At 38.1% G+C, this 129803-nt stretch overlaps 2 protein-coding genes across 4 annotated transcripts; one reads left to right on the top strand and one right to left on the bottom strand.

The window, feature by feature from the left end:
- The first annotated feature begins 9273 nt into the window (after positions 1-9273).
- Positions 9274-51526, top strand: PCNX4 (pecanex 4). 3 transcript variants are annotated; one of them, XM_082835744.1, is made up of 11 exons: positions 9274-9544; positions 19453-20197; positions 25406-25585; positions 25676-26190; positions 26435-26535; positions 26661-26783; positions 31025-31385; positions 33948-34051; positions 37110-38146; positions 38508-38694; positions 50841-51526. In XM_082835744.1, the coding sequence occupies exons 2-11, from the start codon at positions 19509-19511 to the stop codon at positions 51090-51092; spliced, it is 3549 nt and encodes a 1182-aa protein (XP_082691870.1). In that variant the 5' UTR covers positions 9274-9544; positions 19453-19508; the 3' UTR covers positions 51093-51526. The 3 variants fall into 3 exon arrangements, with proteins under 3 accessions (XP_082691870.1, XP_082691868.1, XP_082691869.1); XM_082835742.1 differs by lacking the exon at positions 9274-9544 and adding an exon at positions 9583-9694; XM_082835743.1 differs by lacking the exon at positions 9274-9544 and having other exon boundaries at positions 19141-20197.
- Positions 51527-55464: 3938 nt separating this feature from the next.
- DHRS7 (dehydrogenase/reductase 7) lies at positions 55465-71546 on the bottom strand. The gene is made up of 7 exons (XM_082835902.1): positions 71345-71546; positions 65023-65175; positions 63163-63269; positions 62453-62692; positions 59744-59866; positions 58306-58521; positions 55465-55635 (listed from the first exon to the last, which is right to left on the bottom strand). The coding sequence occupies exons 1-7, from the start codon at positions 71475-71477 to the stop codon at positions 55588-55590; spliced, it is 1020 nt and encodes a 339-aa protein (XP_082692028.1). The 5' UTR covers positions 71478-71546; the 3' UTR covers positions 55465-55587.
- Between the last annotated feature and the right edge of the window lie 58257 nt (positions 71547-129803).

Raw genomic sequence — 129803 nt, 5'->3', positions numbered from 1 at the left:
TCGGCAGGCAGACTCTCAACCACTGCTCCACCTGGGAAGCCCTCTCACCTCTTAACACAAGCATCTCTTTCACCTCTAAAATTGTGACTGAGCATTAAAAGCTCATCTTGGTCTCACAATTACATATCTTTAAACTACCAACATACATGCGCTAGTAGGACAGATGTCAAAATACTAATTTGAGCATAACAGAGAACAGAATTTGGGGATGTTCATTTTAAAAATTCTTTTTCCAACTGCTTTATGCATTTCATTTTTTCATTGTCTTGTACTCTTAAATCTATTAACTGGCCCTTTTTACAACTTCTGATACATATCTAGAAATCCATCCATAACTTTGTGATCATTGTAGTAAAATATAGAACATAAAATTTACCATTTTAACTTTTTTATTTTTTAATTGTGGTAAAAGATACATAAAATTTACCATCTGAACCACCTTTAATTGTACAGTCCAGTGGCATTAAGTACACTGTTGCACAGCCATCTATCTCTAGACCTCTTTTCACCTTGCAAAACTGATATTCCATTGTAATAATATTCCATCGTAAGTATATACCATATTTTGCTTATCCATTCGCCTGTCGACAGACAAGGTTTGTTTCCCCCTTTTGGATATTGTGAATAATGCTGCTATGAACATTGGTGTAAAAATATCTGTTCGGGCTTCCCTGGTGGCGCAGTGGTTGAGAGTCCGCCTGCCGATGCAGGGGACGCGGGTTCGTGCCCTGGTCCGGGAGGATCCCACATGCTGTGGAGCTGCTGGGCCCGTGAGCCGTGGCCGCTGAGCTTGCGCGTCCGGAGCCTGTGCTCCGCAGCGGGAGAGGCCACAGCAGTGAGAGGCCCGCGTACAGCAAAAAAAAAAAAAAAAAAAAAAAAAATCTGTTCAAGTCCCTGTTTTCAATTCTTTTGGTATATACCCAGAACTAGAATTTCTGAATCAAATTCCAAGTTTAATTTTTTTGAGGAACCACCATATCATTTTCCACAGCATTTGCACCATTTCATATTCTCATCAGCAGTGCATGAGGGTTCCAGCTTGGGAATACTTTTAAACATAAAAAAATTAATTATTTTTAAATAACATATAGTGCTTCCAAAACAACACTGAAATGATTGTCTAAAACACCACCATGCTAATACAACTATCATTTTCTAAAATCTAAATGCTTTCTCACTTGTATATTTTTACAGAATTATACTTTATATATTTTTTGGGTTTTTCCACATTATAAATCTAAGCATTTTCCATGATATTAGAAACCCAACGTAATTATCATTTTAATATTTGAATTATATTCAACTAAAGGGAAATATTTTCTTAATCATACCTCTGAACATTCAAATTGCTTCCACTTTTACACCATTAAAAATATGCAATAAACACATACACGTATAAATCCTTTTTCTTCTGTTGAATACTTTCCATAGGAAGGTATTAATCAGCTAAAAGATGTGCACTTTTTTACAGAGTTTTTGGTAAATATCACTAATTTTTTTTTAACAAAGGAATCATATAGATTTGTATTACCCCAGCACTCTCACCAGAAGGAGCTGTGATGGGAGGTACCGTTATCCTTCTTCGTATCACTAATTCTCTAACAGATTGCTTATCACCTAGCAAACACACATGTTTACTAATAGAATTCATGAATGAATAAATGAGAATGCCATTTAACTGAATCCTAACTATCACTGAATCTTATTTCGTTTGCTAATTTAAGAGAACCAGTGCATTTTGGACTGGTTTAAACAATTTATTTTAACACAGTTAAAAATTTGGCCTTCAAATCAGGAGGTCCATAAAAGAATGACAATATGTAGGTCTTCTTGGCATTTACACATTTTCCTATACATTTCCAAGTGTAATATAATTCCACTCAATTATAACCTTTCTTTCTAAACATAAAATATTACTGTGGGACCACTTTCCTAACTTGCATAGTTTATGGTATTAGGTAGATACATCTCCTATTTAGCATTTATGTATAAGCAAATAAAATAGTATCAGCCATACTCTACTTATCATAACTGAAGTATAACTGGCTCTATGTTTTCTTTGTTCTTTTTTCTTATGAATTTTCTATTGATTAAACTGTTGAGTCCTTTGACATTAAATGTTTCTTTTCATCTTTGTATCTGCCAAACTGACTAGCACAAAAAAAGGATCTGTACATAGTAGGTAACAATAAATATTCTGGTATATTTATTACGCTATATATTTATTTTCTATTTGATCTAATTGAGAATAATTTTAAAGAATCATGATACAAATAAAGTATATATGCATTAAAAATACACATTACAAAGATCCCCTCTTTATGTTAAAGTAGTAGAATAAAATTATCAGATAAAAAGGAAGCTTTAAACTATCCTAATGTTTAATGTAGTATTCAAGTCTTCTTCATAGATTGTAAATTATAATGGGAATGTTACTAGAACTGTCAAATTCTTCCCAAAGCAATCTTCAAGCTAATCAACATAGACAATCACTCTTTTCACTTCTATAGCAAAAGGAAAATTTTAAGCAGTATCTTTTGACTGTCTTGAAAATTGCTTAGTTGGAGGCTTTATTTTAAAATGCAGCAAGCCTGAAATATTAAATGTAATTTGCAATGCAGCCTAGAGAAAGAATGAAGCATTTAGTACATTTTTCCTAACTGTTTCTGGTTGCTGCCTGGGTAGCTCCAGCACTTCTCTATCTTCAAAATCACCTTTGAGGGTTTCAACATCTTTTGACCACTACTTTTAATCAAAAAGGCTACACATAAAATAATTTGACTCTTATGTGGCAAAAATCTTAACAACACTGGCTTTGACATTTTTATTTAATTGACCTTAAACAGAGATTCCTCAGAAAGTAAACTGTTGGCACTTAGTGAATTCTGATTAAGGTGACACATTACCCGATGTTAACATTGACAGAAATCACTGTCCCAGGAAAAAGTGGTCAATACTGAAGTTAGCAGAGTTTAGCTTTCCAATGATAATCATGTTTGTTTAGGTCTGCCTGACAATAAATAAGGCTCAATCTTTTGTTAAAAGATTGTTATTTAGAAAACTCATACACCTTAAAAATTTTGCACACACAAAAATGTTATAGCCTGTCTTTATTTCCACCCATACCATGAGATGTTTAACACGAAAATAATACAAAAGCAAAAATACAGAATTAAATGGAAATTTATGAGATGTAGCCCAATCTCTTAAAAGGAGGAAAGTGAAGTCCAGAGAGTTTGACTTGTTCAATGTCAAATTATTGAGTTTCTTGCAGAGAGTGAATTATAATTCAGATCTCATTATTTCTGATTAAATATGCTTTCTATAGTTCTATGAAAATCATTGGCCTTGCCCTTCACACTAAGAGCACTGTTTTCTTAATTTTCCACTATTTTAATCTGCAATAAAGTTCCCACATCCATTTATCCAACATGGAAGAAGAAAGCAGTTGTTGAGTTCATGCTTCGATAAGGAGAGAGGAAAATACCGGTCTAGTAAATGGAGGTTATGAAAAGAAAAGTGGGCAAAGTATTTCAGAATGTTGTCAGGTAGAGCTGCTTTTATTTCTGAATAGAAGGAGTCATTCTCTTTGGGAGGAGGCAGTAATGGATGGGATGCTGGGGTTATAATCGAAAGGAGGGGAAAAACAGCTCAGTGCCCTCCTCATTGTTCTTAACGACTGTTCATTGTCTAATAAGGCAAACACTATTCACTACGTGCATCAGGAGAATCAGGAGAAAAAGGAATAAATTTTATTTCCGGAAGAATCCACATCATATTCAACTTTGTATTTTTATGATGTATTATAGTTTTAAAGAAAATGTATAGTGGGGGAAAGAGACATAGATGAACAAAGGAAGTCTTTTTATAGAGTAAATGTAAGTTTTAGGTTTTCATAGCCCAATGTTCTAGCCCAGTGTATATTTGGGCATATCAATGATACAAGAACAAGTTGCCCAGGGATACTGGATTGTAGAATTCAGAGTGTACGACTGTACTCTAACTGGGCCATTTGGTGGAGATGGGGGGAGTTTCATTTGATTTTTTCAGTAGAGAGTATGAGTATTTGTTTGGTATTACATGTGTTAGGAAGGGCATATATGCCCTTATGCCCTTAAAATAAAGCTTATCTCTAAAATTTTATTCATTATTGTTGCCAGGAGAAAAAGTTATAAGGGAAAAAATTCACAGGGAAAAAAGAATCCACAGACAAGTTTTATATAAAAAACACAAACAAAAATGATTCATTGTTTCTTTTTTTTTTTTGCAGTACATGGGCCTCTCACTGTTGTGGCCTCTCCCGTTGCAGAGCACAGGCTCCAGATGCGCAGGCTCAGAGGCCATGGCTCACGGACCTAGCCGCTCTGCAGCATGTGGGATCTTCCTGGACCGGGCCACGAACCCGTGTCCCCCTGCATCGGCAGGCGGACTCTCAACCACTCTGCCACCAGGGAAGCCCTCATTGTTTCTTAACATATGGTTATTTCTACAAGTAAATGCATCTCTTTCTTGCACGCTGCTCTTTACTGGTATATACATTTTCCACTAATTACAAAGTCTTTTAGGAGGAAAATTTCTATGTAAAAACATGAATGTTACTGGCTTGAAATTTATAGACAGAGTTTTTTTAATGCAGTAGGATTAATGATTGTTCCGATATTCATTTCTATACACTGGTTTTCGTTTAAACCAAGAGCCTAAAAAGCACCTCTGGCAAATTTTTTTTAAATTACTAGCATAAATTTTATTAAAAATTGTTGTGCTTTAAAATTATATTGCTAAAGACAAACCACGTATGAAAATTTTTTCCATTAATACCTAGTCATTGCTGGTTCAATAAAACAGGATTATCATGTATTTTATTTTATATGTTATATATAACAGATACTTTTGATATGTATATTTTATGTATATATGTGTATGAATACACTAATCTGTGTATATTTTACACATATACTAAAATTAGGATTTTATACCCAACATTAGAAAGAAACCCTAATAATTTTGAGAATGTATACATAAATTCAGTAAATGTTCTCATTTAGCATAAAATGAACTAACTTTAAGGATTCCTATCGATGTAACTCTGAAGTGGTCAAGATTTTAAGCCGTCTCTGATGATCAGAGCTCACAACTTACCAGTATACCAAATGACTTATTGTAACTTTTAACTGTAATATAACACTAAAAAATAGCATTTTTCTCCCTATGAAAGCATCAATACTGTAATCATTTATTCACAGAAACTAGCAACTACATTTTTCAAATTATTTTCTGGATTACAAGTATTATTATAAAAACAAAAATCCACTGTGCCAGTTTTCTGGTTATACAGCAGCTTGGTGGAGTTTGGGGAAGGGTGGGGGGGTGTTTTTGATTGTCAACTTATTTTTGTTTGTTGGCTATTTTACGATTTAAAGATTATAAACGCAATACATATTGATTGCTAAAAATAAATTACCAGTGTAAGAGTAAAGGTATAAAGTAAAAATCCCCTTCTTATAAAACCCCAGATGGGCTTCCCTAGTGGTGCAGTAGTTGAGAGTCCGCCTGCCGATGCAGGGGGACACGGGTTCATGCCCCGGTTCGGGAAGATCTCACATGCCGCGGAGCGGCTAGGCCCGTGAGCCGTGGCCGCTGAGCCTGCGCGTCCGGAGCCTGTGCTCCGCAACGGGAGAGGCCACAACAGTGAGAGGCCCGCATACCGCAAAAAAAAACAAAAAACAAAAAAACCCCCAGTTTACCTCTTCAGAGGTTGAATTATATCATAGTTTCCTATGTGTCCATTAAAGATAAGTTTATACAAACCACGCTCATGCATACATCTAGTTTTTACATAACATCATACTATACAAACTGTAGTGTAATTTAAAAATTTCATACTTAAGTTGGACATGCTTGCATAGCAGTACATGTAGGTGTACATCCTTTTTAAATTAATTTATTTAAAACTGTTCCCTATTTAAGAATGTTTTGCATTTTGCTATTGCAAATGTTTTAAGTACATTTTTGTACAAATATTGCTACCTACTTAGGTGAGATATCTGTAAAGGAGGGTATCTGTAAGGTATGTTTCTAGAGATAAAATTTCTCTGTCAAAGAGAATTGCATTTAAAATTTCTAGATGGAGCCAAGCTAAGTTTCAAAACGTACCTCTAAACTGCTATCCCACCAAAGCTGGTTATTCTTGATATTGTTGTTGTTATTTATATTTTTTGTATAATTTTACTTGCCAAATGTGGTTTCATATCCCGTAAATTATTTATCTGTGAGTAACCTCCAATTTTCATGTTTTTAAATATATTAACCTGAAGAGGGCATCACAATGCAAGCTCTAGGAAGTAATTCTAACCAGTGTGGACTTTTCCATTCAACAGCAATAGTATCATGAGTCTGGAGACATTATGAGAGGGTATATAAGCTTTCTTCTACCTTTAGGCAAATTACACCTAACCCTCCCCCACCGCCACATTCTTATTTAATTACAACTTCAAACAGAAATTTTATCAGGCAAACTGTTTACTGCATTTCCTTATATATTCATTCCATAGGAAAGTGAAAATAATGTTCACACAATTCTAAACAATTGGTACACTTATAAACAAAGAAGTTAGCAGGCAAATGCCAGGAAAAGGACACCAACTTGAGGTTACTAACTTCAGTTCTAGCATTAGAAATTAATGTTACTAATAATAAGACATCTTTTTCTTGGTAACATTGTCAACAGAAGAGGTTAACTGATGTTCCAAACTTAATACAGGACACTGGGGATAAAGACTATGAAATCTGCAGAGTCAACTCTTATTTATATATGCCAAAATAAAGGGGAATCATTGTTATTAATTCAGATCTGCATGTAACTTAATTTTTGTAAAGAGTGAAATTGTAAATATGCCTGGGGATATTTACAGAGTTTGGTTACGCTTAAAATTTGATCTTTCAGTGAAGTTATATTCACAAACTTTTACAAAATGTAACATAACTTTAAAAAATGAAACTTTAGCCTTTTAAATACTGCAATTTAGTGATTTCCAGGCTACTCATAATTTTGTGTTCCTTTTTAAATGACTATGTAAAGTAAGTTCCAGTGGTGATAACTTTCTAAAACAATATTAATTGAACCACCTCTAGAATTAAAAATCTAATCTATGGAGTTACTGATTTGAAATAATTAAATTTAAAAGCTACACAATAAAATTCAAATTTCTTCATCAAAATCAAAACCTGAGAAACTCTATCCTTTCACCCTACAGGAATTACTATAAGATTTTCAGAACTGTAATTTAAAATATATTGTCTTTTATAACAAAGCTTAAAACCAATTAATGGCAAAGCTATGATTATATTATACATTATTTGTTCTACTTATGAATGTTTGTGTGGTATGAGATATTTTCTATAATAAAGGAAGCTTCAGTATGAAACTTTACAATTAACAAGTGGTCACTCCCTGTCTTTAATATCCTCATAACCCAATGTCACCCAACTCAAGTGCCTGTGAATATGCTGGAACATACTAAAATTTCTACCCATCACATGCCCATTCACTTGGCCTTTGTATACATTTACATGCATATCACGATCTGTGATATAAATGCAATGAGATGAATTTCAACAAGCCATGTAAGAAATCAATCATTTTATAGTCCCTTTCGTCTTCTCTCCTGATGCTTTTCTTTGCAGGCACTAATATCCAAATCTTGGCATTCAATTCCAATATTGTGATTTCAACTTTTTTAAAAATGTAGAATACTGGGAGGGTACAGAGAGGGTAACTTTCACATAGGAGCTCCTTGGTTTCAGGGAGACTGAAAGGAGGTTCAAAGGACCCTCTTGCATCCGCTATTCCTTAAGTAACTTTAATTCAAAATAATCAATATGCCACTGTGGAATATTTTGGGGTGGCCTGCCCAGGCCCCAGGAGTTCTAACTCAGGCTTCCAGACCCCAGAGCTTCTACTCTCAACCACTCTATATTGACTTCCTAGCAGTAGCTAATGCTTCAAAGATGCTTAATGTGGTACCGTGACCCATGATGACTGAGGTTCCCCAAAAGACTGGAAAACATTAGGGATGAACCAAATACACACTTCCTCTTCACATCAAACTAGGAAAAGTCCTATCTGCAAATTGTATCGTCGAAAGCAAGTATGTATGTACCTCATTGTCATGGATGGCGCCCACGGTTTTCTTCCATATGCTTTCAACAAACTACATTTTTCCTCTAGATAGATTTATATCTTCTTTTTTTATAAGCCTTGGCTTTCTTTTGATTAATACCAAAAGGTTTTCCCCATTATGGCCTGAAAACCTAAGTGCTTAAGAACTAAGCCATCATTTTCAGTAAAGCCACAAAAGAAACAAAAAAGGGCGCATTCATAGTTTTTAGATAAGGAGATCCTTATCTAAAGACGGTCCTCAAGCCAATCAGAAGTCTCGTGTATGCAGAACTGCTAGGTTATCAATCACGTGGGAAAACTCGGGTACCTTGATACCGACAAATTGGCTTCAACATTCCGGTACACGTACCTCTAAATCGTCAGAGACCAATTTAAAGATCTCAGGGGCCGCCTCCTGGGCTCCCAACTGGCAACTTGGAAGGTGTCCAGAACTTGGAGAAGCAATGAAACTTGGTGGAAAATGGAGGCAGTGGGTGATGGGCATGCGTTTAATTTTTAAACTAGCAAAACTGGGGACTTCGCGGGCACCCTGTAAAGATTCCCGGCCCTGAAATTAATACCACAATAACAGTCTGCCAGTTTTTTTGTTTTGTTTTGTTTTTGATGGAACACGGTAACTTTGCCTTATTTTATTAATAAACAGATACTTTAGTGGCATGTTTCACTTATGGGTATTTTGGTTCCTAGTATTTAAAATACAGTCACAAATCCAATCATGGGGGTGAAAATGCAATAAAGGGGCGACAGCGAACACGTATATGTATGAAGTATCACTTAAAAGCATTTATTACCGTCGGTGTGTTGGGTGGTGACGGCCAAAGTGCGGCTGTGGTTAATGTACGTCGCAGAACCCTGAGCGGCTGGAGTCGCACTACGCCGGGACTCGTCAGTCGGATCACTGGGCACCTCACGCTCTAAAAATGGCGGCCGCGCCTCTATCCAACAGAGAGCACTACCCCAGAGGAACGTCACGTCACCAGGGCAACGACGCTCTTGCGTAAGGGCGCGACGCGGGTGAAAGTTCATGGCTGACGCTGTGAACCCTGACGCTGCGAACCCTGACGCTGCGAACCCTGGCGCCGCGTCTGGGCCCAAGGCGAGGCTGGAACCCAAGCGACTCCCAAGGTTTTCGGCCAGGCGAGCGTTGGCCCGGGCCTGGGAGCGGACGAAGCGCGCCTCTCCCTGCCCTCGGCCTCGCCTGGTGGGCCGGAGGCTGGACGCCCAGACGCGACCTCAGGCTAAGGGGCGGGGCGAGCGGAGCGCCCGGCCCTCCCCAGAGCACGCGAGCTCCGTTCCGCGCCGGGTGGCGCCCGCTGGAGTTGACGTTAGCCATGGAAACGGGGAGCGGGTCGAGACGTCACCGCGGTAAGCTGGTTGCCCCGGCCGCCACAGCTCTTCTGCCTCCGCGTTCAGACCGCAGGCAGCCTCCCGGCGGGAGGGCCCTATACGGGTTTACCTGCAAAAACGCAGTCCCCGGGATGCCTTCGCGTCGCCTCTTCCTTCAGGTGACTCGAGGTACGTTAGATTCCCGACACCCACCTGGGAACTTCTTGGTAGCCTTAATTTCCAAGGCTGTGCAGAGTGATTATTGCACTTTTTAAGATGTGAGATGAGCTCAGTCGCTAGAGGCATCAATCTGGTGTGATTTTAATTTTCTTTCGTAAGGCAGCGTTAGCCCGTTGAGTTTTAGCATTTTATTTCTAAGAGACACTTGCGAAATGGAAAATGTCCCTTTCAGTCTTAGTTTAGGGATGGCTTTGTTATCCCAATAAAGTTTACACACTATGCCCCTTACTACTGTGTTCATTCTCTCTTTTATCTCCCCTTTTGCCCCATAGTGGTCAAATCATGGACCCCTGAACAGGAACAACTCTTTCCCCACTGATCTGCTTCCTCTCTCCACAGCCCGCTGTTTATCAAGGGCCAACATTTACCTCAATGAAGTCTACTCCATCAGAAGTCACTTATCAGGCCTCTGAACTGATTTTCTCTCTTATTCAGCTGTATAATATTAGGTGGATTTTTCCTTTGTTAGCTCATTTCTGCATTTAGGGCAAAGACCATCCTTTATATTATTGAGTGTCTACTACCACCTGTGCCAAATTTCCAAACCGTTATCATAGCATCCAAAGCCAGTTCACACGTTGCCATTTTAGTAATTTAACTGTTTGGGCACCTGACCATTGCTTTAAAATTTCCTACTTAAAGAGATGCCTGCTAGTTATTAACTGCCACAGAAAATACCACGTTGGGGATCTTTTCTGTTTCTTTTTCTTCTGTAAGAACTTTATTGAGATAAAAATTCACATTCCATACAATTCAATTTTAAAACATGTTCATCACTCCCAAAAGAAGCACTGTACCCTTTAGCAGTCACTCTCCCTGCCCCCAGTCCTCACTATATCCACCAGCCCAGGCATACCCTAATCTGTTTTCTGTCTTTATAGATTTGCTGGTCCTGGACAATTCATATAAATGGAATTATACAATATGTAGCCTTTTGTGATTGGCTTCTTCCACTTAGCATTCTGTTTTCAGGGTTCATTCATGTTGCGGCATGCATCAGTACTTCAATGTCATTTATAGTCTATTACTATTCTATTGTATGGATATATTACATTTTATTTCATCTGTTGATGGCCGTTTATGTTGTTTCCATTTTTTGGCTATTAATAATATTTCTGCTATGAATGTTCATGTACAAATTTTTGTGTAGACTTATGTTTTCATTTCTCTTGGATAAATACCTAGGAATGAAATTGTTAGGTCATAGGGTAACTCTATGTTTAGCCTTTTGAGGAACTGCTAGACTGTTTCCAAAGCAGCTGCAGTATTTTACATTATCACTTGAGGGTTCTGATTTCTCCATAAACTCAGCAGTACTTGTTATTGTCCATCTTTCTGATGGCCAGTCAAGTGGATTTGAAGTGATATCTCATTGTGGTTTTGGTTTGCATTTCCCCAATGAGTAATGTTGTTGAGCATCATTTTGTGTGCTTATACTGGCCATTGGTATATTATCTTTGGAGAAATTCAGATCCTTTGCCCATTTTTAAATTATTTGTTTTTTCATTATTAAGTTGTAAGAGATTTTTCTATATTCTAGTTATAAGTCCCTTAACATATATATTTTTTGCAATAATTTTCTCCCATTCTGTGAGTTGTTTTCACTTTCTTCATGGTGAGAACCTTTTCTTTTAGACGCTTTCCCCACTTGTGTTTATGTCTTATCAAGCAGTCCTACCTGCCATGGCCATGCTGGCTTAGCTAACAAAAGCTTCCTATTTTGACATTTGTAGATTTCTCTTAGGTCCACCTTCCTCGGAAAACCCTTTTTCCAAATTTGTCCTTCTATTTCTTAATTCACGAAAGAAACTTTCCTTTCATATGTCAGTAGCTTGGTGTGATTGAAAAACTCTGTATTCTTCCAGCTGACATTATGTGTTGGTTCAGTCACTTAATATCACAGGTTCTCAATTTTACTTTCTGTAAAATATATTGATTTATTTCTGATAATTCATGTGAGTGGTAGACTTCATTTGCCTGATACTTGATTTTGAAGGAAGAGCTTATTAATCCATTTGAATTTATAATGGCTAAGATGTGTGAGGTGTGGGAAGGGTAGATTGGGATAGGAGCAGAAGTATTACTGGCAGTGCTGCACATTTATGATGCTCTGATGTGACCTTTGGCTATTTCCTACCATCTTAGTTTTCTGTAAGTAATGGAATGCTATCAGTTCATGTTCTAGTGTTGTACATTTGGGAAGTGTGAATCATAGAACCAACAACTCATCATTCCACCTGGGAAGCTTTGCCAATACATAATCTGCAATAAATAGATCCTTTGAGCTATCTAATCACCCCTCCCATCCAGTCAGAGTTTTCCCTACATACCAATTCCTGTGAATTTACAGAAAACTCTTAAATTGAAAGACCCTTCAAAATCTGGAATTTAAAAAATTACCATTTTGTATAGCCCAAGAGATGTTAACGTCCTTGTTCTTTTTAGGCACTTGGGTAGATTTTCCTTTTACTGGTAAGGGAGGAGTGTGCTTACTACATAATCGATAAACTAAAGCACGAAATGTATTTTTCATCTTTAAGCACCAGATGTCTTTCAAAAGACTCTTCAAGAATCTAGCTGTTAATCCATGGCATAGCATTTGGTTCAGATTCCATAGAGTATTTTCATAATTACAGGGGTAACTATCTTTGCATCTGTAGATTCCTATTAGTACCCTCAACAGTTAGTACTTGGCTATCTGAAAAATACACATATGTGTTCTGGTGATGACAGATGATTTCTATCCAGAGTAACTGAGAATTAAGTTGTTTCATATCTTGCCAGATTTAGTAAAATTTGACAAGTATATTAAAACATAATAAGTTTCCTGAAAGTACAACAAAACTATAGTTGAGGTACAGTGCAGAAGTGCTCAGTAAATATGTGTGGATTCAATATCACCTCACACCTGTTAGGATAGCTGTTATAAAAAAACAAAAGATAACAAGTGTTGGGGAGGATGTGGAGAAATTGGAAGCTTCCTACTGTTGGTGGGAATACAAAATGGTACATCACACAGAAGTAGGACAGTGCTACTGAAAACAGTATGGGGAATCCTCAAAAAATTAAAAATAAAACTGCCATGTGATCCAGCAATTCTGCTTCTGGGTATTTATCCAAAAGAATTGAAAGCAAGGTCTTTCAACATATTTGCACTTTCATGTTTACTGAAGCATTATTCATAATAGCCAAAAAGTGGAAGCAAACCAAATGTCCATCAGCTGATGAATGGATAAAGAAAATGTAGTATATACATAAAATGGAATATTAGTAAGCCCTGAAAAGGAAAGAAATCCTGCCATATGTGACAACATGGATGAGCCTAAGACATGGTAAATGAAATAAGACAATCATGGAAGGACAAATACTGCATGATTCCACTTACATGAGGTATCTAAAATCATCCAAGTCCTAGAAACAGGGAGTAGAATGATGTGCCAGGCACTTGGGGGAGGAATAAATGGAGAGTTGCTGTTTAACAAGTTTTAGTTATAGAAGATAAATAAGTTCTAGAGATCTACTGTACAACATTGTGTTGTTAGTTAACAATACTGTATTGTACATTTGAAAATTTAAGAGGGTAGATCATATGTTAAGTGTCCTTGCCGTAAAAAAGAAATCTAATGTAATAGAACAGAAAATAAATGTGTGGATTCAATGAATGAAATCAACCAACAATAAAAACAATATGCTAGATTAAAAAAAATGTAACCTTTGCTAACCAAAATCAGGCAATTGTTAAAACTTCTATTTATAGGAATTCTTTTTGCCAAATTTAGAGAACTATAAATTCAGTATAATCCCCCAAAACTGCCACTTTTTGTTATCTTTCTTTGTTTTAAGGGATTTTCAGTCTGATATATTGCATGGTTACTGAGTTAAAGTTTTGGTAACTAAGTACTACTTTCTAGGTCATTGCTAAATTGATCTCTGTTTCCTACCCTTTTGGATAATGGGTAAGAAATGTGGCTCAAATTCCAAAAAAAGTAACATTTCTATGGCTATTTTGTTGGCCTGCTTTCAGAGTAGCATATGAAGAAAGCATATGGCCTAAATGATTATTGTGATGCCACCTTTATCCCTTAACTTCTCTTTTCACAGCTTTAAAATTTTTTTCCCTAAGCCTTGAGCCATTTTTCATTTTAACATGTTGGAGGTAGCAGCCATATAAATGCATCAATCTGTCTTTAACAGTCTTTCAGAGCATATGCCAAATTCTCATTCAGGGAGTTAGTTTTTGTTTTTGTTTTTTTTTTTTGTGGTACGCGGGCCTCTCACTGCTGTGGCTTCTCCCGTTGCGGAGCACAGGCTCCGGACGCGCAGGCTAGCGGCCATGGCTCACGGACCCAGCCGCTCCGCGGCATGCAGGATCTTCCCGGACCAGGGCACGAACCCGTGTCCCCTGCATCGGCAGGCGGACTCTCAACCACTGCGCCACCAGGGAAGCCCCAGGGAGTTAGTTTTAATTATTCTGATTTTATTTTTTCACGCTACTAATCCAGATTAGGACTTAGAAGATCTCTCTATAGAAATGTAACTGTCATTTCATACAAATAAAATATTTTTGAAGTATTCCAGGATCTGTAATTAAAGTTTAAGTCAAACAGTACCAATTTATCATAATTTTTGCCTAAATGAATTTACAATATCTGTCATGTAATCCTCTTTTATCCTTAAAATACTAGAAAAAACAACCTGATGTACTGCTATCAAATTTCCATAATTTTTTTTCTCGTGTACCTTTGTTCATGACATTCCTCCTTAACTGGTATATCTTTTTAACTCTACTTCACCTACCTAAATCTTTAAGGTTGTGATTGAAGCCCAGGCCGATATTTCTGAAAGCAGTTTCCATAAAACACTGCACACATGATCTGTTATTAGATATCAAGGGAAAAATGGGTTCCAAGGACAAATAAGTTTGGAAATCTCAAATGACATATTTTAAGCAGATTTGCAGTGGTATTTTTTTTAACTTGAAGATGTCTCAGAGTCTTTAGTCTGCTGATATCCATTGTGACTCTTCAAGATTGCAATCTGGTATATAGTTTCTCAAACTTCTTTGACCACAGACACCTTTTCAAAAAACATTCTGTAGGGCAAACAATCCTGTATCCTTCAGCCTTTCTTTTTATATTCCATTAAAATAAATCGCCATCCCAGTGTCCTCCCCCATTCTCCTAAAGGCTTCTTGAGGGAACTTATACCCTTCATACTTTTTCATCTGCCCTCACTTTATTATCGCTCCTGCCTTATTTTGCCTCTTGTGTCTGCCGTTCTTCCTGTTTTTCTCTCCCAGTAAGAGCTAGTTGCTCCTTCCTGATAATGAAGGAGATTAAAGTGTAGCATAAGACAAGGAGCAAATTAAAATTGGACTTCTGACATGTTAAAATCCTCTAGCCATTTCCTTCTCCATGGGAGAAACCCAGCCATGTTTCTCCCTCAGGCCCATCCTGCTCCAGTATTACTGGGATACTATACTGCTCTAGGCAAAATCTTCTCTGAGCCAATAGTACTATCATTAGACGCCATTATTTAGTCCATAAGAAAAATAAATGAAGATACTTTCCAAACATTTAAAAACTGGGAATAAAGAGTTTATGGATTTACTGTTTTGAATGAGGCAGGATATGCTGGAAGAAGTTTTCAAAAACAGTAAATAACATCCAACTTCCCTTTTAACAACAATATTTAATGTTCTCCAACTTTAATCATCTTACTTAAGCTATGCCAGTAATGTACTAAATACATGCCTTTCTGTGCCAAGGTACAGTATTTTACTAAATATTATGGAGAACCAGAAGTATCTCAAGATTTGGCCCTTACCCACAAATAACTTAATAGCAGAGAAAAGAAAAACATTTGAAAAGATAACATGTAAAGAGGTGAACAATACAAGAAATGCCCTCTGTTGATACATGTTACAAGATGAGTACTATGAACAAGCAATGTTTTTGATACACAGATAGGAGAGAGGCATAGTTTGGTCTAAGTGCTCTGCAAAATTTTCAGTATGGATTAAACTGAATCTTGAAAGTTGACTAAGATTAGTAATTATGGAAGGAAGGAGAAGACATCCTGGGCAAAGGAAAGGGTATGAGCAGACGGCCAGAAGGCCACAGGATGTGTTTACAGGGCATGGGTTGAGAGTTCTAGAGGATATTTGGTACTTTAAAGAGGTGTCAAAATGTTATATGTAAAATACACACAAACACAGCCTAGTGAGTATGACTTTTGAAATTTTTTACACTTATACACACCGAATAACCATGTATACGGACAAGTGTGTGTACTATTTTTTTTTTATACAAATGGGATCATCAGTGTGTTTATTGTACTTTGCAGTATATTGTGGGCACCTTTCCATGTTTCCAAATCAACAGTAGATCTTGAGAATATTCCACTGTTTGGAATCTAATCACAGAGTATTCCATCAAATGGGTGAACATTTAAACTAAATTTACAAAAGACTCAGAAGTACTAAAAGGTTAATGAATATGGATAGTAACATGCAGCTAGATAATCTAGTTTATAAGATATCTTCGATTTCTGGCTTCCTTTCCCAGCGAGCCATCTCACCTTGTTCCTCACTTGCCTCAGTGGAAAAGGAGGGGTCAGCTTTTACCTAACTCCCTGGGGAAATTTCAGGTACATCTAGATTCTTCAAAATGCTCAGGCCAGCCATCCAAGCTCAATTTCCTGTCTGATAGTATCATCCATAGATAATTGAAATCAGAATCTTTACCCACACTCATAGGAGCATGTCCTTACTTACCTATGGCTTGTACTGAACAAGCATATCAGTACAATACACTGACATCACTGACATCGGTACAGGAGATATGCTCATTCAGAGGGGAGGAAGGCAATCTTTTCATTTCCTGAGATTAAACGATCAACCATTAAGGTTCCATCTGGCCCTGTGGTTCTGTTATTTTGTGAGTACTTGCAGGGCTGTCATGTGAGTAAAAGCTATGACTTTCTATATGGAGCTAAGGCTAGTAGCTGGAAGATATAAGATGATAAACATTTACAGTATAAAGAATTTCCCAAAAGTATAGCAAGAGGTGCTCTAAGGTAGTAATTCTTAGTGATGACCAAAAAACCTTTTGTGATACCCAAAAGCTCCCTCCATGGCTGATGTTGGTTGGGTAGAAGTTACTTGGAGAAAGACTCTTCTAAACTGATAGGAAGAAAGGTTACTTTAAGATGGCTTTAAATTTTTTTTGTGTGGTAAAATACACAGAGCATAAAATTTACCATCTTGACCATTTCTAAGTGTACAGTTCAGTGATACTCAATGCATTCACATTGTTGTGCAGGCATCATCACTGTCTCTCTCCGTGATTCTTTTCATCTTGTAAAACTCTATACCAATTAAACAGTAACGACCCATTCTCCTCTCCCCTCAGCCCATGGCAACCACTATTCTGCTTTCTGTCTGTGATTTTGACTACTCTAAGTACCTTGTAGATTTATATAGTATTTGTCTTATTGTGACTGGCTTATTTCACCACGCATAATGTCCTAAAGTTTCACCCATGATATAGCAATTTGCAGGATTTCCTTTCTTTTTAAGGGTGAATAATATTCCATTGTGTGTATATACTAAATTTTGCTTATTTATTCATCCTTTGATGAACACTTGGTTTGCTTCCACCTTTTAATTATTGTGAATAATGCTGCTGTAAACGTGAGTATACAAATTATTTCTTTGAGACCCTGCTTTCAATTATTTGTAGTATATATCAAGAAGTGGAATTCTTAGATCATATGGTAATTCAATTTTTAATGTTTTGAGGAACTACCATACTGTTTTCCACAGCAACTGTACCGTTTTACCTTCCTACCATCAGTGCACAGGGTTCCAATTTTTCCACATCCTTGGCAACACTTATTTTCTGTGTTTTTTTTTTTTTGATAGTAGCTATCCTAATGAACATGAAGTGTTATCTCATTATATTCTGATTTGCAGTTCCCTAATGATTAGTGATGTTGAGCATCTTTTCATGTACTTATTGCCATTTATATATCTTCTTTAGAGAAATGTCTGTTCAAGTTCTTTGCCAGTTTTTGAATTAGATTGTTTTTCTGTTGTTGAGTTTTAGGAGGTCTTTATATATCCTGGATATTCACAACTTATTTTTTTCTCCCATTCTGTCAATTGTCTTTTCACTCTGTTGATAGTGTCTTTTGATGCACATGATTTAATTTTTGTGAAGTCCATTTTGTCTATTTCTTTTGTTACCTGTACCTTTGGTGTCATACCCAAGAAATCATTGCCAAATCCAATATCAGAAGCTTTGTCCTATGTTTTCTTTTAAGAATGTTGTTGTTTTAGGTCTTATACTTTAAAGCTCTTGATCCATTTTGAGTTACCTTTTGTATATGGTGTTAGGTAAGGATCTAACTTCATCCTTTTGCATGTGGACACCCAGTTTTCCCAGCACCATTTTTTGCAGACTGTTCTTTCCTCATTGAATGATCTTGGCACCCTTGTCAAATATTTGACTGTATATGTGAGGGTTTATTTCTGGACGCTTTATTCTATTCTATTGGTCTATATGTCTGTCCTTATGAAGATGGCTTTAAACTTAATTTTTCATTTCTAACTTAGTATATGACCCCTGAGGTAATGCTTCACTAGCTGATCTTGTTAACAGGCAACTGTTTTTCAGAAACAGGAAAAGGGAAAGTTGAAGAGAACGGAATCCATATTATTTGATCCTTAGTTTTTTATGGCCCTTAAATGAAAATAATCTAGACTAAAGCATATATGGGTCCTTTTATTATTTCATGTTTTGCTAGTTCTGGTAGATTTTGGAAACTGACAAGAGAAAGAGAGGCTAAAAATTGAGGCATGAAGTGGTTTGCATGTGGTAACATAGTAATAATATGCTTAATAATAAGCATGTAATCTGACTCTTGGAGTCCTTTGGTTTCCAGTTCATTGTCCTTCCTCCTGCATGTTGAGCTGCCAGTGGCTTTTTATTGAAATGCTATTTTAGCAGGGTTTGACTTTTTGAATTATCAGAAAAGTTTACTATAATTGTTAAGTGATGTGACTCACACTTAGTATTTCTACTTTCCACTTCTATTTCCATTTCAATTCAAAGGAATTATAGAGAATATCCTTATTTTATAGAGCAGGGGTTGGCAAACTATGGCCCACAGGCTAATCTGGCCCATAGCCTGTTTGTATATAAATACTATAAAGTTATATTGGAAGACAGCTACTAATATCCACTTATCTATGGCTGCTTTTCTGCAACAACAGCTGGGTTGAGACATTGTAACAGAAAAATATTTACTATTTGACCCTTTATAGAAAAATTTTGCTTACCCTTGTAATAGAAAAGTTAAGAAACAAACAACAGAAGCACTCAGGGAAATGATTGGTTAAACCACTAGTAGCTTTGAGTTGAGAGTACTGGCTTTTTGAACTTTCCTTTGACCTCAAAATCTGAAATTCCAAGTTTATCTAAGTTCCAGGTAAATTAATAGTGAATATGACTTTTTTCCAAATTAAAAAAAAAGTACTTAGCAACTATTTGTTTTGTGCCAAGTATGTGTCAGGCAATGGGAAGGAGCTAGAGAAGTGAAGTTACAAATCCTGCACTAGGGAACTAACTAATGGAAATATGGGATTTTTCTCCCTCATGTTTTAAGTATGATATTTTCAAATAGTTTTTTTTTCTTTTTCTTAGAGACTGCTGTGTTACAGAAAAGGATGTGACTTTCAGAATAATCCTGAGTGAGAAGGATGAGTCCAGATGTGCCTCTGCTGAATGATTACAAACAGGACTTCTTTCTGAAGCGCTTTCCACAGACTGTTCTTGGAGGCCCTCGACTCAATTTAGGCTATTGTGCCCCTCCTTACATATATGTTAATCAGATTATCCTTTTTTTGATGCCATGGGTTTTGGGTGGAATAGGAACACTTTTGTACCAGTTAGGCATCCTGGAGGACTATTATACAGCAGCACTTTCAGGTGGACTAATGCTTTTCACTGCATTTGTCATCCAGTTCACAAGTTTATACGCCAGAAGCAGATGGGTGACAGTGGAAAGAATGCTGACCACAGATATCTTAGCAGAGGAAGATGAACATGAATTTACAAGTTGTGCTGGTGCTGAGACCATCAAATTTCTAATTCCTGGCAAAAAACATACAGCCAATACCGTTTTTCATTCTGTTCTTGCTAGCTTAGTGTGTGGTCTTGGAACATGGTATTTGCTTCCGAATAGAATAACCCTGCTTTATAGCAGCGCAGGAGGCACTGTTCTACTATTTTTCTTTGGATGGATGACATTGTGTATAGGAGAATATTCATTAATTGTAAACACAGCTACAGAGACTGCAACTTTCCAAACCCAGGATACTTATGAAATCACTCCTCTTATGAGACCTCTTTATATTTTTTTCTTTGTTTCTATAGATCTTGCACACAGGTAATAAGCTATCAAATACTTTATAACTTTATTTTTAAGCATACATAGTAAGAGCACTCTCCTTAGTATTAAAAGAAAAGAATCTATGAATTAAAAGTCACCAAACCATTGGGTGATAGGTTGTTTTGATGAATAATCTCATAGGACTAATCTTTGTTAAACATTCATCCTAAAGCAGTAATTAAATCTTGTTGAAGAGTAAAAAGAAAACCCTTTATAAGATAAATAAGCAAAATTTCAATCCTGTGTTTTACTTTAAATAAGGAGCTATGAATCTGTAAGATAGCCTGGGTGAAACCTGTGAAATGAGATGGAACTTTCCTGTGAAGGGAAAATAGAGAATTTATACACATAAATGTTAATGCACAGATTGAGTGGATTTAAGATGAATAGAATAACTTATTTAATTTTGTTATAGTAATTATATAGAATATTGTTTTTTTAAATCAATTTGCTATGGAAGAAAAATAGAAAATAGCAATTTTAAACAAAATTATTTGATGACTTCTTTTGCTTGCCTTTTCTAAATCTGACATTTCTTTCTCTGTTCCTATAGATTGCAGCATTCTCTATCACAGGTAGAAATGTACAGGCATCACTTTATGGACTGAGTGTTTGTACCACCCCCATTCATATATTAAATCCCTAACCCCCAATGTGGTGATATTTGGAGATGGGGTCTTTGGGAGCTAATTAGGATAATGAGGGTGGGGCCCTGCTATGATGGGATTAGTACCCTTATAGGAAGACACACTAAAGAGCCTGATTTCTCCCTCCAACATATGAAGATGAAATAAGAAGGCAGCTGTCTTCAAGCCAGCAAGAGAGTTTTCACCATACCCTGATCATGGTAGCACTCTAATCTCAGACTTCCAGACTCCAGGTCTGTGAGAAATAAATTTCTGTTGTTTAAGTCACCCGACTATGTTATTTGATTATGAGCTGGCTAAGATTTTGATACCAAGAAGATGGGTGCTCCCATAACAAACACCTAAAAGTGTAGAAGTGGCTTTGGAATTGGGTAATGGGTAGAGGCTGGAAGAGTTTTGAAGTGTGTGCTAGAAATGTGGACATTAAAGGTAATTCTGGTGAAGTCTCAAGACAGCAGTGAGAGCATGTTATTGGAAACTGGAGGAGAGGGCGATCCTAGTTATAAAGTGGCAAAGAACTTAGCTGAATCATTTTCTAATATTTTGTGAAAGGTAGAACTTGAGAGTGATACATTTGGATATATAGCCGAGGAGATTTCTAAGCAAAGTGTTGAATGAACAGCTTGATTTCTCCTGACTGCTTATAGTAAAATATAAAAGGAGAGAGATGAATTGAAGAAGCAATTGCTAAACAAGATGGAACCAGAACTTGAAGATTTGGGAAATTTTCAGTGTATACATATTGCAAAAAATGAGAAAGCATGTTCTGAAGGGAACACCAGGGGTGTGGCTGGACTGTCGCTCAGTGAAGAGTTTCTGGGATTATAAGAGCAGAAACACTTCAGTTTGAACTAAAGATGTAATGGATGAAGGCTATTAAAGTTATTAAATTTGACAGGACAGGGATATGAGAGCTATTTGATGGTGAACATGGCGCTTTTCTTAAGCACCAAATGATCTGAAAAGTGATACAGAGATTATCAGGTTTCAACAAGCTAGAAAGCCTCTTCTGGAAGCCTTGGGGCTGGTAATACCCTGCAGAGCTCTTGGGGTGGTACCCTCACCTAGAACTTTTTGGGTGATGTTGCTGCCCTGGGGGACTGGGCAGAGTATGAAACAAAAGAGGATTATTCTACAACCTTAAAATCTAATGGAATTTGCCTTGCCAGATGTTGGACTTTTTTGGGGACCTATCACCCCTTCTTTCCTGTTTCTCCCTTTTGGAATGGGAATGTCCGTCCTTTGCCGGTCCCACCACTGTGTTTTGGAAGCACAAAGCATTTCTGGTTTCACAGGTTCACAGCTGGAGAGGATTTTGCCTCAGGATGGACTTTAGAGTTGATGCTGGAATGAGTTAAGAATTTTGTCGCTGTTGGGAAGGAATGAATGTATTTTGCATGTAAGAAGAACATGAATTTGGGAGATCAGGGTGGAATGTTACGGGCTGAATGTGTGTGTCTCTTCAAAATTCTTCTGTTGAAGCCGTAACCCCCAATGTAGTGATATTTTAAGAGAGTCTTTGGGAGGTAATTAGGTCATCAGGGTGGCCCTAGTTCCTGATGGAATTGGTGCCCTTATAAGAAGAGACACCAGAGAGTTCCATCTCTCTCTCTTTCTCCACTATGTGAGAATACAGTGAGAAGTTGGCTCTCTGCAAGCCGGGAAGAGTTCTCATCCGAACCCAATCGTAATGGCACTCTGATCTCAGATTGTGAGAAATAAATTTCTATTGTTTGAGCCACCTAGTCTATGGTACTTTGTTATGGTAGCCCAAAAGAAGACAAGGCATTTAAAAATATATAGCCAGTTTGTGTACTGAAACTGACCGATTCTTAGATTTCTGCTATTCCTTAACTCTTAACCTCTTCTAATTGTGCTACATTTATGGACCAAAGAACACTATAATACCCTTGTAGTTCTTCACCTAATCAAATATTGTAAGAGGAGAATTAATTTATGGAAATTCTATTGTAATTGATTTCTTAGTACCACAACCATTTACTAACTATAAAATATATTACAATTAAAAACTTGATTTTGAAAAATTAGCAATAAAATTGAGTTTAAATGTATATGTATACATTTGACCCCTTTTGAAAGATTTATTTATAACATTCTTATTTTCAGAATATAAATTATTGAGTTACTATCTCACTGTGCCATTTCTGATATCAGAAATTACCTGCTATAAAACATCTTTGCATTTACATGATGCCCTAGGTTCTTTTAATCTTTTTAAAAATCTCAGTTAATTTATAATTTGGTTACCTTGACTACTCATTTTTCATTTCTCAATAAAAGAGCATAAAATGTTTTTTTTACTATATTCAAGTTGGATTTAATATAGTTTTAATGTTTACAGTTTAATGATTATAAAAAGATTTTTTCAACTATAAAAGAGGCAGTCCTCGAACCTATTTTTAAAGAAAATATGAAGTTTATATAGAAAAATTAACCTCCCATTTCAGTTTTAGAAAAATTTTATCTTCTTATTAACAAAATAATAATCAAGATGTTCTTTATGCAGTAGTAGGTGTGATACTGCATATAAATACTGTATGAAATGTGTACTCTATTCGAATTTGGAGAGTTGTCAGATATGTCAAGTTGTATCTTAATATTCTTTCAGAGAATGTGAAAGTTGAAGAGACAAGCCCTACAGTGTAGTGATCTTTTCTCTTCCTGCATTCTTTAGTCTACCTAGTACAGTTGTATATTAATAATTTTAAATGACTTTTTCTATGCATTTTTATCAAAGACAAGTGTGAAACCTTCAGTGCTTAGTTCATAGACTCTCAGGAACTGTTTGAATGAATGATGCATGTTTATATCATCTTAGCCACTACATATTAGGAACATCTTTTTCTGGGCATGTGGATCTTAGTGTACAGAATTTGAAATATTTTTATGGTTATTAGAAAAACAGTTTTTTCTTGTGGGCTTAGATTTTTTTGCTCTAGAAAATTACTGTAATGTTATCAGAAATTTTAGGATTTAAACATTTTTCTGTTATAAAAGAACCACAGTAATCATCTGTTTGATCATCCTGAGTCATACACACAGGAAAGTAATCACAATGTTTGGTTATTTCAATTATGTATTCTTATATTGTGCTATTCTTGTGTATAAACACTTTTCTGTACTATTGCTTGTTTACTTAAGAACAAAAAGATTGGGGGGTAAAATAGAACTTGGATAACATATTTCCTAAGTATACATTATTTTTACACAAATTATCCTTTCCTTGAATATGTTAGCAAGAGAAGTGTTGTCTTTTAAAAAAACAAAAAACAAAAAAACGATACAAATCTACATGTTTTCCTTGACCTTCCTATGGCTTATTGTGTGTGGTTTGATTTTCTTTTTTGTTACTGGAGTGTTTTCTTCTCAGAATGAAATGAATTTTTTTTTAAAACTACACTACAGAAAGTATCCTCTAATTTAGCATCACATTGTTAACCTTGTGTTCGTTAATTCTCTCTGCTTATAAAAATTTGAAGGACATACATTATGAAGCAGAGTGCATTAGCTGGCATCGTCCTGATATCTGTGTAAGAAAGCACATTATACCATTATTATAATCATAGTTGCTATGCATTTGCTTCTCGGCTATTAACATACACTTAAGTGTATAAATATTAGTTGGCTTTCTCCTTGACTTTGATTCCTAGCAGCTCAGATATTCAAGTACAATTATTATGCTATAAGTTTTGAGATTTAGTTTTCTCTTTTGAAAGTTGTCTTTGGAACTCCATAAGTACTACAGCGTTGTTGGCTTCCAGGCAAGGTGTTTGGCTAACCTTATTCCAAAAACTTAGTAACATATTGATAATGTTTATTCCTCTGTGCTTTAAAGTTTTTGTTAAATTATTTGAAACAATTTGATAATGTTACGTTTAACTGGTAAGTGCTGTACCAAAAACCAGTTCCTCCAGTTAAGATAGAAGCCTTCACTAATTTATGAGACTGTGTTGTACAAGTTTGTGTTCTCAAATCCATACCACTGTTTATACAAAATAGAAACAATATTATATGTTTGTTAAATTCCCAGGCTAACCCAGAGACATGTTCATAACCTAATGTTGCTGACCTCTGATTTTAAATATACTGATTTCAAATTCCAGGACCTGGGAGCAAGACAGTACAGGAGAGAGTAGGAAAAAGAGAAGAGCTTACTCTCTTTGCTAGCTACTAAGATATGAACAGCAGGAAGGCTTTGGCTTTCCTAGGGTTGCTTGCAATTTTAAATTTAAAATTTTTAAACTCTATAGAATCATTGGTGGAATTGCAGCCAATGTAATTTAAAGATTTAAGGGAGAAATATTTTTGTCCTGTACTACACTTGTATACAATTGAGTACTTGCTGGTATAGAGGAAGGACAGTGGTCACAATTTATGTTTTTGATCTTTTGCAATTTGGGATTAGGACCTTCCTGTAAATATTCTTTTGTTTCAGGGCAGAGGTGGGGTATAAAGGGAGGTGTATGTGTTTTGTTTTTCCTTTAAAGATCTTCTATTTATTGTTTTGTATGATTTAAATATTTTCTTTTTATTGTAGGTTTATGGTAAATATACCAGTTCTAGAACAAATTAATCAGATTTTACACATCTTGTTTATATTTTTACCCTTTCTGTGGGCACTCGGGACCCTACCCCCACCTGATGCACTTTTCTTATGGGCAATGGAGCAGGTTTTAGAGTTTGGCCTTGGAGGCTCATCTATGTCAACCCACCTACGGTAATTATTTTAAATATTAAAGTGATATGTAATTTATTCTCAAAGAACATTTTTTCTTTTCAAGCAGATCTTTTTTTTTCCCCTCTGCAGGTTGTTAATAATGTTCATCATTTCTACTGGAACAGCTGTAACATCATATTTCATTCCCAGCACTGTTGGTGTGGTTCTTTTCATGACTGGACTTGGATTCTTACTGAGTCTTAACCTAAGTGAGATTGTTTTTGGCTTCAAACACAGTGTGACCGGACACAGAGTTGGAACCAAATCTAAGGCTTTACCCAACGGTTTGGAAAAACAGTTTACTTGGAAGGAATACCTTTTCTACAGCATTGTATTAGTCTTGGCTCTTTTAGAAACTGGTTTGTTGCATCACTTTGCTGGTTTCTCACAGAATTCCAAAAACAGTCCCCAGGCTATTGTTGGCTATATTTTGATGATATTATTTATAATACTATGGATACTTAAAGAAATTCAAAGTGTCTATATATTTGGAATTTTCCGGAACCCTATCTATCCAAAGCACGTGCGGACTGTGACTTTATTCCTAGAGAAGCAAACAACGCTCATGAAGATTGGTGTTGTCAGACGGATTTTGATAAATCTAGGTAGGAAGACAAATATTAATAAACTTGTATTTTATCTAGGAAGTGTACAAAAATATTATGGAATTCCTGTATTTGTATAATGTTATACTGCATACAAGTGTTTATTCGTTTATGTTTTGGTTTATTGTTTTTTTTAGCTCATTGCTTAAATGTGCTCATAAAAATACTCATAGGCCAAAATAAAATATGGTAGAAGGGGTTATTTTGCCTTCATTAAATTTGTCTCTTTTCTTGTTTGCCTTAGTGTCACCTTTTGCTATGATAGCATTTCTTTCATTGGACAGTTCCTTACAAGGACTCCACTCTGTGTCTGTCTCCATTGGATTCACAAGAGCTTTTAGAATGGTAATGCTAATATGCACTTAATAGTATTTTACTATTCCCAAATTTAATTATGATTTTGTTTACTCTAACAGTTTACTTAGATTATCAAATTCTGCCTAATAAAGTGGTAAATTTGTGTACTGCAGGTATGGCAGAATACAGAAAATGCTTTATTGGAGACAGTCATTGTATCATCAGTGCACTTGTTGATCTCCAATACAGACATATGGTGGAACCGAAATCTGGATACAGGAATCAGACTCTTACTGGTAAATATATTTTTAACAGCTTTAATGAGATGTATTTCATAAACCATAAAATCATTCACTTAAAGTGTAAAGTTCTGCGATGTATATTCAGAACTTTGCAGCCGTCACCACAATCTAATTTTAGAATATTTACAACATCCCAAAAAGAAACCTCATACACATTAATAGTCATTTCCATTCTGCTCTCCATCTCATCTACTCCCTACTCCAGCCGCAGCAACCATTAATCTACTTTCTGTCTCTAAGGATTTGCCAATTCTGGACATTTCACACGAATATGATTACACAGTATGTTGTCTTTTGCATCTGGCTTCTTTCTCTTAATGTTTTCAAGATTCATCCATTTTGTAGCATGTATCAGTATTTTATTCTTTTTTATTGCTGAAAAATATTCCATTGTATGGATATATCACATTTAGTTGATTCATTCATTAAATGATAGATACTTAGGTTGTCGCCACTTTTTGACTATTATGAATAATGCTGCTATGAACATTCAAGTACAAGTTTTTATATGGACATGTGAGTTCGTTTCTGTCAGGTATGTTTACCTAGGACTGGAATTTCAGTTATACACGAACTTTATGTCTTAACACTTCAAGGTATTGCCAAACATTTTTCCAAAATGATTGCACCATTTTACATTCTCACCAGCAGTGTATGAGGATTCTAATTTCTCTACATTCTCACCAACAGTTGTTATCTGACTTTTTCATTATAGCATTGTCATGGGTCTTTTCACGATTTTGATACTGCATTTCTCTGAATACTAATGATTCATCTTTACATATGTTTCTTGGCCCTATGTGTATGTTTTTGGGGAAATGTCTGTTCAACTTCTTTGCCCATTTTTACCTGGGCTACTTGACTTCTTACTGTTAAGTTTAAGAGTTCTTTATATATTCTGGATACAAGTTCCTTGACAGATATATGACAAGCAAAAGTTTTCTCCCATTCTGTAGGTTGTCTTTAGCTTTCTTGATAATGTCCCTTGAAGCAAAAAAGTTTTAATTTTGATGAAATTCAATCTATCTATTTTTTTCTTTTGTTGCTTGTATTTTTGGTGTCATATCTAATAAACACTGCCTATTCAAGATCGTAAAGATTTACTATGTTTTCTTCTAAGAGTTTTATAGTTTTAGCTCTTACATTTGGGTCTATGATCTACTCGGAGTTAATTTTTGTATATGTTATGAGGTAGGATTCCAAATCCATTCTTTTGTATATGAATGTACAATGGTTTCAGCATAATTTATTGAAAAAGCTATTCTTCCCTCAATGACTTTTCTTGGCACCCTGCCAGAAATCAAACAAATGTAAGGGTTTATTTCTGGGCTCTTATTCTTTTTTCCATTCATCTATATGTCTGTCCTTATGCCAGTACTACACTGTCTTGATTACAGTAGCTTTGTAGTAGGTTTTAAAATTGGGAAGTGTGAATGTTATGACTTTGTTTTTCTTTTTCAAGATTGTTTAGACTATTCTGGTACCTTTGTGTTACCATAGAAATATTGGTTTTGGCTTTTCAAGTTTTTCAAAAAGGCATCTGAGACTTTGATAGAGATTGCCTTAGATCTGTAGATAAAATTTGGAGAATATTGCTGAAACCGAGTAGGACCCTGTGGGGCTCCTGGGCACAAAAACCTTTCTGTGTCCCCTTCCCTGAGTTCCAAAGGGCAGGTTCAAACAGTTGCTAATCGGGGAAGGGAGAGGATGGAGAGACAAATGAGGAGCAGTCAAGAAACAATAGTGCAGCCTTAGGAGCAGGGTCCTGGTTCCCGCTCAAGGGATACACATAACAATATCTTTGAGCTCTTCTGCAGAACTAAAACCCCCACCAAATGGAAGGTGTTAACTACTTGATGAAGCACTCTTCATTCCAGAGAAGGTCACAGTTTGCCCATCATCACCTGCTGCCATATAATCTTTGGATTGAAGGAATGCAGCAAGGCACCCTGATCCTTACCAGCAACACTGCTCCCCTTGACTATAAAACTCCTCACCCCACCTCCACCGCCACCCCCGGGTTTGGGACACACAGTTTTGAACACACTAACCCGTTGTGGCCCCCTTTGCCTGGCAAAGCAATAAAACTATTCTACTTCACCCAAAACTCTTGTCTCCGAGGTTCAATTCAGTGTCGGGATACAGAGGCTAGATTTGGCTTCGTTGCTGTCTTAGAAATATTAATTCTTCCCATTCATCTACATGACATGTCTTCATGTTTATTTATATCTTCTTTATGTCAACATTGTTTTGTAGTTTTCAGTGTACAAGTCTTACAGTTTTATTAAATATTATTCCTAAGTATTTTATTCTTTTTGATGATATTATAAGTAGATTGTTTTCTTAATTTTTTGGGTTGTTTATTGCTCAAGTATAAACTGCAGTTGATTAGTTAATGTTAATCTTATATCCTGAAACCTCACTGAAATGTTTTATTGTTTCTAATAGATTTTTAGTGGATTTCTTAGGATATTCTGTATATGAGATCATGTCATCTGCAAATTAGATATAGTTTTACTTCTTCCTTTCCATTCCTTTCCAATCTGGATGTCTTTCATTTCTTTTTCTTACCTAATTGCCCTGGCTAGAACCTCCAGTATAATGTTGAATAGAAGAGGTAAGAGTGGACATCTTAATGAGGAAAGCATTCAGTCTTTCTCCATTAAGTTGATGTCTGTCTTTTACCATTCCTGCTTCTATTCCTAGTTAAACTTTTTTATCCTGGAGGGTGTTGGATTTTGCCTCTTCTATGTCTATTGAAATAGTCATGTGGTTTTGGTTTTTTAATCTACTAACATGGTGTAATATATTGATTTTCAGTTGTTAAACCAATCTTGCATTCCTGTAATAAATCTCACTCAGTCTTGGTGTATAGTCTTGTCTTTATGTTGCAGGATTCAGTTGGCTAGTGTTTTGTTGAGAATTTTTGTCTGATGTATATATTTGTGGCTTTCTTTTCGTATCTTTCGTTTAGATATCAGAATAGCAGTGACCTCATAGAATGAGGTGGGAATTTCATATCAATAATCTTGAATGTAGTATTCAGTATGTATCTTAAAATATTCTGTACTATGTAGTATTTTGTAGTATGGAAGCCATCTGGGCCTCAGCTTTTCTCTTTGGGTAGCTTTTAAATTGTTAATTCAGTTTCTCTACTTGTTATAGGTATATTCAGATTTTCTATTTCTTCTTGAGTTGGTTTCAGTAATTTATGTCTTTTTCTAGGAGGTTGTCAGTTTCATCTAAGTGATCTACTTTATTGGCATATCGTTGTTCATAATATTCTCTTATAATTCTTTTTATTTTGTTCTGCAAGATTGCTGGCAATGTTATCTCTTTCCTTCCTGATTTTAGTAATTTGAGTCTTATATGTATTTTTCTTGGTCAGTCTGGCTAAAGGTTTGTCAGTTTTGCTGATCTCAAAAAAACAGCTTTTGGTTTCATTGATTTTTCTCTATTATTTTTCTATTCTCTGTTTTATTAATTTCCACTCCTATCTTTATTATTTCCTTACCTCTGCTTACTTGAGATTTAGTTGCTCTTTGTTTTCTAGTTTCCTAAGGTGGAAGATTAGGTTATTGGTTTAAGATCTTTCTGCTCTTTCATTTGTAGCTATAAATTTCCCTCTGAGGACTGGGTTTGCTGTATCACAAGTTTTGGTGTGTGTTTCATTCATCTGAAAATGTTTTCTTGTTTATCTTGTGATTTCTTCTTTGACCTGTTGGTTATTTAGGAATTTGTCTTTTAATTTCCAGATTTCTTTCTATTGTTGATTTAATTCAGTTTTGATTGAAGAACATACATTTCATGATTCATATGAATACACTTAGTATGATTTCAGTCTATTGAGGTTTGTCTTATGGCATGATGTCTGTTTTTTAATCTGTAAAATATTCTCTAAAATAAGGATAAATTAAGGATAGTTGCTTAACTGTTTACTACTGCTAGTTCTCATGACTTAACAAGCATGTAATGCAAAGCTTAATCAACCTTAAGATAGACATAGCACTGTGTTCTCTTTAGTACTACTTTTTTTTTAAGAGAGGTGAAACTTAAAAATGTAGTCTCATTTATTAACTGTGAGATTGGAGAAAATTATAACAAAGGATCTCATGTAAGGGCTATTTCCTCAAAAATATTGGAGCAGTAATAAAATTATACTGTTTTTCTTATATGATCTTGAAAATTTATGAAAGGTATTTAAGAATAAAAACTTCATTTTTATGTCTCTGCAGGTTGGTATCATGCGTGATCGTCTGATTCAATTCATCTCTAAATTGCAGTTTGCTGTGACCATACTCTTGGCGTCATGGACAGAGAAAAAACGTAGAAAATCAACCACCACTTTATGTGTACTCAACATTGTCTTCTCTCCATTTGTGTTGGTCTTCATAGTTTTTTCTGCACTACTCTCTTCTCCCTTACTCCCCCTCTTCACCCTTCCTTTGTTCTTGGTGGGGTTTCCTCGACCTATTCAGAGTTGGCCAGGAGTTGTGGGTACCACAGCCTGTGTGTGTGCAGATACAGTGTACTACTACCAGATGGTCCCGAGTTTGAACACTGCCCTGCAGTCTGCAATGGCAGCTGGAAGTTTAGGTAAGTAAATGGGTTGTGCTTAAGAAATCCTCACAAATGCATATAAAGTACAAAAAAATGAACAGACAGAAAAACAGTCTTTTGATCCAGCTGTTATATAGATTCTAATACTTTGATGTGCAGGCAGAAAGACTAAATATGAAGAAGTATATCTCCTACTCCTTATTTTGAGGGAAATAAAGTTATAAAATAAAAATATGAAGTGAAAATTTCATTTAGGTGATTCCACAATTTTTAAAAAACATTTTCTTGACTAAAATCAAGTTATAGTCCCCCTATGAAACATGAAACACCTTATCCCAAAATTTTCATGAATTTTAATGAGTTCATGTCAAGTAGATATAACAGCTTAGGCCCATAAAGAGTGAAAACTAGCATTATATAAATATCAGATTGAAGAGCTTAAAGGAGTCTGCTTGTATCTTATTAGTTAATGTCTAGCAACTTGTCTGACAGGGTTAGAGGGTAAGGTAACATAAAAGCTTTGGTCAGTGATCGGTAACCTCCCAAAATGAAGTGCTATACGAATATTAGCAAGATTTTTGATGAGAATGAGCTAATATTATAATTATAATTTTGTGATAATTTTATAATTTCATCATACACTAACTGTAAATTCAGCTATATTGTACTTCTCAAGGTTGGTTTTAGATAAAGTACAAGCCGATGACAATAGTGTGTTGTCTCCTACGGTATGCTTTAGCCCCTGAACTTGTTTTAGGTATGTCCAGTGACTTCCTAGCAGACTGACTCCCCTGGCAGAGAGTAGCAATTTAAAATTAGAATTTTAATGAAATGTTTATTTGGGTTGAACTTTTCTAATTATCTATTATGTGAGATAATTTAGGAAAAATTTTATTTTTCTGATATAAATTTTTTATGAATAAGCATTTTCCTTATAGGAAATATTCTACACTTTTAATACTTTCATACACTTCCAATTAATTTTTATTATATAGTGCAATGCCACTTTTTAAAATGCCTGTAACATTAAACTCACATCTGAAATAATAAATACCTTAGTAATAAGGTAGAAATTATACATTATTATCAAATCAATTATATTCAACCAGTAAGTGTGTTGTAAAGTATTTCCTGGGAGAAAAACAGAAAACAGTGAGGTAACATTTCACACATATCTGATTGACAAAAATATAAAAAAAGTCTGACATTAACAAGTATTGGCTAGGGAGTGGGGAACAGGAACTCTCAAACCCTGTTGAAAGGGAATGTGTAAATTCATACAGCTACCTTGAAGAGTAAACTTAATAGTCTGTAGTAAAGATGTACATATCCCATGGCCTAGGAATTCCAGTTTTAAATTCCATGATCCAGTGATTGCAATTCTAGAGAAACTCTTGGACGTGTGTCTTGAGGGTCCCCAAGACCATTCCCAAATTTGATGATTTTCTAGGGGGACACATAGGACAGCATATAGTTGTGCTCATAGCTAAGATTTAGTATAGTAAAAGGATGCAGAACAAATACAGCAAAGGAAAAGTCACATGGGGTGAGAGACTGGGTGAAAGCTTCCAGGCATCCTTTCCCAGTGGAGTTACACAGAATGTGCTTAATTCCCCAGCGCCTTGTTGTGACAGTATGTGTGATATGTTGACTACTGGGGAAGCTTATTTGAGACTCAATGCCTAAGGCTTATATTGAGGGCTGGTCATGTAGGCACCCGCTGCCTACGAAATACCAAAATTTCAGGCTCCCAAAAGGAAAGCAAGTGCTCAGTATAAACTGTATTCTTTGCACAGACAGTTTAGGCACAATGCGAGACTGTTTATCAGGTAGGGTGGTGAGAGCTCTTTTGAAATACAAGTTCCCAGTTTCCAGCCAAGGGCCAACTTTGTAAGCAGGCCTTTCAACAGACAGCAGTTATTTCTGCTATGTTAACTCTTTCTACGTAATACATTGTACAAGCAGACTTGTACAAAGATAATTTATACAGCATTATTTATAATAGTGAAAAATTGGAAAACATCTGAAATGTTATCAGGGAAATGAATATTTAAATTCAGCTATATTTGTACAATGAATTCTCAGTATAGTTACAGTGAAGGAGCTTTGTAGTCGATATATAATGTCTCAGAGACAATGTTGAGAGAAAAACTAAGTTTTAAGAGTATTTGTACAGTGTGGTAGATAGCATTTTATGTAAATTTTTAACACCACAAATTTATAGACATGTATATAAAAATGTCCAAAATGTTTTAAATCATTAATGTGAAGTTGGCTTTTATATATTTAATATATTTTCCTAATATATTTAATATGTATTTAGGGTTTTACATAACAGGTTCTAATTTGTTGTTTTTCTGGAAAATATATTCTTAATTCTTATAAATTATCACCTATAGATTTTCTCTTCCAACTGTTCCTGTAAAGAGCTTAATTTAATGCCTTCTGATATGCAATGGATAGTTGTTTGTATTCTTGACCTAAAAAGAGGGTAGAAAGAATTATTAATTAGTTCCAAGTGTGTTATTAATTTTAAAGATTCACGTGGCAAAATAAAACAAGCTTTAACAATTACTTTCTTTTTCTAATTTGTTTTAGGTCTCCTCTTACCTGGGTCTCATTACTTGGGCCGTTTTCAGGATCGTTTAATATGGATAATGATTCTAGAATGTGGCTATACTTATTGCTGTATTAACATTAAGGTCAATGTGCATTTGAAACCTCTCTAGTACATGTGTAAAAATTTTGTTATGCACACATCAAAGAATTAACAGCTCACTTTGGAAGAGTATTTTTTTACTTGTGAAAACACTTAGGATTGTTAAAGTGTATTTCAGTATGCACATATTGATAGACAGACTAGTGTTGACTGTATGATAGAGCATAGTAACAAAATACACTTGCCCCTTTTTTATCCAGTCTTATTCTTTTTATCCCTATCTAGTTGAGCATCTCAAAAAGGTGACTCAGTAATATTTTCTTCACTCCTATATCATACAAGCATTCTCAACTTAATATAAAAAACTTCTTTTGACCCCACTGCCCTTACCTGCTAATACTGTTTTTCTCCTTTCAGAGCAAAATGCCTTATTAGAGTCACTTATAATCATGTCTCCAATTTCATTTCTTCCATTTTTCTCTTCAACTTACTCTAGGTTTTTGACCCTGTTACCTATTACTGTAGTAAAAACTGCTGTTGTCAAGGTCTCCAGTGGCTGTGGCATTGCTAAATCCAAGGATTGATTCTCAGACCCGTTCTTGACCTGTCAGCAGAATTTGACAGAGTTCATCTCTTCACTTGTTTCACGGATTAATCCTTGACAGTCTCCTTTGATGTTTCCTTCTCTTTCCTTGACCTGTTAATATCAGACTGCCCCAGTCCTTGCTGACAACTCCATCCTCTAGTGGCTCAGATCAAAAACATTTGGGCTTTAGTCCAGTGATATTTGACTCCTTGTTTACTTCTATACTGCATATCCAATCCAACAAGAAATCCTGTTGGCTCTGCCTTTAAGTCATATCCTGTATCCCACCACTTCTCACCACCCTACTTTCAGTCACCTTCATTTCTTTCCTGGATAGCTGCAATCACTTCCTAATTGGTCTCTCCGCTTCTGCCTCTGGCCCCCTACAGCCTATTATCAACCAGAATGATCTTTAAAATCTAAGTCAGATCATGTCACTTCCCTACTCAAAATCCGACAGTGAACATCTTCTTTTGTTCAGAGTAAAAGCCAAGGCCCTAAAGGGTCAGGCTCCCTATTTGGTCTCATCTGCTCCTTTAACCATCTCACCCTACTCCAGCATACTGGCTGTTCCCTCTGCCTGGAGCACTCTTCCTCAGACAGCCACACAGCTAACTCCATCACCACCTTTAGGGCTTTGCTCAAATGTCACCTTCCCAATGAAGTCTACTGTGGGCATCCTATTTAAAATTGAATACCCACTCCCATTCCTGCCTGCATTTCCAATCCTCCTTGCTTGCTTTACTTTTTCTCTATTTTCATAACACTTATACCTTCTAGCAAACTATGTAATTTGCTTATTAATTTTATTGTTGATTACCTGTGTTCCTCCACTCTCTAATATAAATGTTCCAAGAGCAAGGATCTCTGTTTTTATTTGGAGAATATATCCTGAGCCCCTGGAACAGGGCCTGGCACATAGTAGGCCCTTAATAAATATTTGTTGAATGAGTAGTGAATGAATGAATTTTTTTGTCTTAATGCGGATTGGATAAAATTGCTGGTGACTAAAAAGCTGTTCCTTTAGTCCAGTGGTTCTCAAAATGCAGTTCTCCAGATTAGTAATTTTAACATGTCCTGGGAACTTTTTAGAAATGGAAATTCTTAGGCCTCACCCCAGACCTACTGAATCAGAAACTCTGGGAGGGGGGGTGCCCAGCAGTCTGTGTTTTAACAAGTCTTCCAGTGATTCTGACTCACCTAAAGTTTGAGAACTACTGCTCTAGTCTAACATCTACAAGTAGGAGAAGGCAAAAAATCATGTAGAATATGGAGGACATTTTCATTGCTTAATTTAGTTCTATTTTTTTAATGGTACAGTTTTATAATACCTAATAATGTGGGTCCTTTTATTGATCTTTTATGCTCCATGAAATATATGATATATAGATATACTTTTTGGTGGCAGTCTTTCTTTCTTTCTTTTTCATTTTTCCGGACACAAGCTTGCTTAGATATACCATCTACTAACATTTATGTAACACTTTAAATTTGACAAGACACTTTCATTACTTGCTTTTCTCTTCACAACCCTATGTGCCAGGGTTATTTTTCTTTGAAAGAGAAGCAAAAGGAATCTCAGGGGGTAAGTGACCTACTCAAGATTGTGTACTAGCATCTGGCAGAGCCATGATTTAAAAGCAGATTCTGATATCACATTCCGTGTTCTTTCCCTGGATCATAATACAACCTAACAGCATTGCCTTTTATTAAAATCACTGGTAGTTTTGTAAAGATGTATAAATAAATAAGCAATAATTAATAATAATAGTAAACAGTGACCTGAGGTATCCTCTTCAAGTGATTCCTTCTAGCGAAGTAATCAAAATGGGTTTAAAATTCATATAAGGACATATTCATAGTATTCATTCTTTCAGCATATATTTGTTGCATCCCTCATTGTGTGCCAACTACTAGTTTAGGCACTGAGGATACAGTAGTAACCAAAAGAGAGCTGCTCTGTGGAGTTTATATGGTAGTTGGAGGAGATAGATAATAATCAAATACATAAATCTGTATTATTATTACGTTATTATAATTCTTTTAACTGGAACAAAGGAATAGTTAGATAAATTATGGCATATCCATATAGTAGAATACTGCTCTCATATAAAGTATGCTGGAAAGGATACAAAGCTAATGTGCATATTGTGTAGTTCCAATTTTGCTCCCCCCTCAAATTTGTATAATTTTTAAAAGTTTTAACAAGTGTGATTCAACCTTGATGTACAGTCTTAAAATTATGGTCATACTCATTAAAATTGTTTTGCTAATTTCCAGTGGAATTTCTAAAATTTCTTTAAAAATATAGCATTATTTTTCATATCTGTATCCAACATCAAATATATTGTGTCATTAAGTTTGAATTAAGGTGTAGCTCTTGGGTTAAAGACTTTTTTTGCATTTTACATATTTTTATTTTGAGAATCCAATCCATGAGTATTTACAAAACTAGTTACTTTTCTCTGTGTAATAAGTGATCATAAACTCAAGTATTTTCTTATTTCCTCTTTAGGGGTTAGAATTGCAAGAGACATCCTGTCATACTGCTGAAGCTCGAAGAGTTGACGAAGTTTTTGAAGGTGCCTTTGAACAAGAAGAATATGCAAGAGTATGTTCCATTAATGAACACTTTGGAAATGTCTTGACACCCTGTACTGTTTTGCCTGTGAAACTCTATTCTGATGCCAGGAATGTCCTGTCTGGCATAATTGATTCCCATGACAACTTAAAAGAATTTAAAGGTGACCTTGTTAAAGTACTTGTGTGGATACTTCTTCAGTACTGTTCCAGAAGGTCCAACATGCAGGAAAATGTTCACAAAACTGAAAATAAAGGGAAAGCATCTCTAATAATCCTTCCTCCTTTGAATACTTCACCACAAACCGAATCCCCAGAAGACACAGATAGTTTAAATTCAGAAAATTTGGATGACTGGTCTGATGATGTTTTTGGTGAAGAGCCAACTATCAAAAAAGGAAAAGAAGAAAAAGATCAGTTGAAAGTTTTGCCAGGTATAAATTTGCCTATTCCAGGATCAGTGGAATCACAGAGGGTTGGTAAACATTCTACAGGCACAGTTACTGAAAATAGTCTTTACCAAGCAGTTGCATTGGGATACCCTGCTACTGACAAAGGGAAACAAGAAGCCGTGGCATACATCCCTCTCATGGAGTTCAGTTGTTCTCATTCTCACTTGTTAAGCTTACCTGAAGAGTGGATATCTAATTGTTTGCCTAATTCCAAAGTGAAGGAGATGAGCTCATTATTTCCAGAAGACTGGTACCACTTTGTTTTAAGGCAGTTGGAATGTTTTCATTCAGAAGAAAATGCCTCAAATGTAGTGGAAGAAATTGCAAAGGACAAAGTTTTAAAAGACTTTTATGTTCATGCAGTAATGACTTGTTATTTTAGTTTGTTTGGAGTAGACAATATGATTCCTAGTCCTGGTCATATATTGAGAGTCTACAGTGGTGTTTTCCCTTGGTCTCTTGCCTTGGATTGGCTCACAGAAAAGCCAGAACTGTTCCAACTAGCCCTAAAAGCTTTCAGGTAATTCATTTTGATTATATATAAGTTGTAACATTGGCCAAAAAATGTTGATTTTTTTATAACGTAGAAGGAGATGCTCTTTCATTTCTAATTTTAAAAAATAATCACTTTCCAAAAAATGAAAAATGCTTGGTATGTACTCTGATTATATCCGGAGCACACTTAAATTTGTACTTTCTTTTTATGTGGAGAACCTGTTTTTTGTATGGCTTACTGGATTGTTTTGCTTTAACTCTTATCATTTCTCCCAGATCTTTTTTTCTGAAATATATATGATTTCAGTTCAGTGTCTTTAAAAATCTATTTCATCTATAAAGTTGATTTTAAAAATTCTAAAATTCTTTGTTTCTCCATTTTTTAGGTATACTCTGAAACTAATGATTGATAAAGCGAGTTTAGGTCCAATAGAAGACTTTAAAGAGCTGACTAACTGCCTTGAAGAATATGAAAGTGACTGGTACATTGGTTTGGTATCTGATGAAAAGTGGAAGGAAGCAATTTTACAAGAAAAACCATACTTGTTTTCTCTGGGGTATGATCCTAATATGGTAAGGTTAAAAATGTGTTCTTAAACATTTTCGTATATTAACCTTAAAGAATAGAAATCAGTTATAAAGTATTTAACCTAAGTGATAGAGATAAATATATTAATTATAGTATTAAGGTATTTGTAATCATGACTTTATGGCCAACATAATCCAGTCCTAGAATGACTGATTATTTACTTTGGCAAAGCTAATAGGAGCCAATAAAGAATGTTGTGTAGCTATTATGCAGTAACTGAGCTATAAGATAGTCAAGTAAATGTAATTTGCTATAGCATATTTGACTAAATGGGTTGTATTTGTACGGCAAATTCAAGTGTATGAATTATTACTTTGGATTTGAATCCTAGAAGAAAAATTTGTAATTTGTAAGCAAGTCTGACTTGTGAAAATTCAGAGACTCTAAATAAGGAATGCCTTTTTTAAGATTTAGTACTTGTTCTCATTGCATTTAAAATGTCATTGAGTGTGCACAATATGAAAGAGTCAGTGTTATGAGCTTATTGTGGGTTCCACATGTGGTGTTACTGCACATGTGCTTCCCAATGAAAATGATGAAAGTTATTTTTTAAAAACAACCATTTAAAGTCTTAGAAATGGTCCTAAGGGCATATAGCAAATAAACATTTATTAAAGAAAATCTTCTGAAACCTAAGAACAGTTAGAGACTACATCATTTGAACCAAGACCCATTGCCTCCCAGCTCAGCAAGACAGAAACTCCACTCAGACTGGTATGGCCAAGAACACAGGGCTCCCTCTCCCCTCAGCTCCCAGTTGGAGGACTGTTTTCCCAGAAGAGGAAGGACTTCAGCATTTCTCATCTTCCTCCCACCTGCCTATTGTGAGGCTTGGTTCTGGGCATGTGTAATCAAGAGGTTGGAACTCCCTCTGGCCACCCCTAACTTGTTGGATGGAGGCTTTACCTGGGCCTGGTGTCACTGACAATAGCGGGGCCTGATTCCTCTTGTCTATGGATGTTCCACAGTGGGAGTGGCAAGCCAAGAAGACCTGAGTTTACTGCTCCCCCTCTACCAAACACATGTCCTGAAGCATAGGTGTTACTCAGAAGTGCGTCATTATCTTACATCCCAGTTCCAGCGCTCTGGCTCAGAGATTCTGCCCACTGGGAGAAGCAGACCATTAAAAAAAAAAAAAGCTCTAGATCTCTTACCAAAGGAAGTGACTTCATTTGCACATAGTTTGGACACACTGAAGCTTAAGATGTTCCTCAAAAAACAGTGGAGGTGGTGGTGAAAGTTACTAGAGGCAATTGGTAAAATTTAGAGGTCTCAGCTGAACTGCAGGCCAGGTAGATTAACAGAAAGAACCAGGGAAAGAAACAGCGGAGAAGAGCCCTCCTGGGGTCAAAACGAATCTCAAACACTGACCTCCAAAACTGTTCTTTCAAAGGAGCCCAAATTTAATTGGATCACTCTGGAGCAATTTAGGTCCCAGGTCATTGTTGAAAATGTAGAGCAACCAGCTGGGTGTGAGCATTTAACAAAGAAAACCTTGCCAAAACCACTGCCATCCCATCATAACTGTGGGCACTCACAAGGCTGCACTCCCTGAGGAGCAATATCAAAGACTTCACAATTGAACGGGAGGTAGGATTAACTTCACTAAAGTCATCCAGCCATTCACTAAGCAAATATGCAAATAATAATAACAAGCCCTGGGGTGTGGGGTAGAGAGGATCAGTACCCAGAATTGCTGCAGTGTTACCTAAAATGTCCAGTTTTCAACAAAAATTAGGCAATATGAAAAAAAACAAAAATAACAAGAAAGTCTGACCCATGTGTAGGGTGGTGGGAAGGGGGACATGACAGAAATGGTCTGTGAGATCAACGACATGTCAGGTTTAACAAAGATATCAAAGTAACCATTTTATATATATGTTCAAAGGACTGAAGGAAATTATGATTAAAGAACTAAACAAAGTGGGAAACGAAGTGCTTATAGAGGGAACCTACCTCAACATAATAAGGGCCATATATGAGAAGCCCACAGCTAACAACATACTCAGTGGTGAAGAACTGAAGGTATTTCCTCTAAGATCAGGAAAATGACAAGGTTGCCCACTCTCACCACTTGTATTCAACATAGTATTGGAAGTCCTAGCCAGAGCACTTTAGTTAAGAAAAAGAAATAAAAGGCATCCAAATTGGAGAGGAAGAAGTAAAACTGGTACTATTTGCAGATGATGTGATATTGTATACAGAAAACCCTATACTCTATAACAAACTATCAGAAAGAGAAATTAAGACAACAGTCCATTTACAATTGCATTAAAAGAATAAATACCTAGGAATAAATTTTTTTTGTAATTGGAAGCTTGTACCTCTTAATCTCCTGCACCTACTTCTTTCCTCTCTCCATCCCCTTCCCCTTCTCCCTCCCCTCCGGCAACCACTTGTTTGTTTCCTATGTCTGTTTCTGTTTGTTTTTTTTTTAATGTTTGTTCATTTGTTTTGTTTTTTTAGATTCCAAATATAAACAAAATCATATTTGTCTTTTTCTGTCTGACTTATTGCATTTAGCATAATAGCCTCTAGGTCCATCCATGTTGTCACAAATGGCAAGATTTCATTCTTTTTTATGGCTGATTAATATTCCATTGTATATATGCCACATCTTCTTCATTCATCTATTGATGGGCACTTAAGTTGCTTCCATATCTTGGCTATTATAAATAATGATGCAATGAACATAGGGGTGCACATATTTCTTTTCTTTTTTTAAAAATTTATTTATTTTTTATTTTTGGCTGCATTGGTTCTTTGTTGCTGTGCATAGGCTTTCTCTAGTTGCAGGGGGCGAGGGATACTCTTTGTTGTGGTGCGCGGGCTTCTCATTGAGGGGGTTTCTCTTTGTTGCGGAGTATGGGCTCTAGGCACGCAGGCTTCAGTAGTTGTGGCACTCGGGCTCAGTAGTTGTGGCTCACGGGCTCTAGAGCACAGGCTCAGTAGTTGTGGCATACGGGCTTAGTTGCTCCGTGGCATGTGGGATCTTCCCCAGACCAGGGCTCAAACCAGTGTCCGCTGCATTGGCAGGTGGACTCTTAACCACTGCGCCACCAAGGAAGTCCTATACTTATTTTAATTAGATAAATACCAAGGAGCAGAGTTGCTGGATCATATGGTAGGTCTATTTTTTTTTAATATCTTTATTGAGGTATAATTGCTTTACAATGGTGTGTTAGTTTCTGCTTTATAACAAAGTGAATCAGTTATACATATACATATGTTCCCATATGTCTTCCCTCTTGCGTCTCCCTCCCTCCCACCCTCCCTATCCCACCCCTCCAGGCTGTCACAAAGCACCAAGCCAATATCCCTGTGCCATGCGGCTGCTTCCCACTAGCTATCTACCTTACTACGTTTGTTAGTGTGGTAGGTCTATTTTTAATTTTTTGAGGACTCACAAGGCTGCACTCCCTGAGGAGTGGCTGATTTTCATGGTGGCTGCACCAATTTACATTCCCACCAACAGTGCATGAGGGTTCTTTTTTCTCCACATCCTCACCAACACTTGTTATTTGTTGTTTTTTTGATAATAGCCATTCTGACAGGTGTGAGGTGATATCTCATTGTGGTTTTGATTTGCCTTGCCCTGATGATCAGTGATGTTGATCATCTTTTCATGTGCCTTTAGGCCATCTATATGTCTTCTTTGGAAAAATGTCTATTCAAGTCTTCTGCCCATTTTTAAATTGGGTTGTTTCTTTTTTTGATATTGAGTTGTATGAGTTCTTTGTATATTTTGGACATTCATGCTTTATCAGGTATATTATTTGCAAATATCTTCTGCAATTCAGTAAGTGGTCTTTTCGTTTAGTTTATAGTTTCCTTCACTGTGCAAAAGCTTTTTAGTTTGATGTAGTCCCATTTGTTTATTTTTGCTTTTGTTTCCTTTGCCTGAGGAGACATATCAAAAATATGTATTGCAAGTCTCATGTAAAATAACTTACTGCCTGTGTTTTCTTCTAGAGGTTTTATAGTTTCAGGTCTTACATTTAAGTCTTTAATCCATTTTGAATTTGTGTATGATATGCGAGAATACTCCAGTTTCATTCATTTGTATGTAGCTGTCCAGTTTTCCCAACACTGTTTATTGAAGAGGCTGTCTTTTTCCCACTGTATGTTTTTGTCCCCTTTGTCATAGATTAATCACCCACATATGTGTGGGTTCATTTCTGGGCTCTCTGTTCTGTTCCATTGGTCTATGTACTGTTTTTTTGCCAGTACCATACTTTTGATTACTGTAGCTTTGTAATATATTTTGAATTCAGAGAGTGTGATACCTGCAGCTTTGTTTCCTCTCAAGATTGTTTTGACTATTTGGGGTCTTTTGTGTTTCTATACGAATTTTAGATTATTTGTTCTAGTTATGTGGAGAATGCCATTGGTATTTTTATAGGGATTGCACTGAATCTGTAGATTACCTTGGGCAGTATGGTCATTTTAGCAATATTAATTATTCCAATCCATGAACACAGTATCTCTTTCCGTCTGTTTGTGTCATCTTCTATTTCTTTCCTCAGTATCTTATAGTTTAATGAGTACAGGTCTTTTACCTCCTTAGTTAGATTTATTCCTAGGTATTTTATTCTTTTTGATGCAATTGTGAATGGGGTTGTTTTCCCAAAAGAAAGCTGGGTTAGCAATGCTTATATCAGACAAAAGAGACTTTAAAACAAGGACTGTAACAAGAGACAAAGAAGGACATTACATAACGATCAAGGGATCAATCCAACAAAACGATATAACAATTGTAAATATTATGCGCCCAACATAGAAGCACGTAAATACTTAAAGCAAATATTAACAGACATAAAGGGAGAAGTTAACAGTATCACAATAACAGTAGGGGACTTTAATTACCCCACTTGCATCAATGGACAGATTCTCCAGACAGAAAATCAATAGGGAAACACTGGTGTTAAATGACACATTAAACCAGGTTGACTTCATAGGTGTATACAGAACATTCCATCTGAAAGCAGCAGAATACACATTCTTTTCAAGTGCACATGGAACGTTTTCCAGGATAGATCACATGCTAGACCACAAAACAAATCACAGTAAATTTAAGAAAACTGAAATCATATCAGGCATCTTTTACAACCACAACAATATGAGACTAGAAATCAATACAAGAAAAAACCTGCAAAAAACCACAAACACCTGGAGGCTAAATAATATACTGCTTAGAAACTAATGGATCACTGAATAAATCAAATAATAAATTTAAAAAATACCTAGAGACAGATGAAAATGAAAATACAATGATCCAAAATCTGCAGCAAAAGCAGTTCTAAGAAGGAAGTTTATAGTAATACAAGCCTACCGCAGGAAACAAGAAAAATCTCAAATAACTTAACCTTACACCTAAAGGAACTAGGAAAAGAAAAGCAAACAAAACCCAAAGTTAGAAGAAACAGAGAGAGAGAGAGAGAAAGAGCAGGGCAGAAATAAATAGAGACTAAAATAATGGAAAAGATCAATGAAATTAAGAGCTGGTTTTTTGAAAAAATAAGTAAAATCCATATACCTTTTGCCAGACTCATCAAGAAAAAAAGGGAGAGGGCCCAAATCAGTAAAATCAGAAATGAAAAAGGAGAAGTTACAACTGACACTACAGAAACAAAAAGGATCATAAGATAGTGCTGTGAGCAACTATACACCAGTAAAATGGACAACCTAGAAGAAATGGACAAATTCTAAGAAAGGTGCAGTCTCCCACAACTGAACCAGGAAGAAATAGAAAATATGAACTGACCAATTACCAGTACTGAAATTTAATCAGTAATTTTAAAACTCCCAACAAATAGAAGTCCAGGACCATAGCTTCATAGGTGAATTCTACACCTATTCTTCTGAAACTATTCTAAAAACAAAGATATCACAAAAAAAGAAAACTACAGGCAGTATCACTGATGAATATAAATGCAAAAATGCTCAACAAAATACTAGCAAACTGAACCCAACAGTACATTAAAAGGATCATACACTGGGATCAAGTGGGATTTTTTCCCAGGGATGCAAGGATTTTTCAATATCCGCAAATCAATCAATGCGATACATCACATTAACAAATTAAGTAAAAAAACATATCATCTCAATAGATACAGAAAAAGATTTTGACAAAATTCAACATCCATTTATGATAAAAAAATATATATATTCTCCAGAAAGTAGGGGCATAGAGGGAACATACCTCAACATAATAAAGGCCATATATGACAAACCCACAGCTAACATCATACTTAGTGGTGAAAAGCTGAAAGCATTTTCTCTAAGATCAGGAACAAGACAAGGACTTGCAGGCAAGACAATGCCCACTCTTTCCACTTTCATTCAACATAGTTTGGAAGTCCTAGCCACAGCAATCAGAGAAGAAAAAGAAAGAAAAAGAATCCACATTGGAAAGGAAGAAGTAAATCTATCACTGTTGGCTGATAACATGATACTTTACATAGAAAACCCTAAAGATGCCACCAGAAAACTACTAGAGCTCATTAGTGAATTTGGTAAAGTTGCAGGATATAAACTTAATATACAGAAATCTGTTGCATTTCTATACACAAAAAAACGAAATATCAGAAAGAAAAATTTAGGGAACAATCCCATTTACCATTGCATCAAAAAGAACAAAAACCTAGGAATAAAGCTACCTAAGGAGGCAAAAGACCTGTACTCTGAAAACTGTAAGATGCTGATGAAAGAAATTGAAGACAACACAGATGGAAAGATATACCATGTTCTTGGATTGGAAGAATCGGTATTGTTAAAATAACTGTATTAACCAAGGCAATCTACAGATTCAGTGTAATCCCTATCAAATTAACAATGGCATTTTTCACAGACCTAGAAGAAATAATTTTAAAACTTGTATGGAGAAACACAGAAGACCCTGAATAGCCAAAACAATCTTGAGAAAGAAGAACGAGCTGGAGGAATTATGCTTCCTGACTTCAGACTATACTATAAAGCTTCAGTAATCAAAATAGTATGATACTGGCACAAAAACAGACACATAGATCAATGGAACAGGATAGAAAGCTCAGAAATAAGTCCATACACTTATGGTCAATTAATCTTCGACAAAGGAGGCAAGAATATACAATGGAGAAAAGATATTCTTTTCAATAAGTGGTGCTGGGAAAGCTGGACAACTGCATATAAAAGAATGAAATTAGAAATTCTCTAACACTGTATACAAAAATAAACTCAAAATGGATTAAAGACCTAAATTTAAGACCAGATACTATAAAACTCCTAGAGGAAAACATAGGCAGAACACTTTGAGATAAATCGTAGCAAATTTTTTGGATCTGCCTCCTAAAACAATGGAAATGAAAGGAAAATAAACAAATGGGACCTAATTAAACTTAAACGCTTTTTCACGCAAAGAAAACCATAAACAAAACTAAAAGGCAACCTATGGTTTGGGAGAAAATGTTTGCAAAACAATGAGACCGACAAGGGATTAATTTCCAAAATATGCAAACTCACACAGCTCAATATTAAAAAACCAAACAACCCAATCAAAAAATGGGCAGAAGACCTAAATAGACATTTCTCCAAAGAAGACATACAGATGGCCAACTGGCACATGAAAAGATGCTCAACACTGCTAATTTTTAGAAAAATGCAAATCAAAACTACAGTGAGCTATCACCTCACACCAGTCAAAATGGTCATCATCAAAAAGTCTACAAACAATAAATGCTGGAGAGGTTGTGGAGAAAATGGAACCCTCTTACACTGTTGGTGGGAATGTAAACTGGTGCAGCTACTATGGAGAACAATATAGAAATTCCTTAATAAACTAAAACTAGAGTTACCATATGATCCAGCAATCCCACTCCTGGGCATATATCTGGAAAATACAAAAACTCTAATTCAAAAAGGTGCATGCACCCCACTGTTCATAACAGCACTATTATAATAGCCAAGACATGGAAGCAACCTAAATGTCCATCGACAGATGAATGGATAAAGAAGATGTAGTATATATTGGGTTGGCCAAAAAGTTTGTTCAGGTTTGTCTGTAAGATGTTATGGGAAAACCCAAACGAACTTTCTGGCCAACCCAATTTACACACACACACATATATATGCATACACACATACATAGATGTATACACACAGTGGAATATTACTTAACCATAAAAAGAATGAAATAACGCCATTTGCAGCAATATGTTTGGACCTAGAGATTATCGTACTAAATGAAGTAAGTCCGACAGAGAAGGACAAGTATCATATCACTTATATGTGGAATCTAAAATAATAATACAAATGAACTTACTTACAAAACAGAAATAGATGCACAGACATAGAAAACAAACTTATTTTTACCAAAGAGGAAAGGGGAGGAGGGATAAATTAGGAGTTTGGATTAACAGATACACACTACTATATGTAAAATAGATAAACAAAAAGGACCTACTATATCACACAGGGAACTATATTCAATATCTTGTAATAACCTATAATGGAAAAGAATCTGAAAAAGAATATATTATATATATGTATTTATGAATATAACTGAATCACTTTGCTGTACACCTGAAACTTACACAACATTGTAAATCAACTATACTTCAGTTTTTTAAAAAATCATATGATCATCTCAATAGATGCAGAAAAAGCTTTTGACAAAATTCAACAACCATTTATGATAAAACTCTTTAACAGAGTGGGTATAAAGGGAACATACCTCAACATAATAAAGGCCATATATAAGAAGCCTACAGCTAACATCATACTCAGGGGTGAAGAGCTGAAAGTATTTCCTCTAAGATAAGGAACATGACAAAGATTTCCACTCTCACCACTTTTATTCAACATAGTATTGAAAGTCCTAGCCACAGCAACCAGAGAAGAGAAAGAAAGGAATCGAAACTGGAAAGATAGAAGTAAAACTGTCACTGTTTGCAGATGATGTGATAGTATACATAGAAAATCCTAATGACACCACCAAAAACTACTAGAACTCATACATGAATTTGGTAAAGTTGCAGTATACAAACTTAATATACAGAAATATGTTGCATTTCTACACACTAATAATGAACTATCAGAAAGGCAAGTTAGGAAGACCTAGGAGTAAATTTTTAAAAGAATGTGAAAGACACTAAAAACTATAAGGCATCGATGAAAGAAATTGAAGACACAAATAAATGGAAAGATATTCCATGCTCATGGGTTGGAAGAATTAATATTGTTAAGATGTCCATACCACCCAAAGCAGTCTACAGATGCAGTGCAATCCCTGTCAAAATTCCAATGGCATTTTTCACAGAAATAGAATAAACAATCCTAAACTTTGTATGGATCCACAGAAGATCCCAAATAGCTAAAGCAATCTTGAGAAAGAGCAAAACTGGAGGCATCATGCTTCCTGATTTCAAACTATATTACAAAGCCATAGTAATCAAAACAGTATGGTATTGGCATAAAAACAGACACATAGGTCAATGGAACAGAATAGAGAGCCCAGAAATAAACGCACATATATATGGTCAATTAATTTATGACAAAAGAGCCAATACTATGCAATGGGGGAAAGACGGTCTCTTCAATAAATGATGTTATGAAAACTGGGCCACTGTCTTACCACTATACACAAACGTTAACTCAAAATGGATTAAAGACTTAAATGTAAGACCTGAAACCATAAAACTCCTAGAGGAAAACATAGGTGGTAGCTCCTTGACATCGGTCTTGGTAATGATTTTTTGGATTTGACAACAAAAGCAAAAATAAACAAGTGGGATTACTTCAAACTTAAAAGCTTCATTCAGGGACTTCCCTGGCAGTCCAGTGGTTAAGACTCTGCATTTCCACTGCAGGGGCACAGGTTTGATCCCTGGTTGGGGAACTAAGATCTTACATGCTGTGTGGCTCAGAAAAAAAAAAAAATTAAATTAAATTTAAAAATAAAAAGCTTCATTCAGCACAGCAAAGGAAATCATCAACAAAACGAAAAGACAATCTACAAAGTGGGAGAAATATTTGTAAAACATATATCTAATAATGGGTTATTATGTTTTAAAATATATAAAGAACTCATATAACTCAATAGCAAAAAAAAAAATCTGATTTTAAAATGGGCAGGGGATATGAGTAGACTGAATATGAATTTTTCCAAAGAAGATACACAGTTTGCCAACAGGGACATGAAAAGGTTCTCAACATCACTAATCATGAGGGAAATGCAAATCAAAACCACTATCACCTCATAACCTGTTAGAATGGCTCTTATCAAAAAGACAGGAAATAACAAGTGTTGGCTAAGATGTGGAGAAAGGGAATGTAAATTAATGCAGCCACTCTGGAAAACAATATGGATGTTCCTCAGAAAATTAAAAACAGAACTACCGTATGATCCAGCAATTTCAATTTTTAATGTTTATTCAAAGGAAATGAAAATACTAATTCAGAACCATACCTGTACCCCCATGCTCAATGCAGCATTATTTTTAATAGCGAAGTCATGGAAATAACCTGTATACCTACAGATGTATGGATAAAGAAAATACACACACACACACACACACACACACACACACACACAGGAATATTATTCATCCATAAAAAAGGAAATCTTGCCATTTGTGACAAAATGGATAAACCTTAAGGGTATTATGCTAAGTGAAATAAGACAAAGATAAATATCATTTGATCTCACTTATCTGTGGGATCTAAAAAATTAAAAAGAAAAAAACCAAACTCACAGACACAGAGAAAAGATTGGTGGTTGCCAGAGGGTGGGAGTGGGTGCAATTGGTAAAGGTACAAACTTCCAGTTACAAAATAAATAAGACCTGGGGATGCAATGCACAGTGTGGTTAATAATACTGATTGTATATTGTTATATTGCTAAGAGAGTAGATCATAAAAGTTCTCATCTCAAGAAGTGATGGATGTTAATTAGACTTATTGTGATTATTTCACAATATATCCAAATATTGAATCATGCTGTACACCTGAAACTAATATGTCAATTATATTTCAATTTAAAAAGGGAGGTAAAGGAAGGTATGATGACAATCTCACATCAAATAGAGAAAGAATATCAATAGAGATAGAAATTATAAAAAAGAACTAAATGAAAAATATACTAGAGGGCTAGACCATAAATAGCATAACTTAACCCAATTTAAAAATAACAAAGGATTGTATAGACATTTCTTCAAAGGAAATATACAAATGGAACAATAAGCACATGAGAAGATGCTCAATATCATTCATCATCAGCAAAATGCAAGTCAAAACCACAATGACATCACTCCTATATACCCAAGATAAATGAAAACATAAATCCACATGAAAATTCAAATATAGCAGCATTATTCATAATTGCTGAAAGATAGACACACCCAACTGTCCATCAACTGATGAATGAATAAACAAATAGTGGTATATTCATTCAATGGAATATTATTTGGCCATAAAAAGGAGTGAATTTACTTGATACATGCTACAACATGAATCAACCTTGAAAACATGCTGAATTAAAGCCAGTCACAAAAAAACACATGATTCCATTCATGTAAAATTTCCAAGACGAGGCAAATCAATACATTAGATTAGAAAATATATTAGTGGTTGCTAATGACTGGGGAAATTAAGGGATAGGAGGATAATAAATAAAGAGTACAAGGTTTCTTTTTGAGGTCATGAAAATATTCTGCAGTTGTGGAGATAGTTGTACGTATCTGAACATACTAAAAAGTCATTGAATTATATATTTCACATCAGTAAATTATATGGAATGTGAATTATATCTCAATAAAGCTGCTTTTGAAAAGAGCCTATTGGATGATTGTTCACTGACTAGTATTTATGATGTATGCATTGCTGAGGCCAGATGAGATGAGGGAATAGAGAGGAAAGTAAAGAGAAGTGAGTGCAGTGGCTATCAGGAAATTTTTTCTCTTGCACTTATTTGGAGAGCAATCAGATAGATGTGATTCTTGATTCTGAAGACAAGCAACTCGTGTACATTTTGATACACTACTTTCTGTTTAAGTTTGCCTAACTACAATGGAATTTTTCTCTAATTTTATAAATAAAGGCCTGAATATAATCTCTTTTCTTTTGCTTTCCCTCCCACCTCGTTTATTCTTTACAGGGAGTTTACACTGGGAGAGTACTTACCCTTCAAGAATTATTGATCCAAGTTGGGAAGTTAAATGCTGAAGCTGTTAGAGGTCAGTGGGCCAATCTTTCATGGGAATTGCTTTATGCCACCAATGATGATGAGGAACGTTATAGTATACAAGTTCATCCACTACTTTTAAGAAACCTTACAGTACAAGCGGCTGATCCTCCCCTGGGATATCCAATTTATTCTTCAAAACCTCTCCATATACATTTGTTTTAGAGCCCATTTTAACTTGTATTGTGAGCAAATGAGATGTCTAGAAAATTAACAATATGATTCCTCATAACTTCACTGTACTTCTCTCTCTCCTCCCACAAGTCAGATGCCTAAGAAAAGCTAAGCTCTATAAAGTTGATTCTCTTAGGTATCTTAATGGTTTAAAACAACAACTTTATGTCTAACATAAAAGTTAAAATTAGTTGGCCAATATTTGTGCCCTATTGAGTGTGGTAGGCTTTGGTAAATATAAAACATTTGTGTAAGATAATATAATGAATTTTTTAATGCTTTCTTAAATGTATAAGTGACTGGCCTTAGTCAACAACTATGTAATTTTTACATGCTTAAAAGATACACGGCAGTGTTTTTAAGTCAAGATAATGGATCCTACTGAAGGTTACATAATGTATATATATTTATTTGAAATATTAAATTTTATAGTATTTTCAAACTTTGTGCTATTTTATTTTAATATTTAACACGGTCTGTTTCCATATAATCTATTCATTTTCTTTTCATATACTTCAATTCAGAAACCTTAAAAATTTTCAATAAAATCTCTTCCAAAAAAATCTTTCTTTTTTTTTCCAAGTATCCTTTTGATATGTTTGAAAGGAAAAGGTCATCCCATTCATCATGTGAATACTCACAGGATCAGCAACATTAAGGTAATCTGATTATGACTGTTAGAGGCCATTCTGTAGATCTGGCTCCTCATGCATTTCTTTTCAACTGAATATACGGCTTCTGAAGAACAACTTATCTGGTAGGACTACCAGTTACTAGTGTCTTAAGGTGTTTGAACTAAAGGCAGAAAGAGATGGGAGAAAATTTTTCATAATGTGATCAGGCTTTTATTTTCACTCTTTTGCTGCTTAGAACTTTTTACAGGTACTTATAAGGAGGATGAACAATGAATCTGCATCATTTGGGACATGAATTTCCTCTACACCTTATTTATTTCCATCTATAGTACCCGTTATTTAATCTGTAGTAGCCTCCTGAGTAGGTAGTACAGTAATACATTCTCTTTAGTAATGATTGAAATTATTTGAAATGTACCAATTAGGTTTTTATTACTATTACTCCTTTATTAAGTGGAACAGTTCAATACAGCAGTGTTAAAGAATAGCTTTTTGGACTAATTTCAATTAATGAATTCACGAGATTCGTGTGTTAAGTCATTTTGGGGGAAGCAATATAGTATAGTTAATAAGATAGGGTTTGGTGTTACATCTGAGTTCAGATCTCAGGCTTATGATTTATGTAACAGATTTATTAGCTGGAAAATTACATATATATACCTTTTTGTCACCTAGGGAAATTTTCTCATATCATTAAAAACACTAGTTATCAGTTTTAATGACTGTATAACATTGATAGATATGACAAATTATTAGACTGTCCCCCAAATAATGGGCATCTTAAGTTGTTTAAAGATTTTCAGTATTATAATAGTGCCAAGCCATGCTTTCCCTTTACCATGAAGTTTTCTCAAACTACCGCCATGTCCCTCCATTTCTTTTCATGGCCAAGTTTCCTCATCTCATTCACTTGTCAAAACATTCCAGTCTGGATTCCATCTCTACTATCCCCCCAGATAAAGAAAGTTTTTATTAAAGTCATTGTTTACCTTCATACTGTCAAACCAACTACAGCTGGCCCTTGAACAACGTGGGTTTGAACTGTGCAGGTCCACTTGTACATGGATTTTTTTCAGTAGTAAATACTAAGATACAAAGTCGATTGAATCCACAGATAAGGAGGAACCACGGATACAGAGGGCCCACTCTAAATTATATGCAGATTAGAACCCCAGCACTATTCGAGGGTCAACTATAGTTACTTTTATATTCTCGTCTTATTTGTTCTCTAAGTAGCATTTGACACATTTGACAACTCCTTGAATTTTTTTCTTTTGGGCTTCCCTGACACTACATTATCTTCATTTTCTTCCTGTCTCCCTGACTGCTCCTTCTCAATCACCTTTGTTGCTTTTCCTTTTCCACCTGACATCTAAATTTTGGAATTTCTTAACAACTGGTTCAGGCCCCCTCTTCTTACTCTACATTTCACCACAGACAATTCTCATTCACTCCCAAGACCTAAAATATCATCAATAAGTTGATGATGTTCAAATACATGTACTCAACCTCTCTTCTTAGCACTGAACCTGCATATGTAACATTTATCTCCATCTCATATATTCAAAATATCTGACCTGATTGAACTTGCCCTAATACCAGCTTTTCTGACTTCTACCTTAGTACTGCCTAGGTAATTCACATGAGACATCTCACAGAGAATTAGGAAAGCTGGGCAAAATAATATTTTTAAGTCTGTTTAAAGGTATCAGAGAACCAAGAAGACAGTGAAGAATTATATCACCAACCAAGATCCAAGGCAAAATGAAACTTAAGAGACCTGAGCTCAGCATTTGAGCTGCTTTTCTTCTAGGAATATTTGCCAATTAAGGAAGAGGTGGCTGAGAAGATAACACTTTCGGCAGACTTGCTACTAAGTTAGAGGGTTAAAAAATGGAGTCCAGGGCTCTCCAAAGAAAGAGGGTGAACAAAAAAAATAGATACACTTTCAATCTTTTCAATCCCTAAAACTGGATTAAGGTGACCCTGGATTTGTAGTGTACCTAGCTAATACCCAGAGCAAATGTACATCTTCTCTGGACCTTTTAAGTTATTTTTATAATTTTTCATATTTATGTTGGACCATCTAAAATAAAGCACCTGAGGAGATAAGACAACATGAGCCAAATCCAAGAGAAACAACAGACAATAGGAACAAACCCACAGGGGTTTATAACTGGAGGCTTTTTCCTCTTAATCCCCTTCACCTATTTTGCCCCCTACCCCACAATAATCACCCGTGTTTTCTCTGTGGCTGTGTGTCTGTTTTTTGTTTTCTTTTTTTTTGCGGTACACGGGCCTCTCACTGTTGTGGCCTCTCCCGTTACGGAGCACAGGCTCCGGACGCGCAGGCTCAGTGGCCATGGCTCACAGGCCCAGCCGCTCCGTGGCATGTGGGATCTTCCCAGACCGGGGCACGAACCCATGTCCCCTGCATCGGCAGGTGGACTCTCAACCACTGCACCACCAGGGAAGCCCTTGTTTTCTTTTTTTTAAATTACACATATTAGTGAGATCATGTGGTATTTTTCTTTGACGTATTTCACTTAGCATAATACCCTCTAGATCCATCCATGTTGTATCAAGTGGCAAGATTTCTTTTTTTAATGGCTGAGTAATATTACATTGTATATAAATACACAACATCTTCTTTATTCATCAGTGGACACTTAGGTTGCTGCTGAGATTCTCAATCTTGTGTTTTATATCTTTAAATATACCAAACATAATTTTCAAGCCTGTGTTTAATAATTCCATTATCTGGGATCCCCTGTGGACAAAATGAGCACTATCTTCTGTGCACATAAATTTAAGTATATGTAAACAGAATTGTTATAGTCATCATTTACTTTCTTCACTCATCGCCGTGCTTCTAGGATATATCCATCTTGCCATGTATGCATTTATTCCATTGCTTTTACTTGCTGTACCTCATGGTATCACTCCACCATTTGCACCTTCCCCATTTCCCAAAGATAGCCACCAGGGTGGTCTCCAACTTCTCCACCAACTATTCCAGTTATTTTATGGGTGTTACCTTGTCTATAGGTAAATTGTGAACTGCTTATATATAAGAACCATGTTTTTCTTCCCCTGTTCTTCTCCCTTCTATTATGGCCTATGCATGTTTTCTACTATAAGGTGCTAAAGATTAAAGTAAAATTAATGATAATAACTAAAATAAGAAGTTGCCAATGGAATCTTCCTGAGCTGAGTTTAACCCAGGCTTTACCCCTTACGAGCTCTGTGACCTTGGGAAAGTAACACCTACTTGCTTTGGGCATTTCTTTCTTCATCTATTAAGGTGGATAATACCACCTACCTTAGAGGGCTGTTATGAGAAATAAGTGAATTAACTAATTACAAAGTACCTCAGTACAGCAAATGACATATAATAGATTTTTAATAAATTATGGCTGCTCTGAGTCCTACCTACAGCTTCAAATTCCAGTCATTTGTACCTGTCAACTCTTCCAAGAGAGTGTAAGCACCTTGGAAGCATGCCATTTCAGACACTTCTTTATATCTGCCCATTCCCCAGCACTCTGCTTCATGTAATATTCCATGCATTTATGCTAAATGGATTACTGTAATTCTTTGGTTGGCATTCTGCTAACCTAGATTTTAAGCATACATGCTAGAGTATGTTAAAATGCTCTTTAATCCAGGAATGTAGTATGTATTAATACCCTTATTGCAAGACTCCTGGCAATCTTATTTATTACACATTGAAAGGAAAGTTGTATCTATTAAGAAGTAAAATCACAAATAAGTCTTCAGTGCATAAGAAAATTGCTGTTGTTATGTTTTCCGTTTCTCTTTCCATTGGCTTGAAAAATGCAAGTACTCCTTCACTGATATTTTGTCTTCCAGATTTTAAAATAAGAGGAATCTGCATCCTATAACAGAATGACAGAAACATGAATCAGTCTCTTCTACCCCGGTTTTTGACAATTCCTTCTGTTTTGAGGAGCTATATCATTATGATTCACTGTTGAGAATCCTTATAAAACCTGGGCAAATGCTTAAGTCAGAATAAAAATCATAGCCAAAATTCTAGATCTACACAAAAATATCTCTAATGGGCTTAGCATAGTTATTTCCCTGTCATTTGTTAGCATCTGACTATGCCATTTCATAAATGCTGAAATTTCTATTATTACTGTTCTGGATCAGCATGTCATACCTACACTGACTTGCCTTAATAAATACAAAGAACAGTGTCTTTAGAATTAAAATAACTGACAGACAACTTCAAAATCTTTTGTGGACTTTGAGTACATTGCTTAAAGAGTAAAACAAGGCAACTCAGTCTCTAAGAGGTGACATTTCATTTGGGAAGATATCCATTTACCACTTTCAAGAATTTGCACTAAATAAGACATAAATTATAACACAAAATTCAATGCAATTCTTTATGCCTAAAATTAATAACGATTCATCAAAACAAAGTTCCAGACATAATGTTCCTAGCTTAAATGACAGAAACAAATTCAAGTATTATCAACAAGTACATTTAGTTTGGGATAATACTGGTATCTCTTAACTTAGATGCTTATAAACAAATTTCAATAAGGAGATGGATATATACAATACAAAATAACAGTGGGGAGGAAAGAAGCAAGGAGGAGAGAATTAAGTAAAAAAAAAAAAAGAGGAACAACTTTTAAAAGTTTCTAGGGTTTTGTGTAAAGAATAAGGTATATCTCAGAAATGGTTTTGGGAAATGAAAGGATGCCCAGTTTATCATAAAGTGATAAAGCAGTAAGACCACGTAATAAGCAATATTTTAAATATGTCGGTAGGAAGAGAGAGGTCATTATTTTTAGCAAATGTGAGATGTAATGAAGTGCCTAGATTTACTGAGTGATGTTTATATCTTACAGTTAGGTATTCTGTAAACAAAAAAAAAATCCTTCTTATGGACATTCCTGAAAGAACAGCTGCTACACTGGGACTGAAACTCTAGCCCCTAGTCCTTCTTTGCCCTCTGAAACAATTATTTCTATAATGCATTCTCTCTCTGCCATATTATTTAACTCTTTGATCTTTACTATCTGTTTGCTGAATATCCTCCTGCCATCAAAACAAAAGCATTAACAGCTAATACTTAATAATCATAACACTCCACGGTATGTTTTAAGAGCTTTCCACATACTAACTTATTTACTCCCCATAACAGTCCTATGCCTAGGTGCTATCAGTAGTCTCCATTTTGTAGATGGGGAGACTGAGAGAGAAGTAACTTGCCTGGGGTCATGGGACGAGTATGGGGTAGAGCTGGGATTTCAAACTAGGTAGACCGGCACCAGGCTCCATGCTCTTAACCAGGATGCTGTGTCACCTCTTTAGTAAGGTGGCCTTTCCCTCTCAACTCTTATCCATCACTGGGCACAATGCCACTATATCTGCTGTCCTCTAAATTTCAAACTCAGTTGTAATATTTGATGAAGCTCTACCTTCGGAACCATTCCACACTACCAAGTCCCAGTGTTGGGACTTAATGTTACCAAAACACTTATAAATGTTTTGGCCCAAAGCAAACTAGTTAGTAGAAAATGAATAGCCCCCTTCATGATTTTTCAAGCTCTAGACATGTTAGTGCATATTGAAAGTTTTATAACCTTTAAGTCTCTTTAAGTATTTTGTTTTCTTTTGTTTTTTGCTTTTTTCACTAATTCATTTTCACCGTCCTGCAAAAAGCTGGAACAAATGTCTAACAATTTGTGATTGCTTAAATAGTGGTAGGTTATATGATACAAATGGTATGATCCCATTTTATAATTCTCCTTATATACAATCCCTGCTAACATTTCTAAAAGAAGGTAGTAATCACTGAAAGAAATACTTTAACAGTAAAAACCATCCACAGAAATAATGCTTCTTTGCATAATCATATCTATATGATCTATAATTTTTAGCTTAACTCATTACATATCCTGTGCTGTTTATACATTAAACTCTTCTGATGGTCACAATTTTCTCAGAAGTAGTTTATAACATTCCTTACTTTTCTGGAAGAATGAGTGCTGAAAGAATGAGCGATCAGCGTATTTTCCTAGACACATCTCAGATGTGCAAAGTGCTTCTGGAACAAAGTCAAAGGAACCAGCACTACATGTAAGAGTGCATCTCTTTTAATAGTGTGGAAGTGCTTTGACAGAGGTAGGCACAGGGCTGAGGTACACCAAGTCCTGGGGAGAAATGGGAGGGGAGGCCAGGTATCAACCCAAGGAGGTGACACTTGTAGGATGTAAACTTGTAAGATGGGTTGGAGTTTGTGGGGACACATGGTAGAGAAAAAGCATTTTGGCCCATACACTAGCCAAACAGTAAGTATAGAAGAAAAAATGGCAATCCTTGATTTGATTTTACCTTGTAGAAAACTTTCTCCAAGACCAGTAGTAATTTATAGTAAACCAACAGATATGCATGGGGGAATGGAAAACTTTCTATGCCTTTTGTATTTATATCATGAGGTTGGTGGAAGGTTACTTTTCAAGCACTAGAAGATGTCATACTTTCCTACAAGACGGATATGTATTCAGAAATGTATAAATCGGTCTTACCACACCATTCTTAAAGTTCTCAATCCTTTTCTTCCCTAATTTGTCGGTTATCCACCAGGCCCAGGTTGGCATATACTGCCACAAATATGCCATTAACAAAAAAGGCTGATCCGCGATCCAAACTTCCTTCAAATCATTGGCCATGCTGATTAACATCAGCTGCACACAACGACTGGCTGCCATCTTGTGGGACTGATCTGCATTGCTGCCTGTAGTCTAAGAAAATTTTGAAAAATTAGTGAGGGATGTGTATTTATCCAAGTTATCTCACAGAACTTTTAGGCTAGAAAGGACCCAGAAGACATCTAGTTGAGTGACTCCTTTAAAGTGGCCTCATGCCCCTTAGGAGTCCCCACAGGTACTAATGGGTGCCTATAAGCTATTTGTAATATTTCAAAAAGCCTAATGGAATTCATACACTTAACCAGATACGATTGTGCAGGCTAACTACAAGATCAAAGTTCTCTGCTTTTAATTAGAATTGTACCGTCTTAAAGTACTTAATGATAATTCCATGTCACTTAGTAAAAAATTTTAGATTATTAATACATACATTTAGCAAGTGAAATTCTATAAAATATGGAGTCCATGAGGATGAAATGGAGGAAGAAGATAAAAGCGGTTTCTTGGTATTGAACAAATCTGGTACTGCTACTCTAGTTAACCCACTACCATTCTACAAATAAACTGAGGCCCAGAAAGGCAGTAACTTACCTGTGCTCACACAGATCATTTAGTAGTAGCCAGTTCTATATTCCAAGTCCCTTGATTCCTATAATAGAGTGCTTATTCTATTTTACCATAGTGCCTCCACAGAAAATGTGAAAATGTAAACTGTATATGTAAACATTTACATAGAAGCATATATAGATTTATATCTCAGTAGAAATATTAGTGGAGAAGAAGGAAAATTTCATGGCCTTTAGAGGGATTTTTGTATTAGTGAGTGATACTGGATTCTTCATGAGACATTCACTATTCATTTGATAGATCACATGTGTAATCTATGAGCTGAGGGAAGCACAGGCCTGGGTGAGGCTAACCTAAAATTAGTACAACTCAACAAGCTTTTTTCTAAGCTCCTTCACCATAATCCCTTTTTAAAATCCCAGTAAGATTTAATGTACCAAAATTCAGCCACACAGAACCTTTCAGTGTTGCTATAATTTGTGAATTGATTAAAACTGGGTTTTTAAAATACTGATAGCACACATAATAGTGGATTACTTATTAGCAGTATCTTAGTAATTTCTTTAGCTTTTATTAAAACTGGATGCCAAAGCCCTATCAGCTAACCTTAACCATTTTCCTAATGCTGAGTTAAGTTCTGTAAAGAGTTCATAAGCAATTCTAACATGAAAACCCTGAGGCATAGTGATATGATGCCAGTGTATAACTACTAAAGCACTCAAATTATTCCCCAACTAGAAATTTTTACCTTGGTGACTTCTTCAGTTAGGGCATTCTTCACAATATTTGATTGCACAGGTCCTGGGCAAATGTTAGAAACTATTATACCTGGGTATGTAGCAAGTTCAATTCGGAGGGTATTAAAAAACCCCTAAAAGGCAAAAAAAAAAAAAAAAAAAAGCAAGTAAAATTAAACACAGACACATATCTCATGTTTACTAATAGCATGGAATTACTTTTCTTCAACTTTTTTTTTTTCTTTTTTCTTTGCGGTACGCGGGCCTCTCACTGCTGTGGCCTCTCCCGTTGCGGAGCACAGGCTCCGGACGCGCAGGCTCAGCGGCCATGGCTCATGGGCCCAGCCGCTCCGCGGCATGTGGGATCTTCCCGGACCGGGGCACGAACCCGTGTCCCCTGCATCGGCAGGCGGACTCTCAACCACTGCGCCACCAGGGAAGCCCCTCTTCAACTGTTTATGAAGGACAACAGCAGCAGAAAATATGTTCTGAAATGCCTGAGTAAAGGATAGGAAATGTAATTACGCAAGATGAGGCATTTTTAAGTGTAAGACTGAAGGCAATCTAGAAGAGGCATTCTCAGCTCTTTCCAGGTATGAATGGTTCATCCCCGCATTGGCAGTGGCAGCTCGTGCCACCAGTGATTTAGCACTGAATAAGTGAGAGACTACCCCTGGAGAGTCTGATACACCCTCCCACCCAGTCGCCGCCAGCTCCCCACTCCAAAAGGGTTGCATGTTCTCCATTGAGCATCACTGAGGCTGGGTTTCTTTTTCTCCCTCAAAGTGGCCTAAAGTGCAGATGTTGGGGCAAGGGGGAGCAAGCGGGGATTAGTACTAAACCGAAACTATCATAGAGGAACAGTTCAACCTTTTCAATTACTATTTGAATAGATAATTAGTTTCAGCAAAGATTTATATTTTGGGGGTAGTAAGAGAGTACACGGCTAGTTAAAAATGTAATATGATTGCTTACTCAATGGCTTTTGTAAAAACAAGCTGGACCCTCTAGACTTAAAAGATACTGCCCATTTCTAAACCAGATAGGGAGTAAACATCTACATCCCTTCATCTCCTCTCTAAATCAGGAAATATTCCAAGACTACATTGTGATAAACTGAATTAATTGAAAAGCCTAAGCAGCTAACCCAGGGTACATTCATTTATGATCCAATAACATCAAACAGTTACCAGCCTTTAATGCTGATGCCTAACAAACACAGGGTCTTTGAGGGTTCACGCTGTCAGAGACTAATACAGTGCCTGACTGATGGACAGGAAAAAAGGCTTCATGAATGAACTCCTGCACCCTTAACCTTCTGCCACTGTAAGCAAAAGAAGGGAGAGGACACCATGAAAGCCAATACACCAGATACGAAAACCTCTCCTTGTTTGAAATCACATCTAGTATAGTGTGTGAACCTCTGAATGACAAATAAGTTCACCATCTAGCTTGCTGGGTATCGGGGAAGGAAATGTGCTCTTCAAAAAGAGCCTCCTGGTCTCAGTGTTCAGCTACTGGTATAACCAGAGTCTCAACCTGCCACATGGTATCAGATGATCAAATCCAATAATAAAACAGTGAGTCTTGGAGGGCAGGCCAGACAACTCATATTATGTTTGACTGAAAGCATCCTGCATGTCTTATGAGATACTAAGTGTGAAACAGATGGGGTGGCCAACTTCCCTCATCTGCCTGCCTGAGACTTGCCCAACTGCTCTGCAGGAAGTAAATGATACCCCATTACCAAATATGAGGAAATCATCACTCCCATATTTCATTTCATCACTCTGCAACTGTCTGCTCTTCACAGCAGAAAGAGGATCCTAAGGAACCAAAGCTTCAAATTTTCATGAAACTGATGACCATTCAACTATTGCATCTCATTATTCCAACAGTGAAACATTCTACTTAAACTGACCTTCAACAGCATTAATTATAAATCATTTGTCTTTCTTAATCATTCTCCTCCTACTGGCCTTACGATTTAATTTGCTCCATGTTATAGTTTAGTAACATTTCTTATCCACTCTTGAGCCAACATTAAAAATTCATTCGTTTCTAATATTCACATCTCATAAATTATGCAAGCCAAATTAAGCTTTCTCCGAGACTCTGCCTTAACTAGATTTTCTTCTTCCAATGAAATCAGAGTAAACAGAGTCAAGGCTAGTCCCAGTAGGGATATGAAACGCAGGGCTCATCATTCAGTGGGCAGTTCCTACATCTGACATGCATGTACATTTAGAAATTCAGGTAAAATAAACACCAACAACAATGGGGAAGGAAAAAGAAGTCACAGAAATGAGGAGGACAAGTACATCCTGAAATGTGTGTAGAAGAAACAAGGGGTAGACCCCAAATTTGCCATGAAGATGTGTTAGAAACAAGGATAAGGTAAAGGGTGACATGTCAACTAGACTATACAGTTTTCAAGGGCAGGGATCATATCATATCTTATCATCTCTATACTCCCAGGACCTGTTGCAGTGCACGACACAGTGTAGGTGCTCAAGACATGTTTGCTAAATTAGGAAGAGGCATGTAAGGCTCAAGTCTTTTTTAGCATCTTCTGGGTAAGTCTTCTACCCGAGATCTCCTTGGGTCTCTCTGTCTCCGTACATCACTACCCAGTTCCGTTGATCTCTTGCAGTGAAGGCCATATGCCCCATATACACATTCAGGTCAGTTCTATCCGAGTTCAGTTTCGGCAACCTTACCTGAAGAGCATGTTTGCTGGCACAATATCCAGCAGAAAGGGGTGCAGATATAACACCCAGGAGGCTAGTCACAGTAACAATTTTTCCTTGCTTCCTCTCAATCATGTGAGGCAGAACACACTTTGTCAAGGACACCGTCCCTAAGTAGTTAACCTCTATTAGCTCCTTGTAGACGTCCAGGCTGGTGTCCACACACAAAGAACGCTGGGATACTCCACCATTGTTGACCAGAATGTCAATCTAATTAAAGAAAATCGGAAAAGAGGCACTTTAGAGATGACCTGTAAATGTATTGTTGGAATTCCCAGGGATGGCTGGTTATATTGTTAACTTGATGAATCAATGGAACAGGATGGTATATTTCCAGAAGTCAGCAATAAAAAAGATAAAATGAAAATCAGAATTCACCTATGGAACTAAATTCTCAACTTAAGTGACTTTTTATGGAAAATAATGTGTCACAAAAATAATAGGCACAGTGGATTTTTAGCTTCTTTTGTTCTACATGGAGGAGTTAGTATTTGTTAAGGGAGGAAAAGTTCTAATTACATAAAGCCACAGACTCGAGAGATTAAGAGGCCCAACTCATGGGCCTTCATCACACTGCATGAACCCATTTGCCTAAAGCCCTTTGAATGACAGCACCATAGATGGGAATCTCTTTTGCAGCTACTTCAAAGCAAGATTCATGCACTCAAAATGCTACTTACTTTGCCAAACTCCTGGAGAACCGCTTTGGTAGCCATTTCATGGGAACTTCTGTTAGTCAGGTCAAGGGGCAAAATGAGTATATCTTTTCCTTTCAAATTGCCGTTCTCTAAATAAAGACACTTAAAAATTAATGTGGAAGTCATGTGCTATTTACATTAACATTTAACACCCACCCTACAACCACATTTGGCAATGAACTCGTTTCTGGGTGGCCCTGTGGATGAGGTTCTCTTCAGTGACCAAGAAGAGGACTGGTGGTGATAATGGCAACATATCATCGGACAAAAAGCTGGGTACAGAGGAAGTAGAATTCCTCTTTTCGGCTTGAATATATACAGCCTAATATTGGAACAGACTCTGGAAGAAATCAAGATTATATTACAAGCTAAAAAAAGCAAAAATTTAGAGCAATTTCTTTAGAAGTACAGAGGTACATCTGTACAACTGTTATATGACAGGTTCACTACTTGATTTTTAAGCACATTTTTAAAAATTTTATGCTGAAAATCAATAAGTTGAGTCCTCCAGTCCCATGACACATAGAAGCTTCCTTCCAGAGGCTAAGGTTTCTAGGAGGCAAACAAGGAAAAGGATACAATCCTGAAATTCGCAACCAAGAGACAAGGTGTGCTGTAATGGCCCTTTCTATTTCTGTTCATCAAAAGAGCAACTGAAACTAATTTCCTTGAATAACCTTGAAATACAACAAGGTTGTGTTTCAATAAGAAAAACAAGTAAGTAGAGAAAACAAGAGGTGTAAAGGCTTTATGGGCAAAGGAGTAAATTGTGAAACAGTAACTGTGTTTTAAAAGAAATAGTTTGGACTAATGATCTGACAAAAGGAAACAGCCTTACTCCAGCTAAGAAATGCTGTTATGGTTCATTTCTGCCAGTGCAAGTCTCAACAGAGGAGGAGCAACTGCCATTAAGAAGTGGCCCAGTTCAAAAACACAAGAAGCCTTTGAAAGCAATATCGTGAAAGAGGGCTTGTGGCCTTGGCAACTAACTCTGTTTCTGGGTGGTTAGTTCCATCAGCAAAGTGAAAGAAAGATTTTTAAAGAATGACAGGTAAATGACCCAAAAAATGGTCTACTGGAAAATTCAAAATTATTTCAGTGTAGATACTAAATGTCCCATGAGAAATAATAACTTTATTACTTGAGGCTGCTTTCACTGTGAACATAACCACACCAAAACCCAAACCGACAAAAACCTTGTTGTCCTATATATAGGAAAAATATTACCTCAAGTTGCATTTTTCAAACTTAATTCTATTCCGAGACTTCCCTAGTGGTCCAGTGATTAAGACTCCGTGCTTCCACTGCAAAGTGGCATGGGTATGATCCTTGGTCCGGGAACTAAGATCCCACATGTGTGGCATGCCCCCCCCCAAAAAATTTAACTCTATTCCTGTTTATTCCTGGTAACAAAAATCTTATACCATTTCCTATGATTTTAATATCTGATGTTTTACCAAAATGTCAATTAAATTTCTCTGGTTACATACATGTATATCATACATAAGAACCAAACTGTTCTTTCTTTAAGACAAAAATGTAAGACATTTATTTGGTCACTAAAAATCCACTAGCATTTGAGAGAATTGATGGTCACTCCCTAATGCTAAGAACCAGTGTCAAAAAAACATAGAAATGTGGCAGAAAAAAAGAAGAAAAAGGCCAGGCCAGCTAACTAAGAGATGACAAAAGGAAGAGGACTTGGATCAAAGCACGTAGAGCATTTGGAAACAGAGTCCACTGCCCAGGAGAATCCCCCTCTTCTCTCTAAAATTGCCAAATTTTGACTTTGGGTTCTGATTTACTTCTAGGAAGCACTGCTGCTCTTTTAGATTTACTTACCAAGGCATCTTCTTTTCACCCTTTCCAGCTCATGCACTCTTCTGGATGACAGCACAAGAGAAACTCCTAGTTTGGACAGCTGGTAAGCCAGCTCTTCACCAATCCCACTTGATGCTCCAGTCACCCACACCACCATATCAGTCAGCTCCCATTCTATTGAAAAAGGAGTGGGGATTGAGGGGAGAAAATAAGCTATGGGTTACATCCATAAATCAAAGATTAACCAAAGGAAAAAAGTAGTTTTAAACAATATCACTGAATATGAAGACATAATGTATGGTACTTAAAAATTTAAATATCCTATGTTTACAGCCTTGATTGTGGTGATGGTCTCATAGGTGTATACTTATCCCCAAACTCATCCAGTTGTATACATTAAATATGGACAGTTTCTTATAATCATACCTCAATAAAGTGGTTTAAATTTTTTTTAATTAAATATCCTAAGAAAACACTTCCTACTTAGTGCCACAAATCACATTAGTAGCAGTTATCAACATGTTATTTTGTGTATTCTAGACTCTTGGTGAGTTTTCCAGACTTTACTTCAAGGTATAACTCCATGGTCTGACTCTAAGACTCTATTTATCTGTATATTTGATCAAGAAAAGTAAGGGTAAGTAAATAGAAAGTATCTGGATTCACATTCTCACTTTCCTTATTCATAAATGAGGGATTCAGATAAGATGATCACTAAAAGTCCCATCCGGTTTTCAATTCTATTATTCTAATTTCTTGCAAATCTGAATATACCAAGTTCTACTCTAGGGTATGGTAGAATCACCCTGGATTTTTAAAGTCATGTTTTCCCCATTTGTCAATCATATCTGATGCCTATCAACTAAAGGTTTTTAGTGCCCCCCAAATGCCTGAGCTTTCACCTTAGAAGAATCTAGTAGTTCACCCAAGAAGAAATACATATGAGCAATGAAATGTACTCTGCTTGCCCAAGTATCATCTTGTTAAAGATTGTAAAAATCTAAAATAAAGCAATGATGAGTGGTTTATTCTCCAGTGAAAAACTTATTTGCACTGAAGCACACGATAGCCACCGTCCATCTGAATTCATAGAGAGTCACTGTAGTGCAGTGTTCCTGTGTGCCTTGTTTATTAAAATGTGTTATTTATCAAAAATAGCAAACAAGGTTTTATTTAAGATACACCTTGCTGATTTGAGATCAGAAAAGTTAAAATCAGGAAACTAGTTTACTGTTTTAGTCAAACAATTCTAAAACCTAACTGGCGGGTGATCAGTACAAGCTCTGGAGACTATCGGCTTAAGTTCCAGCTGTGTCACACACAGCAATGAAATGCTCCCATGTGAGAACTCGGTGCCTTAATTTTCCAAACCTGGAAAACTGAATTAATAATAAAACCTCCTTCATAGGACTGTTGAGAGAGATGAGTTAAAACGTGTAAAGCACTCAGAGCAGTGTGTGACACATACTCAGTACTTAATAAAATGTCAACTGTAATTGTTGCTAAAATTGATTAACAAATGGACTTTTTGGCAGCAAAACACATTGTATGTTGTAATTTCTCCAGCCAGGGGCAATGGGGTTACTAACTTTAATGGCTTAACATTTTTTCATTGCTTCCTATGTGCTTAAACATATTACCTTATGAAAACCCTCACAAGGACCTTATGAAACAAGAATTATCTCAGTTTTATAGAAAAGGAAACTGAGGTTTACAGAGATTAATTTACAGCACTAGACTGTAAATTTCCTTAAGGCTAGAACCCTGACTCCCTTATTCACTGCTGTGTCCTCAGTGCATCGCACAGAGACTCGCATAGAGAAAGCACTCCATAAATCACTGTTGAATAAACACCCAAGAACCCTGGCAGAGCTAGGATAGGAGTCCAGGTATATCTAGCTCCAAAGCCCACACTCTGATCACTAGCCTACACTGACCATGTTTTAATAAGATCAATATCTTAGAACCCAACTATCTTAGCCATTCAAGAAAATGTCCTCAGGAAAGAGGTGTCATGTAAATAACTGAAGTAAGGACAGAAAACATCCCAAATACTGTGTCTGGGCTACAATGCTTTCCTATCATCTGATGTACTTTTTTCTTTTTTTTTTTTTTTTGGCTGCAGCTTGAAGGATCTCAGTTCCCTAACCTGGGCCACGGCAGTGAAAGCTCCAAGTCCTAACCACTAGACCACCAGGGAACTCCCACATCTGATGTACTTTTGTGGAAAGGCTCAACTGAGCAACCTTCCTGAAGGACTTTATCAGGAATAGCAGAATGTGTATTCAGATAGTCATTCATTGACGACTCATTGTTCCAAAGTTCTGCAATACACAAGACTCCAAGGTGAATATAATTTGTTTGTAACTATTTACTAACTAGCACAGAACTAACAAAGATTTCTTCATTTGTATACCAATATGCAAACATTATTTAAAGGCAACAATGAAAACCCGCAGGCTCACATTTACCTTAGTACACCTGCAGTTCTGGCACCCTTCTTCCCACTCTGGAGAAGAAAACTTTTTTATTCAGCACCAACTTTTGTTTAACAATTCAACAGAATCTGGCATACATAACTGGCCTCCCCTAAAGAGCTTCTGAAAGCAGATTCTTGGAGTTGGAAGGACACTTAGAGTTCAACCCTCAACCCAGTTTCAGAATTCTCCCCTCAGGCTGTTGACTAGGATCTACTTAATTTCCTCACAGGAAGAGTAAGCTAGTTATCTTTATCTCTGAGGCACCGGTTCCTTTTTAAGGCAAGTCTAATCATTTAAGGGGTTCAGGGATTCTTTCTTATACTGATAACTTTTTAACTTCTATGGACCAGCAGCCATTGGCAGCAGTTCTGCCTTGTGGTGTCAGGAAGAATAAATCAAGCCTGTTTTGCACATGACAGTGTCTCATTTATTTGAAGACAGCTGTTATGTCCTCCCTACATCCTTTCATCTCTTGCTTCTCTAAGGCTAAACACCTCCAATTTCTGCTACCTTCCCTCAGATGACATGGCATCCGATTTCCTCACTCTTCTGCTCATACCCTCTGCACAAGCTCCAGCTGGTCAATGTTCCTACTGAAAGGAGCCGGCCAGAGCAGGACACAGGATTCCCATGGGGTCTGGACAGTTCAGAGCAAGGTGACATGACTAAATCGCTTCCCTTGTCCCTCAGAAGGGAGGCTCCGTGAGGGCCCAGGCAGTGGCTGGCTCAGTCACTGCTGTGTCCCCAGTGCCCAGCACAGAGGCCAACACAAGCAGGTATTCAGAAGACATCTGCTGTTGTTTGCAGTTTGTTCCATCAGACACTAAACATCTCCCAGGATTGCCCAATCTTTTCTGGCACTTCACAGTTGACTCACATCGAGGTTATGGCCAACTAAAATCTGAGTCTTCCTCACATGTGCTGCTGTTGAGACTTTTCCTACTCTGGACTGGTGCCATGGATTTTTCTGCATCTACATGCAATAACTAAAATTAGTCACTCTTAAATTTCACCATGTGAGATACATGCTTGGAAATGCAGAAACTATCTCCAGAAGGATACATAAAAGGCAGGAAATGGTGGTTGCCTCCAAAGAGGCATACTGGGTGGCTGGGAGACAAGGGTGGAAGAGAGCTTTACTTGTCACCACACATCCCTTTGTATTTTTAAAATTTGCCTTATGTGAGTATATTGTCTATTTTTTAAAGTGACAAAAAGTAATAAACCTATAGAGAAGAAAAAGAGGATAATTTTTTTTTAACTTTCAAAGAGTCTACCCATCTTTGCAGGCTGAGCTGTTTTGGGAACTTGAGTCTATCTTCATGTTCCTTTAACTTTTTTTCATTATCACCTCACCCCCACCCCCAGCCCCTAAATGTCTTTTTAGTCATTTTTTCCTAATAACTCCTCCAAGACATTTTAATTTCACAGATATACTGTACATCTGTTTATGTATTTACATATATCTATCTTGCTTTATACATAAAAGGAGTTCTATAAAGTTTACTCTTCAGTCAATGCAGGTTTAAGAATGGTGAACTTTAAAAATTAAGTTAAAAGTTAAGTTAAAATTTAAAAGCTATTAACATTTAACTTTACAACTGTAAACTTACAAAAGTTATTTTGCTAAATAACTTGTAATGTATTTACTTAAATTGTAATATATTATATTACATATGTAAATTGGCAAATTATACAGCTACATAATAATAGCAAAGTAATTAAAAATATTAAAAAACCCTTCAAAACTGATACTTTTCCAGCAAAAGTAAGACACTGAAAAAACTAAATGAATTTCTTAAAAATTACCTTTAGCCACCTTAACTTTTACTTGATATGTTAAAATAACTTTTCATTTAACTAGCTGCTAGATATTGTCAACATTTTTCCTTTTCAGCACTTGACATTATCAGTTGAATAACTTTTATAGAATAATAAAATATAAGATATTTTTATGGAATTCTCAAAGTCCAATTTAACACAAAAGCACTGAGGATCAAACACAAACATCCACAAAGCAGCCAATAGGCACATGCATTCCATCTGTTGAGATGGAGCAAATGACTAAGAGAAAGTCTACCAATCACAGCCATCTATTTACATAGTTCTGTAGCCCTGATCTTGCACATGTGTTATGTATTTTCCACGAACTCAATGTCAGCCCTACACATGCTATACCCCCAAAAAACCCAAGAAGAAAAATGAACTACTAAGGAATAATATTTTGTTGGGTAGAGATGAGATTTGGAGGGGCATAAAACATTGTACCATCTAAGAATTTTTTCTGTCCCCAAGAACCAATTCTCACCCCTGTGTAAGTGATATGGCTCCTCTCCCCTCCCTGGCTCCAGTTTTTGGGTTTTTTTTTTTAACAGTTTTAATGGAGTATAATTGCTTTACACTGTTGTGTTAGTTTCTGCAGTACAACAAAGTGAATCAGCCATATGTATACATATATCCCCATATCCTCTCCCTCTTGAGCCTTCCTCCCACCCTCCTTATCCCACCCCTCTAGGTCATCACAAAACATTGAGCTGATCTCCCTGTGCTATGCAGCAGCTTCCCACCAGCTACCTATTTTACATTTGGTAGTGTATATATGTCAGTGCTACTCTCTCACTTCGTCCCAGCTTCCCAACCCCGCCTCGCCCCCCCACCGCCACGCCGTGTCCTACAGCCCGTTCTCTATATCTGCATCTCTATTCCTGCCCTGCCACTAGGTTCATCATTACCTTTTATTTATATTCCATATATGTGCATTAGCATACGGTATTTGTTTTTCTCTTTCTGACTTACTTCACCCTGTATGACAGACTCTAGGTCCATCCACCTCATTACAAATAACTCACTTTCGTTCCTTTTTATGACTGAGTAACATTCCATTGTATATATGTGCCACATCTTCTTTATCCATTCATCTGTCAATGGACATTTAGGTTGCTTCCATGTCCTCCTGGCTATTGTAAATAGTGCTGCAACGAACATTGGGGTACCTGTCTCTTTTTGAATTATGGTTTTCTCAGGGTATATGCCTGGCTCCATTTTTAAAGCATACTAGTTATCACTTCCAAGCAAACCTCCTCACATAATTTGGATAGTTTCATACAGGAAACTAGGTCCAGGGAAATCCCACTTGCCCCCTGGCCCTTACAGATCCAAAGTCTAGCTCTGGGTAGTCTATTGAATTTCTCTGAGCATTAGTTTCCCTATCTGGAAAATAAGCTTAAGAGTCACTGAAAAGGTGACCTGTCATGTGTGAAAAGGGCCTAGCCCAGTGCTTAGCACATAGAATGCGTTTAGTAAACGACCATCAAATATTAAGCAGGGCAAAGATAAAAGTGAGACAGGCAGAACGCCTTTTAGTATGCCAGTAATGATCTTCCTCCAGGCAAAACGCCAATCCAGTTCTTTCTATGGTTATACTTTTATCCCAGTGAGTAAGCAGGTATGTGGGTGACTCTGGATTACCTCAAATTTAATTTCGCTACTCTGAGTAGAGTGAGAAATGGCAGATAAACAACCGCACAAAGTAGCCTCAAAAGGAGTCTCCTTTACGAACGCACTTTCTCAAAGTATTGTCCTCCCACGCTGCATCTGAATCCCTGGGAGCGGGGTTGAGAATTCTGAGATCTGTGGGCACCCCACAATGCTCTCTTACGCTGGCAACCAGGGAAGTCCATATGGACCAGGACAGAAGACAAAAGGCCCCGGCCCCTTCCTCCCCGAACCGCAGCCCCGGGGAAAGACGCATCCTCGCTTCCCGGAAGCTCCACGCCACCCTTCGCGAGGGACGCAAAGGCAGCGGAAATCGGACCGCACGAAGCCCGGCCTCCCACTCCGGAAAGGCGACTGTGGGTCCTCACCTGGGCGTCGCCCCTGCCACTCGGCCCACAGCAGAGTCAGGTCGCCGTCGGCCCGCAGGAAGCGTAGCAGCTGCACCGCGAGAGCGAGCAGCGCGCACAGCGCCAGCAGCCAGAGCAGCAGGTTCCAGCTCATCGCGGCCGCGCGCGCCCTGCTACGTAGGACGAAGGCCGACAGACCGACAGAGCCACCGCCCTAGTCTTAAGCCGCGCGGCAGCGGTCCTGCCTCAGCGCCGCCGCCTCCGCCGCCGCCGCGCCCGCCCCCGGCCCGGGCCCGCCCAGAGAGCCGGCAGAAGGGAGGAGTGGTCAGGTGCTCCCAGACCGGCTCCCCGCCGGCCGGGAGCCGCCCCTCGGCTGCGCGCGTTGGGCGTGGGCAATGCCGGACCGGCGCCCAGCCCGGCGATCGCTGCCCAGGTTTTGCCTGCTTGTGCTCCTAATAAGGGGTTGCAGTAGGAACAGACGGCGTGGATGACTTAAGCACTTGGCGATACTCCTGTTGGTACGGTAGTTACAGCATTTATAATCTCAAGAACGATTCTTTTACAGTTGTTTTGCGGGCAAACAGTTTTCGAAGCTCAGGAGGAGCACAAATATTCCAACCTATGAATTCGACCTCCTCCTCCCCCTTCTTATCTTCCTTTCTTTAACTAGATGAACCCAACAAACCGTCAATTTGTTTCCACCCCACGCCACCCCCACCCCCTCACCGAAGACTGGCCCCGTGTCCACCTAAATTTGGAAAGCACCTTGAAAAGTGACCCTGGCCCCATTGCTGAATGAGAAAGTGCAGGTTGGGCAACCTGAGTCTAGTGCTAGGAGCACGGACTGGGGACTTGAGCCAACTCAGTTGGAGTCCGGGTAGCTGAGCCCTCAGTGACCCTGAGTAAATTTTTTCCTTATCTGTACCCACAAAGAATATGTAATTTTTTAAAACAAATTTATTTATTTATCTTTGGCTGCGTTGGGCCTTCTTTGCAGCGCGCGGGCTTTTCTCTGGTTGCGGTGAGCGGGGGCTACTCTTCGTTGTGGTGCGCCGGCTTCTCATTCTGGTGGTTTCTCTTATTGAGGAGCACAGGCTCTAGGCGCACGGGCTTCAGTAGTTGTGGCACGTGGGCTCAGTAGTTGTGGCTTGCGGGCTCTAGAGCGCAGGCTCAGTAGTTGTGGCACACGGGCTTAGTTGCTCCGTGCATGTGGGATCCTCCCGGACCAGGGCTCGAACCCATGTCCCCTGCATTGACACGCAGATTCTTAACCACTGTGCCACCAGGGAAGCCCAAGAATATGTAATTTAAATGAGAAAAATGCCTGTGAGAGGAGCACAGTGGTTCATATGCAGTAATTATATTCATTCTTTTGTAGTTATTAGAATTAATTATTATTATTATTTATTGTTTCTATTATAATTATCATTTCTTAGACTCCAACCTGAAAGGTGAGGGCTTTATTTATAAACTCTATAGTCTACACCTATAGAGTTCTCTTACACCTGAAAGCCATAAGAATGTTTACACTGTGTTGAATCAGAAATTGTTGTGATATTGTTCTGGGTTCCTGGAGGAAGATGTGCCCTACCTAGCTAAACCTTGACCCTGACTGATAGTTTATCCTCATCACAACTTGGAATAATATTGCTCAAGATTTACCCTTATTGCCTTGTCACCTTTACAATATGGGTTTTGTTTTCCTTATGACAAATGACTTTTCAAATAAGGTACTTAAAAATAGTTACCAGCTGGAGCTGGAACCGACCTCAGGTTCAGCTGCTCTTGCTCAGTGTTCCAAGAGACAAGGGTTGTTGAAAATAGAAAGATGCTTTATTCAGGAAGCCGGCAACCTAGGGAGATGGTGGACTAGCAACCCCCAAACCATTTCCCACTTGTCAGTTAGAGGGAAAGGGTTTTACAGGGAAAAATGGAGAAGTTTCAGGAGTGTGCAGAACAGCACAGTCAGCTCCGACAAACATCTTGAAACTGGTCATGTGGTGGTCTGGTCGGTGTCATCTTGATTGTTTTAAGTGCAGTTAATCTTCAATTCCAGGTCGATTTGTCTCCATTTCCTTGAGGTCAGTTCTTGCAAATTGTGTAAGATGGAGCAGCTTATGTCATGGCTATAGTCTAGTCATCATGCAGTTAGCTTTTTCCATATGGTAGTGGTTTTAGTATTTTGCAAAACAATTCAGGAATGTGCATCAGACACTGTTATCTATGTTCTTCAGGGAGGAACTAAAGATTCTGTGACTCTGTTGTCCTAATCATGAACTGCTTGAGCCTGCTCTTTTGCGACTCAGGGGAGGCCTCAGAGACTACAGCTTTTCTACAAACAAGAAACGGGACATGGAAGCGCTTTTGTACATGGAAGCGCTTTTGTACCTGGGAGGGCCCCGCAGGGTCCTGCTCGGTTTCAATACTACTACAGTGAACAAATTCTTTTCAAGAGTTTCCTCTGAGCCTTTTTCTCCTTCTGTAAAATGAAATGGTTGAGTTAGACTTAATGTCCCAAGTCAGACCATACCCATGGATGGGTACACTCTATTCTCCATCACAAACTCCAGCTGGGGGTGGTGGTGGGGGGGGTGTGTGTGTGAAAGGGGACAGGTCTGCAGATGGCAGTTATGGGAGTGGGAGCTGGGAAGCAGGCCCAGGGCTGGGAAAAACTGGCCCAAAGAATATGATTTTTGGTCTGCCCATCCCTGGTGAGTAAGAGGTCTACGTGAGCTCTGAACATCTAAGTCTCAAAAATATGTCTTTGTCTTTTTTTTTTTTAATGGAAAAGCATTTTATTTTAAAGATAGCAGTGTGTACATGTCAGTCCCAAACTCCCAATCTATCCCTGTGTTTTTGTCTTTTAATCAGATGATTTGGTGCAGTATGAATGTCTCATTCATTCCAGGGTATGTACTTGTTGTAAACTTATGGACATTTATTAATTAACAAGCTATAATGCTTAATTTTATGTGTTGACTTGGCTAGGCCATGGTGCCCAGTTTTTGGTCAAACACTAGTCTAGATGTTGCTGTGAAGGTAATTTTTTTAGATATGATTAATATTTAAGTCGGTAGACTTTGAGTAAAGCAGACCAGCCTCCATAGGGTGGGTCTCATCCAATCAGTTAAAGGCCTTAGGTAAAAAAAAAGACAGAGGTCCCGAGAAGAGGGAATTCTGACTCCAGACTGCCTTTGAACTTGGGTTGCAATGTCAGCTCTTCCCTGAGTCTCCAGCCTGCAGGCCTACCCTGCACATTTCAGACTTGCTGGCCGCCACAATTGTGTGAGTCAGCTCCTTAAAATACATCTCTCTCTCTGTATATGTATAGGTATAGGTATATGTGTGTGTGTGTGTGTGTGTGTGTGTGTGTGTGTATCTCCTATTGGTTCTGTTTCTATGGAGAACCCTAACTAGTACACAAGCTATAATAAAACCGTACAGTCATTTCACCTCACCAGCAGTTCTTGCATTGGAAAATGAAAACAACAAATTAATGTATAAATTTCCACATCAGAAATTTTATTTTACCTGAATAGAGGCATAATTCATTTTGGAATTCAAGTATATGTCTAAAGATTTAGTTACTATCATCAGAAAAAATAACTATTATAACTAACATCTTTGCAATATAAAATGTCCCCATTTGTTCTATTTACCAGTGAGAAAAATCCAGCTTCAGATCTGCCGCCTCTGGTGAAGATACTCAGCAAATTCTTTTCATAAATAGTGTTCATTAGGGTTGCCTCTTCCCATTTTGCACAGAATTTACCTTAAAACTTGGAGCCAAAGTGCTCAAAGCAAATGAAAGACAAATGAACAAATGAAGGGACTCTTCTGAGGCCAGTGGGGCATAAGAGGCAGAGCAGTGGAAATCTGGCCTCTCCTGAATCAGTCCATTCATGAGCTGACAAATTTTAACCACTGAAATATAACATTCCACTAATTTTTTAAAAAACTTATTCAAACATAAGCTACATTATTTCCTCTATGAACGGAGCAACTTAAACAATTGCCAAGAGACAAGGAGAGAATCATTGTCACTTCAGACCCTATGCCATTTCCATTTGGAAAGAGCAGTGGCTTCTCCTTTCCTCACATCTCAGTATATTTTTATGAGGTCAGGACAGCACTGATGAGTGTGGCCATCACTTAAGTCCCCACGAGCCAAGGCAGTGGTCCCTCAGTTAGGACAGGGGCCTTTCACAATTAGAGAAAAAGGACTGAAACCATATACTATTGGGTTGGCCAAAAGGTTTGTTTGGTTTTTTTCTGTAAGATGACTCTAGCAGCGCTTAGTTGTCTTTAACTTCATTCTAAACAATTTTGTTAGATTGTATTGTGACAGCTGTCATATCAGTGTGCATTTTTAAAAAAACATCAAAATTGGTGAATTTTTGTGTAGCCATTTTAATATTGAAGAAAAACAACATTTTCAGCATATTATGCTTTATTATTTCAAGAAAGGTAAAAACGCAACTGAAACGCAAAAAAAGATTTGTGCAGTGTATGGAGAAGGTGCTGTGACTGATCAAACATGTCAAAGGTGGTTTGCGAAGTTTCGTGCTGGAGATTTCTCGCTGGTTGATGCTCCACAGTCGGGTAGAGCAGTTGAAGTTGATACGATCAAATCAAGACATTAATTGAGAACAGTCAACATTATACCACGCGGGAGATAGCCGACATACTCAAAATATCCAAATCAAGCATTGAAAACCATTTGCACCAGCTTGGTTATGTTCATCGCTTTGATATTTGGGTTCCACATAAGTTAAGTAAAAAACCTTCTTGTCCATATTTCTGCATGCAATTCTCTATTTAAACGTTACGAAAACGTTCTGTTTTTGTTCAAAAAAAATGTGATGGGCAATGAAAAGTGGATACTGTACAATAATGTGGAACGGAAGAAATGATGGGGCAGGCTGAATTAACCACCACCAACCACACCAAAGGCCAGTCTTGATCCAAAGAAAGTGATGTTGTGTATATGGTGGGATTGGAAGGGAGTCCACTATTATGAGCGCCTTCCAGAAAACCGAATGATTAATTCAACCAAGTACTGCTCCCAGTTAGACCAACTGAAAGCAGCACTCAATGAAAAGCATCCAGAATTAGTCAACAGAAAACGCATAATCTTCCATCAGGATAACGCAAGACTGCATGTTTCTTTGATGACCAGGCAAAAACTGTTAGAGCTTGGCTGGGAAGTTCTGATTCATCCAACGTATTCACCAGACGTTACACCTTCGGATTTCCATTTATTTCAGTCTTTACAAAATTCTCCTAATGGAAAAACTTTCAATTCCCTGGAATACTGTAAAAGGCACCTGGAACAGTTCTTTGCTCAGAAAGATAAAAAGTTTGGGGAAGATGGAATTATGATGAAGTTGCCTGAAAAATGGCAGAAGGTAGTGGAACAAAAGAGTGAATATGTTGTTCAGTAAAGTTCCTGGTGAAAATGACAAATGTGTCTTTTATTTTTACTTAAAAACTGAAGGAACTTTTTGGCCAACCCAATATATTTCAGCACCTTACAACATGATTCTACAAACACACAAACTTACTCTCATCAAAAGTATCCATTTTGGCAAATAAATCCTAGTTTGGTGCTAAATCATCCCCCTACCTAAGCCATGATTCACATCCTAAATTTCACAATACAGTGAAAACAGAAAGTAATCAAAACACCACTCTAATTCACAAAACATTAAGATACTATTCTTGATTAATTTCCACTAGAAATATGCTTCAAAGCATTTAATTGCTTCCTCCTAAACACCTACATATGTTAGACAAGCATCAACAGCAGCAACTTTCTTATTCGTAAGCATTTAAAAGCAAAAGTGTTTCAATCCACAAGCCTCATGGGGGCCCAGGTAGCATGCAGAGAAACGAGGTCATAGTTGATGACAATATATAGTCAGGTGGAGAATGTTCTAGGCATTGATGCAACAGAACTTCCATTCTAACTCCTGCAATACCTTGTATGCTCTGACATCTAAGGCTGTTCTTTGGCAGAAGCCAAATATAACTTTATAACAGTCATGAAAGTGAGATAGCGGCTTCCTTCCTCAATGTTTTATTTTCCAGTTATGAAACTTCCTTTTCTTTCGTCTTCAAAAGTTTTTGAAGAATGTTGCTTGCAATAATTAAATTTCCTTAAACGGCTCTTCTCTGTCTCTTTCCAATCCCATTGCAAACCTCCACCAACCCCTGCCCACTCCCATCCTTCTCTAGAAAGTTTTTTCTGGCTGTCTGGAGCGATATCACCTCCTCCCTAGTCTTACCTCTTTTTACAATTACTTCTGATTGGAACTATTTCTGATATCTCTAATTATGTTTAGGGCTAATATATTATTGCTTCAATGAAACTTTAAGCTCCTTGAAATAAAGTAGCAAAGCTAATGTTTCTTTTGAAGGGTCTGCAATATTTAGCTTAGTGTAAATATAACAAACGGTAAGCCCCAAATTGAATTAAATTCTCCTTTCTTTGAAAGTTAAACCTCCATGAAGCTCTCAGCTCAAGTTGATTATTAGAATGGGAGTTCCTAGAATTTAATAATTCAAACTTCTCCTAGTGTCATTAAAATGCTTTGAATAAAGTCCCAAGCAAGGGCTTTTGTATAATCTGTAACCTTAGTTTTTAATTCCAGCTGTGATAGAATGATACCCCACCTTCCCTCCTTTTAGTAATGGTCACTTTTGATGTATGGGCTCAGGACCGATCAAAGTAGATCAGCCAAGATGTAAGCAGTGCTGTATAAGAAAATTGTCACCTTCCATAATAAAAGCATATATTAAAAATAACTTAGAAAAATCCAGATCCTCCAAGATTGGCAGTATCTGGGGGAAGAAAAAAGAAAGACCCTGTGCGTGGAAACAGAGACTGAGGAAGTCTGGAGAGAGAATATTCTCCCTCAAGAACAAGAAGGGGTTTGTGGCTTTAGCTTGCAGACATGTTTACAACCCCTGGGTACTTTTGGAAATCTGTTGGACGTGCTTTGTTTTCATAGTGCCTGGTGGCCAAGGGCCAGGTGTGCTAAATATCTGTGCAGCATGTAAAGACATACCCAGTAAAGAATTGTCTGGCCCAAAATGCCCACAGTGCCTGTCCAGAAATACTGCATCCTGGCCATGGTGGAGAGAGGCTTCGTGGTCTATCCCCTGCTTAAGGGAAGGATTCCTCCATACCCTGTGCATCTCCTGGGCCATACTGCATGTACAAGCATTCAGGTTACTGTTTAGTATCCTGATATTCTGCAGGCAGACAACATCTTACCTGAAGGGTCTTGCATCTCTTATAGAAGTTGCTTCCTTCTCTTTGATAATCTCATGGGATTCCTCAATAGGAACATCTCACTGCACTGCTGGCCACATGTTGTTCTGCATATCATTGCATTTCTTTAGATTAGCTGATTTCAAGATTATCTTGAGTCTCTTAAACATGAAAAGTTCACCATATGGTTCCCTCTCTCTGTTTCCCTGTCTCTCTCATTGAATGCCTCATTTCAAACTTCCTTTTACATATCTCAGTAAATCATTTAGTCAGTGGTGCTGGTTACTCAAATCTACACTTGTGGTAAAATTGTGTAAAATTAAACATGCATGCCTGAGCGCGCACGCGCACCCACGTAAAGCTGGCAAAATCTGAATAAGTTCTGTGGATTGTGCCAATATCAATTTGCTGGCTCTATCATTGTTCTGAAATTATATAGAATGTTACCATTTTACATAATGGGGAAAACGGGGTAAAGGGTAAACAGAACCTCTCTCTGTTTCATTTTTTCAACTTCCTATGAATCTATAATCATTTTAAAGTAGGAATATTTTGTTATAACGTGCTTGCTCTAAAGTAGTGTTATTTGAAAGTAGACTTGGATTAATTATAAATGTATATTGCAAATTCTAGGGCAACTACTTTAAAAAGTTAACAAAAAAGAAATATAATTTATATGCTAATACAGGAGAGCATATTAGGCAGTTCTTCAGAGAAACAGAGCCAATAAGATATGTGTGTGTGTGAGCGTGTGTGTGTGTGTGTGTGTGTGTGTGTGTGTGTGTGTGTGTGAGGAAATTTATTATGGGAATTGGTTCATGCAATCATGGAGACTGAGAAGTCCCATGATCTGCCATCTGCCAGCTGGAGAACCATGAAAGCCAGTGGTGTAATTCAGTCTTAGCCAGAGGCCTGAAAACCAGAAGAGCCGGTGGTATAAGTCCCCATCCAAGTCCAAATGCCCAAAAGCACTGATATCTGAGATCTGGAGAAGATGGATGTTCCAGCTCAAGCAGAGAGCAAATACACCCTTCCTCTGCTTTTTTGTTCCATTCAGGCCTTCAACAGATGCCCACCTGTATTGGTGAGGGTGATCTTCTTTACTCAGTCTACTTATTCAAATGCAGTCTCCCAGAAACACCCTTACAGACACACTCAGAAATAATGTTTTATCAGCTATCTGGGCATCCCTTTAGCCCACTCAAATTACCACATAAAATTAACCATCACAGAGAGAAAATAGACTCATATAAAATACTCAGTTAAAAACCACAAAAGGCAGAAAAAGTGTGGAAGACAAAATTAGGAACAAAGAACAAAGGCAATAAATAGAGCAATAAACAATAACAAATACGGTGGATATTAGTCCAATTATATCAATAAGCACTTTGAATGTCAGTGGTCTAAAAACAAAAATTAAAAGGCACAGATTGTCAGAGTAGATCAAAAAACAATACCCAGTTAAATGTTATCTATAAGAAACTCACTTTAGGGCTTCCCTGGTGGCACAGTGTTTAAGAATCCGCCTGCCAATGCAGGAGACACGGGTTCGAGCCCTGGTCCGGGAAGATGCCACATGCCATGGAGCAACTAAGCCCATGCGCCAAAACTACTGAGCCTGCACTCTAGAGCCCGCGAGCCACAACTGCTGAAGCCCGCATGCCTAGAACCCGTGCTCCACAACAAGAGAAGCCACCACAATGAGAAGCCCGCGCACCGCAACGAAGAGTAGCCCCCACTTGCCACAACTAGAGAAAGCCTGCACGTAGCAAAGAAGACCCAAATCAGCCAAAAATTAAAATAATTAATTAATTTTTTAAAAAAAGAAACACTTTAAATTTAAACTGAAGAAATCAAAGAGGAAATCAAAAAATACCTAGAAACAAATGACAATGAAAACACAATGACCCAAAACCTATGGGATGCAGTGAAAGCAGTTCTAGGAGGGAAGTTTATAGCAATACAATCCTACCTCAAGAAACAAGAAACATCTCAAATAAACAACCTAACCTTACACCTAAAGCAATTAGAGAAAGAAGAACAAAAATCCCCAGTTAGCAGAAGGAAAGAAATCATAAAGATCAGATCAGAAATAAATGAAAAAGAAATGAAGGAAACAATAGCAAAGATCAATAAAACTGAAATCTGGTTCTTTGAGAAGATAAACAAAATTGATAAACCAGTAGCCAGGCTCATCAAGAAAAAAAGGGAGAAGACTCAAATCAATAGAATTTGAAATGAAAAAGGAGAAGTAACAACTGACAGTCAAGAAATACAAAGGATCATGAGAGATTACTACAAGCAACTATATGCCAATAAAGTGGACAACCTGGAAGAAATGGACAAATTCTTAGAAAAGCACAACCTTCTGAGACTGAACCAGGAAGGAATAGAAAATATAAACAGACCAATCACAAGCACTGAAATTGAAACTGTGATTAAAACTCTTCCAACAAACAAAAGCCCAGGACCAGATGGCTTCACAGACAAATTCTATCAAACATTTAGAGAAGAGCCAACACCTATCCTTCTCAAACTCTTCCAAAATATATCAGAGGGAGGAACACTCCCAAACTCATTCTAAGAGGCCACCATCACCTTGATACCAAAACCAGACAAAGATGTCACAAAAAAAGAAAACTACAGGCCAATATCACTGATGAACACAGGTGCAAAAATCCTCAACAAAATACTAGCAACCGGAATCCAACAGTACATTAAAAGGATCACACACCATGATCAAGTGAGGTTTATCCCAGGAATATAAGGATTCTTCTGTATACACAAATCAATCAACGTTATACACCATATTAACAAATTGAAGGATGAAAACCATATGATCATCTCAATAGATGCAGAAAAAGCTTTTGAAAAATTCAACACCGATTTATGATAAAAACTCTTCAGAAAGAAGGCAGAGAGGGAACTTACCTCAACATAATAAAGGCCATATATAACAAACCCACAGCCAACATCGTTCTCAATGAACATAGTTTTGGAAGGTTTAGCCACAGCAATCAGAGAAGCAAAAGAAATAAAAGTAATCCAAATCAGAAAAGAAGAAGTAAAGCTGTCACTGTTTGCAGATGACATGATCCTATACATGGAGAATCCTAAAGATGCTACCAGAAAGCTACTAGAGCTAATCAGTGAATTTGGTAAAGTAGCAGGATAAAAAGTTAATGCACAGAAATTGCTTGAATTCTTATACAATAACAATGAAAAATCTGAAAGAGAAATTAAGGAAACACTCCCATTTACCACTGCAACAAAAAGAATAAAATAGCTAGGAATAAACCCACCTAAGGAGACAAAAGACTTGTTTGCAGAACACTATAAAACACTGATGAAAGAAATTAAAGACGATACAGACAGATGGAGAGATATACCATGTTCTTGGATTGGAAGAATCAACATTGTGAAAATGACTATGCTACCCAAACAATCTACAGATTCAATGCAATCCCTATCAAACTACCAAGGGCATTTTTCACACAACCAGAACAAATAATTTCACAATTTGTATGGAAACACAAAAGACCCCAAATAACCAAAGCAATCTGGAGAAAGAAAAACAGAGCTGGAGGAATCAGGCTCCCTGACTTTAGACTGTACTACAAAGCTATAATAATCAAGACAGTACGGTACTGGCACAGAAACAGAAATATAGATCAATGGTACAAGATAGAAAGCCCAGAGATAAACCCATGCACATATGGTCACCTTATCTTTGATAAAGGAGGCAAGAATATTCAATGGAGAAAAGATAGCCTCTTTAATAAGTGGTGCTGGGAAAACTGGACAGCTACATGTAAAAGAATGAAATTAGAACACACCCTAACACCATACACAAAAATAAACTCAAAATGGATTAAAGCCTATATGTAAGGCCAGACGCTATAAAAGGCTTAGAGGAAAACATAGGCAGAACACTCTTTGACATAAATCACAGCAACATCCTTTTTGACCCACTTCCTAGAGTAATGGAAATAAAAACAAAAATAAACAAATGGCACCTAATGAAAATTAAAAGCTTTTGCACAGCAAAGGAAACCATAAACAAGATGAAAAGACAACCCTCAGAGTGGGAGAAAATATTTGCAAATGAAGCAACAGACAAAGGATTAATATCCAAAATATGCAAGCAGTTCATGCAGCTCAATATCAAAAAAAAACCCAACCCAATCCAAAAATGGGTGGAAGACCTAAATAGACATTTCTCCAAAGAAGATATACAGGTTGCCAAGAAAGACATGAAAGGATACTCAACATCACTAATCATTAGAGAAATGCAAATCAAAACTACAATGAGGTATCACCTCACACCGGTCAGAATGGCCATCATTAAAAAATCTACAAACAATAAATGCTGGAGAGGGTGTGGAGATAGAGAACCCTCTTCCACTGTTGGTGGGAATGTAAATTGATACAGCCACTATGGAGAACAGTCTGGAGGCTCCTTAAAAAACTACAAATAGAACTACCATATGACCCAGCAATCCCACTGCTGGGCCTATACCCTGAGAAAACCATAATTCAAAAAGAGTCATGTACCACAATGTTCATTGCAGCACTATTTACAATAGCCAGGACATGGAAGCAACCTAGGTGTCCACTGACAGATGAATGGATAAAGAAGATGTGGCACATATATACAATGGAATATTAGTCAGCCATAAAAAGAAATGAAAGTGAGTTATTTGCAGTGAGGTGGATGGACCTAGCGTCTGTCATACAGAGTGAAGTAAGTCAGAAAAAGAAAAGCAAATACAGTATGCTAACGCATATATATGGAATCTAAAAAAAAAAATTGGTTCTGATGAACCTAGGGGCAGGACAGGAATTAAGACACAGACGTAGAGAATGGACTTGAGGACATGGGGAGGGGGAAGGGTAAGCTGGGACGGAGTGAGAGAGTGGCATGGACATATATACACTACCAAACGTAAAATAGATAGCTAGTGGGAAGCAGCCACATAGCACAGGGAGATCAGCTTGGTGCTTTGTGACCACCTAGAGGGGTGGGATAGGGAGTGTAGGAGGGAGACACAAGAGGGAGGCGATATGAGGATATGTGTATATATATAGCTGATTCACTTTGTTATACAGCAGAAACTAACACAACATTGTAAATTATACTCCAATAAAGATGTTAAAAATAACCACATTAACTCGAATAAGTTAGTGAAAATGGCACCACCATTTTCATTGCAGCATTGCCAACACATGGAAGCAATCTAAGTGTCCATTAATGGATGAGTAGGTAAAGAAAATGTGAAATATATATATAGTGGAATACAATCGATCATTATTCATCTATAGAGAAAAGGGAAATCCTGCCATGTGCAACCATATGGATGAAAGAAAATTAAGGACATTATGCTAAGTGAAATTAGTCAGATAGAGAAAGACAAATAGTGCATGATCTCACTTATATGTGCAATGTAAAATAAAAAGAAACAAAAAACAAACTCATAGATACAGAGAACAGATTGGAGGTTGCCAGAGGCAGGGGGTAGGGGTGGGCGAAATGAGTGAAGATAGTCAAAAGTACTTATAAGATAAATAAGTCATGGAGATGCAATGTACAGTATGGTGACTATAGTTAGTAATACTGCATTGTATATTTGTAAGTTGCTATAGAGTAGATCTTTAAAGCTCTTATCACAAGAAGAAATATTGTAACTGTAGTGATGGATGTTAACTAGACTTTAGTGGTGATCATTTTGCAATATATACAAATATCAAATCATTAAGTTATTCACCTGAAACTAATATAATGTTATATGTCAATTATATCTCAATTTGTAAAAATATGATGAAGTACTAATTCAAAAAAAAAGATGTCTCTCACCCATAGTCGGGTGTCCCCAAAAAAGAGATTCACATGGACCTGCAAAGCAGAGTGTCAGCAACAACCACAACTCATCTGCCCTAATCTTTTGCCTCTGCTCCAACTTGTCCTTAAATGATTTTGCAGAATGAATTGTGGAAATCTCACTGCTTCCTCCCACCATTGCAAGAACATCAAGTTTGGTGTCCAGGCTTCTGTTTCCAAGGTTTCTGTCTGTAGGTTGCAAGACTGTCCCCGTTTTCCTGAAGAAGGAAGGAAAGCATCTTCTTCCTCCCCCATGCCTTATGTACTATTCTCTGTGCTCAGTCTCACAAAGCTAGTGTAAGTCTACCAGATCCTATCAGCATCAAACCCTTCTCTCCATGGGAGCTGCAAACCAGCCTGTGGACCAGTTAAGGAGAGCAGGCACCACTGATATGCTGAATCATTTCCCCAGCACAAGTCCCCAACCAGAGTCTATGAAGGGACACTGATGGGGGCTGGGACTTGAGTCGTGGGGGAACGTGGAGTCTACATTACCTTAGTCTAGGTTGAGCAGTCAGAAATGTACCTTTTCATCGGTACTTGGGTTGAGGTAGCACCAAAACCTAGGTGTTCAGAGACTAAAGCTGATGACCACACTTCTTCTTTCCAACAAAGGCACTTTTGCTGAATTCAAGGATCTCAGGTAAAACTACCTATTGTCTATCAGGGGGTTCCTTTAAAGTAAACAAAAGGGGGTGAGGGGCTTTCATTACTAAATTTTGCATCTTCTATGGAAGGCATCCATGAATAAGTCAGCACCGCCCTCTACTGGATAATCTTTGTTTACTACTCAATTGTGTCCAAGGTGATTTAAATAGAATCTTTGATTTTTTTTTTTTTTTCGAATTTCAGTGAAAGCTGCATGGAAACTAAGACATCCGAGCTGTCTGGATATTCCTCCATGCCTATTAGTATGGTCAAATAATATGTTCCTCAAAAAGGAGGCTTCCCTGGGACGAAGTGAGAGAGTAACATGTTGGTGGGAATGTAAATTGATACAGCCACTATGGAGAACAGTCTGGAGGCTCCTTAAAAAACTACAAATAGAACTACCATATGACCCAGCAATCCCACTGCTGGGCCTATACCCTGAGAAAACCATAATTCAAAAAGAGTCATGTACCACAATGTTCATTGCAGCACTATTTACAATAGCCAGGACATGGAAGCAACCTAGATGTCCATTGACAAATGAATGGATAAAGAAGATGTGGCATATATATACAATGGAATATTAGTCAGCCATAAAAAGAAATGAAAGTGAGTTACTTGCCGTGAGGTGGATGGACCTAGCGTCTGTCATACAGAATGAAGTAAGTCAGAAAGAGAAAAGCAAATACAGTATGCTAACTCATATATATGGAATCTAAAAAGAAAAATTGGTTCTGATGAACCTAGGGGCAGGACAGGAATTAAGACACAGACGTAGAGACATATATACACTACCAAATGTAAAATAGCTAGTGGCAGCCATATAGCACAGGGAGATCAGGTCGGTGCTTTGTGTCCACCTAGAGGGGTGGGACAGGCAGGGTGGGAGGGAGACGCAAGAGGGAGAAGATATGGGGATGTATGTATATGTATAGCTGATTCACTTTGTTATACAGCAGAAACTAACACACCATTGTAAAGCAATTATACTCCGATAAAGATTTAAAAAAAAAAAGGAGGAGGCTTCCTTTTCTAATTTTTAGAATTTCAGGTTTAAAAAATGAATTCCAATGCATTAACAACAAAGAGAAAGAGTCAGAGAGGCAGAAAGACAGAGGTAGAGATGAGGGAAAGAAACAGGGAGAGACCGGGAGAAAGAGACAGATAGCCAGAGAAGGAGAGCCAGTTCTCATCAGAGTAAATGGGTACTGGTTTCCTACTTTGGCAACCTCAAAAATAAACTCAAGTAAATGCTTTCTTTGTGACATCACCAGCTGCAGTTCTTACAATGTGTATGCTAATTCTAGCTCATGAGATAAACTTTTTATCTTCTTGAGACAAAATTTAAGCTGTAAGCCTGGTCAACTAAAATGATTGGTTCTCCTGCTGCGAAAAAGTTATGCTTTGATAGAATTGTTGTTGGTTGAGAGTCAGCCAGCAAACTGCTGTATCCAACATAGTAACAGCATGAAAACCAACTGATATCTAGCCCAAATTCAGACTTACAAGAAAAAAAATAGTAATTAAAAGATACTACTACATGAATAGCTCTTGCAAGGAAAAAAAAAAGGAAAACCCAATGTAAATTACACTATGTGCCATAAATTGTCCCGACAAGAACACCTGGATGCAGCCATAATAAGACAAAATGCAAATTCAGAATAAACCATCATTTCTGGCTTAAAAATCCTAAACCAGACTCTCCAACCCTGACTTCCATCATCTCTCCAGGATCCTGGAAGGATCATGGGCTTTAGCATTGTGGGATTCGAGGGACATTGTTCCAGCTAATGATTAAGAACTCTCCAGACAATAGGGGCTTCTTAGACAATGGGTGAATTTCCAGGATGTCCGGCCCCCTTCCGAGAAGGAGGGAGATAAACAAAATGTAAAAAAGGTGTCTGTCAAAGACCAATCAGGCAGCTGGGGAGAAGGAGGGAGATAAACAAAATGTAAAAAAGGTGTCTGTCAAAGACCAATCAGGCAGCTGGGGACAAGTTCCCTCTCTGGTCCGAGCCTAAGCCGGGACCAATCAGCAGGAGAACACAACCAAATCTATAATTTACATACGGGGAAGTGGGAACCTATAAAACTGACATATTCGCGCCCAAAAGGGTTCATTCTTCGACCTCCTGCGTGAGGACCAAGGAGCCCCGGTGCACCGGCCTTCAATAAACCTCTTGCGTTTTGCATCGACTTCCGACTCTTGTTGTTTCCTGGGCGAGTCGAAACTCCTAGGAGACCGCGCAGGTCTAACAGCATAAACAACCTGGATTCAAATTCCAGCTCTGCCATTGTGTGGCTTTGAGAAAGACCTTGTTTTCCTTATCTGCAAGGTGGAAATAATAAGACATAAATCACAGAGTCTGAGGAAAGTTCAATGAAATAAAGCATGTAAATCACTTAGTATCTGGCCTATATTAGGTTTTCAACAAAACTCTGGTGTTCTCTTTTCCCTTTCCTCCAAATTCTTATAGCTACCTGGTTACTAGACAACTCCAGGTGACACACAGGTCATCAATTCTAAGCAACATGTCTAAGATTCGTCTCCCTTTACATCCTCTTTCTTAATTACTGCCACCGTTATTCACCTAGTTGTCCAAGCCAGGCACCTCAACATCACCCTAGATGCCATCCTCCTGCTTACCTCCATGTGTCTAAAAAACTCCTCTGTCGGGCTTCCCTGGTGGCGCGGTGGTTGAGAGTCCGCCTGCCGATGCAGGGGACACAGGTTCGTGCCCCGGTCTGGGAAGATCCCACATGCCGCTGAGCGACTGGGCCCGTGAGCCATGGCTGCTGAGCCTGCGCGTCTGGAGCCTGTGCTCCGCAACGGGAGAGGCCACAACAGTGAGAGGCCCGCGTACCGCAAAACAAACAAACAAAAACTCCTCTGCCTTCATGACTCACTAGATGTTCCTCTCCTGGGAAGAACCTAGATTTCCCTGGTCCTCTCAGGCTGAGTTAAGTTCTCAATCTGGTCCCATGTTCCCAAGGCACCCCAAAGATATGTCTATTAGAGAACTGGTTATACCATTTTGTGACTTGTTTCTCTTTCCCACTGGGCTGTGAGTACTTTTAGAGCAGAGATTGTCTTGTTCAAAATTTTACCCGCAAGTTCTAACATCGTACTTGCCACCTGAGGATACTGAAAAACATTTGTGGAATAAATGAATAGAGGTAAGGATTAATGAATATGTTCTTGGAGTTTCCAAAATGGTACTCTCACCTCTTTCCTTTATGGAGAAACAGAGTTAGGAGTCAGATGGAAAATGACATCGGAACCCACAAGCCAGGATCAGGCTTCCTGTTCCTCCCCCGAAGTTTAGATTTCTAGACCCTGGAAGTCAGACAAGGTCTGCTGAGCAGCCATCATCCCACAGGGGAAGTGGCCACCTGCCTTACGCCTATCACATGTTGAGTAGAGAGAGGCCTGCCTCTGGAAGCTCGTCCATGGGCCTTGACCCAGGTGTGCCTACCCACAGAATCAAGGGCAGAGGGAAATGCGTGCTTTTTGCAGGGAAGCCAGTTATAAAAATGAGAATGCTCTTCTTTAATTTTTTAAGTTTTTATTTTTGGCTGTGTTGGGTCTTTGTTGCTACACGTGGGCTTTCTCTAGTTGCAGCAAGTGGGGGCTACTCTTCTTTGTGGTGTGTGGGCTTCTCGTTGCGGTGGCTTCTCTTGTTGCTGAGCACGGACTCTAGGCGCACAGGCTTAGTAGTTGTGGCTCGCAGGCTATAGAGTGCAGGCTCAGTAGTTGTGGCGCATGGGCTTAGTTGCTCCATGGCATGTGGGGTCTTCCCGGACCAGGGCTCGAACCTGTGTCCTCTGCATTGGCAGGCGGATTCTTAACCACTGCGCCACCAGGGAAGTCCCGAGAATGCATGTTTTAGTGCAAGTTGTTCTCTGCACGGGGTGCCAGCTGAGGGGCAGGAGGGGGCTGAAATCCAGCTCACACTCTGCTAGCCAAGCTGGGCACACCAGTTTGAGTCTGTGTTGAATAAAAATACCATTTGCTTGTCAAGCCCTGTGTTTAAAGGGCTGTGTCCATCCAGAGAGGGACCTTTGTCTCATTTGTACAAAAGCTCCATGTGAACTCATGGGGCTCTACTACATATGCTTTCCTCAAATCTCACCAATCAGATGAGTCTTTCCCCCTTTCCTGGAGAAGAATTCAACAGATGGAAGAAAGGATGGAAACTCCCTTCCCCTTGCTTGCAAAATGGTGGATGTTTCATTTTTTATGAGCTAGGAGAAGAAAGGAAGAGTTCTTCTTAAGAAAAATAGGTGGGGAGAAGAAAATTAGCATTAAGTGAACATCTATTATGTACCAGGTACTGGAGCACATGATTTGGTTAAATCATTTCATATCATTCAAACAAGTCTGTAAAAATTGGTATCTTCAGATGAGTATACTGAGGATTAGAGCCGTGAAGACCACACATCCGAAAGCAATGACACTGGCTCCAAAGCCCATCATCTTACCCCACCCCGTGATACTTCGTCCTCTTCAGACAGAGATCTTACTAGTAGTGACTTATTCTTTAGTAGTTCCAGGAGCTAAAGAGCATGAAGTTGAACAATGCAAGCACCACTGTTTTCCCAGTGACCTGAAACAAGAAATACCATCAAGGCAGCACCCAGTTTTCAAACAGGTGCATTTTAAAAGTTCATTCTAAGACTAGGACTTAGCAAATACTTGTTCTAAATTATAAATGAGGGTTAGGTTCTTGGACTAGCTTACAGAACTGCTTTTAGTGTGGTTTGGAACCTTAAGCTCTGAAATAGAGCTTCTCTGATCCTCTGTGAACAAGGAGTCCTGCCGGGCACCCTTGCGAGCTGGTAAGCTCCAAGATGGACTGACTAGTTATGTATAAAGGAGGTTTGTAAGGCAAGCAGCATAAAATGAAGGGCCTAAGTAAAAAGTCCTACAAATAATGTTTTGAACATCTCTATTGCAGGGTTTCTCCATCCCAGCACTATCAACATTTTAGACCAGATAATTCTTTGTTGTAGGAAACTGTCCAGGGCATTGTAGGATATTTAGCAGCATCTCTGGCTTCGACCCGCTAGATGCCAGTAACAACATCCCACCGCCAGTTTTCTGTTTATAGCCAAGGAAATGTCCCCTGAGGGACCAAAATCGCTCTCCACTGAGGCTTTGGAATGCAATGGTCTCTGAACAATGGCTTACAGCCACTTCAGTCCTCTGCAGCTCTCAAAGGCCAGAAACCCAGGCTTCTGTGGATAAACTATGAATACACAAAAACACATAACATTTTTAAGAGAAAAACACAGTTTTGAGGGTAGTGAAAGATTATTTGCAATACCTTTTAAGACTGAATACCTTTAAAGATCTAGGTATTTTAATACCCTAGAAAGATTTAATACCATTTTCTTAAATAAGGGATGATTGAAAATTGCTTTCCAGTTTCAAATAAAATATACTGCTCCTCAGAACAGTCTAAGACATTTTAGGTGAATTATGATACATTTGTTTTCAGGTGCTGATTTGGCATCAACAATGGGCCTTTTCTTTGGCTGTAAACAGAAAAATGTGGGTGTGGACATAATGAAGCAATTGTATGGTTGGAAATAGTGAATAACTCACATCCCTCATAGAGAGAGGGTCATGCTACCTTCACAGCACAGGCCAAGAAAATTCCCATGATACTCAGCCACAGAGAAGAGTTTCAGATTCCACAAAATACTTTGAGTTCCCTACTGTTTTCTACCATTCGACTATTCTCTGCTTTCAAAGGAGCAAAAAGTAAAGTTTCCTTCACAGGCCATCATGCTAATGCCCAACTGCCCCCTGGGGGAGTTCAGCCTCTCTTTTATATGAAAATTAGAATTCTTATCTGATTAACATCAAAATCTCCATTCAAAGATGAATACAGGCAGTGAGTTGCTGTAGCTCTCTGAAGGTTACACAAAGCAGAGGAAAGAATCAAATTCCAGGATTTATGTCTCCTGAGTCTTCTGTAGACATTATTGTATATTCTCCACTTGGGAGCTGAATCCTGGGAGCTAGCTGTTACCATTAACCTGACCTCTCCTCGTCTGCATCCCCTACCACCAAAGCTCTCAAAGAGAGCTGAAAACATGCATAGTTGTATATGAGCAGAGTGGAATGGTTAAAAGTGGGGAGTTTGGAGCTCGATCTGCCACTTACTGGCTTGTGAGGACCCTTGGTACCCTCACCTCAGCCTCTGTGTTTCCTTATCCAACTGAGATAATAAAAATGCCTACTTCTTAAGGTGGTTATGAGATACAAATGAGCTAATATTTGTAAAGTGCGTAGAATAGTGTCTAACATCGAGCGAGTGCTATGAAAGTATTTGTTAAACAAAATTATAAAATAGATAAAACAACATGAGGCTTTGGTCCCATTATTGCAATCAAACAACGCCCTAGGGGGAAAATTCAGAAGTAAGCTTTTTGTCTTTCCTACCCACAATTCCTTCTTTCAATCCCTTCTTCTTTTTCCTATGTTCATCTTTAGCCCCCTTTCAAGGTTCCTACCAGGGTGTTAGCAGATCACAACTGGTAATGTTTTAAGGTGCCTGGATAAGCTTCTTCTAGAGGGTACTTTGAATTCCACAGAGACTCTGAAAGGCTGAGAAAGTCACCAGAGCTTAAAGAAATGAATCTCCAACACTGACACATCACTGAGGAGTTGTATTTTCAGGTGGGGGTACACTTCCTGTACCTGGTCTCACACTCCTGATGCTGGCCCTGGGGAGAATGGTAATGTAAGTTAATAGTTTTGAGCTTAAAAATTAAATTAAAAAAATAAGCGGCCTCAAATTTCTGTATTCTAGCCTATGGCAATTGTGGTACTCTCTTGAAATGAGTCATCCTAAGCCCAAGTTAGAAGCAAACATAAGTTTCCAGATGTCAAAAAATTGTTTATTTTTTACTAAATAAAAAAGCGAGCAAGATGGAGTGTCGTTTTTAATACTGCTTATTTTTACTAGCAGTTAATGTTTACTCACTTCTGATTTTCCGAAGATGATCCCCTTGTAAGCTGTAGCCTAAATGCATTTAAATTACCTTTGAATATCCCAAGCACTCCTTACTACCATGGAAACAGAACCAAGGATATGCAGGATTACTCCTCTGGGGCATAATTTGGTGCTTTAGATACTTTTGATTGGTTGCTTACTCCTCTGCTACCCCTTCTCTGAAATGCAGTCTTATCGGTTGGATTTATTTTATTATCCATGGGAGCACACAATTCACCAAGTAGTGGAAAGAGCCATTCATCCGTCAAAGTCCTTCCAGAGACGTTCCCAATCATGGGCAACATTAGCTAGGGCAAATCCATATGTGTCAGAAAACATGGGCAGATCTAATCCAGAAAGATTTAGGCATTTGTCCAGTGGTCTATGAGGTAAGCTGCACCTTTTGTGTTTTCATGGTAGAGGAGAAAATCATGTCCTAGAGCACCCAAAGAATGCTGTGCAATTACCCGGCCGTTGAGAATGTGATTTGGCAGTTGTACAATTCTGTATAAGGGGCATATGAGATAATAATAGTAAGCGACCAGAATGGAGAAAGGGACAATTCCTGACTCTGTTGATAAAGTATTTATAACCTTAATAAAATAACTGGGCTGTTTTCCCCCATATGTAAAATGGCTGCTTACAGAGTGTAGAATTAGAGCTTGGGTTCATCTTGAGGTCAATGTTTGTAAACTAATGATCCTTTGGGTGAAAGATTAGACATAAAGAACAAATATTATTTCCTTTGTTTCATCAGTCCATAATGAAAATGGGAGAAAAATGTCAAGGTCAAGTCTGTCTGTCTGGTTCAGAAAATATCACCTGAGACATGATGAGAATCCATCTCAGCCACTTAAGCGCACAATGTTCTCACGCCTCCTAGAATAACTAGATCCATGAAATGTGCAAAGGCTTAAAACAAATATTTGCGATTTTTGGATTCTTTTTTTCTTCTCTTCTTAGAGTTACTTGGAATTCTCTGGACATTTATCAAGAGACGAGCTGCTTATTAGAATAAATATCTTGGCAATAAAAGGGCACAAAGGCCAAATAAGCTGAGCCTACCTAACCTTTGCCCTGCATAGAAATGAGTGTGACATTTAGATGCTGAGAGATGAAAACACTGACCTGTAAGGTTAATCTCTATCGCATATAAAAGTTCCTCTACATCCATGAGAAATATATTAATAAATATATTCACAGGTGTTTCTAAAAGATGAAGAAGGTGGACTGATAGTTTATGTGAGTGGATATAAAAATAGTATACAGAAACTTGAAAGAAAATTTAGTTAGTAATCAGATAAATGAAAAAAGAACTATTTTTTAACTGGTTAGCAAAAGCAACTTAATCATCTAATGCTGGCAGTTATGGAAGGTGAGGCAGACACATATTCATATTATGTCTGTGGCCACCAGCATCTTTTGAACAATCTTTTTATATTTGAGGAAGTTGTCAAGTTTTAAGTCCTACCTCTTAAGGGAAAATACAGAACTCATTTTCCCAAGCTCCTTTGCAACAGGGATATAGACTTGTAACTTACAAATACATCCAGTTAAGAATTTGGTGTAGAAGAGGGAAACAGGAGGAAGCAGATGATGCACAGAATTCATTTTCTGATGGAGATGACAGCAGAGGTGTGCAGCTTTGGAGAGAGCAGAGTTTCTATCATCAACCAGTCCCCAGACTCAGCAGAGCTGCAGTGTTGTCTCCTGATGACAACAACAGAATCTTCTCTGGAACTGTCCCATAGTGTGGTGTAGGCATTCTTCATGGCTGTGGAGCCTCCAAGACATATTCTCTGGACCTCTGGAAGGGCCAATAATTCTTTAGTTTGCAACTAAAGACTTTGATTAATATAGTACACACATTCATACATCCTCCATGCAAATATAAATTGCAACACCACTTCTGTAGAGTGCTGTAGTATTATATATCAAGATCCAGAAAAAACATTCATCTCTGACTCATTAACCCTCTTCTAAGAATTTATGCTAGAGAAATAGCCCAAAGGAAGGAAAATGGCCCTATGAATGGGCATGATTTAAAATTTCTAGGGATTAGGAACAACCTGAAGGCTCACCAACAGGGGAACAATTAAATCAGTTATGGTATACCTTTGGTAGTCAGTAGAATCTCAGCATTTCTGCATGATAAGTGTTTGAGATACATAATTTTGTTGGAGGGAAGTTGGGGGCTTAAAGCCGCATTTCAACAGAGCGCATGCTCTTTTTACTTGGGCTAAATATTTATTTGAGGCTTTTTGTGGGGAATGAAGAATGGAATTGGGGGGCACTAAAACCTGCCCCAGCTATGCTCCAGAGCTGCCACTATTGGCAGTATATTGCACAGTGAATAAAATAATTATTAGGAAGTTTATATAGCAAGGTAGGAAAAAAATGCTCATGGTATCTTGTGAAGGGAATAGAGCAAGGCACAAAATTATGTTGTGACTACAGTAGTGTAAAAAAATGATAATAGTAAATTAGGCCAGTTCTGGAAGGAAACAACAGAAAGACAGTATGATTCGTTGAGTGGCAGAATTGTCAATAAATATTTTGTTCTTGTTTTCTGCTAATGTCATTTAATGCAACAAATATTTTTATGCTTTACAAAATTATCTAAAGTGTTCAAAATTATATCTTTTCTTTGGCAGTGTGTCCACGATATTGTGGCAATATGGCCACCTCCTCAGGTTGACTTTGACACCTATTGTCTTTTGGTGGAGTTAGACTCAATCTGGGCTCTGGGTAACCTGGCTACTTTTGACATGCGTGGATCCATGGGAGCAAAGGAAAAAAGCATTACTCTATGAAATCACCAGCCACATAGGCCTTTCCATCAGAACTCTAAAAATATAACTGCTCACATGGAGTTATGGGGACTGCTGGGAGAGTAAATTGGCAGACCTCTTTGGCATTATCTACTAAAGTCAGAGATATCCTTACACTATGACCCAGAAATTCTACTCCTAGGTATTTACCCTGGAGAAACTATTGGCACATTTGCACCAGTAAATATGTGCAAGAATCTTTATAGTTTATGTTCCTATTCACCAAAAACTGAAAAAAAAAAGTCAATGTTCATCAACAGTAGAACGAATAAAAAATGGGACAATGAATGTATACAAACTACATTTAGACTCAACCAAATGAATAAAGCTCATAAACATAACGATGAATGAAAGAAGCAAGATATATGGTAAGATTTCATTCACAAAGGATTTTAAAGTAGGCAAAATTAAACTATGCTATTTAGGGATGCATACAAAATTGGTAAAACTACAAAGTAAAGTAAGGAAATAATTCAAATGTCAAGATAGTAGTTACCTCTGGGGAGGGAGAAGGAGTTGTGTTTGGAAAGGGGCACACTGGGGCTTCTGGGATGGCAATGTTCTTCCTTGATTAATGGTATTTTGCAGATTTTCACTCCATAATTTCACATTAAACAGTGGTACGTTTGCGTCTTACACTCTGTGTACACGATAGTTCATGTTTTGAAAAAAAGAAAGAGAGCAAACTCTAGTGTGTCAGGGGTGTCTGTCAGGGCTTAGGAGGTTGAGAAGGCACCTCTTCTAGAAACAGAAACCACTTTCATTTCATTGAAGTAGAGGTTGAAGGGTGGAGAAGTTAGTCGAGACCTTGATTAATGAAATGGAGCCACCTCCAGGATCTGGTTATCCAGGAGCATGGCTCAGAAACACTACTTAATGAATAAATGTAAGCTTTTGAATTCCGCAAACAAGGTATTAGATAGACCACCAGGAATTGTGCATTTGGAAGGCTCCAAACAGTGGAAATGAGAGCCCTCTGCAGGTCCTGAAGGTTGGTGCCCCAGGAGAAGGAGTCCTCTTTTAGTTCATGCCACTGCCGTCTCCGGACAACAGAGAAGTTGAGGTTGCAGCTTCTTGATCTGAATTAGGGTTATCCATTGCTGTCATGAAGAGTCATGAACACAGGCACGTGTTCTAACTGGCCAATCCCCATAGGGCTTTGTGGCCCATGAAAGTGCTCTGAGATGAACGGGAAAACATCTCAGGGACTGCTAGCCTGGAGACAGGATTCCAACAATTTTAAATGGAACCTAGAATGATGGAGTAGTAAGCAGTAGGGAGTTGTCACTACACTTTGCCATGACCAATGTGGACACCTGACTCACTGCCCTCATTATAAACTGTTGCCCTGGAAGATTTAAGGGAAGCTTATTAAGCCTTCCTCAAAGTGACTTGGAAAGCAAATACTTAGCAATTTATTCGTTGATTGGTCAGCATCAACTGGATGATCTGCCCTAAGCTAAACAATCGGCCAAGAACCCCAAGTTTGTATCGATTACCTGTGTATTTGAAATCGATCATTTAAAGCGCAAGACGTGAGGGATCTTCAAGATGGAGGAGGTGTAAGACAGAGATCACCTTCCTCTCCACGAATACATCAAAAATACATCTACATGTGGAAGAACTTCTACAGACCACCTACTGAACGCTGGCAAAAGACCTCAGGCCTCCCAAAAGGCAAGAAAATCCCCCACGTACCTGGGTAGGGCAAAAGAAAAAACAGAGACAAAAGAACTGCACCTCTGGGAGGCAGCTGTGAAGGAGGAAAAGTTTCCACGCACTAGGAAGCCCTCGGCAGGTGGGGGCTGGGAGCTGAGGCTCAGGCTTTGGAGGTCAGATTCCAGGGAGAGGACTGGGGTTGGCTGCATGAACACAGCCTGAAGGGAGCTAGTACGCCACAGCTAGCCGGGAGGGAGTCCGGTAAAAAGTCTGGACCTGCCTAAGAGGCAAGAGACCATTGTTTCGGGGTGTGCGAGGAGAGGGGATTGCTTTCCCTTGTGCCCACAGAAGGCAGAGCAACACCTGAAGCTCCAGAGACAGGCGCAAGCTGTGGCTATCAGCTCAGACCTCAGAGATGGGCATGAAACGCTAATGATGCTGCTGCCACCAAGAATCCTGTGTGCAAGTGCAGGTCACTATCCACACCCCCCTCCCAGGAGCCTGTGCAGCCCACCTCTGCCAGGGTCCCATGATCCAGAGACAACTTCCCTGGGAGAACACACGGTGGACCTCAGGCTGGTGCAACGTCATATTAGCCTCTGCTGCTGCAGGCTCGCTCCGCATTCCAGTTATGACTACCACACCCCTCCCTCCCCCACCCCGCCTGAGTGAGCAAGAGCACCCTAATCAGCCGTGGCTTTACGCCCCTGCTGTCTGGGTGGGGAAGAGATGCCTGAGGGTGACCTACACACAGAGGTGTGGCCAACCAAACCTGAACCTCAGGAGCTGTGCGAAGAAAGAAGAGAAAGGGAAATTTCTCTATGCAGCCTCAGGAGCAGCGGATTAAATCCCCACAATCAACTTGATGTACCCTGCATCTGTGGAATATCTGAACAGACAACGAATCGTCCCAAAATTGAGGCAGTGGACTTTGGGAGCAATGGTAGATTTGGGGTTTGCTGTTTGTGACTGATTAGTTTCTGATTTTTATGTTAATCTTAGTTTAGTTTTTAGCACTTGTTACCATTGGTGGATTGGTTTATTGGTTTGGTTGTTCTCTTCTTTTTTCCTTTTTTAAAATTAAATACTTTTTTAAAATTAAAAAAATTTTTTTAATAGATCTTTATTGGAATATAATTGCTTCACAATACTGTTAGTTTCTGTTGCACAACAAAGTGAATCAGCCATATGCATACACATGTCCCCATGTCCCCTCCCTCTTGAGCCTCCCTCCCATCCTCCCTATCCCACCCCTCTAGGTCATCACAAAGCACCAAGCTGATCTTCCTCTGCTATGCTGCTGCTTCCCACCAGCCAACTATTTTACATTCGGTAGTGTATATATGTTGATGCTGCTCTCACTTCACCCCAGCTTCACCCTCCCACCCCATGTCCTCAAGTCCATTTTCTATGTCTACCTCTTTATTCCTGCCCTGCAACTAGGTTCATGAGAACCTTTTTTTTTTTTTTTAGATTCCATATATATGTGTTAGCATACGGTATTTGTTTTTCTCTGACTAACTTTACTCTGTATCACAGACTCTAGGTCCATCCACCTCACTACAAATAACTAAGTTTCATGTCTTTTTATAGCTGAGTAATATTCCACTGTATAAGTGTGCCACATCTTTATCCATTCATCTGTTGATGGATACCTAGTTTGCTTCCATGTTCTGGCTATCGTTGATAGTGCTGTATTGAACATTGTGGTACATGTCTCTTTTAGAATTATGGTTTTCTCAGGGTATATGCCCAGTAGTTGGATTGCTGGGTCATATGGTAGTTCTATTTTCAGTTTTTAAAGGAACCTCCATACTGTTTTCCATAGTGGTTGTATCAATTTACATTCCCACCAACAGTGCAGGAGGGTTCCCTGTTCACCACATTCTTTCCAGCATTTATTGTTTCTAGATTTTTTTTTTTTTTTTTTTTTTTTTTGCGATACATGGGCCTCTCACTGTTGTGGCCTCTCCCATTGCGGAGCACAGGCTCCAGATGCGCAGGCTCAGTGGCCATGGCTCACAGGCCCAGTCGCTCTGCAGCAGTGGGATCTTCCTGGACTGGGGCACAAATCTGTGTCCCCTACATCAGCAGGCAGACTCTCAACCACTGCGCCACCAGGGAAGCCCCATTTCTAGATTTTTTGACAATAGCCATTCTGACTGGTGTGAGGTTGATTTGCATTTCTCTAATAATTAGTGATGTTGAGCATATTTTCATGTGCCTCTTGGCCATCTGTATGTCTTCCTTGGTGAAATGTCTATTTAGGTCTTCTGCCCATTTTTTACTGGATTGTTTGTTTTTTGGATATTGAGCTCCATGAGCTGTTTGTATATTTTGGAGATTAATCCTTTCCTGTTGTTTCATTTACAAATATTTTCACCCATTCTGAGGGTTGTCTTCTTGTCTTGCTTACGGTTTCCTTTGTTGTGTAAAAGCTTTTAAGTTTAATTAAGTCCCATTTGTTTATTTTTGTTTTTATTTCTGTTACTCTAGGAGGTGGGTCAAAAAAGATCTTGCTGTGGTTTATGTCAAAGAGTGTTTTTCCTATGTTTTCCTCTAAGGATTTTATAGTGTCTGGTCTTACATTTATGTCTTTAATCCATTTGGAGTTTATTTTTGTGTATGGTGTTAGGGAGTGTTCTAATTTCATTCTTTTACATTGTAGCTGTCCAGTTTTCCCAGCACCGCTTATTGAAGAGGCTGTCTTTTCTCCATTGTATGTTCTTGCCTCCTTTGTCATAAATTAGGTGCCCATATGTGCGTGGATTTATCTCTGGGCTTTCTATCCTGTTCCATTGATCTATATTTCTGTTTCTGTGCCAGTACCATACGGTCTTGATTACTGTAGCTTCATGGTATAGTTTAAACTTGGGAAGCCTCATTCCTCCAACTCTGTTTTTCTTTCTCAAGATTACTTTGTCTATTTGGGGTCTTTTGTGTTTCCATATGAATTGTAAGATTTTTTGTTCTAATTCTGTGAAGAATGCCGTTGGTAGTTTGATAGGGATTGCATTGAATCTGTAGATTGCTTTGGGTTGTATAGTCATTTTCACAATATTGATTCTTCCAATCCAAGAACATGGTATATTTCTCCATCTGTTTATGTCATCTTTGATTTCTTTCATCAGTGTTTTATAGTTTCCTGAGTAGAAGTCTTTTGCCTCCTTAGACAGGTTTATTCCTAGGTATTTTATTATTTTTGTTGCAATGGTAAATGGGAGTGTTTCCTTAAATTCTCTTTCTGATTTTTCGTTGTTGGTGTATAGGAATGCCAGAGATTTCTGTGCATCAATTTTGTGTCCTGCAACCTTACCAAATTCATTGATTACTTCTAGTAGTTTTCTGGTGGCATGTTTAGGATTTTCTATGTACAGTATCATGTCATCAGCAAACAGTGACAGTTTTACTTCTTCTTTTCCAATTTGGATTCTTTTTATTTATTTTCCTTCTCTGATTGCTGTGACTAGGACTTCCAAAACTATGTTGAATAAGAGTGGTGAGAGTAGACATCCTTGTCTTTTTCCTGATCTTAGTGGAAATACTTTCTTTTTTCACCATTGACTATGATGCTTGCTGTGGGTTTGTCATATATGGCCTTCATTATGTTGAGGTAGGTTCCCTCTATGCCTACTCTGGGGAGTTTTTATCATAAATGGGTGTTGAATTTTGTCAAAAGCTTTTTCTGCATCTATTGAGATGATCATATGGTTTTTATCCTTCATTTTGTTAATATGGTGTATCACATTGATTGATTTGTGCATATTAAAGAATCCTTGTATTCCTGGCATAAACCCCACATGATCATAGTGTATGATCCTTTTAATGTGCTGTTGGATTCTGTTTGCTAGTATTTTGTTGAGGATTTTTTGCATCTATGTTCATCAGTGATATTTGCTATAATTTTCTTTTTTTGTGATCTTTTTCTGGTTTGGGTATCAGAGTGATGGTGGTTTTGTAGAATGAATTTGGGAGTGTTTTTCCCTCTGCAATTTTTTGGAAGAGTTTGAAAAGGATGGGTGTTAGCTCTTCTCTATGTGTTTGATAGAATTTGCCTGTGAAGCCATCTGGTCCTGGACTTTTGTTGCTGGAAGATTTTTTTTTTTTTTGTGGTACGCGGGCCTCTCACTGTTGTGGCCTCTCCCGTCGCGGAGCACAGGCTCCGGACGCACAGGCTCAGCGGCCATGGCTCACAGGCCCAGCCGCTCCACGGCATGTGGGATCTTCCCAGACTGGGGCAGGAACCTGTGTCCCCTGCATCAGCAGGCAGACTCTCAACCACTGCGCCACCAGGGAAGCCCTTTGCTGGAAGATTTTTAATTATGGTTTCAATTTCATTACATGTGATAGGTCTGTTTATATTTTCTAATTCTTCCTGGTTCTGTCTTGGAAAATTGTACCTTTCCAAGAATTTGTCCATTTCTTCGTGGTTGTCCATTTTATTGGCATATAGTTTTTGTAGTAGTCTCTTATAATCCTTTGTATTTCTGCAGTGTCATTTGGGATTTCTCCTTTTTCATTTCTAATTCTATTGATTTGAGTCTTCTCCCTTTTTTTCTTGATGAGTCTGGCTAAGGGTTTATCAATTTTGTTTATGTTCTCAAAGAACCAGATTTTAGTTTTATTGATTTTTACTACTGTTTTCTTCAATTCTATTTCATTTATTTCTGCTCTGAACTTTATGATTTCTTTCCTTCTACTGACTTTGGGTTTTCTTTGTTCTTCTTTCTCGAGTTGTTTTAGGCATAGGGTTAGATTGTTTATTTGAGATTTTTCTTGTTTCTTAAGGTGAGATTGTATTGCTATAAACTTCCCTCTTAGAACTGCTTTCACTGCATCCCATATGTTTTGGGTCATTGTGTTTTCACTGTCATTTGTTTCTATGTAGTTTTTAATTTCTTTTTTGATTTCTTCAGTGATCTCTTTGTTATTTAGTAGATACTATATAGCCTCCATGTGTTTGTGTGTTTTACAGTTTTTTTCCTGTAATTGGTTTCCAATCTCATAGCATTGTGGTCGGAAAAGATGCTTGATACGATTTCAATTTTCTTAAATTTTCTGAGGCTTCATTTGTGACCCAAGATGTGATCTATCCTGGAGAATGTTCCATGTACACTTGAGAAGAAAGTGTATTCTGCCACTTTTGGGTGGAATGTTCTATAAATATCAATTAGATATTTCCTGTCTATTGTGTAATTTAAAGCTTTGCTTCCTTATTTATTTTCTCTGTGGATGATCCGTCCATTGGTGAAAATGGGGTGTTAAAATCCACTACTATTATTGTGTTACTGTCAGTTTCTCCTTTCATGGTTGTTAGCATTTGCCTTATGTATTGAGGTGCTCCTATGCTGGGTGCTTAAACATTTATAATTGTTATATCTTCTTCTTGGATTGATCCTTTGATCATTATGTATTGTCCCTCCTTATCTCTTGTAACAGTTTTTATTTTAAAGTCTATATGATCAGATACGAGTATTGCTACTCCAGCTTTCTTTTGATTTCCATTTGCATGGAATATCTTTTTCCATCCCTTCACTTTCAGTCTGTATGTGTCCCTACACCGACCCACCCTGAAGTGGGTCTCTTGTAGACAGCATATATATGGGTCTTGTTTTTGTATCCATTCAGCCAATCTGTGTCTTTTGGTTGGGGCATTTAATCCATTTACATTCAAGGTTATTAACGATATGTATGTTCCTATTACCATTTTCTTAATTGTTTTGGATTTGTTTCTGTGGGTCTTTTCCTTCTCTTGTGTTTCCCACTTAGAGAAGTTTCTTTACCATTTGTTGTAAAGCTGGTTTGGTGGTGCTGAATTCTCTTAGCTTTTGTTTGTCTGAAAAGCTTTTGAATTTTCCATTGAATCTGAATGAGATCCTTGCTGGGTAGAGTAATCTTGTTTGTAGGATTTTCTCTTTCATCACCTTAAGTATATCCTGCCACTCCCTTCTGGCCTGCAGAGTTTCTGCTGAAAAATCAGCTGAAAACCTATGGGGATTCCTTTGTATGTTATTTTTTGTTTTTCCCTTGCTGCTTTTAATATTTTTTCTTTGAATTTAATTTTTGTTAGTTTGATTAATACGTGTCTTGTTGTGTTTTTCCTAGGGTTTATCCTGTATGGGATTCTCTGTGCTTCCTGGACTTGATTGACTATTTTCATTCCCATATTAGGGAAGTTTTCAACTCTAATCTCTTCAAATATTTTCTCTTCTTCTTCTGGGGACTCCTATAATTCGAATGTTGGTGCATTTATTGTTGTCCGAGAGGTCTCTGAGACTGTCCTCAATTCTTTTCATTCTTTTTTCTTTATTCTGGTCCTTGGTAGTTTTTTCCACCATTTTAACTTATTTGTTATTCTTCCTCAGTTATTCTGTTATTGATTCCTTCTAGTGTATTTTTCATTTCAGTTATTGTGTTGTTCATCTCTGTTTGTTTGTTCTTTAGTTCTTCTAGATCTTTGTTAAACATTTCTTGTATTTTCTCAATCCATGCCTCCATTCTATATCTGAGATTCTGGATCATCTTTACTCTAATTACTCTGAATGCTTTTTCAGGTAGATTGCCTATTTCATCTTCATTTATTTGGTCTTGTAGGTTTTTACCTTGCTCCTTCATCTGTGACATGTTTTTTGCTATCTCATTTTATTTTATTTTTTATGAGTGGGAGTCTGTTCCTGTCTTACTGGTTGTTTGGCCTGAGGCTTCCAACAGTGGAGTTTGTAGGCTATTTGGTAGAGCTGTGTCTTAGTGCTGAGATGAGGAATCCGTGAGAACTCACTCTGCTGAATATTCCCTGGGGTCTGAGGTTCTCTGTTAGTCCAGTGGTTCAGACTCGGAGCTCCCACCACAGGAGCTTTGGCCCAACCCCAGGCTCGTGAGCCAAGATCCCGCAAGCCGCATGAGGTGCAAAAAAAAAAAAAAAAGAACAATAACAAAGTAAAATATAAAATTAGACTAGGAAACTAACAAATATGTTAGGAAGAATATAAAAATTAAAATATAGATGAGTCAACAACCGGAAGGTACATCAATACCACAGTAGTAAAAAAGAGGAGAAGGGAAAAGAAAAGAAAAAAAAAAAGGTGAGGGCAAAAGGCCTTGGCTGTGGGGGGCAGGGCCTAAGCAAGGGTGAAGTTTGGGTGGTGGGCGGGGCCAATGCTCAGGACCCACAGGGATGGAAAAGGCCCTGGGGGATGTAGGGGGTGGGGCTCAGGCTCAAGGAAAAGATGGGGCCCAGGCGTGCCCTCCACCCCTGGTCTCAGAGGGCAGGGGACCCCACCTGGGAGGCCAGCAGGCTTCCTGGACTCGAGTGGGTGGGACACACGCCCTCCTCTCTTCTCCTGCTCCTCTGGTCTGGGAGGGCCCCTCTCACCTGCCTCTCCTAAACTCCCCGGCCTCCCTCCTATGCCCCCAAGGACCCACGCGGAGGGGACTTTGGAGGGCAGGGGATTGGCCTGGGAGCTCAGCAGGCTCCCCATGCCTGAGTGGGTGGGGCAATCGCCCTCCACTCCTCTTCCGCTCCTCCCTGAGGGCCCCTCCCGACTGCCTCTCCTGATCTCCCTAGCCTCAGGGGTGCCAATCCTGTCTGGCCTCCACTTCTCCTCCTCCCTCAGTCTCCCTACATCCTACCAGTTCACTTTAGAGTTCCTCTGTTCTACTTGGGTGTCTGAGTCGGCCACCAGCAGCCAGAAGGCGCCCTAGATGTGGGGAGATGCTAACTCCATATCTTCTCATACCGCCATCTTGACTCCTCCTTAATTTTATTTATTAAAAAAATTTTTTAGTTTTTCTTTCTTTTTTCTCCCTCTTCTTCTGAGCTGTGTGGCTGACAGGGTCTTGGTGCTCTGGCCTGGTGTCAGGCCTGAGCCTCTGAAGTGGGAGAGCCAAGTTCAGGACATTGGACCACCAGACACCTCCTGCCCCCACATAATATCAATTGGCGAGAGCTCTCCCAGAGATCTCCATCTCAATGCTAAGATCCAGCTACCCAACAGCCAGCAAGCTCCACTGCTGGATGCCCCATGCCAAACAATTAGCAAAACAGGAAAACAACCCCACCCATTAGCAGAGAGGCTGCCTAAAATCATAATAGGTCCACAGACACCCCAAAACACACAACCTGATGTGGCCCTGCCCACCAGAAAGGCAAGATCCAGCCCCACCCACCAGAACATAGGCCAGTCCCCTCCACCGGGAAGCATACACAAGCCACTGAACCAACCTCACCCACTAGGGGCAGACACCAAAAGAAACGGGAACTATGAAACAGCAGCCTGCGATAAGACCCCAAACAAAGTAAGTTAAGCAAAATGAGAAGACAGAGAAACACACAGCAGATGAAGGAGCAAGGCAAAAACCCACCAGACGTAACAAATGAAGAAGAAATAGGCAGTCTACCTGAAAAACAATTCAGAGTAATCATAGTGAAGATGATACAAAATCTTGAAAATATAATGGAGAAAATTAAAAAAAAACGATTAGCAAGGAACTAGAAGAACTAAAGAGGAAACAAACAATGACGAACAAAACAATAAATGAAATTTAAAATTCTCTAGAAGGAATCAATAGCAGAATAACTGAGTCAGAAGAACGGATAAGTGACCTGGAATATAAGAGTGGAAGTAACTACCAAGAGCAGAAAAAAGAATGAAAAGAATTGACGACAATCTCAGAAATTTCTGGGACAACATTAAATGCACCAACATTAGAATTATAGGGGTCCCAGAAGAAGAAGAGGAAAAGAAAGGGACTGAGAAAATACTTGAAGAGATTATAGTTGAAAACATCCCTAACATGGGAAAGGAAATAGTCAAGCAAGTCCAGGAAGCACAGAGAATCCCATACAGGATAAATCCAAGGAGAAACATGCCAAGACACATATTAATCAAATTATCAGAAATTAAATACAAAGAAAATATATTAAAAGCAGCAAGGGAAAAGCAACAGAAAACACACAAGGGAATCTCTGTAAGGTTAACAGCTGATCTTTCAACAGAAACTCTGCAAACAAGAAGGGACTGGCAGGACATATTTAAAGTGATGAAGGAGAAAAACCTACAACCAAGATTACTCTACCCAGCAAGGATCTCATTCAGATTCAATGGAGAAATTAAAACCTTTACAGACAAGCAAAAGTTAAGAGAATTCAGCACCACCAAACCAGCTTTACAACAAATGCTGAAGGAACTTCTCTAGGCAAGAAACACAAGTGAAGGAAAAGCCCTACAGTAACAAATGCAAAACAATTAAGAAAATGGTAATAGGAACATACATATCAATAATTACCTTAAATGTAAATGGATTAAATGCTCCAAACAAAAGACATAGACTGGCCGAATGGATACAAAAACAAGACCTGTATATATGCTGTCTGCAAGAGACCCACTTCAGACCTAGTGATACATACAGACTGAAAGTAAGGGGATGGAAAAAGGTATTTCATGCACATGGAAACCAAAAGAAAGCTGGAGTAGCAATTCTCATATCAGATAAAATAGACATTAAAATAAAGACTATTACAAGAGACAAAGAAGGACACTACATAATGAGCAAGGGATCGATCCAAGAAGAAGATATAACAATTGTAAATATTTATGCACCCAGCATAGGAGCACCTCAATACATAAGGCAAATGCTAACAGCCATAAAAGGGGAAATTGACAGTAACACAATCATAGTAGGGGACTTTAACACCCCACTTTCACCAATGGACAGATCATCCAAAATGAAAATAAATAAGGAAACACAAGCTTTAAATGATACATTACACAAGATGGACTTAATTGATATTTATAGGATGTTCCATCCAAAAACAACAGAATACACTTTCTTCTCAAGTGTTCATGGAACATTCTCCAGGATAGATCATATCATGGGTCACAAATCAAGCCTTAGTAAATTTAAGAGAATTGAAATCATATCAAGTATCTTTTCCGACCACAATGCTATGAGACTAGATATCAATTACAGGAAAAAATCTGTAAAAAATACAAACACATGAAGGCTAAACAATATACTACTAAATAACCAAGAGATCACTGAAGAAATCAAAGAGGAAATAAAAAAATACCTAGAAACAAATGAAAATGAAAACACGATGACCCAAAACCTATGGGATGCCGCAAAAGCAGTTCTAAGAGGGAACTTTATAGCAATACAATCCTACTTCAAGAAACAAGAAACATCTCAAATAAACAACCTAACCTTACACCTAAAGCAATTAGAGAAAGAAGATCAAAAAACCTCAAAGTTAGCAGAAGGAAATAAATCATAAAGATCAGATCAGAAAGAAATGAAAAAGAAGTGAAGGACAGAATAGCAAAGATCAATAAGCCTAAAAGCTTGTTCTTTGAGAAGATAAACAAAATTGATAAACCATTAGCAATACTCATCAAGAAAAAAGGGAGAAGACTCAAATCAACAGAATTAGAAATGAAAAAGAAGTAACAACTGACACTGCAGAAATACAAAGAATCATGTCGGATTACTACTACACGCAACTGTATGCCAATAAAATGGACAACCTGGAACAAATGGACAAATTCTTAGGAAAGCGCAACCTTCTGAGATTGAACCAGGAAGAAAGAAAATATAAGCAGACCAACCACAAGCACTGAAATTGAAACTGTGATTAAAAATCCTCCAACAAACAAAGGCCCAGGACCAGATGGCTTCACAGGCGAATTCTATCAAACATTTAGAGAAGAGCTAACACTTATCTTTCTCAAACTCTTCGAAAATATAGCAGAGGAAGGAACACTCACAAACTCATTCTATGAGGCCACCATTACCCTGATACCAAAACCAAACAAAGATGTCACACAAAAAGAAAACTGCAAGCCAATATCACTGATGAACATAGATGCAAAAATCCTCAACAAAATACTAGCAAACAGAATCCAACAGCACATTAAAATATCATACACCATGATCAAGTGGGGTTTATCCCAGAAATGCAAGGATTCTTCAATATATGCACAAAATCAATGTGATACACCACATTAACAAATTGAAGGATGAAAACCATATGATCACCTCAATAGATGCAGAAAAAACTTTAGACAAAATTTAACACCCATTTATGATAAAAACTCTCCAGAAAGTGGGCATAGAGGGAACTTACGTCAACATAATAAAGGTCATATATGACAAACCCACAGCCAACGTCATTCTCAATGGTGAAAAATTGAAACCATTTCTTCTAAGATCAGGAACAAGACAAGGTTGCCCAGTCTCACCACTATTATTCAACATAGTTTTGGAAGTTTTAGCACAGGAGTCAGACAAGAAAAAGAAAGAAAAGGAATACAAATCGGAAAAGAAGAAGTAAAACTGTCACCGTTTGCATGTGACGTTATACCATACATAGAGGATCCTAAAGATGCTACCAGAAAACTATTAGAGCTAATCAATGAATTTGGTAAAGTAGCAGGATACAAAATTAATGTACAGAAATCTCTTGCATTCTTATACACTAATGAAAAAATTCTGAAAGAATTGAAAAAAATACCTAGGAATAAACCTACCTAAGGAGACAAAAGACGTGTATGCAGAAAATTATAAGACACTGATGAAAGAAATTAAAGATGATACAAACAGATGGAGAGATATACCATGTTCTTGGAGTGGAAGAATCAACATTGTGAAAATGACTATACTACCCAAAGCAATCTGCAGATTCAATGCAATCCCTATCAAACTACCACTGGTATTTTTCACAGAACTAGAACAAAAAATTTCACAATTTGTATGGACACAGAAAAGACCCTGAATAGCCACAATAATCTTGAGAACGAAAAACGGAGCTGGAGGAATCAGGCTCCCTGACTTCAGACTATACTACAAAGCTACAGTAATCAAGACAGTATGGTACTGGCACAAAAACAGAAATATAGATCAATGGAACAGGGTAGAAAGCCCAGAGATAAACCCATGCACATATGGTCACCTTATCTTTGATAAAGGAGGCAAGAATATTCAATGGAGAAAAGACAGCCTCTTCAATAAGTGGTGCTGGGAAAACTGGACAGCTACATGTAAAAGAATGAAATTAGAACATTTCTTAATATCGTACACAAAAATAAACTCAAAATGGATTAGAGAACTAAATGTAAGGCCAGACACCATAAAACCCTTAAAGGAAAACATAGGCAGAACTCTCTATGACATAAATCACAGCAAGATCCTTTTTGACCCACCTCCTAGAGAAATGGAAATTAAAACAAAAATAAACCTAATGAAATTTATAAACCTTTGCAGAATAAAGGAAACCATAAACAAGACGTAAAGACACCCCTCAGAATGGGAGAAAATATTTGCAAATGAAGCAACTGACAAATGATTAATCTCCAAAATATACAAGCAGCTCATGCAGCTCCATATCAGAAAAACAAACAACCCAATCCAAAAATGGGCAGAAACCATCAAAAAATCTATAAACAATAAATGCTGGAGAGGGTGTGGGGAAAAGGGAACCCTCTTGAACTGTTGGTGGGAACGTAAATTGATACAGTCACTATGGTGAACAGTATGGAGGTGCCTTAAAAAGCTAAAAATAGAACTACCATACGACCCAGCAATCCCACTACTGGGCATATACCCTGAGAAAACCATAATTCAAAAAGAGACATAATTCAAAAAGAGACAATGTTCATTGCAGTTCTATTTACAATAGCCAGGACATGGAAGCAACCTAAGTGTCCATCAACAGATGAATGGATAAAGAAGATGTGGCACATATATACAATGGAATATTACTCAACCATAAAAAGAAACGAAATTGAGTTATTTGTAGTGAGGTGGATGGACCTAGAGTCTGTCATACAGAATGAAGTAAGTCCGAAAGAGAAAAACAAATACCAGATGCTAACACGTATATATGGAATCTAAAAAAAAAAAAGTTTATGAAGAACCTAGGAGCAGGACAGGAATAAAGACGCAGATGTAGAGAATGGACTTGAGGACACACAGAGGGGGAAGGGTAATCTGCGACAAAGTGAGAAAGTAGCATGGACTTATATATACTATCAAATGTAAAATACATAGCTAGTGGGAAGCAGCTACATAGCACAGGGAGATCAGCTTGGTGCTTTGTGACCACCTAGAGGGGTGGGATAGGGAGGGTGGGAGGGAGACGCAAGAGGGAGGAGATAGGGTGATATATGTATAACTGATTCACTTTGTTATGTAGCAGAAAATAACACACCATTGTAAAGCAATTATACTCCAGTAAAGTTGTTTAAAAAATAAAATAAAATAAAGTGCAAGACCTGAAGATTCTCACTGGCTGTAGTTTAGTTTTGTGTTCCTGGCACATTGTTCAACTTGGAAAGCAACAAAAGAGGTTACTCAGTGCTCTTGCGATATAGTGCTGAGCTCGACTTTCTATTGTTTGGGCTATTTACAGTTCTGTAGAAGTGGAGGTGAATTTATACATTTGGTATACAAATAATTTCTGTCTGGTGGAACAGATAATCCCAAAGGTTATAGTATGGCCTTTTGGACATTAACTAGTTTTATATATAAGCCAGCAATCTTATACTAGCATTGTCAAAAATACCCAGTTTCTCAAATGCTCTTTGGACAGGTTTTAAAATCAATTAGAAATTCATAAGGAAAAGAAAAAAGGAAACTTCACTCTGTGACAGACCATGTGAATAGGTTAAACAAACTACAAACTGAAAGAGAATATTTGCAAACCACATATCCAGCAAAGACTTGTATCTAGAATATATAAAAATAAAAACTAAACACTAAAAATATCCCCCAATAATATCCAATTAGAAAATGGGTCAAAGTCATGAACAGGTATTTCACTGAAGATGGTAAATAAGGACATCAAAAGATGTTCACCATCATTAGCTATTAAGGAAATTCCAAATAAAACCACAATGAGATATTACTATACACCTATCAGAATGGTGAAAATAAAAGGTAGTGACAACACTAAATGCTGGCGAGGAATGCAGAGAAGCTGAATCACTCTTACACTGCTGGGAGAATGTAAAATGTCACAGCCCTCTGGAAAACAGTTTAGTAGTTTTTCAGAGAAGTAAACACACAAATACCTTAAGATGTAGCAGTTCTATTCTTGGGCATTTACCCCAGAGAAATGAGAATTTATGTCTAAATGAAAATCTGTACACAAATGTTCACAGCAGCATTATCCAGAATAGCCCCAAAAGTCCTTCAGCGGTTGGATGATTCGACAAACTGTGACACAGCCATACCATGAAATACTACTCAGCAAAAAAAAGAGAAAAACTACCGATACACGTGACAACTTGGATTAATTTCTAGGGAGTTATGCTGAGTGAAAAAAAAAAAGCCAGTCCTGAAAGGTTACATACAGTATGATTCTATTTATTTAACATTTAAATGTTAACATTTAACATTCCAATACTTAATACATATTTTTAACATTTTGAACTTTTAACTCCATTTATTTAACATTCCATGTTTTAAATTATTTAACAAATTTAAACATTTATTTAACTTATTTAATATAACATTTTAGAAATGGAGAACATAATAGTGGTTTTCAGGGTTAGGGATCAGGAGGGTGGGTGGGAGACTAGGGAGGTAGGTGTGGGTATAAAAGAAAACAGGAGGGATGCTTCTTACTCTTCTGTATTTTGCTTGTGATGGTGGATACATGAACCTACAGGTGTGATAAAAATTATATAGAACTAAACACACACACGCAAATGAGTACAATAAAGTAAGAAATTCAGAGAATTCCCTGGCTATCCAGGACTCAGCCCTTTCACTGCCAGGGCACCAAGATCCCACAAGCTGCATGGTGCGAACAAAAAACAAAACAAACAAACAAAAACCCCAAAAATACCTAAAAAAAAAATCTGCACAAAATCCATGGATTATATCAGTGTCGATATCCTGGTTGTGATAATTGCATATGAGAATACACTTATCTCAACTAACATTTCAGCTAAAATAACAATAAGTGCTCTCTGTGGAAAATATAGAAAATAAAGAAAAAGGAAAAAGAAGAAAAATAAAATAATTCTCAGTTTCATCACTTAAAAAAAACCCACTATTAAGACTCTAAAGTATATCCTTCTAGCCTCTTTAAAATTTATATTGAAAATATCAGTATTAAAAAACACCAGTATTGGGACTTCCCTGGAGGTCCAGTGGTTAAGGCTCTGTGCTTCCAATGCAGGGGGCATGGGTTTAATCTCTGGTTGGGGAACTAAGATCCCACATGCTGCTCTGGGCAGCCAAAAAGAAAAAGAAAAAAAAAAACTGTAAAAAACATCAGTATTAAACTTTATAAGCCAGTGTTTTTGTTTTGGTTTGGTTTTTTAACATCTTTATTGGAATATAATTGCTTCACAATGGTGTGTTAGTTTCTGCTCCACAACAAAGTGAATCAGCTATACATATACATATGTCCCCATATCTCCTCCCTCTTGCATCTCCCTCCCTCCCACCCTCCCCCTCCCACCCCTCTAGGTGGTCACAAAGCACCAAGCTGATCTCCCTGTGCTGTGTGGCTGCTTCCCACTAGCTATTTTACTTTTGGTAGTGTCTATATGTCCATGCTACTCTCACTTTGTCCCAGCTTACCCTTCCCCCACCCTGTATCCTCAAGTCCATTCTCTAGTAGGTCTGCATCTTTATTCCCATCTTGCCCCTAGGTTCTTCTGATCATTTGTTTTTCTTTTCATTTCTTTTTTTAGATTCCATATATATGTGTTAGCATAGGGTATTTGTTTTTCTCTTTCTGACTTACTTCCCTCTGTATGACAGTCTGTAGGTCCATCCACCTCACTACAAATAACTCAGTTTCGTTCCTTTTTATTAAGCCAGTGTTTTAACTTAATATACTGTGAGCAGTTTTCCATATGATTATACAGTCTCCTAAAACATTAGACTGCATATTATCCTCTCATATGGAAAAACCACAATCTATTTACTGAATCCCTTGGTTTGTCTTTTTTAGTCTGTTGTGAGAAATGTTCAATGAGTATGTTTGCAGATAAACCTTTGGCCACATCTCTGATTATTTCCCTCAGATAAATTTTTTTTCAAGATAATCTGCTCATTGTCTTTATTCTCAAATACAAATGTGTCTCAAAATATGGAGTCAGGTTCTTTTGGGAACATAGTCATTAGCATGGGAGAGTTATCTTTTTTTTTTTTTGGCTGAGCCAGGTCTTAGTTGTGGCACGCAGGATCTTCATTGTGTCATGTGAACTTTTAGTTGCGGCATGCATGCGGGATCTAGTTCCCTGACCAGGGATTGAATCCAGGCCCCCTGCATTGGGAGTGTGGAGTCTTACCCAGTGGACCACCAGGGAAGTCCCTGGGAAAGTTATCTTGATTCTTTAGACGAATCTAAGTTCCCTCAGATAATTTTAAGAAGTAGAATTACTGTTCGAAGGGTATAAGCATTTTTAAGGCCTTTGACACATCACTTAAATGCTCTGAAGAAAGTTTGTAGCAAAATACACTCCTATTAACAATAACTGAAAATATTTATTCCCCAAACCTTCTCAAATAATGAAGAGTATAATTTATTAAAAGTTGATTCCTTTTGATAAAATTTGATAAGAGAAATATAGCAACTCATTTAAAATTTTCATATTCCTTGAAATATTAGTCCAAATAAAAAATTTTGATATATTAGCCATTAATATTCTTCTTTTGGGAATTGACCTTCCATGTCCTTTATCCATTTTTTTTTTGTTTCATTGTGCACTGTATTTTCCTATTGATTTGTAAATGAGCTTTATATATTAAGGCTCTTAACCCCATATGCAACATTTTTTACAAATATTTATTTTAATTAAAAAAAATTTTAATTAAGCCATTTCTTTGTAGCTTCTTCCTTTTGTTTCAAGCTTATTAAGTCCTTTCTCATCCCAATGGCTGATTAATAGTTATCTTTATCATCCATATTTGTTTTTTATCATTTTATATTTTCACTTTGATTTTACACTTAACTCTTTAATCTACTTGGGTTTGGTGTAAATTATAAAGAATAGATCTGACAACTTTTCTTATTGTTAACCATTTGTCTCACCACTATTTTTTGGGTGGCTAAGCATTTCTTCCCAAACTTTAAATCTCAGTTTTCTCAGATACTAAATTCTTGTGTGTTCTGGGATTGCTTTCAAAGATTTCTATTCTGTTCCATTGTTCTGTTTACTGTTGCAATAGTTTCACTTTGTTTTATTGATTGTATTGATGAATTGTATTTATATATTATAATATATAATTATATATTACAATATATTATATTCTATATCCCCTGGAAATACAAGCCTTCATTTTATTACTGTTCTTTTAAAAGTTTTACTCACTATTTTCACCATTTATATATATAATATATTCACCAATATATTTGACAGATTTTTTTGCTGACTCGAGCATCCAACTAAACATATATGTAGGTATAACCTATGCTTAGATTTCTTCAACTGCTGTTTGTAATAGGGAACATCTATTGAGTGCTTGTGCCAGGCACTGTTCTCAGTGTTTTGATATGCATCAACTCATTTAATGCTAGCAGTAACCCTATCAGGTGGGTACTCTTTCTGCGTTTTATGGAAGAGAAAATGGAAGCACAGAGAGGTGAAGTAAACTTGCCCAGGGTCACAAAGCCAGCCTGTGGCTCAGCTAGCTGTTGCATATGATACACTCACTAAATCCAGTCAGTTGGCTCCAGCGCTCACTATCTGTCAAACAGTTTAGCAGGGATTCATGTTATCTTGATTTTTTGCTTTAAACTGGAAATACTAGTATAATGGGATAAGCCTTTGAGACACCATGATGCCTAAAACCACTGTTCAAATCAGCTTCGTATGCATATTCTGTGGCAATATATTGTTTCCCTTTAAAGTGATGAAAGGTGGAATTTTCTTTAAATTATAAAGTAGTGCTAAGAGTGCTGAATCTTAACAAAGAAGAAAAGAAGAGGCAGCCAACTATTACCAGAAGGGTCTTGGACTGGGCAAGAGGGAAACAAGGCTTCTAGTCCTTGTTTTGTTGCTAACAAGCTTCCCCCCACCTAAAATATCTTCCTAACTAGTCTGTAACTCTGGCTAAAATTCCACTTTTAGAGATTGATTACTCCAGGTTAACTCTCTAAGACGTAACTAGCTCTAGTGACATAATACTTGTCAGGGTATGGATTATCTATACTGTGGTGTGATTTCACTTGCTCCTAACCAAGAAACGAGCCCCGACATAATAGGAGGTGTTGTGGTCCCACAGGGAGATGGGAATAAAAGGCAATGCTACTCTGGAGCCTGGAGAGAAGGGGGGCTGTGAGAGGAAGGTACACGGGGTGGGAGACCACAGTTGACAAAAGCAGGCAGTTGGAGAATAGCCTCAGGTGACAGAGGGCGGTGAGAGAGGAGGTTGGGAGGAGGAAGAGTGTCCTGTGGAGAGGATGTGGGGAGGGCCTCGTCTACTGGAGGTTCTCCCAGGACTGATGCCGGGTGGAGCTGAGCATTCTAGAAGGAGGACTTCCTCTGGGGATCAGGGAGGGAGGGAGGGAATGTGAAAAAAGAGTCCACACCCTTGACATTCATCCAGAGACTCTGAGGTTCATTGGAAAAGATGCATGAGAAGTTATGTCTAAGGGCATGCAAACATACACACAGCACCATAAAAGGAGACAACTTTTTAGACTTTCTTCAGATCCTCAGGCCTGTGAATTTCTTCAACAAAGTTCTTGGAACATCATGCCTTTAACAACCCTTCCCCCATTTGTCACTGCCTCAGTGGTGCTGACCTTGAATTCCAATATCAGGGAAAAAAGGTGTAGCTCACCTTTTATGTGAATGCTTACTAGCTCACACAGACCCTTTTTCTTTCTTTTTGTTTTATGGGGTTGTGAGTAGAACAATTTTGGTGGTTCTGCTGATTGTCAGAGCAATGAATGCTTACTGTAAAAAATCAATGACATAGAAAATGAAGAAAGTGAGATTCTCTTCTCAACCTACACATTGTAGTGGGTCTCTTCCAGATTTTTCAAAATTGTATCACACTGTTCTGCCATCGGCATTTTTCCTTAGCATAATACTGTGGATACCTCTTTGTGTCAACAGATGTAGCACTCCATCAACTTTATTAATCATTCCATAGTATTCCACTATATTTGCTGTACCATAATTTATTCAACAAACCCAGCTGATGGACATTTAGGTCATTACAATTTCTTTCTATTATACATTATCCTTGAACTGATTGCTCCCAAAGTATTAATTTCTTAAGAAAATATTTACTAAACCAAATCACACACATATTAAATTTTACTACATGTTTTTATATCTCTGGTTCTTGTTTATATCCTTTGCCATGACTTTTGGTCATGTTCAGCTTTTATCGGGAATCATTTTAAACTTCTCCTATTGTTCCTGATTGCATTTCACATTTGGTAGAACATTTGTTAGGTTAATAGGGACTCAGAAATTCTCAAATTTAGGGATATCTTTTATTCTTTAGATCTTAAAGAAATCTTTCTAGGAGCATCAGACATCAAGATACTGGAACATGAGAAATGTACATGAAAAGACTACCGCAACAGAGGAGTGAAGCTCTATGTGCTCGGTGTTCTTTGTCATATAATTAAATCTGCCTTAAGATTGTTTTGGTGCAAATGAGTTAGGGAGACAAGTGTACTTTTTTAGGCTTGATTATCTTGAACCACATGAGAGAATCTGGTTCAGAGCTTCTGAGACCAATGACTGCCCTTCCCCTTTGTGCTGCACACATGGTCTTGGGTGTAATCTCTTCCTGGGTCACTAAGCTGCATTTTCTTCCTCAGTGCCTATTATACATTTAAACCTTGCCAGACTTAATAAATGAGAGCTGGCGAATAGGAGAAGCCCAACCAAGACCACGTGGATGGCACCTGGGCAGATCTATTGGTCACACTCAAAGAGTAGCAGCATAAGGTAAGAGTAAATTAGCACGTGTTATGCTCAGTTCATGGACTGCATGCTGAGCTGGACTGGACAGAGAATCAGGCCATGGTGCCTATTTTAAAATCAATAGAGAGGGCTTCCGGGAAGATGGAGGAAGAGTAAGACGCAGAAATCACCTTCCTTCCCATAGATACACCAGAAATACATCTACACGTGGAACAACTCCTACAGAACACCTCCTGAAGGCTGGCAGAAGACCTCAGACCTCCCAAAAGGCAAGAAACCCCCCACGTACCTGGGTAGGGCAAAAGAAAAAAGAATAAACAGAGACAAAAGAATAGGGACGGGACCTGCACCAATGGGAGGGAGCTGTGAGGAGGAAAGGTTTCCACACACTAGGAAGCCCCTTCGCGGGCGGAGACTGCGGGTGTCGGAGGGGAAAAGCTTTGGAGCTGCGGGGGAGAGCAGAGCAACAGGGGTGAGGAGGGCAAAGCGGGGAGATTCCTGCACAGAGGATCGGTGCCTATCGGCACTCACCAGCCTGAGAGGCTTGTCTGCTCACCCGCCGGGGCAGGCGGGGCTGGGAGTTGTGGCTCGGGCATCGGTCGGAGTGCAGGGAGAGGACTGGGGTTGGTGGCGAGAACACAGCCTGCAGGGGGTTAGTGCGCCACGGATAGCCGGGAGGGAGTCCGGGAAAAAGTGGACTGCCGAAGAGGCAAAAGACTTTTTCTGCCCTCTTTGTTTCCTGGTGCGCAAGGAGAGGGGATTAAGAGTGCCGCTTAAAGGAGCTCCAGAGATGGGCGCGAGCCGCGGCTGAAAGCGCGGACCCCAGAGACGGGCATGAGACGCTAAGGCTGCTGCTGCTTCCACCAAGAAGACTGTGTGCGAGCACAGGTCACTATCCACACCCCCCTTCCGGGGAGCCTGTGCAGCCCGCCACTGCCAGGGTCCCATAATCCAGGGACAACTTCCCCAGGAGAACGCACGGCACGCCTCAGGCTGTTGTAACGTCACGCCAGCCTCTGCCGCCGCAGGCTTGACCCGCACTCCATGCCCCTCCCTCCCCCCGGCCTGAGTGAGCCGGAGACCCCGAATCAGGGGCTCCTTTAACCCCGTCCTGTCTGAGCGAAGAACAGACTCCTTCCAGCGACCTACACGAAGAGGTGGGGCCAAATCCAAAGCTGAGACCCTGGGAGCTGTGAGAACAAAGAGAAAGGGAAATCTCTCCCAGCAGCCTCAGAAGCAGCAGATTAAAGCTCCACAATCAACTTGATGTCTGTGGAATACATGAACAGACAACGAATCATCCCAAATTGAGGAGGTGGACTTTGAGAGCAAGATTTATGCTGTATAGCTTTGCTTCCACCATTTGTCCCAGGGTTCTATCCGTCCGTTTTTTGTTTTTAATTTTTTTCTTCTTTTTTTTCTTAATAATTATTTTTTTATTTTAATAACTTTATTATATTTTATCTTACTTTATCTTCTTTCTTTTTTTCCTTCCTTCCCTCCTTTCTTTCTTTCTTTCTTACTACTTGTACTAATTCTTTCTTTCTACTTTTTCTCCCTTTTATTCTGAGCTGTGTGGATGAAAGGCTCCTGGTGCTGCAGCCAGGAGTCAGTGCTGTGCCTCTGAGGTGGGAGAGCCAACTTCAGGACACTGGTCCACAAGAGAACTCCCAGCTCCACATAATATCAAACATCGAAAATCTCCCAGAGATCTCCATCTCAACACCAGCACCCAGCTTCACTCAACAACCAGCAAGCTACAGTGCTGGACATCCTATGCCAAACAACTAGCAAGACAGGAACACAACCCCACCCATTAGCAGAGAGGCTACCTAAAATCATAATAAGTCCACAGGTACCCCAAACACACCAACAGGCGTGGACCTGCCCACCAGAAAGACAAGATCCAGCCTCATCCACCAGAACACAGCACTAGTCCCCTCCACTAGGAAGCCTACACAACCCACTGAACCAACCTTAGCCACTGCGGACAGACGTCAAAAACAACAGGAACTACGAACCTGCAGCCTGCAAAAAGGAGACCCCAAACACAGTAAGATAAGCAAAATGAGAAGACAGAAAAACACACAGCAGATGAAGGAGGAAGATAAAAACCCACCAGACCTAACAAATGAAGAGGAAATAGGCAGTCTACCTGAAAAATAATTCAGAATAATGATAGTAAAGATGATCCAAAATCTTGGAAATGGAATGGACAAAATGCAAGAAACATTTAACAAGGACCTAGAAGAACTAAAGAGCAAACAAACAATGATGAACAACACAATAAATGAAATGAAAAATACTCTAGATGGGATCAATAGCAGAATAACTGAGGCAGAAGAACGGATAAGTGACCTGGAAGATAAAATAGTGGAAATAACTACTGCAGAGCAGAATAAAGAAAAAAGAATGAAAAGAACTGAGGACAGTCTCAGAAAACTCTGGGACAACATTAAACGCACCAACATTCGAATTATAGGGGTTCCAGAAGAATAAGAGAAAAAGAAAGGGACTGAGAAGATATTTGAAGAGATTATAGGTGAAAACTTCCCTAATATGGGAAAGGAAATAGTTAATCAAGTCCAGGAAGCACAGAGAGTCCCATACAGGATAAATCCAAGGAGAAATACACCAAGACACATATTAATCAAACTGTCAAAAATTAAATACAAAGAAAACATATTAAAAGCAACAAGGGAAAAATAACACACAAGGGAATCCCCATAAGGTTAACAGCTGATCTTTCAGCAGAAACTCTGCAAGCCAGAAGGGAGTGGCAGGACATATTGAAAGTGGTGAAGGAGAAAAACCTGCAACCAAGATTACTCTACCCAGCAAGGATCTCATTCAGATTTGATGGAGAAATTAAAACCTTTACAGACAAGCAAAAGCTGAGAGAGTTCAGCACCACCAAACCAGCTTTACAACTGCTAAAAGAACTTCTCTAGGCAAGAGCACAAGAGAAGGAAAAGACCTACAATAACGAACCCAAAACAATTAAGAAAACGGGAATAGGAACATACATATCGATAATTACCTTAAATGTAAATGGACTAAATGCTCCCACCAAAAGACACAGATTGGCTGAATGGATACAAAAACAAGACCCATATATTTGCTGTCTACAAGAGACCCACTTCAGACCTAGAGACACATACAGACTGAAAGTAAGGGGATGGAAAAAGATATTTCATGCACATGGAAACCAAAAGAAAGCTGGAGTAGCAATTCTCATATCAGACAAAATAGACTTTAAAATAAAGACTATTAGAAGAGACAAAGAAGAACACTACATAATGGTCAAGGGATCGATCCAAGAAGAAGGTATAACAATTGTAAATATGTATGCACCCAACATAGGAGCACCTCAATACATAAGGCAAATACTAACAACCATAAAAGGGGAAATTGACAGTAACACATTGATAGTAGGGGACTTTAACACCCCACTTTCACCAATGGACAGATCATCCAAAATGAAAATAAATAAGGAAACACAAGCTTTACATGATACATTAAACAAGATGGACTTAATTGATATTTATAGGACATTCCATCCAAAAACAACAGAATACACATTCTTCTCAAGTGCTCATGGAACATTCTCCAGGATTGATCATACCTTGGGTCACAAGTCAATCCTTGGTAAATTTAGAAAATTGAAATTGTTTCAAGTATCTTTTCTGACCACAACGCTATGAGACTAGATATCAATTACAGGAAAAGATCTGTAAAAAAATACAAACACATGGAGGCTAAACAATACACTACTTAATAAGGAAGTGATCACTGAAGAAATCAAAGAGAAAATTAAAAAATACCTAGAAACAAATGACCATGGACACACAACGACCCAAAATCTAAAGGATCAATAAAAGCAGTTCTAAGAGGGGAGTTTATAGCAATACAATCCTACCTTAAGAAACAGGAAACATCTCGAATAAACAACCTAACCTTGCACCTAAAACAATTAGAGAAAGAAGAACAAAAATACGCCAAAGTTAGCAGAAGGAAAGAAATCATAAAAATCAGATCAGAAATAAATGAAAAAGAAATGAAGGAAATGTTAGGAAAGATCAATAAAACTAAAACCTGGTTCTTTGAGAAGATAAACAAAATTGATAAACCATTAGCCAGACTCATCCAGAAAAAAAGGGAGAAGACTCAAATCAATAGAATTAGAAATGAAAAGGAGAAGTAACAACTGACACTGCAGAAATACAAAAGATCATGAGAGATTATTACAAGTAACTATATGACAATGAAATGGAAAACCTGGAAGAAATGGACAAATTCTTAGAAATGCACAGCCCTCCAAGACTGAATCAGGAAAAAATAGAAAATATGAACAGACCAATCACAAGCACTGAAATTGAAACTGTGATTAAAAATCTTCCAACAAACAAAAGCCCAGGACCAGATGGCTTCACAGGTGAATTCTATCAAATATTTAGAGAAGAGCTAACACCTATCCTTCTCAAACGCTTCCAAAATATATCAGAGGGAGGAACACTCCCAAACTCATTCTAAGAGGCCACCATCACCTTGATAGCAAAACCAGACAAGGATGTCACAAGGAAAGAAAACTACAGGCCAATATCACTGATGAACATAGATGCAAACATCCTCAACAAAATACTCAGAAACAGAATCCAACAGCACATTAAAAGGATCATACACCATGATCAAGTGGGTTTTATTCCAGGAATGCAAGGATTCTTCAATATACGCAAAACAATCAATGTGATAAACCCGTTAACAAATTGAAGGAGAAAAACCATATGATCATCTCAATAGATGCAGAGAAAGCTTTTGACAAAATTCAACACCCATTTATGATAAAAACCCTGCAGAAAGTAGGCATAGAGGGAACTTTCCTCAACATAATAAAGGCCATATATGACAAACCCCAGCCAACATTGTCCTCAATGGTGAAAAACTGAAAGCATTTCCACTAAGATCAGGAACAAGACAAGGTTTCCCACTCTCACCAGTCTTATTCAACATAGTTTTCGAAGTTTTAGCCACAGCAATCAGAGAAGAAAAGGAAATAAAAGGAATCCAAATCGGAAAAGAAGAAGTAAAGTTGTCACTGTTTGCAGATGACATGATACTATACAAAGAGAATCCTAAAGATGCTACCAGAAAACTACTAGAGCTAATCAATGAATTTGGTAAAGTAGCAGGATAGAAAATTAATGCACAGAAATCTCTGGCATTCCTATACACTAATGATGAAAAATCTGAAAGTGAAATTAAGGAAACACTCGATTTACCATTGCAACAAAAAGAATAAAATATCTAGAAAAAAACCTACCTAAGGAGACAAAAGACCTGTATGCAGAAAATTATAAGACACTGATGAAAGAAATTAAAGATGATACAAATAGTTGGAGAGATATACCATGTTCTTGGATTGGAAGAATCAACATTGTGAAAATGACCCTACTACCCAAAGCAATCTACAGATTCAATGCAATCCCTATCAAACTACCACTGGCATCTTTCACAGAACTAGAACAAAAAATTTCACAATTTGTCTGGAAACACCAAAAACCCTGAATAGCCAAAGCAATCTTGAGAATGAAAAACGGAGCTGGAGGAATCAGGCTCCCTGACTTCAGACTATTCTACAAAGCTACAGTAATCAAGACACTATGGTACTGGCACAAAAACAGAAATATAGATCAATGGAACAGGATAGAAAGCCCAGAGATAAACCCACACACATATGGTCACCATATCTTTGATAAAGGAGGCAGGAATGTACAGTGGAGAAAGGACAGCCTCTTCAATAAGTGGTGCTGGGAAAACTGGACAGCTACATGTAAAAGTATGAGATTAGATCACTCCCTAACACCATACACAAAAATAAGCTCAAAATGGATTAAAGACCTAAATGTAAGGCCAGAAACTATCAAACTCTTATAGGAAAACATAGGCAGAACACTCTATGACATAAATCACAGCAAGATCCTTTTTGACCACCTCCTAGAGAAATGGAAATAAAAAGAAAAATAAACAAATGGGACCTAATGAAACTTCAAAGCTTTTGCACAGCAAAGGAAACCATAAACAAGACCAAAAGACAACCCTCAGAATGGGAGAAAGTGTTTGCAAATGAATCAACTGACAAAGGATTAATCTCCAAAATTTATAAGCAGGTCATGCAGCTCAATAACAAACAACCCAATCCAAAAATGGGCAGAAGATCTAAATAGACATTTCTCCAAAGTAGATATACAGACTGCCAACAAACACATGAAAGAATGCTCAACTTCATTAATTATTAGAGAAATGCAAATCAAAACTACAATGAGATTTCATCTCACACCAATCAGAATGGCCATCATTAAAAATTCTAGAAACAATAAATGCTGGAGAGGGTGTGGAGAAAAGGGAACCCTCTTGCACTGTTGGTGGGAATGTAAATTGATACAGCCACTGTGGAGAACAGTGTGGAGGTTCCTTAAAAAACTACAAATAGAACTACCATATGACCCAGCAATCCCACTACTGGGCATATGCCCTGAGAAAACCATAATTCAAAAAGAGTCATGTACCAAAATGTTCATTGCAGCTCTATTTACAATAGCCTGGAGATGGAAACAACCTAAGTGTCCATCATTGGATGAATGGATAAAGAAGATATTGCACATATATACAATGGAATATTACTCAGCCATAAAAAGAAATGAAATCGAGCTATTTGTAATGAGGTGGATAGACCTAGAGTCTGTCATACAGAGTGAAGTAAGTCAGAAAGAGAAAGACAAATACTGTATGCTAACACATAGATATGGAATTTAAGAAAAAAAAATTGTCATGAAGAACCTAGGGGTAAGACAGGAATAAAGACACAGACCTACTAGAGAATGGACTTGAGGATATGGGGAGGAGGAAGGGCAAACTGTGACAAAGCAAGAGAGAGGCATGGACATATATACACTACCAAACATAAGGTAGATAGCTAGTGGGAAGAAGCTGCATGGCACAGGGAGATCAGCTCGGTGCTTTGTGACCGCCTGGAGGGGTGGGATAGGGAGGGTGGGAGGGAGGGAGACGCAAGAGGGAAGAGATATGGATACATATGTATATGTATAACTGATTCACTTTGTTATAAAGCAGAAACTAACACACAATTAGCAAAAAAAAAAGCAATTATACCCCAATAAAGATGTTAAAAAAATAAAATAAAATTTTAAAAAAATCAATAGGAGAAGGAAAAAAAAGAGAGAAAGAAATAGAAAATGTGCTGAGTCAGGGGAGGAGGGTCTTCAAAATCTCAGTCAAAAGTTTGATTATTCTTGACAGTGTTGAGGTGGGGCTGCCGAAGAAAGTCACAAATTCAAGTGATGGCAGCCCAACATATATGTGCCTAACATCAACTGCATCTTCTGTCTTCCCAGGAAGACTTCATAAATCTGTGCATCTTTGCTTCTTATGGCCCTCTCTTTCTTTCTCTTCTTCTTGCTCCTTCTCCGTCCTTCCTTCTTCCTATTTTAGGTGCTGAAAATCCAGTGGCAAAGGAGACCTATATTGCTCCTTTCTCTCTGTGCATACCTTCTCCCTTGCATACAAACTGTCTCGGGCTTTCTCCATTCTAAAGAATTTCTTCCTTCAACTATGTCCTCCCTTTTGGGGGAATAGTTTATACCATAGTAAAAACTTCCTTATGCATTCACTCTTTAACCAGACTTTGCCACTAGAGCCTTTTTTGAAATTATGGTTTCAAATGTCCCAAGTGATATGATGGACATTCCAGGATATTCAGCACAGAAACAGCTTCATATGTGAGAACTCTCCTATTCATGAGGATTGGTGGAGGCAGACTTCTTTGGCCTTTTATGAACGTTGAAGACAATCAGACTTGTCTTTCTCCCTGTTAGAGTGTAAGTACATGATCTAAGTTTGGCCAGTAGGATTGGCCAAAATTGCAGAAGGAAATTTGATTTTGGAGAGCATGAAGCAAGAACACAATGTCAGTTAGAGATTAGTCATAACAGGAGGGGTGACATTGAAGTTTCTGGTGAATGCAGTGAATACCTCAGAGTGGGGAAGCTAGTGGCAATGTCTTCACCAGACAATTTCTTGGGCAAAACCCCAGCCATGTTCCTTGATTCCCCAGTTTCTTTGATTTCCTGCCAGTGTTCTCAGTCTGGTTCTCTTGAGTTATCCAATATTCTTCCAATACGCCTTTTTCTGCGGAAGTTAGCCAGAGTTGGTTTGCATTGTTTGTTGCTAAGAAACCTGTCCTCATCACCATGCAAAGGCCCATTCTCAGTAGCACCCTCCCTTAGCTCTTTGCAGGACTTTAAACTAAATCCTCTCTCTCATGAAATGTCTCTTATGTTGTCTTTAGTGACCATATGCTTCCTGAATATCCTCCTTTCTCTCTCACTGATCCTTCTCTATCATCCTCCCTCACTCTGCCCTGACTCTTCATTTCTCTCTTTAAGGTGTTTCCAATGACCTAACCTTTCCTCTGACTTCAGTGAATCTTTAAACTTAGCCTATAGTCCATGGGACATCTCAACCTTTATGTTCTGTCAGTACCTCATCACTGTCGGCCCCGACCTTTATTTTCTTGGTAATCTGATGCCAAACCTCAGAAGTATTGTTGATTCTTCCTTCTCCCTTAGCCCTGACATTAATTTTCATGTTAAGACTTTTCTTGTAGCCTGATGAGCTCATGGGGGAAGAAATGTTTTCCTTTCAGGGTCTTACAGCCTTGTCCATAGAGAGGCTGTGGTGCTAGATGAACTCTAACATCTGTTTCCACTCTTACATTCCACTGTTGTACTCATGGCAGTGCTGCAGTGGATGCTGCCTCCTGCTGTCATTCTTTCTGTATCCATTGTCACCTTTGCCATGAGGCCCTCGGTTTGCAATCTAGGGAGCATCAAGTGGTGGTTCCAAACACAGGTTCTGGAATTAGGCATATTGGGTTCAGACTCTGGTTCTGCCTCCACTACTTATAAGCTGTAACCTTGGGCAAATTGCTTACCTGCTCTGAGCTTCATTTCCCATTTTGAATGGAAATAATAATAGGCCTTTCCCAATAGGGTTGTTGTTGGCATTAATCACACTTGTCAAGTGCTATGCCTGGAATCTAATAAATGCGAAATAAATGCTAGCTGTAATTAATTCTTCCTTAGACAGTCACAGTGGCCTCCCAATTGTCTTGCCATCATCAGAATATCCTCCTATATTTGTCCTACTTAATCAAACCTCATTTAATACAGTTGTATAACTTTAATATACTGAATAATAATTTTTAAAATCCTCCAGAAAATGAATGGTTTTTTATGTCCCAAAATAATTCTCAATAACTCCAAATAATTTACCTTGTCATGACCTTGCTTTTAAGTGACTCAGTCTCTCAGTTTCCTAATTCCCTACTCCCAAGAGAAGAGCACATTGTCGTGTGCCCTGCCACAGCAGGGACAGACAGCTGGCAACCCTATAAGTGAGCTAGCCCTAATCAAGTGTATATATGTGGTCCAATCAACTCCAACCAGAAGGTGAAACCACATGATATACTGCCCAGTCAGCTAGGGCTGTAGGTGGATCAGGTTCCCTTAGAAGGGACTGTGGGTGGGTAGGAAATGACTGACGTCTCTGGTCCAGCAATACTCTTCTCTGCTCTATCCCATTGCTACCTATAGTATTCCTACTCATACTTCCAAACCCAGTTCAGTACCACCTCTTTCATGAAGTGTTTGTGATCCTCTCAGTCAAATGTGACATCTGTTTCATTTCACTGCCCACATGTTGGTTTGCATCTCTGTATGGCCATCATCATATCCTATCTCCTGTTATAAGGTCCTTGTTTCTTACACTCATACACACAGATCCTCTAACAGCAACTGGACTGTATGCTACTCAAAAGCAGCTTCATATTTTCAATGTATCAAATATAATTGACAACCGATTTGCTTAGGGTCCTCCAACATCAGTGAATCCTGGACCATCTGCATAAAAACCACCTATTGCACCTGTTACAATGCGGACTCTTTGACCCTGTCCTAGAGTTAATGAATCAGAATGTGGAGACAGGGTGAGGCCCAGGAATCTGCACTCTAATGAGTCCCCCCCCCAAGAGATATCTATATTCACAATTGTCTGGATTCTGCACTGTAGCATTTACCCCAACGAGTATCAGCAGCTTCCCATTATAAACCATAAAAAGAACCATGTCTAGCTCTGACCAAAGCAAGATGGCTCCCACAGCCAAAGCAAACATACACCTCTTCTATCCAGTTCTTGCCACTAATCTGGACCTCACAGACCATATGCCCTGTCTTCACCACAGCCTGTGAAGAGACTCTGATGGTTTTTCTCATGCTGAGAGCAGCTACTGTTGCTCATGGCACTTTTGTAATTGTAGCTCAAGAGAAAAACCTGAGAATGATAATGCTTTGGGCTCCTCTTCTGGGTGCCGAGCAGTGAGATGGAAATGCTCAGCCTTGCACTCTACCGTCCTGCTGACCAAACACAAACCTTGTGGCTTCTCAGTAAGGTTACCAGGATAGCAGGTGACTGGAGTGTGTGTGTGTGTGTGTGTGTGTGTGTGTGTGTGTGTGTGTGTGTACAGGCACCATCTGCTTCATGCAGTATAGATGGGAACTCCTCTGTGCCTTAAGCTGGAGCTTAGGCTTTAGGGCAGGGGTTCTCTCCTTAGCTGCTCATTAGAATCACTTGGGCAGTTTTAAAAAATCCTTATTCCCAGGCTGTATCCCAGACCAATTAAGTCAGAATCTCTGGGGATGAGACCTGGCATCCAAACTTTTTAACAGCTCCACAGCCATTCCAGTGTGCAGGCAAGTTGTAAAGCCTCTACTCAAGTGAAAGTTAATGTATTCGTTAACCCACAGAAAATATAACCTCCACTCAATTTTATCATTATCAGGTGGAAGCCAGGACATCTTATGCTGAAGCACCTACCAACTGAAACGTGGCAAAATTCTGACACTGCCGGCTGTGGACCAGTGGCTTTCTCAGTCCCAGGTAAAGCATCTCACCAATGGAATTCTAATTCTGTTAGACAACTGAATTTTACTACTGGTGCTCTGAACAACTCATCCCTTAGTAAAATGGAAAAAGCCTTTTGTCAGAGAGGTTACTTGAACCAGTTGGGCTGTCAGGGCTCTCCATTCTACCTGCAAATTCACAAATTTGTGTGTATGTGCATTTGTGTGTGCATGTGTGTGTTTTCATACGCTTTGTTTTCAAAGTGGTTGTTACTGAATTTGACAGTAAAGAAGACAAGGAAGGAGTGATGGAGTACTGCCATACAGTCCTGTCTGTTTCTATTTGCCACAATGATTTTTCAATGGCATCATGGCATTTAATAAGCACTTTTTTGCTAAGTACTATATGGATATCATCTCACTGAATTTCAACAACTCTGTGAGATACGTATTATTCTCCATCTATAGATGAGGAAATTGAAGAGCATAGAGATTAAACTTGCCTGAAGATTTGAATCCAAATCTATCTGACTTCAAGGTCCAGGCTCTTAGCTACATTATACTGCCTCTTAGAGCATTTTTGTGATCATCCACCTGCTCCTTATCCAATGTCAAGTATTAATAAAATGTTCTTTTTACCTTAATGAATACCAGAAATTATCTTTACAGATCAGACCCACAATGACAGTTTATGGATCTCTGTAGATGCACAATGATCAAAGTTGCTAAGGCAGTACTATGCCCAAGTTGAGTGATTAATAAATGTTTGTTGATGAATTGTTGAGTGGATGAATGATGGATAAATCAATGTGTGGATGGATAAATAAATTAATGAGATATCTTATGGTAATCTACACTATCATTCTTATTAGATTAAGCTCCTTGATGGGAGGACTATGTATTGTTAACTGCTGACTCTGTGCCTAGCATAGCACCTGGCATTCACCAAGTGTTCATGAAAGTACAGGAAGAAGTAGGTACAGGCCACTGAATCCAAAAATATTCTGTTGTCAGAAACTGAAGAAAATAAATTGTATTTCAATATCTTTCCATTGAGTGAGAAGGCCTAAGTCGTACCTAAATCCAGGAAAAAAGGGTACCAAAGACGTGACTGAAAATTGAAAAATATAGGGACCTTCTTCATGTTGTCTCTATAAAATAAGCATCTGTCCATTACATTGCCATATGTTTCTCTACATTTGGAAAATGCAAATTTTTAAATATCTTTTCCACTTTGATTTTATTTCTCAGTGTTGGGTATGCAAAGTTTCAGGGTTAGCCTCATGAGAGCTACAATCACAGTGTGCTTCATCTATAGGAAGGGAAGTGGGATTCTGTTTAGCATATAAAGAGTTTATGAAATCCAATAAGCACCATATGGCTCAGGGTTGGGAAGTGAACAAGTTCTCTTTCTTGCTCTCCAGAGCCACTTTCAGACTCTTCCTCTCCATCTACGCTCTTATAAAAAGCTCTTCTCTAAGGTTCACCCTGTATAGACTACACCATGCCCACCCACCTCGGAATAACCATCTGCTGCTCACCCCTTTGCTTCCTGCCCACACTGACTGAGGGACTGGTTTACAGCCCTCCTCTCCACGTTGCTTCCACCATTACCCTTGAATATCTCATTATGCGAGGGCATGACCCATCCAATATCCTTGCATCTCAGTTCCTTAACTTCCTGATTCCTGATGATCTCCTCCATTCCTCCACAGCCACCCATGGTCACACCCTGCTCCTTTATACCACCAGAAACTCAGCACCTCACAAATCACAACTTTTAACATCCCATTTCTCAGCCACAACCTCCTCTTTCCAGCTTTCCTTCTTGGCCTCATTGAGCTTTTTCTCTTTTTTTTTAATTTAATTTTTATTTTATATTGGGGTATAGTTGATTTACAATGTTGTGTTGGTTTCAGGTGTACAGCAAAGTGGTTCAGTTATACATATATCCATTCTTTTTCAGATTCTTTTCCCATATAGGTCATTACAGAATATTGAGTTGAGTTCCCTGTGCTATACAGTAGGTCCTTGCTGATTATCTCTTTTATATATAGTAGTGTATATATGTTAATCCCATCATTGAGCATTTTCAATCCATGGATCCTTTCATCTTTTTATTTTCTTTTCATCATATCCTTTTGCCCTCCCTACCCTGACACCAGCTTAGATTCCTAGGCCATCATTACAATTATCCTATTGCAAATATGCTGGGTTCACTTGGCCTCTTCTTTCACAGTATCTGACCCCAGTCCTGAATGAACTCCATCATCCACCTCCTGTGTCAATGCCTGAGCAACT

This window comes from Leucopleurus acutus (assembly GCF_964270905.1).
Source record: "Leucopleurus acutus genome assembly, chromosome: 1".
NCBI lineage: Eukaryota > Metazoa > Chordata > Mammalia > Artiodactyla > Delphinidae > Leucopleurus > Leucopleurus acutus.
The sequence above is the reverse complement of the archived record's forward strand: the minus strand, read 5'-3'. Positions and strand labels throughout refer to the sequence as shown.

Coding starts and splice junctions, on each gene's coding strand:
- PCNX4 (XM_082835744.1), top strand. CDS start 19,509: ATGAGTCCAGATGTGCCTCTGCTGAATGATTACAAACAGGACTTCTTT. Junction 20,198..25,405: donor TCTATAGATCTTGCACACAG/GTAATAAGCTAT, acceptor TTTTTATTGTAG/GTTTATGGTAAATATACCAG. Junction 26,784..31,024: donor CAGGAATCAGACTCTTACTG/GTAAATATATTT, acceptor ATGTCTCTGCAG/GTTGGTATCATGCGTGATCG.
- DHRS7 (XM_082835902.1), bottom strand. CDS start 71,477: ATGAGCTGGAACCTGCTGCTCTGGCTGCTGGCGCTGTGCGCGCTGCTC. Junction 65,176..71,344: donor GTGGCAGGGGCGACGCCCAG/GTGAGGACCCAC, acceptor CTTTTTCAATAG/AATGGGAGCTGACTGATATG. Junction 55,636..58,305: donor AGAACTTTAAGAATGGTGTG/GTAAGACCGATT, acceptor ATTCTGTTATAG/GATGCAGATTCCTCTTATTT.